General features: G+C 39.2%; 1 protein-coding gene across 1 annotated transcript; it reads right to left on the bottom strand.

Annotated features, from left to right (window-relative positions):
- Positions 1-27123: 27123 nt before the first annotated feature.
- On the bottom strand, positions 27124-83294 carry LOC149189893 (uncharacterized). Its single transcript, XM_089410373.1, has 6 exons — positions 81392-83294; positions 81158-81213; positions 80124-80972; positions 27683-27733; positions 27484-27594; positions 27124-27399 (listed from the first exon to the last, which is right to left on the bottom strand). The coding sequence occupies exons 1-6, from the start codon at positions 83292-83294 to the stop codon at positions 27124-27126; spliced, it is 3246 nt and encodes a 1081-aa protein (XP_089266499.1).
- Positions 83295-144179: the final 60885 nt, after the last annotated feature.

Below are 144179 nucleotides of genomic sequence, written 5' to 3'. Positions count from 1 at the left end.
GGATTTGGACTTCCATTCTAGTTAAAATAGGTGAGATGGCAGCGCCATATCAATTTCATCTCGCTAGCACCACTAAGAACCAATGCATTCGAGGGAACCAATGCAAACTACCTACTTCACACTTGGGGTTTAGAGGATGCGCATGAAAATAGTCTTAGGACTTGGGTTGCCATTATGAACTTCGTTTTGCGTTGTGTATTGCTCCGATTAATAAGACCATGGAAACAGTTAAAGAGCACTTCGCAAGATCTCGAGCAAATAGCGTTTACCTGTAACATAGACGATCAACATAACATTTACCTGTAACAACGCACAACGCAGACGAGGATTCTCCAGCTCTCCGCCCATAACAGAAATGCCCACCATTCCGCTCGTAAATGAAGACCATGATGCTCGTAACTGTAACATAGACGATCAACATAACATTTACCTGTAATAACGCACAACACAGACGATGATTCTCCAGCTCTTCGCCCATAACAGAAAATGCCCACCATTTCGCTCTTAAATGAAGACCATGATGCCCATAACTGAAGGATCTCGCCCATAACTGAAGGATGAAGACCATGACGAATATCTAGAAAATGCATATAGGAAGAGAACAGGAAGAGCAGAAAGCGGCATCCGCCTAACCAGATGCCAGTTGGAGTTGCACGACAAATGTCAATCACATACCAGTTAGAATTGCACACAGATGTCAATCATAGAAACAAAGGGTAGACGAAAAACTCATTCAAAGGAAGGCATATCGGCCTAATTATTGAGATTGTCACGGAAAAGGGACGTTGAGTCTCACAGGGTATTCTTGAAAATTATGAAATTGGAATACATGAACAAGCGTTCTTATATCACTTTAGTTGAATGTATGGTGTATGTTTCTTTCTTTATTTTTTCCCTATAAATTGATACATGTTTTCAAGGTTTCCATCCTAGATCAGCCACATGGTTTATTCTTAGTTTACCGAATGGTATTGGTCACTATTTTTGCTCATCAAAATCACAATTACTTGGGGTGCGTAACAATTTGGTCCAAAGTTTTAGCAATTTTTATTATTAAAATCAATTGTAATATATTAATAACGCACTGCGATGCATCTCTTGCATTATTAATGATGCTTGTGCATTTTCTTTTAACCAGGATTTATGACCATTGCTTCAATTGCAGTTGGTTTTTGAAGAACGGTATGGAATCTGTCCATTGTGCAAGTTTATCCCTCTTGTTTTGTCCATTGTGCGAGTTTATCGCTCATGTTTTGTGCATTTTCTTTTAACCAGGATGTATGACCATTGCTTCAATTGTAGTTGGTTTTTGAAGAACGGTAGGGCATCTCTCCATTGTGCGAGTTTATCTCTCTTGTTTCCATTTACAAGATAATCTTACATTATTTAAAATGTTTTTAATATTATTACATGGAGAAATAAAAATAATATAAAATTTATAACAAAATAATATAAATATAAATATTTTTGACGAAGCAAGTAGCATTACCTCGAGGAATAGTCACGTTTGAATTTGCAAGGAGTTAAAACTTCTATGAAATATTGTGAGCAGAATGTAAGATTGATTAAGAGCAAGACGATTTTTTTCCTTTCTATTAAGTTAATTTTCAAATGAAATTAGTGTTGAAATGGCTTGCATATATCTTTAATAATGGTTGATGAATGATTATGATTAGTCGAGATTTATTTAACTTTGGATTTATCATGTATCGAGAGGATCAAATTCTTCGAGGTGTAAACTTTTTTTTTGGAGTGTAGAATTTGAGGAAAGGTTTGTACCTCGAGTGATTTGATCTCTCTCGACGCATGATAGATTTGGAATCAGATGGATCTAAGCTGGTTCAGATGAGGGCAACAATGTCATATGTTTAGATTATCATTATTATGTATTTTTGAGATAAACTTCACACTTTGAAATTTACATTATGTTTTCTTTGCCTGACATGACCATATAATTTTGTTTTTTAATTTAGTCTATGTTGCTTGCCTTAAATGGTTTGCACATCTGTGTTTGGATGTTTTGAGTGGTTTGCGTGTTTATGTGTTTGGATTTGGATGGTAATGTTTGTGAATGCTACAGTTTTTGTGTTATATTTCTATGTGTGTATGTAATTTTCTATTAGTAATTAGTTGGTGATGAAGAAGGAAGACAATCATGTCAATAACTTGCAGGAGGATTGATATTGCACATCTATTTCATTTAATTTTAGGTATTACAGTTTTTGACAACTAATTAATTCTTAATAGTGTCCCTCCAAGTATTACTAAATATATCTTGAAGCGTAGTTTTAATTTTAAATTTGTTGAGTTACCTAAATTTGTTGAGATGATAGATATTGTTATAACTTTAATTATGAAAAATGATGAAATAAAAAAATTGAATGCAAAGTGACAATGTAATAGTGTTGAATGACAAAAAATTTGAATAATAAGAATGTATTCAATTACAAATAGTTTTTGTTGTGATCAATCTCAACTATTTTCTTCTACTATTTTTATTATCACCCCTATTAGTTTTCCCATATTTTCATATCGATAATATGAAAAGTACAGTTGAAATTGTAAGTCATTTAAATCTTTAGCTTTAACTCGAACTATTGTAGTAAACATCTTAGCTTTTCTCTCTTTCTCTCCAACATTAATAGGTTGAATTACTATAACACAAAAATCAATGCACATCGTCAATAATTTTTGTGCTTACACTAAAGCCGATCACATTGTTAATCCAATCACTTTAAAATTAATGCACCATCATCCATCCAATTACATCAAACCATAAATCAACATCTACACTGAACTCAATGCATCTAATGCAAGCAATCAAATATGATTAGAAAAAAGCATCTACACTGAAATTAATGTATCTAATACAAGAAATCAAATAGGATTAGAAATCAACATCTACACGGAAATCAATGCATCTAGTGCAAACAATCAAATATAATAAAAAATCAACATCTACACTGAAATCAATACATATAGTGCAAGAAATCAAATATAATTAGAAATCAACATCGACACTGAAATCAATGCATCTAGTGCAAACAATCAAATAGAATTAGAAAACATCTATACTAAAATCAATGCATCTAGTGCAAGCAATCAAATACAATTAGAAATCACATTTACACTGGAACCAATGTATCTAGTGCAAGCAATCAAATACAGTTAGAAATCATATTTACACTAGAACCAATGCATCTAATGCAAGCTATCAAATATCATTAGAAATCAACATCTACATTGAAATAAGTGCATTTGTGCAAACAATCATATAGGATTCTAAATTACCATCTACAATGAAATCAATGCATCTAATGCAAGCAATCAAATAGGATTATAAATACCCATCTACACTAAAATCAATGCATCTAGTGCAAACAATCAAATAGGATTAGAAAACATCCTACACTTAAATCAATGCATCTAGTGCAAGCAACCAAATAGGATTATAAATCAACATATACAATGAAACCAATGCATCTAGTGTAAGCAATCAAATATCATAAAAATCAACACCTATACTGAAATCAATGCATCTAGTGCAAACAATCAAATAGTATTAGAAGCCACCATGTATGTTAAAATAAATGCATCTAGTGTAAGAAATATTCTTTCCTCTCTCCCCCCTCCATGTATATTTATATCTCCCTCCATATCTCCTTCTTTGTCTCTCTATCTCACCCCAAAACATACACATACTCTCTCCATATCTCCCTTGTCACTCCCTCTCTCCTCCTCTCTCTCATCCCTCCTCTCCATCCCTTTCTCTCCCCCGTCTCTCTCTCTCTCTTTTCCCTCCAACCCTGTCACTTTCTCCCTCCCTCTCTCCTTCTCTCTCTCCTTCTCTCTCTCCTCCTCTCTCCCCCTCCATCTTTGTGTCTCCCTCTCTCTCTCTTAGCCTTCTCTCCCTTTCTCACTCCTCTCATTCTCTCTCTTCATTCCTCCTCTTCCCTCTAATTTAGTTTATCTCCTTCAATGCAAGAAATAGAATAGGATTACAAATCACCTTCTACATTGAAATCAATGCATCTATTGCAAGAAATATTCTTCCCTCTCTCCCCCCTCCATCTATATCTATATCTCCCTTGATCTCTCCTTATTTGTCTCTCTATATCACCCCCCACAAGCACAAATGCTCTCTCCATATTTATCTATCTCTCCCTCTCTCTATTTCTCTCTTCTTCCCTCTCTTCACCTTCCATCTATATCTCTATCTCCCTCTATCTCTCTTTTGTATTTCTATATCACCCCCAAAACATACACACTCTTTCTCCATATATATCTATCTCTCCCTCCCTCTTCCTCTCCCTCACTCTCTCTCTTCCCCTTCTCTCCCTCTCTCCCCCCTTCTATCTCTCTTCCCTTTTGCTCTCCTCTCTCTCCATCTCCGTTATCACTCCCTCTCACTCTCTCCACCTTTCTCTCTATGTGTCTTTCTTCTTACCTTCGTTTCTCTCTTCCTTCCTCTCTCCTTCTCTCTCTCTCTCACGTCCCCGCTCTCTTCCTTCCTCTCTCTCCCTTTCTCTCCCACCTCTCTCCCTCTCTCTCTCTGCCCTTCAAATTTGTCACTATATCCCTCCCCCCCCTCTCTCTCTCCCTTTCAAATCTGTCACTATATCCCTCCCTCTCTCCTTCTCTCCCCCCCTTCTCTCCATCTCTCATTCTTTGTCTCTCTATCTCACCCCCAAGCATCAACATTCCCTCTCCATCTCTTCATTGTCACTCTCTCTCTCTCTCTCTCCACTTTTCTCTCTCTATGTCTTTCTTCTACCCTCCCTTTCTCTCCTTCCAACTCCATCTCTCTATCCCTCCCTCTCACCTCCTTTCTCTTACTCCCTCTATCTCTCCGCCTCTATCACTCCATGTCTTTGTTCTTCCCTCCCATATATATCTAGAGTTAATATATATCATTATAATATAAAAAAATAATATTATATTAAATTTAATATTGTATTAATTAAAAGTTATTAAGTTGAATAATATTAATATTATAATATATTAATATTAATCTTAGACTTAATAATAATATTAATATGAATATTAATCTTTCAATATTAATATTATATTTAATGATGTTTTCTACATGGCATGATAACAAAATTTATAATAAAACTACATCAAATGAATATTTTCTAATATTACAACTTTGATGTGGAAATATTTATGTGTATAGGATTTTAATATATCCATAGGATATGGTTTTCCTTATAAAAATTCATTTTACAAATAATTAATTAAAAGAAATATTAAAATATTTTAAGGCAAGACTTTGGATTCTTTGTATTGAATTAACCTTGTAAAGATGTTTAAAATTTTACCTAATTTGGAATTTTAATGTAGTAAAAAAAATGGTTGAAGTTAAATTTATGATCTATTCAAATTCAACATATATGATAAAAGAACTACTAAACACATGAGATAATTGTATTGTAATTTTTTTTATCTAAACACATGAGATAATTGTATTGTAATTTTTTTTATCTAAACACATGAGATAATTGTATTGTAGTTTTATTTTTTTTAACAATATGGTTATTTTCATTTTTGTTTCGGGCCAACATTAATTTTTTATCTTTTCATTATTATTATTTATTGGAGACGAAAATAAACATTATTTAGATTTATAATTTATAATTTTTATGTTGGTTGACATTAGTTAAAATTTAACTCTGAGCAAGGACATACTTACACATTGGGGTCATACTAGGCTGTAGAATGCGCCTCTCGACACAATTACAAGGTTATATTTGGTAAGGGTGTCTATTATTGAGATCTAGCGTAGCTGTAGCTTTGTACTTTTTAATTATTCACTTCAATTTCAACTCCACCACTAATTGGATTCGAGATTAGTATTACACCTATTTTTCAGATATTTTTTTTTACTATGTATCCCACTCATGTATAATGAACAATAATTTTGCTTGTTTCAACATATGCATTTAAGGTACCTGTTGGTGTACATTGACATTACTTAGCTTTAGTGCCTGCATGTGGTTTACATGCACATTAACATAGCATAAAGCACACTTAGTTTTAGTTAGCTTTAGTTACTCTTAGTGTGTGCATGCAGTTAAGTTTAAATTAGTTGCTTTATATATTGATTCTCTTATCAATATTGAGATATAAAATTCATTCTATCTTCCAATTTTCTTTTTCAATTCTTGCAAGTTTATGCAATTATTATCCAACTAGGTCCTTACCTGTGCTTTAATAATTTTACATGGTATTAGAGTTGCAAAAGGCCTAGAGAATGTGATCAAGGTGGATGTTGGTGGCCACCCACCTATTCCACTTGGAACCCCACCACTGTCCCTTTTAGTTTTTCAGATTCTTTAATTGTAGCACAATTTACTATTTTTGGCAGTTTTTCGGGTCCTGAACTTCTGGAGCTGTTTTGATACCCTAAACGACGTATTTTGGGAAAATTGGGGAAAATATGGGCTTTAATTGATGTTTTCCACTTGAAAGTTGTAGTCCTCAGATAGATATTTCTAACGAGGTATTGTGCGCGTCAAACAAAAATCGTATGCCAAAGTTATGACCCCGGGAAGTTGATGTACCAATTTACCTAAACGGGGCCCATAGTTTTGGCGCTTCATCTCCTAGGGTTATGTTTTTGGATGTTTAGTGTTTTCCATTGTTTCTAAATAATAAATAGGCCTTCGAGCCTCATTGTAACATAGTTCAGAGGCATGTAGCCATCACATCTCTTCTCAAACATAAGCTACCATCACCCGAGCTAGTCTTATTTCCATTATGTTTTTAAGCATATTTCAGTATTTGATATTAATGAAATGAAGTGTTATTTCTGTTGCATATTTGTATTTATGGTTATATCTATAATTTTTTGTGTTCTTGTTTAAGTTCAGATCAAAAGGTGCATTGACAATCTTTTGTAGGTTTGAAGATCAAAGCATTGGAAATTGTTAGGAGATTTGATCTGTAGATCAGAATATTGGAGAATTATAACAACTTCCGAAAGGTAAAAGAGTGGAGTTTCCATATTCAACTATTCTCACTTCATATAACTACTTACAATGGAAGTCAGATATTTTGCTTCACCTCAGAGGCAAATTCTTGTATCAGATAGTTATGGATACATAAATTGAATCAAATTCTGCCATTGAAAAATCCAAATACTTCAACAAGATGGACAAGGCCTTTGGTATTATATTGTTGATAATATCTCCATCATTTTTTACCATGTGGACACATGCATCACTCTGAATCAAGAATGTAAAACCTTGGAGAATTTATTTGGAAAGCAGGACAAGATGTAGGCCCATCTTCTTGAAAATGAGCTAAATTCCTTAGATCCTGACAACTTTGAGGACATTCAAGATTTATTTACAAAATTCAAATCATTGCTTCTTCAGTTATAGGATTGTGGGATCGATATATCCAAACAAGAAAGCCAATTGATCCTTTCCATTTTGTCTAAATTAGGTCCTGAATAATGTGTTTTTGTTTCAACATTTCATACAATTAGACTTGCAACTAGAGATAAATGGAAAATGCCCCAACTTGATGCATTTATTGAGTCTATCATTCATGAGCAGGATAAGTTCATCAATATAAGTTTATTAAATTCTTCAAATGCACATGCACTTGCCATGCATGAAAAAGGAAAACCCAACTCGAAACCAAATCAACAATCCAAACGCAAAGGAAAGGCAAGAGATCTAGATCCAAGAAAGGGAGGAAATACAAAACCTCCAGATAACTCTTCCAGCTCCAAGGGTAAGAAGGGAAAGAAAGGAAACTCCAAGTGTCCTTATTTTAACAAAGGTTATCATCTTGAATCTTGTTGCATGCAGAAGAATATTGATTTGATGGAAAATACTCTTCAACAAAATAATATTGGTCATCACATTCCAAAAATTTCCAAGAAGAAGACGGAAGAAAAACCATCAGAAACAAGGGGTAATGGTCATCCTTTGACTTCCCTTCATTCTACACCACAAGAATGGATCATCGATTTAGGAGCTTTGCATCATATGGCCTCTTAAAAGGAATTTATTTTTTCTCTACAAGTACACTTGGGACCTCCAATTATCATGCATGGGAGACAATTCTACAGTTAAAACAACTCGACAAGGAAGAGTGTAGTTTGAAGATGGAAGCTTTGAGAATGTCTTGCATATTTTGAGGTTTTCTGTGAATCTTCTTTCAATGTATCATATGAAACACACCGACACTGAAAGGAAAGTGGAATTTACCCCAGATTCTCTGAGCATTTATGATATGCAAAGCAACTCGAAGATTGCATTTGGCAAGGTAAATGATCATTCTCGTTTGTATACCTTTTCTGATTTTGTTCCTCACTCATATTCCATTTTGCTACTGATGCATGCAAATGAAGAAAATATGATTTGGCACAAGAGATTTGGACACTTGAATTTCAGATATATGCAACAACTTAGCAAGCAAGGATGGTTAAAGGACATCCAAAAATTGAATTTTCAACGGGTGTTTGCAATGGATGTGCTCTTGGAAAGCATCCACAAGACAAGTTCGAGAAGAAGCATGCATGGAGAGCCTCTTCACCTTTGGAGCTTATACATAGTGATCTCATGAGCCCATTTTGAGAACCTTAAATGAGAAAAGCAAGATATGTGTTGTCATTTATAGATGATTACACGAGATCCACTTGGGTTTACTTCCTGAAACTCAAGTTTGAATTTTTTTAGCATCTAAAGATTTTCAAAGCACATGTGGAAAATAAGTCTAGAAAACACATCAAGATCCTTGACATAAATAAAGGGAAGGAATATGCCAAAAAATATATCTAGAACCTTTGTAGTGAAGTAGGCATATAGTTGCAGCACACAGTTCCTTACACTCTATAGTGAAATGGGGTGGCTGAGAAAAATAATAGATCTTTGAAAGAGATGGTTAGATGCATGTTCCATGCAATATATCTTCCATCAAAATTATGGGATGAAGCTATCAAATGTGCTTCATACATCCATAATAGATATCCTCATAAATCTATTATTGGAAAAACACCTTTTGAGGCTTGGACTGGCATGCAACCTGAAGTTAGTCATTTCCGCATTTTTGGATCTTGATCATGGGCCCACGTTCCTACAGATAAGAGAAAGGATTTGGAGCCTCAAGGAAAGGAATTCATGTTTGTTGGATATTACGATGAAGTCAAAGGGTACATATTGCTCGATATTAACACTGAAAAATCTTTATCAAAATGAATGTAAATCTTGAAGAAGATTCTTTGCATGCATCACCAGATGAACATGTTACAAAGTTACCTTCACAACTAGTTGATGAGTACGTAGATGATACTTTGGATCAAATTTCTAATCTATATGATCATTTTCCTACAACACCTATTGGAGCACTAGTTGTTGAACATCGAGATAATACTTCCTCATGTAGTTTGGAAGATTCTTGACCACCTTCAAAATAAAAATGGTGCAACATGAGTGATCTCTTAGATGATCTTGCCACCAGACCTCAGTTCAAGGAAGCTCCACAAGTACTCTCAGTTATGGAGCCATGCATGCCCATGCATTCTTATATGATGCATGCATTTGATCCACAAACTTATGTAAAAGAAACTAGGCATCTTGTATGGGAAGAAACTATGAATGCATAATACAACTCTCTCATTAAGAACTAGACTTAGGACCTGGTTCCACTACGTTCTAATCGTAAACTTGTCAAGTGTAAGTGGGCTTACTAGACCAAGCAAGCAACATATGGCCAAGTTAGCCATATAAAGCACAAATGGTGGAAAAATGTTTTTAGTAGGTACATGGTGTTGACTATGATGAGACTTTTGCTCCAGTGGCAAAAAATGATTCTATTTGGTGAGCTCTCTTCATTGTAGCAACAAGACAATTGGAGGTGCATCATGTGGATGTGAAGAATGCCTTTCTTCACAGTGATCTCAAGGAGGAAATTTACATGGATAAACTACAAGGATACATGCAAAATTCATCTCTAGTATGCAAACTAAATACATCTCTTTATGGCCTCAAACTAGCATCTAGAGCCTAGTATGCAACTTGATGGATTCCTATTTATTGTCTCAAAATTTTGCATGTTGAAAATTTGATTCCAACGTTTATTTGATGAATACAACTAACTTCTTGTTGATCATAGTACTCTACGTAGATGATATTTTGATAAAAGGTAGTTCAGTTTCGGCCATTGTTGAGATTAAAAATGCATTGCATAAGCGGCTTTCTATGACAGACATGGGTTTGCTCAATTTCTTCCTTGGACTAGAGATCAATCATAATGGTTCTGGGCTTACCATTTCTCAGCTGAAGTATGCTAGAGATCTTTTGGCACGATTTCACATGAGTGAAAGCAAGCCAACAACCACAGGGATAAAGCTTGAGCATGGAAAAGAAACACCATTGTTTGATTTCACATTGTATCATCAACTTGTGGGGAGTCCTCTTTATCTCACTCACTCTCATCTTGATCTCCCATATTTCCATAGAAGTAATTTCTAGATACATGCAGGATCCACATGATTTACACTCGAAATCTACAAAGAACATCCTTCAATATGTCCAGGGGACAATCAACTATGGGATTCATTATGCAACAAAATATTCTTTGGATCTCATTGGGTTCACAGATTCAAATTGGGTTGGCGACAAAATTGATCATAATTCCACCTCTGACCATGTACTTAGTTTGGGATCTGGCCCCATTTTTTGGTCAAGAAAGAAGCACACTACCATTGCTTTATCATCAACAAAGCTCGAGTACAAAGGAGCAATAAATGTCACCATGCATGCCATTTGGTTGCAACATTTTCTTTCCGAGCTTGGTATCATTGTCCATCGTCCAACTACCATATGGCGTGACAATCATAGTGCATTGAAGTTTTTTAGAGATCTGGTACAATGACAACAGACCAAACATATTGAGATCCACATGCACTACATTAGAGAATTGATTCATGATGGGATCATAGATTTGCAGTACTGTCCTAGTTATGAGAAAATTTTCGACATCTTCACCAATACCTTCATTGAGTAGAAGTTTCACTTTTTGTAGTCATCTTGGGGTGAAGGATACAACTGTGTAACAATTGTCTTTCCTTTTAGTTTTGCATTGTGTTTTGAGCGGGGGGGTGTTCCCACTAGGTTTTCCCTCTTTCCTCTTTCGTGCATTATATATGCATGAGAGAAATGTTGAGGTTTAAAATGGGCTTCAAAACAAAAATGTACAACTGAAATCAACTTTATAAGAACTAATAAGATTCAAGATGATGATGTAAACCATGGGGGATGATTCACCATTTTTGGAGTAAAAAAGTAAAAGGATTATTAAAAAAGATACCTTTTCAACTCGTATCTTCAATTTATCTCCATACAGTTTTACTCAACTTTAGAGCAAGAGCACTCATTGTATTCATAATTTAATTCATCATCTAAGGAATACCCATGTTGCATACTTTCAATGGACCCTGCTACATGAAAAATGAAAAATACATGAAAAATGCAATTTCAATCACATTTTTTCATGAAGCAGGGTCCATCGAAAGTATGCAACATTGGATGAGGAATTAAATTATATATCCAACGATTTCTCCCGCTCAAAATTTGAGTAAAATAGTAGGGAGATAAGTTGAAAAAATAGTTTTTTCTTTTTTTCCCTCTAAAGTTTGATGATGCAATCTAATAATATTTTATTATTTGCACTATTATTTTATAATATTCCTTAGGAGGCTAATTTTAGACCTCAAAGTTTCTCTAATGGGTACCTAAAATGGCCTTGTTTTTAGGATTTTTAGGTCTCTATAATACTAGTGTAGACCCCATATTTTTATTATTGTGCCTCATAGAAACCCACTATTGTAATTGTTGAGTCCTTACATTGTTTTTGTTATGTACAACCTAATTATATTTTGACTCGTTAGATTCCTATATATACCAAGGAGGTATTTTCATTTGAATCTCCAATAATTTTTCATTTATGTGATGTAAAAGGAGGTTTCCCCTCGAACAAGCTTAGTTTCATGTCGTTGATCTATCTTTTCTTATGTTTTTGTGATCTGGTTACATAACATTTGGTATCAACGCTTTGGATCCTAGGGTTTTGCTGATTCAAATAGGAAATCTTGGTATTTTTGCTATAAATTTTTTCTGTGAGGATTCTAAAGCTAAAAAAAATTACCACGTGGAGTCGAATCTCAATGAACTTCATCTAAAATTTGAGATCTTGATTTTCTATATTTTCAGAGATATGGTCCAAGGAAGTTAGGGTTTTTGCATGCTCCAAAATTCAATTCAAACATGTGTTCTAGGGAAAATTATCATAACTTTCTCTTCATGCATTGGATTTGAATTTTATAAAAAGTGACTGGCAGTGCACCATTTTTTTTTTCATGTAACAATTTCAGGGTTGAAGGTTAAAACAGTGACATGTGGCATGCAATATTTGGTAGAACTTCCACTTGAAGTATCCAATCTCGATATAACTGGTGGGGTTGGAATTAAGACATAAAGGGCTACAATAGGACAAACTTTCAAACCTTGGGAGACTGCAATCACAAAGATACAACAATTTCAAAGTCAATAATCAAGCTCAAAATCAAGTTCTTAAAAAGTGTGTATTTTTAAATTTGCATAAATTTTGTTTGAAGTGATTTAAAGGGCACAATGAAGCATATTATCATTAATTGATTCCAAAATTCCTCCCAAACAAATAAAAATAAAAAATAAAAAAATCTAAACCCAACAAACCCTCTGAAATCCCTACTATGACACATGAAGAAGAAGAAATGCAACATGATATATCAAATTTACGAGACCAAATGCAATAATTTTTGCTATCACAAAGAGCAACCAACAATGAATTATAAGCTAATATTGATGGTTTAGAAGCAAAAACAAAAGTATACATGGAATTTTTGAAGGAAAGTTTGACAAATTTCTTAGAAGAAAGGCTTCTTATTGGTGGCAAGGTATGCCATGAAACCCATGATGAGAACAAAAGGAATGTGAATCATGATTTTAGAGACTATAACTCTAGGCTAAAGACCATCCATATTACAAAGATCGATATGAGGAAGTTTGATGGCAAGGATTCGGTAACATGGATACTATAGGTAGAGCATTTCTTTGATCTGCATGATGTGCAACACACACAAAAGGTACACATTGCATCTTTATTTTTAGAACTTGTTAGGGTCCTATAATTTATAGGATCTCAAGGTGATTGAGTATTTTATCTCAGGAATCTTATATTGTAAATAATTGTCAATCTGCAAATTATTTCCAAGTTAAAGAAAAAATAGAATAAAAAAATGAAAAGAGGGTATAAATAAGAAAAGAGGAAAAAAAAAATATTGAAAAAGAAGAAAAGATAGAACCCCAAAAGAAAGAAAATAAAAAAAGAAATAATATTGAAAGTGTTGCAAGTCTAAATGCCACTACTGATAGATAGTTTTCTTCATCATTGATAATAAATATTGTGTGCATTTTGTTTAAAATGCCACAATGACTAGTTATTTATTTAATCATATAGTACAATCATGGTTATACATGTTTAAATTTCTGTAAATTAGGCTAGAGAATAAAGATTTTCCAAACAGTTCAATCTTGGTAAATCAGTAGTTAGGTAGAAAATGATATTGATTCAACTGTTTAATCTCAATCAATAGGAGAAATAAGTGACAGGATTTAGATAGTTTTCCATTGTTTATAAAAGAAAATAATGTGGGTTTGCTAGTCTAAGTGCACACCTTAGAAGAATAAGAATGTTAGCTTAGTTAAGGGTAGGTAATCCTGACTGTACTAGCAGATACATACATACACACATATGAATGGATAGCTACAAAAAGTAAATGAAGCTTGAAAATTTAATTTATCAATGCAAAGATAAGATGACAGTTATCTGGCATTAGACACAGAAGAAAACATGAATAACCTATTCAAGTGCAAGCTTAGAACAGAGGAGAAGATGGCGATTGAACATGTAACAACAAAAGAAGCTTGTATTACTAGAATGAAGATGAGACGCTGGGAGGAACAGAGTATCCACAGTGTCCAAAATTTGAACCCTTAATACTTCGAACTTTCAGCCATTTATAGGGTTTTTACAATGCTCTCGAACCCTCTGAGGTTCGAGATGTCTTAATCTATCCCCTCTGCCTTCTAACTACTTGATGCCATAACTAGACAAACATGAGCTCAGAGGTCTCTTTTTCTAACAAATACAGTAACCAAATTCTAGTAGTTCCGCTACGCTGTCAGGTGGCTCACTCGTGCCAGTGATGCTCCATGATCACTTCTATTGGTTCGGCTGCATCATGCTGTTTCTTTTTTCCCCTTCCGGTCATGCATTCCATTATTTCAGTTCAGCCATCCGACTGTCAAAAACACTGACAAAGCCAACAAATTTCCTCCTCGGGTGACTGGTGGGAAGTGGGGTACGGGTGGCCACCAACATCCACCTGGATCACATACTTAGGAAGAGTAGACAGGATTTCTTTGAATTTGATTTTGGCCTGAAGGGAGTCGAAATAATATTTGGGCCATGAGCTGAAGAAAATCAGGAGGTCTGAAGGCCAAGCAGTTCTGCAGAATAATGGCCCAAGGACCATTGACCAAAATTCCTTAGCCACTTGACAATGGAGAAAGAGGTGGGGGATTGATTTCTCAGTGAACTAACAAAGTGATCACCTTGAGGCATCGATCTGGCCTCGCTTCTGAAGATTTTTAGCTGTAAGAATTTTTTTATGCGTAGAAACCAACAAAAAAAATTAACTTTTGGGATGGCATTCGTTTTCCAAAGTTTTACCCAAATGGAAAGTTTTAGGTGGTGCTTGGGAGTTTAAGAGCATGTGCGAATACCCTTCTTTGATAGTATAACTGGCATTCTTCCAACCCCATTTTTATGCCTCTGCAAGAGGTATGGGGGAACAACCTCTTAAATTATTGAAAATATTATCTCTTTGGACAAGAGGAGCCTCTGGGATATTTTCGAGTTTCCAGACCTTTCATCCTCCCTATTGATTCCACTCGGAAATCTGGTCTAGATTTTCCACCCAACTTTGACTCATGAAGCTTCTAAGATCCACCAGGGAAAGGTCTGATTCCAAGGGCTGGAGTCCCATAATCGAATTTGTAAAAGTCTTGGTTGAGGCTCCATTCCCCTAAATTTTGCTTAGATTTTTGTTGATAATATCCCTAGAGTGGATCAAACTCCCTATGGAGGAGCCCAATCCAGGGGCCTCTCGACACCCACAATCAATTTTTTGAGTTTAATACTTAGCCCTTATCACCTGTGTCCACCATTGATTCAGATTTGTGATCATATTACAGTACAATTTTGCTCTGATTGCCATGTTAGCTAACCTTGAGTCCCTTATTCCCAATCCCCCATGTTGTTTCAGAGCTATGAATGTTTTCTAATTCATTAAGTGGTACTTCTTGGTTTCTGTTTTACCTCCTTCCCAAAAGAATTTACTTATGTACATGTCCATTTGATGCAACACACTCTTAGGGGATTGCAGGGCGGTAGACTGATACAGAGGGATCACTGACAGGATTGACTTTACAAACATTTCTCTACCTAGATAATTGAGCCAAATCCCCACCCAATTTACAATTTATGTTTTCATTTTATCTTGCACTTTTTTCCAGGCATAGGGGGCATCTCTTCTTAGGAAGATAGGGATCCCTAAATAATTGAATTATTTCCACTCATGGACTGCTTTAAACCTCAAAAATTCTTCAATCTTTTCTTCCTTATGTATAGAGATGTTCCAGTTGTAGATGTGGCTTTTGCTGTCATCAGTGGCCCCCATAGATGCACTAAAGAATCTATATAAGGTTCTCTTGAATCTTCAAGTTATTGTGATCGAGGGTCTACGCATCAAAATAATATCATCTCTGAACTGCCCATGATTTATGCTTCTTATGTCTTCCTTATATCTTATGCCCGGGAGGTTGAGGGCAGCTCATTCTTGTTCCAATTTCCAACTCAGGGCATCAACCATGATGATTTATAAGAAATGGGAGAAGGAGCACCCTTGACGAGGGCCCCTCGAAGCTTTGAAGAAGCCTGCCACCCTGCCATTAACCAGAAGAGCAATCCCGGGAGAAGAAATACAAAGTTTGATCCATCTAATGAAAGTCTCATCCAGCCCCATTTTTTTAAGGAATTTTGATGGGGACCGAAATAGGTCCACCTAGAGCTATCTAAGCACACCAGGTTTGTTTAGGTTTGTCACAGACTTTACAGGTCTAATAGGGAATTCCAATGGCCAACCATCTCAAGAATCCCTTTTTTTGGCAACATCCTTTCCTTCCTCAACAACATCCAATCTAAGGAATCGTTACCATTTCCTCTCTTGGACCTCCTCCAACCAGGTTCCAAGTCTCTAGGTCTCCTTAGGATTTTTCCTTCTCGCCTTCTTGGCTCCCTTTTCCCTAACTGAGATAATTTATCTCTAGGGAGAGGAATAACTATCTTTTAACTGTCAAACCAGTGAAACTCTCGCTTAACATATTTTCTCTTCAGTAATTTTTTGGCAGACCACAACCAATTTTAATTAATAAAATTAAGCATAAGATAAAATTTCATTCTTATTATTATTCATGCCAGGTCTTTTCGATGGCCCACAGTTTGCCAAATTACTTCAGTAAAAGCAAATTAAGTATTTACATTTCATTGAGGGGTATTACAATTTAATTATGTAGAAGTAATTTTTTATAGATTAATCAATTATAGAAATTAACGCTTTTACAAATTTCATTAAAATAAATTATATTAAAGATGTGTATAGTTTAAATTTTTCTTAAAAAAATATTTTTCATCAACATTATTTTTACAATTTCAACATATTTAAGTATTCATCATAATTTTATTTCATTATTTAACTTATAAATTTTAATAAATTATTTTAACACATATTAATCATTAATCTCTCTCTCTCTCACACACACATATATATTTTGTTATTTTTGTACTGAAGGTGTTTCTTTTTTAATATGTTCACCATCGACAATTATCTACCCTTTCATTTTCCACCATTGATTCGACCAAACAATTGTCACTATTACTTTTGTTTTCCACCGTTGGATTTGTCAAGGCACGTTGGGCATTGGCCATGCTCCGTCTTAATGAATTTCACTCCTCACTATTCTACACCCAAAAGGATTGTGAATGTAATGTTGGACTAGTGTCTGTCTGGCAAGAAATTTCAACAATCTAGTCACGCAATTGACAATGGATCTACGCACCATTGAATTGGAAACAAAATCTGGACTCAAAAACTTCCAAGATGGTAAGAGATTTCCTTGTTTCGAAGAACCTAGTTTCAGCCATAAATTTTACCCAACAAATGCATCCACCACCCATGAAATCCCCAAGGAAAATTAGTAGTCTTACGGTAGGACAAAAACCATGAATCACAAGCCCTAAGTGGTGAAAAGGAGAAGATACTTTACACTAGTTTAACAACATTGATGAAACACCAGCAAAAGAATGATGGAAGGTGGTGGATTTTGTAAGGGAAATAAGAAAAATCCTTGAAAAGGGAAACGTGGACACGGAAGAAACCCTTACTCAATTAGGTGTTCATTGTAACTCAACTAATGGTAAAGGAGTATTGTATACAATGAGTTCCCTTAGTTTGGCTTTGAGATTTTCTAAAGGGCGAAAATACAACTAGGGTTTCGACATAGCACTTCAACTTGTGACAAAGCTTGTCAATGTTCTAGGGACTTTGAAACAGTCCATAGGGTCTTGTCAAAGATATTCACTAAATGTTGCAGTAATTCTAACAAAACATTATAATTTTCTATTATAAGTAATGATGATCCCAATTTGCTAAATGAAATCATGGAAATGGTTGAGAGGCTGGAGAAATATGCCAAGAGACACACTTATGAAACATTTGTTGCTTCTCTTTGTAAAGAGAACCATGTCAATGCAGCCTTAGCCATATTGGAAAATATGTTGATTTCTAATTGTGCTCGCCAAATGTTCACATTTCATCCACTAATATTATTTTGTTGTCACAAATGCTAGATGGATAATCTCCACTGGGTTTTTGAGTTGATGAAGATGTACGGTTGTCCTATATAATTTACAACCATGTCATGACACTGACACAAAGACTTGTAGGGCAGAGTAATTGACAAGGACATTCATTGTCATGCACAGGTTGAAGTGGCACATAATATAAAATTATATGGCGTATTGTTTTATCTTCTACTATGAAAGGAAAAAATTTGGTTAAATAAAATTTACCTTTTAGGGAAAGAATATTTTTTCCTTCTCGGGCCATGTCATTGTAGAGTGTACTATAGGGGTGGAGAGGAGCTTAGATCTTGTGACTGTGGCAATGATAGATCATGTTTTTCCTATCAGATATAGAATTCCATGTGGCCATGGATTTACCTCTATAAAGGAGTCCTCGATTGGATGGATTCAGGTGGTTGGATTTTATCAACACTGGTTCAGTTTTGATTCTCAGGGGTTTGTGTCATTTTATCTAAGAGTCTCGAAATCTATGCACTAGATTTGGTCAGCGATGATAACCAGAACAAGGGATGGAAATTGCTAGACCTGCTAGCATGAAATGAATATTATAAGGCAATACAATGCATATAAGAAAAATCAGAAAGTAGACAGTGAGAATATATTTCCTTGTTTTAATAGCCAAAAATATAGTTAATACAATACAACTATGCATGAAACACATCCTATCCATAATGATAACTGGACCAAGTGAACCAATTATTATAGTCAAGCCCTATGCAGTATAGTTAATGTTCATAAAGCCAACTGTCCATTTTAAAAGCTGAGACATCCTACAAAGGCTCCAACTATTTCATTCCAATTCTTCTAGAATTTTTGTAGCTCCTCTTTAAATTGACACCGGATTTTAAATCTTGTACTGCTGAATCAATTAACTCTTCTGGCAAGGTTGATCCTGCTCTCCCTGAGAAGTTGGAGACTCTCCTTAAGCTATATATATTACTAGAATCTAACCAATCTCTGATGGTATATTTTCCAATGCTTTCAGACAACAAATTAACATCTTCATTGCTAGCCACATCATTTTTCAGGAGATAGTATTTCATCTGCAATGGTGTCAGAAGCATCATATGCCTTGACCCTCGATGGCGAAGGAGGAGCACTATAGCATTTACAATTCGATTTAGCTTGGTTTCTCCTATTCAATGTTATATGAATGATATCTTCCCACTTAGATACAGGGCTATTATCCTAAGAACTAAAAATATTACCAGCATTCAAAGGAACTATCTTTGGAAACTACATAGACAAAAATTGCCATGAATGAGAACTAGCAAACCTTAGGGTTGTTATGGGATTATTACAATTAGAAGGCATTTACAACACATATAAATAAGGCTTCTTATGGAAATTCAAAAGTAGAAGAGATGTATATTCCAACAAAATTATTTCTCATCTTTGAGCAAATTTCATAAGCATACATATTTACAAATCTACATAATTTAGTTTTCTAAGTTTTTCCTCCATGAGAAATAGAGACAGATAGCCTTCCCTGAAATTGAAAATATGAATATAGAGTTCAAAGTGGTAGAAAATCAAACTTATAGCAAAGAGACTGATGTTTTCCCCACTTGTAATCAATTTTCTCATTTAATATAACCTATTTTCTTTTCGTTCAAATGATAAAAAACTTGAAATCAAATAAAGTATAGTTAGAGAATAATCAATTGAAGGATTCAAATAAGGCAAGTTCAATCAGGAAAATTACCCAAAGATATACATATCTTCAATAATTTTAAGGCATTAATTTACATATGTTTATGATTGTACTTAAGATTGTACTTGTTAGTAGTAATTAGTTTGACAATTGTGTTAATGTTAGAAAATTATATATTATAGAGTAATGGAACACATAAAATATTGTGGAAATACAAATACAAAAACACACAAAACAAGAGAGACACAAATATACGGGGTTCACCCAATTTTGGATATGCCCACGGAGAAACATACAATCCTTCCTTTTATATTATCGAACAAAATGAAGAGATACAACCTACAACAAATCCACTGTAATTTCATCTTCACTCTCACATAGACTCCTATCTCTCTCTCTCTCTCTCTCTTAGACTAATAATCCACAACTGTAATAAAATTCCCTCATATAAACTTAGGGTTTCCTTCTAGGGCAAGAAACCCTAAATTAACATAATTTCTTTTATCAAATCATCCTCCTAATGAACAAACTAGATTGACTATGAAATTATAATATTTTACAAGGCAATTTTTCGTTTATTTTTTAGCTTCGGGGGCACTGCCCCTGAACCCTTGTCAAGGGCTCGCTGGCCCCAGGACCCCCGAGTTGGGGGGATGGTCCCCCAGTACCCCTGCGAGGGGGACAAATAACCCCACCCCCCCCCCCCCCCCCTTTGGAGGGGTGTACAATATTCCTAGGATATAGATCTGATTGAAATAAAGACCTCTGAATCAAGAATATAATCATGCTCCACACCCAACAGTTAAAAGTTAAAGATATAGTTGATAACCAATAATTCTACAAAAATACATGCTTTAGAAAAGAAAGGCTATCTAGAATTTTAGCTGAATCATAAATATAAAGACCATTTTACTATATCTAGTGATAATCATAATGTGAGTGCATAATGAAAACTTTTGAAAAATGGGACGTGGAGAATTTAAAGATATAGTTGATAACCAATAATTCTATGAAAATACATGCTTTAGAAAAGAAAGGCTATCTATAATTTTAGCTGAATCATAAATAGAAAGACTGGTTTACTATATCTAGTGATAATCATAATGTGAGTGCATAATGAAAACTTTTGAAAAATGGGATGTGGAGAATTTTGATGCACCATGTACTTTACAATGGTCATAGTTATGTTATTGAAAGCACATACTTGTTGATTTTTATAAGCTAAGGTAGTTTTTTTTTGGGTTAAGTGTGGTTTTTTTTGGGTAACAATATTTTGCTATTCATTACTGAATCAAAGATACATGTACAAAGAGTATGCTCACGAGGGAGTGCAACAAAAGATGAAGATCAACTATAAATGATTGACAACAAACTAAAAATATAGATCTATAAAACGATATATCCAATCTTCCAAAAAGGAGATGCAAAAGGAAACAAACTTTTATCTTGAACATATCTAAATCTAGTGGAAAACAAAACATAAAAACAAGTTTGTAACCTCTAGATAATGAACAAACTATATATCCAAGAACAATCTACAAAATGACCTTTTTCCATGTAGTTTTTATCACGACTCACCATGTAAAACAATTAAGAAAATTGTAGCTAATACTAAATAATCATAGCAGTTAAGGGTATTTAGTCACAAGTATGGAATGGATATCTGATAACATAATTTTTTTTTATTTTTTTATTTTTATTTATTTATTTATTATTATTATTTTTTTTATCTTATAAGTTAGCTTAATTTATTTAACATTTTGTAAAACCATATATAAGTGTTTTTGTTTAGCTAAGAGTCGGTGTTCCTCAAAGGTAAGGAAACAGGTTAACGGCCCAAGACTCACACACATATGGCAGGAGTGAAAGCATGCTCCCTTACTTATCACCAACAGGTCATTTCAAGTGGCATGTTTTCCCTCTAACAAAAGTGAGATTAAGTCTACATTTGCTAATAGCTGTTAGAGATGATTGTCCTCACTACTAGTTTGAGAACTAAATTATGATAAATTTTCTTGGTGTTAAAAAAAAATATTAATAATAAAACATAAATTAATAAATTTTCAAAAATAATTTCCTATTTATATAATATTTTATTTAATATATATTTTATTTAATAATTTTTATAAAATTAATTTCAATCCAAAAATGAAATTAACTCTACTGGAAATCAATTACAATTTATTCTATTAAAATTAAACATAAATGAAATTACACTTATACTTGTTTTTTATTTATTATAACAGTTTATGTACTTCAAAATTAATAATAACATATTATTTATACATCAATTAAATGTGAGAGAAAGGAAAATAATCATTATAGAATTTTAAAGTTAAAATAAAGTTAAACATAATAATAAAATGAGTAATGAATTTATTTAACACTGGCCGCTTAAATACTTTCTTTAAAGTAAATAAAAAAGCTTTTTAGATATAAAAATGAGTAAACCGTTTGAGTATATATATATAGATATATATAACCCTAAGATAGTTTTAACATTGTATGAAATATATATATATATATATATATATCCTTAAGATAGTTTTAACATTGTATGAAAAAAAAATTAAAAGGTGTAAGAAGGTTAGAAGAACGGTTTGCACTTTGAAATAGTAAATGAACCATATCCTTTAAGAAATAAAATTTATGTATTTAATTATTAAAAATTAAATCAATGTTATTTTGATATTGAAAAAATAAAATTAATAAGCAACATATTAATAAACATGACATTTAGATAAGTTTTAATTATTTATAATAAAAAATAATATATTAAAATTTAAAATATTAATATTAAAAAATAATAGCAAATTGAAATGGCTTGATGGTTTTTTTTGCTAGAGCAAGAGTCGTACCTTCTATATCATTAAATCAAACATAATTTACAATATATACACATTCCACCACACTGTGTGGTCTAAGGCAAAATATGAAGATGTCCTACAGAATCAAAGCCCTCAAGCCTCAAAAAGTTCCTGCCAAACACTTTAGAGTACAGACAAAAATAGGCTATGGGAGTCGCAGGGCATATGAACCCTCCCCACAAATACCCGCGCCAACAAACCCCTAACCTGCCTCTTAATCGTTGCCATTCATTTTTCTTCTTAAATCTAACAGTGGAGATACACATCGCTCCATGAAAAAGCACGATGTTTAACCCTCCGACCCCACCAAACCGCCTCGCTCCATCTAGATTGTTGATCATTCTCACTGAATCGGACGGCAGAGCAGCAAATCGCACGACTGAAATCATCGGAATTTAGTGTGCGATGAGGGTGGTTTTCAGACTCGGCCCTCATCCACATGTCAAGATTTGTATGGCATCATTGCTAAAAAATAAAAACCACCTTCAGCTTGAAAGCGGTGCAAGCACTCCAAAACCACTCGTGAAGTGGTTTTTTCTCCCGGTACTGGAAAAAAAGTGAAATGTTGCCGCCAGAACGGGGCCATCAATTATTACTCTTCACCTTTCTCCTAACTGAGAAAACCATGCTCCAGACTCCGAGGAATTTCAGGGTTGTAATAACCATAGCTGATGAGGCCGACCTTGGCCAGCCTTCCATCATAGACCTGTCTGACCAAAAAAGAGAATCCTGCAGAAATTTGTTCATTGCGTATTGGCTTCCTTAGTTTTGTTCTGATACACTTCTTTATCCTCTTCCACCTGGTTATGGCAAAGTTCTTTTAGGTTGCTCTACGACATTGCAAGCCAACCCATCGAAATTATGTTGTCCTTACAGTTGACACCTTGGTTGGCAAGAATGTCCACCAATTTGTTGGCCTTTCTACGCACATGGATGAATCTAAGTGTGCGTAGTTCCTGAAGATGTTCCTGTATTTTATGAAGAACCCTTATTAGCCTCCAGTGTTTTGTAACTTTTTCCGGCCCTGTTCCATGACTAATTCTCTTGGCCGCATTGATGACTAACTCTGAATCAGCTTCTATTATCACATTTTGGCAGTTGTCCTATTTCAGGAATTCTAAGCATTGTTCCAATGCCATTAATTCCGCCATGTTGTTGGTGGCTTTTCCTAAATGACAATGGAAGAGGGAGATGATGCTTCCGGTTTCGTCCCGAAGAACTCCTCCGAAGCCAGCCATTCCCGGGTTGCCTTTTGAAGCTCCATCGATGTTATACTTCAAAAAACCTACCGGGGGGATTCCAGAAATATTTAACCATTTCCCTCATGATTATTTTCCTTTCTAGACCTTGTGGAACAAGCCCCTGCATGTCTAACTGCCTGAGAATTCTCAATTCAGCCTCTGAGGGAGGATTTTTGGGGAGATCCCTTACTGTGGTGCCAACTGTCTCTTTAAGTTGTTTCAAGATCTGCTCCAACAGGCGAAGCGAGGAATTCTTCTCTTCTTTGAAAATTCTTTTGTTTCTTTCTTTCCACACATTCCATATAATGAAACTTGGCAAAAGAGCCCAGGCAGAGTTAAGAACTTCATAATCCGAAAAATTATTCCTCCAATTATTTAAGGTGTTAGTAATACTTTCTTTGTCTCTATCTGACTGATTGAAGATGGTGGCAAAAATATCCCATAACCTTGAGGTGAAAATGCAACTATTGAGAAGATGTTCCAATGTCTCCTCTTGGGCTTCACAGAGCTGGCATCTGGAGGGTCCCAGCATACCTCTCTTTCTAATATTGTCCCATGTTAAGATTTTCCTGTGGTGAACCAGCCACATAAAGAGTTTGATCTTCATCCAGCCTTTGTGCCTCCATAGCTTCTGCCAGATTCTAACCGGAGCTGGGGATTCCAGCCCAAGGAGAATACCTTTTGCTTCCTTAATATTAAAACTGCCCTCTTTATTGTTACCCCATCTTAGTTGATCCTGTCCTTCCGTGACTAAAATCATCCTCTGATCCAACATCCTCTTTAGGGTCTCCGCTCTACTGTTAAGGGTTCTGTCCTCTCTGCCATCTATCTTTCTCCATGTTCTCCATTTTCCTATATTGTGAGCTTGCTCCCAAAAGTCCTTAACCTTTACTAAACCTTGGTTGTCTGTCTCATGCTTAAGGCCCAAAAATTTCTCTTTCAATAGTGTTGGTTCTTGTTTCCATTTATCCTCCTAGAAGAGTGCCAAATCTCCATCTCTAATTTCCCAGAAGCTATTTTTTTGAACCACCTCTCTATTCTCCCAAGCCTTGTTCCATATGGGAGAGCCCTTCATGTTTCCCGACATTCTTATTAGCTCAGAAGGATGCCAGGAGCTGGCATATTTTTCCTTCCAGATGCTTGCCCATTGAGCCTTAGGATCCTTAACCCACCGCCACCAAAGTTTGGCCCCAAGAACCTTACTGAGAATCTCTAGATCATCGAAATGGCTTGATGGTTAATCATATATGGTTCTAAAGGCATCTGGTTAGAAATATAATTTTTTGGTGAGATGTATTTTGAATTTACTATAAAATCTAGTTAAGTTAGTGGAACGACACTTTCGAAATGAATTGAGAGATCCGTGACAACTTTTTGTGAGTCATTTTTATTATTATTATTATTTAACTTTAAGCTCACGGTGACAGACACCGAATTTGTGTATGAAACCTTTATTTGGTAAGACAATGGACCCACCTATGCACAACAATTTAACCCACCTCTTTAGAACAAGACAAATAGTGTCCCACACTTTTTTTATTTTTTCTAACAAAATTCTCTACCAAACAATGGTTGAATAAGCTTAATCCATCTGACACCATGTTCCAAAACAAATGAAAACTAATCCGTCCATTAGCATAACTCATCTTCACCATTGATTTTAACTTGTTGGTACCACTAAGTCTATTAATAGTTGCAACACTTTCCATGTTGATTATCCTCGTTGTCTCCTTTCTAGCTTTGTTAATTATTGATAGCAATACTATATGTAAATATAACTGTGTATATTCTTAAGTTTGAAATAATCTTTGAGGCAAGGAATCAAACATTTGGTTTATAAAAAAAAGTTATTATAAGTCAAAGACAAAAAATATCCTTATATTTAGCTTTAAGGGTGTATTTTTTTATTTATTTTGCACTATTAAATTTGTAAACGATGTTTTTAATTTAATAAAATAATTTCTTTAAAAAAAATAAAGAAATAGTTAATCTCAAAAGTAATAGGAAACTCAATCATGTGATCTAAAAATGAGTACAATTTTAAGCAAGTTCACCAATGAACACTATTTATAAAAACATTAACAGGGACTCGACCAATTATTATTTGTAAAAACATTAACAAGGACGCAACTAATTAAGCAAACCTTCACAACTATTTACAAGTGGAATAATGTGTTCTAAAGCAAATGTAATAGAATAAACAGCACAACTTGAGTTTCAGTGACAAATTGTGATTTTAAAAGGGAAACCCAATTTCTCTGGTGGTTATTTCATATTAGTGGTCCTTGCTCATTTCCATGTGTTTTTTTATGTCAACTCCAATATCAATAGCTTATGGAAACCATTGTTATACAACTCCAACAATAGTTGTGTGTTTATGGCCTTGCCAACTTTGTGGTTACCTCCAATAGTTTTTGTGGTTTTTTTTTTTGAAATTTTGTTGCACTTTTCATTCACAAGAGAGAAATCTAAAGTGTATTTTTTAGACAAGATGTTGCACTTTGCATTCACAGGTGAGAAATATAAAGTTTATTTTTTGGATAAGAAGCTTCAAAGATAACATATGTAATGTAATTGTAATGATAGAGCCTATTGCTAGAACATAATTTTACTCTGATTAGCTAATAGTTGATATGGACTTGGATGCTAAGCACTTGCAGATAATTTGGTTTATAGCCATTTATGTTTTGATAACATGCTTTGATTAATGAAAATTTGTGCCAATTTACAATTTAGGCACCTCCAAAAGGTTATACCAAGGTATATATAACGCGCTCGTTCATGAGAAAAACCGAAACTTTACAAGGTATTTTCAAGCCTACTGAGGGTTGTTGTTGATACATCATTTGTTCCGCATTACTTCTATAAAATTATTCACTGTGGTTTTTACAAAAATTCCTCATTCCAGAGATCCTATAACTATATATTCAACAAAACTGGAACAATAAATATTTACATCTGAATTGTGCCATTCAAAAACAATAAGTAAAACCAGAGAGACTAAACATCCAATGGTGTTGGATTGTTCAGATCCAGGCCAGTGGAAAATTCTTCATTGCTCCTATTCATATCCAGCTCGGTGGAGTATTCATCGTTACTCTTGTTGCTTACCTCCACCTTGAGCTTCAACTGCTCAATTTTTTGTCGCAGTTCATCTACCTCATCCTCTAGTTGGTGAATACATTCCTTCTTTTCCAACTATCTCTCCTACATAGTCAGTTTCTCTTACTGCTATTGGTGGATGCTATGCTGCAGCACAACCAATCCTTCTCGTAACTCCAAGTGGTCCTCAAAACAATTGATGTAGGTTTGCCAATTTCTACCTCCAGCCAGAGAATTTCCCGGTCGTGGCCCCTTTCATCGCCCTGCGATGGTCCCATGCATCCGACAGGGAGCTATCCTCTGTGCTTTGCACACTCATATCCATCTTCACACTATCTTTAGCCAGCTTCTCCAAAATGCCATAGACCCCTGTATCACGCCCTCCCGACTCAGGGGTACCCTTGACCCACTGCTCTAGGAACCCTCCGGCCTCCAATCCATCCTCCACACCATCCTCCAAAGAAGCACCAAGGTTATGTTCCAGAACCGCCTCCTAGTCTGATAGATTATTAGCACGCCCACCCATAACTTTCTCAATTATGTCTGCACTCAGACAAACATCCCTCTATGGATCAACACACGAATTATCCTCGTTGTTCTGTTCCAGAACCCCCTCCCAATCAAGCACACTAACAACACCCAACCCAACAACCCTCACCCAAGCAACTGCACTTAGACAGGCAGCCCCCTAAAGATTACAACTCAAAAACTCAGGCACACCAGACGTCTTGAGATTCTACCCTACCACCCAGACCCAACCACTGAATATCACATACGCCATCTTTAGCTGTTGGGCCTTTGAAGAGGCCACTTGAGTAGAAAAGAATCTGAAACCATAAAAACTGAACATATCATTATTCCTTAAATGGAAAATGCTAGATTGTATGATGATGTAGTACCATGGGGAGGAATTGTTGGAGCTGTAATCGCGATGTACCTCCACAAATTCCTAGCAATCTGCAATTATTTCCCATCTCCATTCCTGATCCTTAATTCCCATCCCAGCTTCCTCCGATGAGCAACCAAGGCATTTTGAGCACGGGAATTAATTAATGCTACGAATTCCCCATTATCTTGCAATCGATCGAGATCGTGCATCGACCTTTGCACCATGATCCAAGGCATGGGAGATGGATACACACATATTGAAATATTCCATGCACAAATGTTGTACCAGGGTGACGAACACAGACACATCACAACCCCAAGCAGAGGAAGTGCATTCCACAAGGCTCTAGGATTGGCCATAACTCACGTGGATTGATGTGATATGGCCCAAGGTATAGGGGAATGAAGGGGACAAAAGAGGGGAACATAATAGAAAGAAGGGGAGGCGAGAAGAAACAGAAGAGGGGCACATAACAGAAAGGAGGGGAGGCGAGACGAAATGGAAGAGGGGCACAACAAGGAGAGAGATAGGAGAATGACAGAGGATAAGGGCGAGAGGGTTAAATAGGAAAGAGGGAAAATGGGGGGAGGGGAAGGGGGGGTCAAAAAGAGAGGGAGGGCGAAGGGGGGGGGGGGAGAGAAACTAATAAGCCAACTTTAGAGACAAAATTTTGAAGTCCCCATTTCTGATATTTTCTAACTTCTTAGCTAGACCAAGAATAACATCCTCAACCTAGAACTTGAAGCTCATCAACACAATTAGGGGATGCTAGTCATGCCATCAACCTCGTTCACAATACTCCTTTCTTCTCTCAACTGGATAGTCCTAGTTTGCCTGCTTGTCAACTTCTTGGTTATTCCCTCTGAGAATATGGAAAAAGGAAACCAAATCAAAGGAGGGGATCAACCCTTGGGATCTCTTGATAGTTTGGTTTAAGATCATGTTTTTTTTTGATGAAGTATAGATCATATGCCTAATGATTATCATGGAGAACCCTAAGACCTGTATTTTTGTAATGCCCTTATTTTGAGCCAATGTGAGGCATAGGAACAAGCTGTAAGCTACTTCTTGGTTTTTTCTCTTCCTTCCAAGCCTCCAAGCATATCTATCTTCAATGATTCCTTCGGTATTAATGAGAATCCCTCCCCCTCCTGCCACCCCAGGATTACCTTTTGATGTGTCATCGAATTGAAGGGTCCATTGATTCATGGATCTGATCCATTCCACTAGACCTTCCAAGTACAACCACATAATCCACTAGGATCGAGAGGGAACACATCTACCCGGGAGCTGAGAGGTCGGGGATCCAACCCATGGAGCCAACCAAGCAGATTTGAGCTTATCCAAGGAAGGGTCTATTTCTAGTCTATGAAATTCCATACATGTTGAAAGGGATATCATGGCTATTACCCCAGCTGGGGGCATGGACTTTTTGAATATAGCCTTGTTCCTTGATAACCAAATTTTCCAATAGACATACTTAGGAAGAGCATACCAGATTTCTTTGAATTTTCTTTTGGCCTGAAGGGAGCCCAAATAAGATTTGGGCTAAGAGCTTAAGAAAATCAGGAGGTCTGAAGGCCAAGCAGTTCTATAGAATAGAGGCTCAAGGACCACTTACCAAACTTCCTTAGCCACTTAACGGTGGAGAAAGAGGTGGGGAATTGATTTCTTTGCAAACTCACAAAGCGAGCATATTGAGGCGGCGACCTGGCCCTGCTTCTAAAGATTTTCAGTTGTAAGATTTTTTTTATGTGATAGCAACCAACAAAAAAAAATGACTTTTGGGATGGCATTCATTTTCCATATTTTTCCCCAAATGGAGTTTTTAGGTGGTAATTGGGAGTTTAAGAGCATGTTCAAATAACCTTATTTGACAGTATAACTGACATTCTTCTAGCCCCACTTGTCTACCTTTCCAAGAGCTATGATGGCACAACCTCTTAAATTATTGAAAATATTATCTCTTTGGAGGAGAAGAGCGTCTGGGATATTTTCGAGCTTCCAGCCCTTCTATCCTCCCTACTAGTTCCACTCGGAAATATGGTCTAGGTTTTCCACCCCAATTTGATTCATGAAGTTTTTAAGATCCACTAGGGAAAGGTCTGTTTCCAAGCGTTGGAGTCCCATAATCGAATCTGAAAAAATCTTGGTGGAGGATCCATTCCCCGAAATTTTGCTTAGATTTTTGTTGATAATATCCCTAGAGGAGTGGATCAAACGCTATATGGGGGAGCCTAATCCAAGGGCCTCTCGACACCCATGACCAATTTGTTGAGTTAAATACTTAGCCCTTATCACCTGGGTCCACCATTGATTCAGATTTGTGGTCATATTCTAGTACAATTTTTCTCCCATTACCATGTTAGCTAACCCCAGGTCCCTTATTCCCAATCCCCCATGTTGTTTTAGAGCTCTGACTATTTTCCAATTCACTAAGTGGTGCTTCTTGGTTTTTGTTTTACCTCCTTCCACATGAATTTTCTTATGTACATGCCCATTTGATGCAATACACTCTTGGGGGCTTGCAGGGCAGTAAACTGATACAGAGGGATCATTAACAAGACTGACTTTACAAGGATTTCTCTACCTGCATAATTGAGAAAAATCCCGCCCCAATTTACAATTTTTGTTTTCATTTTATCTTGCACTTTTTTCCAGGCATAGGGGGAAGCTCTTCTTAGGAAGATAGGGATCCCTAAATAATTGAATTCTTTCCACTCATGGACTGCTTTAAACCCCAGGATTTCTTCAATATTTTTTTCCTTATGTCTAGAGATGTTCCAGCTATAGATGTGGCTTTTGCTGTTATTAGTGGCTCCCCCGGACACACTAATGAATCTATATAAGTTTCTATTGAATCGTCAAGCGATTGTGATTGAGGCTCCACCCATCAAAATAGTATCATCTGCGAACTCCCCATGATTTATGATTTTGATGCCTTCCTTGTATCTTATGCTTGGGCGGTTGAGGGTAGCTCTTTCTTGTTCCAATTTCCAACTCACGGCATCATCCATGATGATATATAAAAAAGGGGAGATGGAGCACCCTTGACGAAAATCTCTTGAAAATTTGAAGAAGTTTACGACCCTACCCTTAACCAACGGAGAAATCTAAGGAGAAGGAATACAAACATTGATCCATCTAATGAAAGTCTCATCCAACCATGTTTTTTTAAGGACTTTTATAAGGAATCCATGTCTTACTTGGTCAAAAGCGTTTTCCATGTCCAGCTTAATGATCATCCCTTGGTCTCCCCTTCACCAACTAGAATCTAGAGCATCTTGGATTAGGATAATATTATCAAATATTTGCGTACTTGGGACAAACCCCCCTAGTTTTCAAAGAACAAAGAGGGAAACACAGGTTTAAGACGAAATGTCAACAACTTCGGGAGTATTTTGTAGGAGACATTGTAGAGGGATATTGGGCGGAATCTAGAGAAAGTGGAGGGACTCGATTCTTTGTGGATCAAATCCAGAAAGGAAGAGTTTATGCAAACCCCCCATAGCAAATTGTTTGAAAGAGTATCCCACCAACATGAAAATGTCATTCTTAATCACATCCTAGAAGGAATGATAGAAGCTAGCCGGGAATCCATCTGGGCATGACGCCTTATTAGGGGGGTAGGAAAAATCACCTTTTGAATTTCCCCGACCATCGGTGGGGAAATTAGAGAGCGATTCCGCTCCTTCGACACTATCACATGGATACTCTCAAGAAAGAATTCTTCACTGGAAATATCCCAAGTATGGTCCCTTGTATATAGATTTTCATAATGATCTACTTCTTCTCTTTTGATTTCATCAAACTTCTTAATAGTCTCCCCCCATGATTTATCTGAGTTATATTGTTTTTTTTTTCCCCTGAACTTAGGTTTCTTGTGGAATAAATTTGTGTTCTTTTCCCCAACCCTAAGCCAGTTATTTCTATATTTTAGTCTCCAATACTCCTCTTCCCTTCTAAGGTTTGTATCAAGGGTCTTAAAAATGTTTGCTTCCTTATGGAAATATGATTCTTGAACCAATGTTGATTCCATTTTCCCTTGGATTACACCAAGTTTTTCTTCCATCTCTTTAATGTTATTTTCTTATTTTTTTTCCTTTAACTACTTTTTAATGTCACCTTTCAGTTGGTAGATCTTGGAATCTGAGATGGTTATTGGGCTTCCATTAATCCAGCCTGAACAAGGGAAACCAACTCCAAGAAATTGGTGGCTTCCAGCCATAGGGGAGAGTAGCGGAAGGGGATTGGGCCAAGATCTAAGGGTTGGGAGATAATCAAGCTTATCAGCCGGTGGTCAGAACCGAACCATGGGAAGATGGAGGACTTGAGGTTGTAATTTAGGATTACGATATTGTCAGCATCTAGGAAACGGTCCAACTAGGACATAATATAGTTCACTCCAACTCTTTTGTTGGTCCATGTATACATAAATTTTTGGGGTTTTACATCAAAGATATTCAGGGTTAAAATGAGGTCCTCTATATGTTCTTGCTGGGCGCCATGAACAATGGAGCCCCCTCTTTTTTCATGATTTCCCATAGTTGTGTTGAAATCTCCTCCAATAATGCAGTTATGCCCAAACTCTGTATCTTTTAACTCCATCAAGGATTTCCAACATTCTTGTTTTTCCGAAAAGTGGGTGGGCATGTACACATTGATCAATGTGAAGAGTTGCTACTTCTATTTAATATTAAAAATAGTTGTTATCCAATGAGTTTCTTTAGGGTACTTACTAGTTGGATTTTCGTCGTATTCCACAGTGTGCAGAGGCCACCAAATTCTCCTCTTGAACTAAATGTTTCCAGGTTGCTAGTACTCCAAAACTTATTTTTAATTGAGTTGAGAGACTCTTCATCCAACTTGGTTTCCTATAGGAGGGTGACTTCTGGTCTTTATTTTCTGATTAGGGATTTCACTTCTGTTACTTTTTACTGATCCCAGTCCCCTACAATTCCAAGAGACGATATTCATTAATCACTCTTTTAAGTTCCCTGTCCCCTTTCCAGAGCCCGTATTATTTCCTTTTTTTCCTCCCCCTTATTTATTCCCTACACTTGCTAGTTGATGAGCAATAGTGTGTTGGAATCCCAACTCTTTGTCTTTTTCGATTTTCTCCCTTCTAACTTCCTTATTTTTTTTTCTTCCTACTTTCTTCCCTTTTATGTTTGGATGCTTCGTTCTTGCACTCTCGAGTCTGTCATCTACAGAGCTCAGTTGCACAGAAGGCCATGTACCTTTCATAAATGTAAGGAATACAAACACGTCTTCCTCTTCCTCCGATGATTCATCAAAACTACTATCATTGTCATGGAAATAGATTGACTCCTTATGACTTTTTGGGGGATGACCCAGGGGAGCAGACCAAGGGGTTGGGTCCTCCTGAGAGGAGGAAGGGGGGGGTGGGTACAAATCCTTCTACAATAGCAACATTTTCAAAGATCCCAAAACAATTCTCTGACACCAAACCAAGGTCGCCCCTAATAGGCGTGCCCAAGGGAAGGGCAGGCTCAACCACCTTAGAGACCGGAACAGAGCCTGGGGGGCTGACAGGAGCCGAAAAATTCGAAGGCTTAGGCCGCTTGACCTGCTGCCATTGATATTTAGGGTCCCCAGACTGCTTCTTCAAAGAATCCACGCCTTTAGGACAACCTTTTGCAAAATGACCATATTCCTGGCACAACTTGCATTTGAAAGGTAGTTAGTCATAGTCAACTTCTTGTACATTCATCCAATTATCCATACACAAAATGACAACCATCGGGAGACCTTTCTCTAAATCCACCTCCACACAAACCCTCATGCATAAGAAGAGGCCATCCTTTGGTTCAGAGCAATCGATGTACCTCCCAAGGGAGTTCCCAATGAGTGTGAAAGTCGCATCATTCGAACAATGAAGGGGAAGGTAAGGCAACTTCACCAAGACTGGAACCGACGAAGGAACATCACGTTTCAGGTTGAATTCGGGACTCCAGTGGTTCAGGTAGAGCCCCTAAGCCCCCATAAAGTATGGACCACTCCTTAACACTAAAACTTGATCCAATCTATTCTCGAAATAAAAATTATAGAAGCCTTTACCACAGAAGGAGGAGATGGCAACACCTTTAATAAGAGGATTCCAGTTCTTTTCAACCCAGGCCTTTACCATCCAAGGGTATGGCCAAAGGCCCATGAACTAGCCAATAAGACCCCTGTTAGCAACCTGTAGGGCATGAGAGCAGGCCTGCGAGGCACATAGTTCTATCTTGGGGATCTCTGTTGCTTTCTTCACAAACTTAGATATCCCCTACTTGCAGAGCTTCGGAGCAGAGGCCACCAAAACATTGAATGTGGCTATCTCTGCTAGTAGTAATGCCTCCTCAGATGGTTCCGACATAGCACACCCAACCCCAGGACCAACAAGGCAGGTTGCGGAAGATCCACATACAACTGAAGACACATTCGGTAAGGGCCAGAACACTGCGAAAGCCAACCAACATAGGCAAGAAGGGAGGGCCAATCCCAAACAGAAGGGTCGAGGACCCACAGTGGGGACCCAAGCAACCGACTACAGTGCCAGAACTTCACTCCATCGATAGATCTAGGCACCATACTTGCAGAGCGCATTTTTGGGCATGTGATTATTGATCCAACGTATAAATTTAAGGAGCACTTAAAATTGTTTTTAATATAACATTTTATATTTATGTTTATCCATCATTTTAATATCATCTATTTTATGTGTTTTTTTTTATTTTTGTGTTGCGAATATAAAATAATTCTTTTGTTAATAAGTTTTTTGTTCAACATGTTTTGAAATATTTTGGAAATATCAAACATATTCAATCATGTTCATTCTTATTGCAAACCTAGCCAATAATTTGGTGCAATTATGTATATTCACATTTATGTAATTCCAAATATTTTACAAATCATGGTGAACCATTCTCAAAAAGTTCAAGTAACTAGGTCAAGCTCATTATCTGTAATGTATTTTAAAGAGGAATAATCCATGTCAACTTTCAACATGATAATTTGGATTAAAAAAGGACCTTATAAATAATAAAACAAGTTTGAAAATGTTTCTAAATAGGAATTTGGGAGGATTATAACATTTCAAGAAATAATAATACACAACACATCCATTTTTAACAAATTTATAATCTTTTGACAAGTAAGAGGGATGCATGCCTCTACCTACAACCTAACACTTGAAAAGGCCCAAACCTAGTAGCACTGAAATTCATGAATGAATTTATTGAACCCATGATAGCCTTGGTAACCACACTTTTGGCATTTCCACATCCAACCAAAAAATAAATCCATTATATAATCAAACTAATAAACAGACTCATTTTATAAAAATTAGATTTATCATGAATGTACCAACACAAAAAAAAAGTAGTTAAAAACTCTCAAAATGAAACATAAAATTGTTATTTCTCTCACTCAAGCAAGAAAAGTAATTTATATTATTTATATTGGACAACTAAAAACTCCCTAAATTTGATTACTCTATCCCCATAGTTTAGTGTTTCATATAGTGTACCAATCACCCATAGGTGTGGGAATATTGTGTGAGTCTAAACCTTTAAACTCTAGGGTTTAGTGTTCATACTTTAGGCTTAAGTGTGCAAAGTGCAAGATTTCATGATGTGAGTGGAGATGTATACAATACTAACAAATTCAAACACCCACTATGGGTGATTCTATTATTATCTTTGAGTTTTAGCATTATGGGAGCATTTTGTGCTTATCTTGGAGTCTTAATATCATGGGTACTCCATAGTGTGATGCTTATTGAAATGTACTTAGTCCCTTAATGTTGGAGTAAGGGGATAAGAGGTATCTATACCTAACCTCCAAGGTTAATTTAGGGAGATGGGGTATTCAAAATTGATATTTACTCAATCACTTTAAAACTATTTTTTGAGACCACCATCTTGTTCCCCTCATCAAGAGCTTTCGAACAATGTAAATTTCTTCTAAATTTTGGGTTTGGACGCAAAGTTATACGCATTTGAAAGTATATTCTCCAAGTTCCACATTAACATCCATACCATTGTCATGTGGCAATCCTTTTGTCCATATGTCATCATTGTAGAATGCCACATAAGCTAGTATGTAGTTGATAGGTGGCAACATTTTTCCATCTCATTTCACCATGTCAACACTTACCATGCAAGCATGGCACAACATGATATACCATGTTAACATGCCACATCAAGATCTTACAATTTTTAGTAGTATCAAGAGGAAATTCTAATAGCAAAGTCCCAAACTCCCAATAGTTGGCACCTGATACCCCAACAATCGATAAGACGATAAGGCATAGCCATTAGAGAGAAAACAAGTTTCTTATAGTTAACAATATTTTTGGGGTACATTATTATTGGGAGGGAAAACCCAACATAGTGATCCCATTCTCTTGATACCTAGTCATTCAAAATCTAATCTCCAAAAGACCAATAGTTGATGGGAAATTCTCATGGAATCATCAGACTTGTCAAGTTCTATCATTATTAGGGATTTTGGCACAATGTGGTCCCCTAGTAAATGATCTGCTGAAGCACTATAACCAATAGGATGATACTTGATAGGTAATACCCAATGGGTGAATGGAAGGATTTCCCATTAGTTAGTAGACAATTTGGGAATAGTTAGTATTAGGGGATCCACGATGGTAGATTGATGAATTAATAACAATAAAGGATTGATAGCTTGATAACTTGATAGTTAATAGCCCAAATTCCTAAAATCCAATTTAGCTATCTCTTGGTCATGTGTGACCAAGGGATGAGGCTAAAGAATTCCATCCCCAAATTTTTGAAACTTCAATCCCCAAAATTTTCCAAGGAAAAATAGGCTTCCAAAAGAGAGTTTCGTAACCTTTCTTAAGCATTGAAAATGACTCTGATAGAGAAAATATTTCCCCATAAGGATTTTGGAGATACATAAGTCTTTAAAAGCCTATAAAGGCATCCAAACCACTAGCCACAACCTTGCTACTTCTTAAAGAAGGCCAAAGATAACCCATGGAAAAACCATTACTTCACCTATTTAAGTGAATTTTTTCTCTTTCCTTTAGTACTATAACTTCACATTTCAAGCTCCAAAAATTACAAACAAAGAGGCTCACATCATGGCTTAACTTCAGAGGAACAAAGTCCCCATAAGCAGAGAATAACCTTTAAGTCTTCTCATCAAGACAAAGATACAATCACAATTTTTTTTATCCCACAATTGGCTTAGGAAAGGCCATTCATACTAACAAAGTACAAGAAGAGCCTTAAGATCAAATCAATTATGCATCATACTTCACAAATCATACATCTCATATTCATCATAAGAAACATTCCTCAAGGAAGCCCTTTATATATGGGATTCATTCACATTAGAAATAACAACTAGTAAACAAGCACAATGTACATTGTGTAGGAATTTACAGGGTAAGTTCCTCAGAAAGAATACCAAAAGGACACCACTCACAACCAGATCACAGATCAATACACCAGTATTTTTGACGTGGTTAAAGCCCTCAAAGAGGGAAACAGTCCACGGCCTATCCCAATGTGGGTACTACAGGCAATTTATTAATCAAAGAATGAAAATTTACATAAGCTTCTCTCATGCACGGATTACCCAAACAATGACCCTCCATGCGCTTTAAATAGAACTCATGGACCAATCGGGTGTCAAGCCACGGATCAAGTGTCGGTAATACCGAGGAGAGAATGAACCGTCGGATCACTACATATCATGATCGTCGGATTGTAAGTTACAAAATGTACAACGGTAAAGAAACACACTTTACCTAACTCTATACTAGACCAAGTTGAACTTAACTATTTCCTATGTGTCGAAATATCCTAACATCCCCCCTTAAGAACAACTTGGGATAGGATTGAAAGATTTACAAATATGACACAATAGGAGAAGGAAGGAGGCACTAGAGCCTATCCCCCCTTAGTGACAACTTCCTGAACTCCAAGCATATATCGAAGTTTAGTGAACTTCGCCTCTGTGAGAGCCTTTGTGAAGGTGTCTGCAACCTGATCATCTGTTGAACAATATTGCACTTCAAGAACATGGTCATGAATGAGCTTTCTGATGAAGTGCATGTGTAGTTCAATGTGTTTGCTGCGCTGATGCTGGACTGGATCTTTGCATAGCTAAATGGCACTTTGATTATCACACCAAAGTGTGGTTGGATGCTGCTGCTCAAAGCCAAACTCTGATAGGATCTGACGAAGCCACAAGGCTTCCTTACTAGCTTCCACGACACCACGATACTCTGCTTCTGCTGACGAAAGAGAAACGGCAGCCTGTTTCTTACAAGCCCATGTAATAGGTCCTGAACCAAGAGTGAAGACATAACCGGCAGTAGACTTCCGATCATCAGGGTCACCAGCCCAATCAGAATCAGTGAAACCAACTAACAGAGGAGCTGCTTTGGCACTGTAATGAATCCCAAACTGTACTGTACCTCGAACATAACGAAGTATTCTTTTAGCTGCTTTCCAATGACTTTCACGGGGGTTTTGCATAAAACGAGCAACAAGGCCAACAACAAAGGAAAGATCAGGACGAGTATGGGTTAAATACAAGAGTTTTCCTACAAGTTGACAGTATAAGGTAGCATCAACTTCAGGAGAAGTACAAGAGACTGAAAGTTTGACTCCAAACTGAAAGGGAGAAGGGGTTGGCTTACAGTCTTCCATGTGAAAATGACGAAGAATATCACAAGCATACTTGGACTGGGAAAGGAAAATACCCTCCTTGGATTGCAAGACTTGAAGACCGAGAAAATAGTGTAAGTGTCCTAAGTCTGTCATTTCAAATTTCTTTTTAAGGTTGGGCTTCACATGGTTTATAAGGTTGGGATCACTACCATTAAGAATAAGATCATCAACATAAAGAACAAGGATGATAAGAGAGTTGCCCACTTTCTTGGTGTAGACAGTATTGTCAGAATGACACCTAGAAAAGCCAGATTCTAAAAGAAAGTTATCCATTTTGGCATACCAAGCCCGAGGAGCTTGCTTGAGGCCATAAAGGGATTTCTTAAGTCGACAAACAAGGCTGGAGTCTGTTTGTATGAAGCCAATGGGTTGTTCCATATAGATTTCTTCCTGCAAGTCCCCATGCAAGAAGGCAGATTTAACATCCATCTGATGGACTTCCCATTTTAAAGAGGCAGCAAGGGAAAGAACAAGGCGGATAGAGTTCATTTTGGCAACAGGGGAGAAGGTTTCAGTGTAGTCAATGCCTTCAACCTGTGAAAAGCCCTTAGCAACGAGACGAGATTTATGTTTATCAACTTTCCCATCTGGTCCATACTTGGTTATGTAAACCCATTTACATCTAACAAGTTTGCGTCCCTTTGGTAGAGGAACAAGATCCCATGTATCATTTGTCATCAATGAATGATATTCTTCATTCATAGCTGCTTCCCAATGTGGATGGCCTGAAGCTTCTGCAAAAGTGTCAGGATCATGATTTACTGGAGCTTGAGCCAGTAAAGAAGAGGCTCTTTCAAACTGAGAACGTGTACGTCGCTGATCTGTAGGATCACCGGCAAGATCACCTGCTGCATCCCGAGTAGCACAGACCCATCTTGGAAGTTGAGGATCCTGAGAAGGTGGGGGAGGATTATCATCCTCGCTTTCATCATCTGAAGAAGAAATGTTTTCAAAAGTAGAAGAGATAGGAAGAGGTGGCACATCCGCCGGACTAGGCTCGCAGGCCGATTTATTTTCATCAAATTTTACATCTCTTCTAATGATAACAATTTTGGACTTAAATGGAATAAGTCTATAACCTTTTACATCTTCAGAATATCCAACAAAAGTACATTTCTCACTCTTAGGTTCTAAAGCTTTATGCTTTTCATCTGGAATATGGGCCCATGCTTCACTTCCAAACACACGAAAGTGACTTACATCTGGTTTAATGGAACTCAAAGCTTCTTCTGGAGTGATATTCTCTAGAACCTTAGTAGGAGTGCGATTGATTATATAATTTGCACAATTAATTGCTTCGGCCCAAAAACTAAGACTGAGTCCTTTAGATTGCAGCATACAATTAGCCATTTCCTTTAAGGTGTGATTTTTCCTTTCAGCTACACCATTTTGTTGTGGAGTGTATGGAACAGTATGTTGCATTTGAATTCCATTTTCGGTGCAAAAGTTGATGAATGTGTTTTTAACATATTCTCCACCATTATCAGTTCTTAGCTTAAGAATTTGATGTCCAGATTGTTTTTCAACAAAAGCTTTGAAGGCAAAAAATGTGTTAAATACTTCGCTCTAGAGTTTTAAGAAGTATACCCAAGTGCGTCTGGAGAAATCATCAATGAAAGTTAAGAAGTACTTGCAGCCAGAGAATGAAGCAACAAGAAGAGGACCACATAAATCACTGTGCACAAGCTGTAAAGGGGCTGAGGCGTGCCAAGAGGCACGTTTGTCAAAACTGTCCCAATGATGTTTTCCGAGTACACATCCGAAACAAACACCATCTCTGCAAGATACCATAGGAAGACCTGTCACCATATTTTCTTTACATAGATGCTGAAGGGAGCGATAGTTTAAGTGACCAAATTGCTCATGCCAAAGTTTGCTCACTTCATCATTATGAGCAACAAATACTGAGGGAAGATTTTATGACCCAAAGTTATGAAACTTATACAACCTTGTGGAATCATCAGCAAGACCAGTAGCTAGAATCTGTTTAGGATCTTTTAGATCCTTGATTACAACATCATGAGGTGAAAATTCAACAATTTTACCTTCACCTGAATGAGTTATCTGATAGATAGATAGAAGGTTGCAGGATAAGGTTGGAACACATAATACATCATTAAACTGACCATTGTCTAGATGAACAGTTCCAGTCCCTACAACATTAAGAGATCTATCATCACCAACATATATATTTTTGGTGTTACAATCATTTAAAGAAGAAAACATGGCTTGGTTTTTGGCCATGTGATAAGAGGCTCCAGAATCAATGAGCCACTCATGTGAATGAGAAGAAGAAGAAGATACATTTAATGCATAACCAGACTGAGATGATTGACAACGACATGCAGAAAGTGCCATTCCGGAAGTTGAAGTAGGCTCCACATGGATGTTATGTTTCTTCATTGTGGCTTCCAAGGCTTCCATATTCTTAAAGCATTTAGATTCTAAGTGGCCATCTCGATTACAAAAGTTACAATGTCTATCAGTCTTCTTCCATTTGTTTTTATTGGTCTTATCATTTTGCTGAAATGATCTTTCATTTTGAGGCTGAGTTGGTTTAGGACCATTCTTTTGAGGATATGGCTTCTTTGGATTCTTTGAATTTGGTTGCTGCTGGGCGGCTAACGCTTTCGTGGAAGAGTTTCCAAGATTAAGAAGACCAAGGTGTAAGAGTTTTTCTTGTTCTCTTATTAAGGAATCACAAAATGAGTCAAAGGAAGGGGCCTTGTAGTCTTTTCCTTGACAAATGAAAGCTTCCCTTGTAGAATGGAAAGTGGAAACAAATACAGAGTAGGCTGGTCCCAACTTAGTAAGGATGGAATAAATAAGGTTACCATCTTCTTTCTTAACTTTAACACCTTCCAAGAGATATCTAAGGGTCTTGAATTTGGACAAGAAATCTTCAACGCAAGAAAAATTATTAGGATCCAAAGTAAGCAACTCAGTTTCAAGTTGATGGGCTCTAATTTCATTTTTAATCCCAAAAACTTTAGCGAGTTTTTCTAATGCTTCATGAGGAGTCTCAAGTTCTGCAATGTGGAATCTAAGATCAGGAGAAATAGACATCCCTATCAAACCACGTGCTTGATCTTGTCTATTTTCCCATTTTGCAGCCTTGTCTTCATCTTTTGGTTTCTTCTCTTGGTCTGTGGCTATTCTGAAGAGACCTTTACTTCTAAGTAAATCTTCCATGTAGGCTACCCATTGGAAGTAGTTAGTGCTGTCAAGAATGACTTGGCATGGACTTTCCATTTTAAAAAAAAACTGAAGCTGAAGATGCTGAAAGTAAGTGTTCCAATGGATAGATCTCGAAAAAATAGGCGGTTTTAAAAAAACGGCTCTGAAAAAGGCTTCCGGATGAAGAAGTTATGGCTTTTTGAAAAAAAAAATTGTTGACGTTGCCGGCAAAGTGCGCGAATGTGCGGGAATGAAAAAATCCGCCCCCACAAAATGGAGACTTGAACCCAAGACCTCTACTCTCTAAAAATAGCTTTGAACAAATTGATCTATACAAAAAATTTGAGAGAGAGAGAGAGAGAGAGAGAGAGAGGGGGGGGCCTTGGTTTGCGTGCTTGCCTTGAGAAAGCTCTTTTTCCCTACAAAACACAAAACACAAAACCCAAAACGAATATGCAAAGAAAAACGAACCTTACGGCTCAAAGTTAGCTTTAGCCAAAAAACTAGAAATTTTAAAAAAAATCTCAAAGTTAGCTTTAGCCGAAAAACTAAATATTTTTCTCAATGTTTCTGATTTTCCGAGATCACACTAAGGTGCAGGGAAAAGAGCATACGCATGAGAAAAATCCTTCCTTTCTGTTTCTGATTTGCCCAGATCGCACAGAGTCGCAGGAAAAAGAGCATACGAAGAAATGAAAGGTATAGATCCGGTTAAAAAAAAGGGCTAAATAAACCGAAACCGAAATAAGCAGAGAGAAAATAACAGTAAACTGCAAAAAAACACTGTATACCTCCCGATCTGAAAAAATGACGCAGCTAGGGCTACCGGAAACCTTTTCGCGTGAAACGAAATGGGTTCCTCACTGGAACAGATGCTCCGAACGCAACAGAGCAGTCCTCTCGGCCCGAAAGCAGTCAGAAACATTAGATCTAGGAAACGACAGCCGCATGCAGTTCTACCGGCTTCAGATTTGGATCACCAACGGACGCGGCCCTCAAATAGCTCTGATACCATGTAGGAATTTATAGGGTAAGTTCCTCAGAAAGAATACCAAAAGGACACCGCTCACAACCAGATCACAGATCAATACACCAGTATTTTTGACGTGGTTAAAACCCTCAAAGAGGGAAACAGTCCACGGCCTGTCCCAATGTGGGTACTACAGGCAATTTATTAATCAAAGAATGAAAATTTACATAAGCTTCTCTCATGCACGGATTACCCGAACAATGACCCTCCATGCGCTTTAAATAGAACTCATGGACCAATCGGGTGTCAAGCCACGGATCAAGTGTCGGTAATACCGAGGAGAGAATGAACCGTCGGATCACTACATATCGTGACTGTCGGATTGTAAGTTACAAAATGTACAACGGTAAAGAAACACACTTTACCTAACTCTATACCTAACTCTATACTAGACCAAGTTGAACTTAACTATTTCCTATGTGTCGGAATATCCTAACACATTGATCCATATCATCAATACAACATACTTAGTAAAATATCACCATAAATTTCAACTCATTATCACAAACATACATAAAAATTCAACAAAACATGAACCATAAAATACTAAACAATAATTTCATTTCATTAGCAGGAAAAAGGATACAATTGTCTATTTTCACTTAAGTTTGTTGAAAATTGAAGAAGGGAGAGTCAATATCCACCCAACCATATGCTCAGCTACACTATAATATTTCTAATATCTAGCCACGCTATAGCTAGATCTAATGCATTAAGGGAAAGTTGGTCTTAGGGTTTTAAAGAATTGAAATTTAGGGTAGAGGTCATGAAGGCTACTCTCCTTCACTTACAAGAGTAAAGATTTTTCTTAGATATCATTTTTGGGATTCAACTGCGTTAAGTAAGTCATTCAAAGTATGACCATTTCCATGAGAGGTAGTCGTAAAGTGACTAATTTCTCATGATTTTTGAATAGTTCACTTAGCACTCATTGCATCGGGTGATGCTCACAGGGGTGAAGAAGTGGGATTGAAACTAGTGAAATGTGGAGAACGAATCACATAGCATCAATCATCACTTCCGGGGCTTGCACCCGGTAACCAGGACTTCCCAGGAGGTCACCCATCCCAGAACTCCTCTGGCTCAAGCGCGCTTAACTGTGGAGTTTTTCCCCACAATCAAGCCCACTTAGCTTGCTACCCCATTTGCAAAACCTTAGCAAGTATTGTGCCTCATGAACCATTCAGGTAGAGATCCTTGACTCTTTTTGAATTTAAGTATGGGGGATTTACGCAGTGCATTATATTAGATATCATTTTTGGGATTCAACTGCGTTAAGTAAGTCATTCAAAGTATGACCATTTCCATGAGAGGTAGTCGTAAAGTGACTAATTTCTCATGATTTTTGAATAGTTCACTTAGCACTCATTGCATCGGGTGATGCTCACAGGGGTGAAGAAGTGGGATTGAAACTAGTGAAATGTGGAGAACGAATCACATAGCATCAATCATCACTTCCGGGGCTTGCACCCGGTAACCAGGACTTCCCAGGAGGTCACCCATCCCAGAACTCCTCTGGCTCAAGCGCGCTTAACTGTGGAGTTTTTCCCCACAATCAAGCCCACTTAGCTTGCTACCCCATTTGCAAAACCTTAGCAAGTATTGTGCCTCATGAACCATTCAGGTAAAGATCCCTTGACTCTTTTTGAATTTAAGTATGGGGGGTTTACGCAGTGCATTATATTAGATATCATTTTTGGGATTCAACTGCGTTAAGTAAGTCATTCAAAGTATGACCATTTCCATGAGAGGTAGTCGTAAAGTGACTAATTTCTCATGATTTTTGAATAGTTCACTTAGCACTCATTGCACCGGGTGATGCTCACAGGGGTGAAGAAGTGGGATTGAAACTAGTGAAATGTGGAGAACGAATCACATAGCATCAATCATCACTTCCGGGGCTTGCACCCGGTAACCAGGACTTCCCAGGAGGTCACCCATCCCAGAACTCCTCTGGCTCAAGCGCGCTTAACTGTGGAGTTTTTCCCCACAATCAAGCCCACTTAGCTTGCTACCCCATTTGCAAAACCTTAGCAAGTATTGTGCCTCATGAACCATTCAGGTAGAGATCCCTTGACTCTTTTTGAATTTAAGTATGGGGGATTTACACAGTGCATTATATTAGATATCATTTTTGGGATTCAACTGCGTTAAGTAAGTCATTCAAAGTATGACCATTTCCATGAGAGGTAGTCGTAAAGTGACTAATTTCTCATGATTTTTGAATAGTTCACTTAGCACTCATTGCATCGGGTGATGCTCACAGGGGTGAAGAAGTGGGATTGAAACTAGTGAAATGTGGAGAACGAATCACATAGCATCAATCATCACTTCCGGGGCTTGCACCCGGTAACCAGGACTTCCCAGGAGGTCACCCATCCTGGAACTCCTCTGGCTCAAGCGCGCTTAACTGTGGAGTTTTTCCCCACAATCAAGCCCACTTAGCTTGCTACCCCATTTGCAAAACCTTAGCAAGTATTGTGCCTCATGAACCATTCAGGTAGAGATCCCTTGACTCTTTTTGAATTTAAGTATGGGGGATTTACACAGTGCATTATATTAGATATCATTTTTGGGATTCAACTGCGTTAAGTAAGTCATTCAAAGTATGACCATTTCCATGAGAGGTAGTCGTAAAGTGACTAATTTCTCATGATTTTTGAATAGTTCACTTAGCACTCATTGCATCGGGTGATGCTCACAGGGGTGAAGAAGTGGGATTGAAACTAGTGAAATGTGGAGAACGAATCACATAGCATCAATCATCACTTCCGGGGCTTGCACCCGGTAACCAGGATTTCCCAGGAGGTCACCCATCCCAGAACTCCTCTGGCTCAAGCGCGCTTAACTGTGGAGTTTTTCCCCACAATCAAGCCCACTTAGCTTGCTACCCCATTTGAAAAACCTTAGCAAGTATTGTGCCTCATGAACCATTCAGGTAGAGATCCCTCGACTCTTTTTGAATTTAAGTATGGGGGATTTACGTAGTGCATTATATTAGATATCATTTTTGGGATTCAACTGCGTTAAGTAAGTCATTCAAAGTATGACCATTTCCATGAGAGGTAGTCGTAAAGTGACTAATTTCTCATGATTTTTGAATAGTTCACTTAGCACTCATTGCATCGGGTGATGCTCACAGGGGTGAAGAAGTGGGATTGAAACTAGTGAAATGTGGAGAACGAATCACATAGCATCAATCATCACTTCCGGGGCTTGCACCCGGTAACCAGGACTTCCCAGGAGGTCACCCATCCCAGAACTCCTCTGGCTCAAGCGCGCTTAACTGTGGAGTTTTTCCCCACAATCAAGCCCACTTAGCTTGCTACCCCATTTGCAAAACCTTAGCAAGTATTGTGCCTCATGAACCATTCAGGTAGAGATCCCTTGACTCTTTTTGAATTTAAGTATGGGGGATTTACGCAGTGCATTATATTAGATATCATTTTTGGGATTCAACTGCGTTAAGTAAGTCATTCAAAGTATGACCATTTCCATGAGAGGTAGTCGTAAAGTGACTAATTTCTCATGATTTTTGAATAGTTCACTTAGCACTCATTGCATCGGGTGATGCTCACAGGGGTGAAGAAGTGGGCTTGAAACTAGTGAAATGTGGAGAACGAATCACATAGCATCAATCATCACTTCCGGGGCTTGCACCCGGTAACCAGGACTTCCCCGGAGGTCACCCATCCCAAAACTCCTCTGGCTCAAGCGCGCTTAACTGTGGAGTTTTTCCCCACAATCAAGCCCACTTAGCTTGCTACCCCATTTGCAAAACCTTAGCAAGTATTGTGCCTCATGAACCATTCAGGTAGAGATCCCTTGACTCTTTTTGAATTTAAGTATGGGGGATTTACACAGTGCATTATATTAGATATCATTTTTGGGATTCAACTGCGTTAAGTAAGTCATTCAAAGTATGACCATTTCCATGAGAGGTAGTCGTAAAGTGACTAATTTCTCATGATTTTTGAATAGTTCACTTAGCACTCATTGCATCGGGTGATGCTCATAGTTGATTTAGGGGCTAATATCACGAAAAATTATGGCCATCATGGGCTTGCACAACAAAAAATGGATCCCTTCACTGATTTAATAGTCCCTTGGTGCTTTTCCTTTTTCCTAGTGTCTTATGTGCTTTAATAAAAAAAAAACCTCGAAATTTGCTCTTGGCTCTCTAACTCAAGCTGAGGACTTCCTTAGTGATTTCCTTAGCTAATTTAGTTAAAATCACAAATCGCACATAAGCCTGTTGTGACCCAATGGGTTCTTAGTAACCCCCTTTTTAGAGTCACACTCATAGCCTCACGTGTGGTTCAATTTTTGCTCATGAATTCCATTGGGTTACTGGACCATATTCTCTAGTTCACATAGACTTTGCATTGTATTGTCTCTTTGATGCTATCTCTTTGTCACAATCTACTCAATCTCACACACCACTTCTCTCCTCCTCTAACTCGCATGCATAGTTGTTGAGCATGAGAATTTGGGTTCCCTCCTTGAGCTAAGTTTTTAATCAGAAGTCTCCTAGATGGATAAGTAGCCCATGCTCTTAGAGCAGTTCAATACCATCTCCCCATTCTTCTCATAATTAGTGGCAGTTGGGTAGTTCAACTACCAAATTAAGAAAATAAGAACATTAATTTAGGAAAGATAGGAAACTTCCCAAATCCACCTTACAAAGAAGCTTCCCTCTCTTTAGTTTTGGTAATATATTAAATTAAAATGAATATTTACATCAAACTGAAGTCAATCAAAGTATCCATGTTAGTGATCTCAACATTATCAATCTTAAATACAATTACAAAACTTGGGGATTAAAAAGAGGCGTTATAATCCATTCTCCCTTAATAGAACACTAACATAGATATTCTACCATTTGTAAAAATAATTTTATAAAGTAAACAAATACTTAACGATTATTAGACATTTTAATTTTGAAAGAAAAAAAAAAAACTAATAAAATTACCCTAAAATTTTCAGTCAAAAAATTTATATTTTACTAAATAAAAACAAGATTTTTATCAAATACTTTGCTAAAATCCAGGAATAAATTTTAATTTTAATAATTTTAATTTTCAAATTTAATTAAAATATTATTAAATATATAAAAAATTATATTTAATTGCATATGAATAATGTTATTGTAATTAAATAACTCTCAACATAGTTTCCAGAAAATGAAATCACACAGTGGAAGACATATCTAACTTACAGTTATGTTTTAAACTCAATGTATCACCTCCACCGCACCACCCGCCCCCAAAGTTCCCAACATATTAAAACCACCATTAAAGAGACCTCTACCAAAAGAGAATTGGAACAGTCACAACTAGATAGTGCATGAAATTAAAATTTGTAGAGGAATTACAAGCAGATAACACGTCGAAGAAGCGTAAATCATGCTGAGAATATTAAGAAATTGGAAAAGGAAAAAATATTTAAAAATTAAGGTTATTTTAAAATTAAGTAAAAATATTTCAAATATAAATGTATTATTATAAATTTTTATGAATATTATGTCCTCATATGGAATGGTAAATATAAATTGGGATCTGTATGTGTTAAGGATATTTACACAATTTTTATAAGTCATAAATATGATCAATCTCTTTCCTGTTTTCTGACATTTTTTGGAAAACTATCTGTCCTCAAAAAATTATCTTTTTCTCATGGATAGTTTTCCACAACAGAAATCTAACATGGGATAATTTACAAAAGAGAAATTGGATAGGTCCTGGATATTGTTATGCTTGCAAATCGGCAGATGAAAACAATTTCCATATATTTTTTCAGTGCCATTTATCTCAGCAGTTGTGGCGTGCACTTGCTGCTCTTTTCGGTTTCCCCTATACTTCTCATGCCTCTATAAAAGAGGCTTTTATTTGGTGGAGCAGGCAAAAGGCATCATGGAGGCCTATCATTCTTCTTGCTCTCTAGTTTATATGGAAGTGGAGGAATTATTGTATTTTTCAGGGCAGATCAGATCATTTCTCGGTTGTTTATGATAATATAGTATCCTTTTTCGACTCAATCCCAGCAAAATGTGCTAAAAATAACAAGGCAAATCAATAAGGTCGTCCTCCAGATCACATGGTTTTTCCTAGGGCTTTCTTCGACGGGGCAACACAGAATGATATTTGTGGATGTGGGGTTCATATTATCATGGAGGATAATCTGCAATATCAAATTTTCTGGAACGGAGGAAAGGGTACAAATATCAAAGTAGAAGCGATGGCTCTTGCTGGCCTACTATTCATATGCCATTATCTTAATATTCAATCACTTCAGATTTGGGGAGATTCAAAAGTTATTATCGATCATGTCTCTGGGAAGCATCATATCAAGGAACAACATCTTATGGGCTGGATGGATCGAATCTCATCTCTATTGAGGCAGTCGGAAGATTACTCTATTAGTCATACCTACAGAACTCAAAATCAAGAAGCTGACAATTTATCCAAGAAAGGTCTGCTCTCCCGTCCGGGCATCTGGAATATGGAGGTAACATTTGAAGCTGAAAGATTCATCATACAGGAATTCTCTCTCCCTGGTACATAACCTTTTTTCATAAGCAGAATACCAGGTATGTCTTACAGATTTTACTATATTTTGTATTTTGAATTTTGCCACTGATTAGTTCTGCAGATGGTTAAAGTGATCCAATATTATTCTGCAACATAGATGTTTGAATTTTAGCCTCCATGGTCCTATTGAGGCCATAATATCTCCATCCTAGGCATAATGCGGTCACATTCAGTCTTATTAGGCCATTTTTTGGGGACCATCTTTTGGTTCAGCCTATGCTGCAAATTTTGTTTCTGTATATTGACTGGTCCTATATTCTCAACATATGATGTAATATTTTGCAATTATATTTCTTATATAATACTATCAAGCTTTTTATTTTCCTTGAAAAAAAAAAAAAGAAAAAAAAAAGAGAGAGTATATATATATATATATATATATATATATATATATATATATATATATATATATATATATTTTAAAAAATAAAAATAAAAATGATCACATAATTAACAACGACGACCAATATTTAAACAATCATAAACTCATCATTAATGTGATGAAACTGTATATACCCACCATTGAATAATATACTTGTTTAAATTTAATTATATACGGTTCAATTCCAATTACATTAATGAATCTATATACTAAGAAATAATTATCTTTTTTTTGCTAAAGCAAGAGACGGACCTTCTATTTCATTGAAGCAGGCAAATTACAATATATACAAACGTCCACCAAACTCTGTGGACTTGGGAAAAACAGACATTTGCCCTACTGAAAAAAGACACACCCATCCTTGAAATGTACCACCTTAACTCTTTAAGTTACCTACAAAAAATAAGCAACGGGCAAAGTTGGGCACGAGAGCCTTCCCCACAAATTCCCGCAAAAACGATCCATTAACCTACCCCTTTGATTGCCGCCGTCCAAATTCCTCTCTTAATCTGACGACGGATATGCATATCGCTCCTAGAAGAAACATGATGTTTAACCTCCCGACCCCACAAAACCGCACGATAAATCCTGATCGTTGAACGGCTTTTCGAGAATGGACAGTTGAGCTGAATATCGCACGGCTGGATGTTGTCAAACTTTAATGCGCGATGAGGGTGGTTTTCAGTCCCAACCCTCCTCCACGTGTCAGGCTTCGTGTGGCATCGCAGCCCATTCTCCAAAACCACTTTTTGTTTGAAAGCGGTGTGATCACCTAAAAACCACTCGGCGAGTGGTTTTATCACCCGACTATGGAAATTTGGATGATGATGCCTCCTTCTCCATTGCCGACAGTTGTTCTCACAAGCTTTTCTCTGGACTGAGAAAAACTTTCACCAAACACCTGGGATTTTTGAAGATGAGATTATCCTATCTGCCATTACCAACTCAGGCCAGCCTTCTACCTGTTTGACCCAAATGAGAGAAACCATCCACGAAATGATCATCGAGACCAATCCTTTTTAGGTTTGTGCCAAAACACTTCTTTGTCCTTTTCCGCTAGGTTATGACTACGGGTTTTTAAAATGCTTTGTGGTATTTCTTGCCACCCTATCAGAGCTCTGCTTTCCTTACAACAAACCCCTTGGTTGGCCAAGAAATTTGCCAGTTTGTTAGCCTCTCTACGCACATGATTGAACTTGATTGAGTTAAGCCCCTGAAGGTGACCCTAAATTCTCTGGAAAACCCGGATTAATTTCCAGTGCTGAGAGACTTTTTCCGGTTCTGATCCATAATGAATTCTTTTTACCGAGTTAATCACTAACTTAGAGTTGGCTTCAATGATCACATTGTGACAGTTCTCCTACTTCAAAAACTCTAGGCCCTGCTCCATCGCCATTAATTCTGCCATGTTATGGGTGGCTCTTCCTAAATTATAGTGGAATAGGGAGAGGATATTACCTACTTCATCCCTCAGAACCACCCCATATCTCGCTATACCAGGGTTAACTTTTGAGGCCCCATCGATATTGACTTTCAAAAAGCCTCTTGGAGGAGGTTTCCAATACTCCTTTTCAGAATCCTTTTTGTTAACTGATTTGTTCTGGTCTCGTAGGATGATCCCTGCATGCTTAACAACCTCAGAGTTCGTAGGTCAGCTCCTGAGAGAGGAATTGTGGGAAGAACCCTGATAGATGAGCTAACCATTTCCTTGATTTGTTTTAGGATCTGATCAAACAGGCTAAGAGCATGATTCTTTTCATTTTTGAAGATTCTCTTGTTCCTCTCTTTCCATATATTCCAAATAATAAAACTTGGCATGAGAGCCCAAGCTAGGTTGAGAACTTCATTATCTGAAAAGTGTCTCCTCCATCTGTTTAGGGTGTTTGTAATACTCTCTTTGTCCCTGTCAGACTGTTGAAAAATGTTGGCAAAAGCATCCCAAAGCCTGGAAGTGTAATTACAATTGTTGAGAAGATGTTCCATAGTTTCCTCTTGGGCTTCACAGAGCTGGTAGATGGAAGGTCCTAACATGCCTCTCTTTCTAATGTTGTCCCAAGTCAAGATTTCCCTGTGATGAAACAACCACATGAAGAGTTTGATCTTCATCTAACCTTGGTGTCTCCAAAGGTTTAGCCAGGTTCGGTTTGGAGCCTAGCAAACCAGCTCAAGGAGAATAATTTTTGCTTCCTTGATGTTGAAGATTCCTTCATTGTTGTTTCCCCATCTGAGTTGGTCATGCCCTTCAAAAACCAAGATCCTCCTTTGATCCATCATTTTCCCAAGACCCTCTGCCATTGTTTTCAGTATTCTTTCATTCCTGCAATCTATATTCTTCCATATCCTCCATTTTCCATTATTGTGGTTATTATCCCAAAAATCTTTCACTTTTTTTAAGCCTTGGGTGTGAGTTTCATGCTTCAGGTTCAAAAAATCCTCTTCTAACAATCTTGGTTCTTGTTGCCATTTGTCCTCCCAGAAAAGAGCCAGGTCTCCTTCTCTGATTTCCCAAAAGCTATTTCTTTGAACTAAACCTTTGTTCTCCCAGGCTTTGTTCTAGATAGCAGAGCCCTTTATGTTTCCAGACATCCTTATGAGATCAGTGTGATGCCAAGAGCTGGCATATTTTTCTTTCCATATGCTTGCCCATTGCGCCTTGGGATTTTTAACCCAACGCCACCAGAGTTTGGCCCCTAGAACCTTACTTAGGATCTCCTGGTCATCTAAGCCTAGGCCCCCATGATTCTTGGGTTTACAAATCTTTTCCTAGGAGACCAAGGCCCATTTTTTCCTAGTTTCCTCCCTGCCCCAGAGAAAGTCTCTTTGGATGTTTCTAAATTGCTGCAAGACTCCTATGGGGGTAGGTAGCGCTGAAAGCATGAAAATTGGAATTGATTGGAGCACCGCCTTTGTCAACACTAGTCTGCCAGCTAGATTTAAAGATCTGCTCGTCCATTTTCTAACTTTGTCCTGCATTTTGGTGATCAAGGGTTCCCAAATACTCTTGTGCAAGGGTTTCGCAATTAGAGGAACTCCTAAATACTTTGAAGGGAGGGAATCCCTCTGAAAGCCTAAAATTCTGGAGATATTTTTCTGAATAGAAATATTGGTATTAAAGAAAAATATTTTGGATTTGGAGAGATTGACTTCCATACCTGAGGCCATGGAAAATTCAAACGCCTGAGCCTCTTTGACAGTGGGGATGCCTTGTAACATGGTATCATCTAAAAATTGTTGATGTGTCAAAGCCTGACCATTCTCCTTCAAAGTGAGACCTTGAATTTTACCCATAACTCTGGCATGCTTGATAGATCTTCCAAGACCTTCCATCATGAGAATGAAGAGAAAGGGAGAAAGCGGATCCCCCTGCCTCAACCCTCTGGAAGGAATAAAAATCTCAGAAGGAGAGCCATTAACCAATATTGAAAAGATGGAAGAGGTGACCAAGGCCATGACCCATCCTACCCAGATGTGATCGAAACCAAAAGCCTTTAGCATATTCCTGATGTAGGTCCAGTTCACTTTGTCATAAGCTTTTGCTATGTCCAGTTGCAAGATCATACCAATTTTCCTTGTGCTGGTTAATGAGTGCACTACTTCATGCACTTGAATAATGTTATCTAGAATTTGTCTGCCTTCAACATAACCTGATTGCTCCCCCGAAATCAGAGAAGGAAGCAGAGGTTTGAGTCTGTTGGCCACTACCTTGGATATAATTTTGTAGACCACATTGCAAAGTGCTATGGGTCTATACCTATCTGGTGTCTGTGCATTTTCCTGTTTAGGGATCAGGGAGATGAAGGAGGTGTTGAGCGCTTGCAAGATGGTTCTGTTCATCCTGGAGTCTTCCACAACATTCAAAATATCCTCTTTTACAATATTCCAGCAAGCTTTAAAGAAGTCTACATTGAAGCCATCCGGGCCTGGTGCTTTGCCATTCTGCATGTCTTTGAGAACCTCACTGACCTCTTCTTCCATCACTGGTCTGTTGAGATTGAAATTGTCCTCTCTAGTCACCAGCTTAGGTATATGCTTAGTTACTTCCCTGATGTAATGTTCTCTATCTGGATTATTTTCCTGGGCTATTTCACGGAAGTGTTGAACCAACACAGCCTCTATCTCTTCATGGGATTGAAGAAGTTGTCCGTCCTCCTTTTTTATTGAAGATATTATGTTGTGTGCTCTATTCACCATGGTGGATTTGTGAAAAAATCTAGTGTTACGCTCCCCTTCTTTTAGCCATTGGACTCTAGATTTTTGTCTCCAAAAAATTTCCTCTCTTTTACACCAGTTTTCCCAATCTTGATGATATTTCTCCACTAGATCATTTTTGTCTTTATTAAAACCTTCCGAGATCATAGCTTGGTTGAGTGCCTGCATTTTAATTTCCACCAATTTCTTTTCTGCAAAAATATTGCCAAATTTCTTCTTATTCCAATCTTTGAGCCTTATTTTTATGTGCTTTAATCTTTTATGAAGCATGAACATTCTAGATCCCTGAATATGTAGATCTTCCACCCACCATTTTTCAATATTACTGATGTAATCTGGGTGTGAAAGCCAAATATTCTCAAATCTGAAAGGTCTATTCCGGGGGTACCTATACCCTGGATCTCCATTTGAATTGGCCAGTGATCTGAGCCTACTACTGGAAGAACACTAGTTGTCATATCCTTATCTAAAAGCATGAGATCCTTAGAGATAATGAATCTGTCCAACTTGGATGCTACCTGAGACTCTCCTCCTCTCTTGTTGTTCCAGGTGAAGAGGCCATTATTTGTTTCAACATCCACTAGTTTCATGTTATCTGAAAAGATCTGAAAAGCTAAGGAGTCTTTACTAAGTGCTCTGGTTCCACCTTTTTTTCAGAAAGTGATTTTATCATATTAAAATCCCCTCCCATGATCCAGGGTATTCCGGCATGTCTTTCCCTGAGATACGCTAGGGATTCTGTAAACTTGAGTTTGTCTTCTATTCTTTGAGGGCCATACACATTCGTGACTAGATAGGTACTCCTATCCCCAACAGGCTGAATCACTACTGATAAATAATTCCTTGTAGCTTCGGCATCAATTAAATCAATTCTTTGGGGGTTCCAGAGCATGAGAATACCTCCTGCTGTATTCTCTGCTTTAACTTCTAGATATTCATATTTATTGAGCCACTTTCTATGAAGTTGTCTTAACCTTTGAATGGAACATTTCATTTCCTGGATAAAAATTATATCTGGAGCAGCTTGTTTCATTCTATTGTTTAGCAATCTCTGCTTTCTTTTACTGCCTAGACCTCTAATATTCCAAGAAATGAACTTCATCATTAAATATTTGTGAAGGAGTAGCTGGTAAGATCTTTCATCTTACCTGAATCTATCATGAGCTTTCCACATTCCATCAATAGCTCATTATGATTTTTTCTGCCTCTCTTTTTTCCTGGGTTTCTGGGTGCTAATCCCGGAGTAGATTTTATCGTCTTCACTCCTTCACTACTTAGCCTGTTCCTGTTTTTTTCCTTCTCCAGACCCTTTTCTTGAGTTCTCCATAAATACAGTTGTTGTATTATATTGAGCTCTTCTTGGGGTAATGATTCAAGCCCAACAGATGTTCCTTGAATTAAGAACCCTTCCAGATCTAGGTTTTCTCTTTCTAGAATCTCCTGCAATTCAGTCTCCTCTAGATCCATTTCACTTTGGGTCATTTCTTGGTCCATCTCTGGTTTTGTATCACTCATCATTATTCCTTTCTACTTATCATTTACCTGTGATTGTTCATGGTTTCCTTCCTTCTCCTTCTCACCCGTACTCCCTTCCTTTGCTTGATTTTCCGTTGTTCTTTCTTCGTCCTCTACTAGAACTTGGAACTGGTTCTGCCTACCTTGATGTCCATCCTTTTGTTGCAGCTTTTGCCCTCTTTTTCCACCTTTTCCTTTATGGACCACCTTGTGAAAGCTATCTGAGTCTTTCATTGTATTAGTTTTTCTATTATTCTCCATTTTGCCAAGAGGGCAGTCTCTGAGAAGATGCCCATGTTCATGACATCTATGACATCTGAACGGAATATGCTCATAGTCCACTGTTTGAGTCCATTCTTCATCAAAAACTTCCAGTATCACCCCATCCGGAAGAGCTCCTGATAGATCCATTTCCACACATATCCTAGCAAAGGAAGTATATTTTCCTCTTCTAGTAGCTTCTGAAGCTTTGATAAACCTACCTAACTTATTGCCTATGGCAGCTAACGATTCAGGTTGCCAATAATCAAGAGGTAGGGAATAGAGTCTTACCCAGACCGAAACTGATGTGAAGTTTTCACGTTCCGAGACTATACTAAGAAATAATTATCGCCATTAGCGATGAACTTGGAATACAATTGCCGTTGAAAATTGTCCGACTCCCAAACATGTTTTTTTTTCCTACATGAAATAATGATGGATTTTAATGGCTATATAAACATAAAGATGGAGTTCAGTGGTTATCTAAACATGTAGGTTTTGGTTGTGAAGTTATTTATTTTATTTGGGTGAAATTTTATACGTGTTTTTAGCACATTGAAATTTTGTTGTGCCATTTAAATTGCAGAGACTTTACAATTCAAACTTGTGAATCTAAGAAATTTCTGAATAGAAAAATTAAACATTTTTTTTAATTCATTGTAATGCCCACTATCAGATATAGATTATACTTTACTGCATCAAAGATAAGAACATCAATATAATTATTTTCGATATTTTAATTTTTTCTAATTTCCGTGGTGAATGATTGATAAATTAAATGGAAATTGTTAAACTAAAATTTACCATTAATTAAATTTAAAATATTTAATTTTAATATTTGTTTTTTCATGATTAAAATTTTATATATAAATTTATTTATAGGATTAATATATTTTATAAGGCGTTGTCTACGGAGACTACAAATTCGCTCGGATGATACATTTCTTGCTGGAATTTGGTATTGTTTTTTTCAAAAAACCAGAATGCTAGAGTGTTTGAATCGTTTTTATGGTGGAAATAGATTCAGCACCATCAAGAACCCTTGGGGCACCCAAAATCTTGAAGTTTGACAATTGTAACCCAGATTTTTAAAAATTTATGCTGAATTTTGTTATAATCTTGTCAGAATTTCCATTATATTCCAAGCTAATTTGTGGTTTCTTTAGACTATGCTTAATGGGCATTGTCTACGGGAGACCACAAATTTTCCTGGACGACAAAGTTCTTGATAGAATACGATAATTTTTTTTCAAAAAATTAGAATGCTGGAGTGTTTGAATCATTTTTTTAATGGTGGAAATGGATTCAACACCATCAAGAACCCCTGGGGCACCCAAAATCCTGAAGTTTGATAGTTGTAACCCAAATTTTCAAAAAAATCTCCCTGATTTTGTCACAATCTTCCTAGAATTTCCATTCCTTTCCGAGCTAACTTGTGGGTTCTTTAGACTACACTTAAGGGGTGTTGTCTACGGAGACTACAAATTCACCTAGATGATAGATTTCTTGCTTGAATTTTAGACTATGCTTAAGGGGCATTATCTACGAAGATTACAAATTTGCCCGGACGATAGATTTCTTATTGGAATCCGATAATAATAAAAAAAAAAAATCAGAATGTTGGAGTGTTTAATTTTTTTTTTGATGGTGGAAATGGATTCAGCACCATCGAGAAACCCTGGGGCACCCAAAATTTTAATAACCTTGGTTAAAAAAAACTCATGGAAAAATATATAAGACCACGGGTGATGGGACACGTATTCCAAGCTTAATGATGGGCAAGACATCCTAGTGTGGGTGTTCATTTGGTTGTTTATGGCTAAGGAAATTGGCAAAGGCAATGGCTAAGGCTTTGGAAAGGCAAAATGACATTTTTGGCACATTTATTTATGAAAATAATGGAAATTAGGAGAAAAGGAAGGTGAAAGGTCACACGTTGCATGTGAGGAGGAAAATGAAGGAAAATAATGGAAATTGAAGAAAATAGAGGCCTTATTGATAAAAGGGCTTCTGAGGATCACTATGTAAGCTTGATCAGTTTAGTTTTAGAGCTCTCTCATTGTTCTCTCTCTCTCTCTCACTCTTGGAAACTTAGAGCTTTCTTGGAGCACTTTGGCATTGAAGCAAGAAAGACAGAAGGAAAGAGGAAGCAAAGATCAAGCAGCTACAATAGGATTCATTGCAGGTAATGATTTGAATGTGTATTTTTCTTGCTAGATTTGGCATGCATGGTATTGCATGTGGTTCTTTTCTATCATGGCATGGGTTTTTCCATATGTGATAGTGTTCTTCAGCCTAACCTTTTCATTTTCGGATAACCTTGATGAGATGGGTTATCATACTTCAGTTGATGTGGTATGGTTGGATGGATTCGAAGCTGAGTAGGGTGGATCTACTAAATGACAAACACATGGTCTAATCATCCCTGAATCGGAATATGGATCACGGTGAAGCCACTGGCCTAGTAACCCCTTAACCACACTGTGGGTTGCAGTAAAGCCAAGATAGTGTGCCTCGGTGGGCCTAGGAATCCTTTCTAGTGAATGGCAGGATATACGATAAAGCCAAGAGGTGGATTTCTTTCCATTTGGCCTAGTAGTCCCTGGATGAGATGTACGGTAAATCCTAGAGAGTGTGTCTCAGTGTAGGGCCTAGTGATCCCTAGATCGAATTGTGGATTACACTAAATCCTGAGAGACTAGGAGGCACTCAAATTCCTCATGATTTTGGTGGAGAACTCTAGTGGCATCCATGCTTGTTTGGTTATTTTGGTGTATTATATGAGTCCCACATTCATGCTTGGAATATGGCACAGGGGTGAATGGTTGAAGAGATATTTGGCTCAGCCATTCTACAGTCGGGTGGAATGTGGTAGTCCCATCTCCGGTTGGTTTATTGCATTCATTAATAAGACATTCATTCCCTTGGTTTTCATGTGTAAATGTACTGATGTATATGTGGATTTTTTGGCTGATATGTTTATGATATTTTGTCCCTATTATGATAGTTATATGTATGTTCCATGACAACATCTATATATGACTCTCAGCATGCTTTTACTTGTAAATGAATGGATAATTTTTCTATGGTCTAATAGATGGTAATGAAGCAAATGACATGATGGAACAATGGTTCTTACAATTCTCAGATAAGTACAAGATCCCTATGTTTAATTTTGTTGGTCACACATGTAGATTACATGTTTGTGACATGTTTTATGAAATGTCTATCATGGCTAATAAGGGTTTGATTAAGGTATTGTTTAAATTATTGCTTTTGCATTATTGTTTCCCTGTTCTTTTACTGGTCTTAAGTTATCATTCCATTCTGGGCAGTGAATTGGGCTTTGGGCCTGAAAAAGTGGCTAAAATCCCAGGGACGATGGAACAAAACTGACTAAATGAGTCTTTGGACGTTGGAAAGCAAGCCTGTGAGAGCGACTTTGGGTTTCTGGACACTGTCATGCCTATAGCATGAGAGTGACTAAGGTTTAAGTTGTCTGAAGGTTTTGTGGGACCCAAGGGAAAGATGTCTAAAGTATTAGATTAGTTCCTGAGGGTCCTGTAGCTGATGTTGAATGTTTTTATGGTGTGTTTGCGCCAGTTCCACTTCCTTAACATGACTTAGGAGGTCAAATTATTTCATAGTGGCCTTTCGTTGCATGTTTATCCCAGTTGGTCGGTTGCTTGGGTATATATGGGAGGAGGGCGTTACAAAGTGGTATCAGAGCATGGTTCACCCCTTGGACTGGATGGGTGGTGTGTGTTGGTCATGCATGCATGTTAGTTGCATGTATGTCTTTTACACTTGCATTCCATGTGCTTGTTGCATTGCATAATGTTGATCATGGTTGTAGTAAGGTTGTCATGAGGAACTTGATGTTGATTTTGTGATGACTAGTTACATAATGTTATATGTTGCTTACATGTTGTATTTCGCTTGATTACATCCTTGTATGTTATGTTGCATTCTTGTATGCTTGATTACATGTATTAGTCTTGTAGGTTGGTTACAAGAATCGATCGCTTATGCTCGACTACATGCATTCATGCGTATGTGTAGTTGATTATGCATTGCTTATGCATGTTGATGGTTGCATATGGCAATGTGTACAATGGCGTAATGGTTGTTGTTGTCATGCATGAGGTCATGGTTTGTGAAGTTGATATGGTCATGCATTGATAACTAGACTCTAGCTAGAATGAGGTGTATACGGTTTGGTACTCATATGTTATATGTCTATACGCAGTTGGTATGCATATATGGTCTTGGTTATGGCTATGCATGAATAGTAGCTCAAACATACCTTGTGAATTCATGGTATGAAATTTAGGTCAACAAGGTGATATTGATATGTTATGATGCTAATGTGATGCCAGAGATAGAACAGGAGATGCAAATCATCAAAGTGAAGATGCGGCATTGGACCTCGAGGCAGGAGCATGTCGCCATACAAGTTTGTATGTTGGGCATGTAGGTATGTAGGTTAAGGATTGTTATATGCATTAGGTTTATATACATTAGGTTTATGTACATGTCTTTTGATGTTATGGTTACATACATAATAGATGATAGTTGATTAGCATAGTCATATGCACATGAGTCAGATAGTCAAGAATGATGGTAACCTATGGTTGTATGCATTGTTATTGTTGTTTTATGTTAGATAACTTGATGATTAGGGTTATTTCATTGAGATCTTGATGTTGTAATTTGGATTGGTCATATGTGTGATGGTTATGTTCATTGCATTGAAGATATTGATGTTATATGTATTGTGTTAACCTAGTTTGACCTATGCAAATGGTTATGGTTACGATATTCAGGTATGAGCCGACATATTTGTGATACAATGTCTTACTAATATAGACTAATCATACATATCTTATTTTTATGCATGAACAACAAATTCTTATGAGCTTATGTTTTGAACATGTTAGTTAGTTGCTGTTATGGATATCGTGATTTATGTTTGAGTTGATATGTTGTGAAGTTGTATCATGCTAACCTAGATTGATTGTGCAGACAAGATTTCCTCCCCTTAAATACACTAAGGTATGAGTTTTCTTATGCAGTATACTAGTTGCTTCATTGTTAATTATGTTTCCTATTTGGTGTTTGTGTGTTTGGTGCCTATTATGTCATCTAGTTGATTTATCTGACATGGTGCATTCATATCTTACTTGAATGTTTGATTAATTTCATGACATGGGTATGAGTCTATAGGGTTGCATGAAGAAATGACATTGTTTTAAGATGATTGTACTAATACATATGTGTCAAGATAGTTGATATGTACTTACATGTAAATAGGTGATAGTTGTAGTGTTATGTCTAATGACTATGAGTTGACTATGGATTATGACATGACTGTTAGTCCTAGTAAAGGTTTATTTCAAATTGATAGATATGATTGTCTTGATATTAAGAGCATGTGGTTGACATGTGTGAGAAGTTGCAGGAAGCATGTCAGTATTAGCCTGACAAGGTAATAGTTGATGTGTTTATATCACTAACAATTGGGTGATGTGATAATGCATAGTAACACTCGATTAAGGAAAATGTCAAAGAAAAGAATTGGGAAAGAATTCCTTTGGCTCTGTTTGGAAACCCTAATTCCAAACGGATGAGTGCTTTTCCTACAGGAAGTCTTCTTAACCTTAATCTTGTCAGACATTATGTGGATAATTGCTATATTCATGAACATGTACTTGATAGATATATTAGCTAGTCTTTAGTTAAAGGTAGATCTGTCAAAATATTGGTGTCCCTTGAGAGATGGCGTCTATGTGTTCACTTGCAAGCAATGTGCTTGGCACAACAAGGTAAGGTATCTAGTGTATTGTTATGTTTTTTTATGCACTAACAGTTATGTGTTTATGGAGGTATGATGTACGGGATTCCATGGCAAAGAGACTGCCATGAAATCTTGAAGCAAGATCAGGTTGAGTTTTCCTTTGGAATTACTTGGAACCATGGGGATTGAGTCATGGTGTCTATTGTTAGTCTTGTGCTTTTGGTCTTTTGTGATTTTCTTGCACTTGATTTGCAGTTTTTTTATGTCTAGTGCATGATCATGCCACTTTGTTTGTGGTGTCGTATTATTGTTGGTTTTCCATGGTTTTCTTATTGTTTTCTTCTCGACCTTTCCTTTATTGTTTTAAGTCTTGGGAATTGTTTGGGAAAAGAGGAAATTAATGGAGCTCGAGGAGAGTCATGTGGTACCCAATAGGTATTGTAAGACTCAAATGAATCTCTGTGCATGAGTAAGCATAGTGGAAGGTAAGACTATGATAGTCGGTTGGACTAGCTGGCTCCACTGTGGTAAATGGATGGTGGCAGTAAAGTCATGAGAAAGATAACCAAAATTTTAAAGTAAATGGATTTGAGGCATCAAATGCCTTGGCTATGCTGGGAACAACTATTCTTAATGTTGCGCATATGTTGCATGAATAAAGGAAGTTCTCTTAAACCTTGACCTTGATATTTGGTAATTATGTAATGATCATGATTATGTTGATGTTTATATATGTATAGATGTAGGTGTGTATGTATGTAATGTTTGATAGGGTTGTCATGGCTCATGATTATTAATGCTAACATTTATGTGTGTGTGTGTGTGTGTGTGTGTGTGTGTGTGTGTGTGTGTGTGTATATATATATATATATATATCATCAAGAATCATTCTTGTGGCGGAATGATTACGTATGAAGACAAATGACATGAAGAAGTTCCTAGCTATGAGGAATAAAGTGGGAAGAGTAGTCATGACAAATATATGAGGTTAGTATCATGTGATTATGAATTTATATTGTATGCTTGTATTATGCCCATGCTTATGTTATGGACAGGTCACACCAAGAGATACATTAGCGAAATGAAAGCAATGTGGTCTACAACATGCTAGGATAAACATTGATAAGACACTGGAAGCAAGGTTTCTTGGTAAGGACAATGTGATTTTGGATGTGTGGTACTACTATTGTGCATATGTTGTATACGTTGTACATGTTGCATCTATGATGTGTGCACATGCGTTGTTGTGTATATATAGTGTGTGTACATGTTATTTATGCAGTGTTATGTACATGATGGTACAGATAGTGTTGTGTAAATATTGCATATGGTGTTGTGCACATAATTGGATATGCAGTGTTGTGTAGATATGATGCTATGTACATGTTGGATATGCAGTGCTATGTATAGGCGATGTTGCGTGCATGTTATACATGTGGCGCTATGTGCATATGGTGTTGTGTACATGTTGTACAAGTGGCGTTGTTTGCAGGTGGTGTTGTGTACATGTCGTGCATGTGGCATCATGTACATGTGATGTCGTGTACCTAATGTGCACGTGGTATTGTGTACATGTTGTACAATGGTGCAATGTACATGAGGTGTTGTGTACACGTTGTGCCATGTACATGTGATGTTGTGCACACATTTTGTAGGTGGTGCTTTGTACATGTGGTACTGGTGTACATGTGGAATTGAGTGCATGTCGTACATGCCATATTGTGGGCATGCGATACTATGTATGTGCATTGTGTAGTCATGGTATCGTGACATAAGAATTCATTTTGTTGCACTCTATATACGTATTTGTGTTGTGTTGTACATCGGGTGTAGATGTATGTGTCGTATGTCAGGGGTAGGTGCATGTATTGCATGGTGTTGTATGCAATGTGTGATTGTATGTGTGTGATGCACACTGTGTATGTGCACATGGTTTAGGAGAAGGAACTGGGTATTTGTTTGGTGTGGCAACCGATCCTAAGTGCGTATGAAATAAAGACAAAGGTAGAAGGTAAGGATTGATGAAAGGATAAGTATCAACATTTTATTTAGTTTTATTATGCATGTGAAATTTTATGATTATGGTATATGATGATTATATGTGATCTATGATTCTGGTTTATGATGGTTACAAGTGATTTATGATGTTGATCTATGATGGTTGTGTTTTGAGCTAACCATATGTGATATGTTTATGCATGATGTTTTGATCAAACAGTTAGTTTGACTTGTTGTGGTAGGAAGCGAACATAATTGCAAGTGTACCTTATTGACGAGCTACCAATGAGGTATGATGTGAATTTATTTCAATTTATTTTAAATATAATGGAAGTTATGTGCTTGGTACAAGAAGCATGAACATGCCTGCTGGGTGGTTGAAATCGATTACAAGAATTAGCAGCAACAATGAAAGGAATTGGAACATGCAACAGTATGCTAGTAAATCACTTCAGGAGTAGGGCCATTATGGGACACTGGTACCCAATAGTGTCCATTGATTTCCATAAGCATGCTATGACCAATATGATGGTTTGGAGGCATGGATATGCCTTGTTTTTTTGTATCTTCTTATTCGAGGAAGCCTTTCCAAGGGGTGCATCGCCCAAGATGGGGGTGCTAGCAGAACTTGGAAGGTGAGTGACTACATAGAAGGGGAGACCGGATTCCTGAGGGACTGTGTAGCAGAGAAGCGAAGGTCATGGATATATTTTTTTTTGGTCATTAGCATCGCCAGATGGAATCAGATGCACATTGGGAGTGTGCCATGGAACAATGAGTCGATACTTGTTCTCTGAAGGAACAAGTGGCGCAGGATTGTAGTGTTGGACATTGGATGCATATTTGAATTTTCAGTGGATTCTGGATTTCCTGGGAAGGAGGTGAATCCTGGTATTACTTTGAGGGTGTAGGTGTGAGCCTCTGGATTCCCTTGTTGATTGATATGGGCATTTTATTCTCTTATTTTCTGGTTTAGTAGATGTGCATATGTGTATATGTGGTCATTGTAAATACAACGAACTATGTTATAAAGTTCCATGGGCAATATGTTTTGTTTTCAGCAGTCTTGTTGGTTATAGGTGTCATTGAACACTGAGGACAGTGTTCCCCCAAGGGGGAGGGTTTTGTAACAACCTTGGTTAAACAAAAAAACTCATGTAAAAATATATGAGACCATAGTTGATGGGACACATATTCCAAGATGAATGGTGGGCAAGACATCCTAGTGTGGGTGTTCATTTGGTTATTTATGGCTAAGGAAATTGGCAAAGGTAATGAATAGGGATTTGGAAAGGAAAAATAGTGTTTTTGGCACATTTATTTATGAAAATAATGGAAATTAGAAGAAAAGGGAGGTGAAAGGTCACATGATGCATGTGAGGAGGAAAATGAAGGAAAATAATGGAAATTGAAGAAAATAGAGGCTTCATTGATAAAAATGCTTTTGAGGATCACTGTGTAAGCTTGATCAGTTCATTTTTGGAGCTCTCTCATTATTCTCTCTCTCTCTCTCACTCTTGGACACTTAGATTTTTCTTGGACCACTTTGGAATTGGAGCAAGAAAGACAAAGAAGGCAAGAGGAAGCAAAGATAAAGCAGGGAAAGGCAAGATCAAGCAGCTACAACATGATTCATTTTAGGTATCGATTTGCATGTGTATTATCCTTGCTATATTTTGCATCCATGGTATTGCATGTGGTTCTTTTCTATCATGTCATGGGTTTTTCCAGATGTGACAGTGTTCTTCAATCTAGCCTCTCCATTTCTAGATAGCCTTAATGAGATGGGTTCTCATACTTCAGTTGATGTGGGATGGCTGGATGGATTCGAATCTGAGTGGGGTGGATCTCCGAAATGACAAACACATGGCCTAGTCATCCCTAAAACAAACTGTGGATCACGCTAAAGCCACTGGCCTAGTAACCCCTGAACCGAACCATGGGTTGCAGTAAAGCCAGGATTGTGTGCCTATGTGGGCCTAAGAATCCTTGCCAATGAATGGTAGGATATATGGTAAAGCCAAGAGGTGGATTTCTCTCCATTAGGCCTAGTAGTCCTGGGATGGGATGTACGATAAAGCCTGGAGAGTGTGTCTCGGTGTAGGGCGTAGTCATCCCTGGATTAGACTGTAGATTACGATAAATCCTGAGAGACTAGGAGGCACTCAAATTCCTCATGGTGTAGGTGGAGAACTCCGGTGGAATCCATACTTTTTTGGTTCTTTTGGTGTATTCTATGAGTCCCACATTCATGCTTAGAATATGGCACGGGGGTGAATGGATGAAGAGAGATTTGGCTTAGCCATTCTTCAGTCAGGTGGAACGTGGTAGTCCCATATCCAATTGTTTTATTACATTAATTAATGATACATTCATTCCCTTGGTTTTCATGTGTAAATGTACTGATGTATATGCAGATTTTATGGCTGATATGTTTATGATATTTTGTCCCTATTATGCCTGGTTATACGTATGTTCCATGACAACAGCTATGTATGACTCTCGGCATGTTTTTAATTGTAAATGAATGGATAATGTGTCTATGGTCTAATAGATGGTAATGTAGAAAATGACATAAGGGAATAATGGTTCTTAGCGATTTTCAGATAAGTACAAGATCCCTATGTTTAATTTTGTTGGCCACACCTGTAGATTACATGCTTGCGATATGTTTGACGAAATTCCTGTCATGGCTAGTAGGTGTCTGATTAAGATATTGTTTAATCTATTTCTTTTGCATCATTGTTTCCATGTTCTTTTACTGGTCTTAAGTTATCATTCCTTTCTCGGCAGTGACCTGGGCTCTGGGTCTAAAAAAGTGGCTCAAATCCGGGGATGTTAGCACAAAACTGACTAAATGAGTCTCTGGACGCTGGCAAGCAAGATTGTGAGAGAAAATTTGGGTTTCTAGACGCTGTCATGCCTATATCATGAGAACGACTGAGGACTAAGTTGTCTAAAAGTTCAGTGGGACCCAAGGGTAAGCTATCTAAAGTATTGGATTGGTTCATGAGGGTCCTGTAGCTGATGTTGAATGTATGTATGATGTGTTTCCGTTAGTTCCACTTCCATAAAATGACTTAGGAGGTCGAATCATATCATAGTGGCCTCTCGTTGCATGTTTATTGATGCAGGGTTACCCCCACTTACACCCACAATATGCATGTAAAATGCATAAGCACATTTGTCCCAGGAATTTTTAACTCTCTTGTTGTTGGGAAAAGTATCCAATTCGGAATGCCCCTATCCCACTCTAAGAGGTGATAGTGCCTTAGCAACAAACAAGGAAACTTATTCGATTATTCTTCTTTATGGAATGTAAATGAGGAAGCAGGATCTAACTAACCTGTGTCTTTCGCAAATTTGTTGATCCAATTGCTCCTCTCTTCAGTAGCTCCCAGCTCCCAGCTCTCTCACCGGCCCAGCTTCACCGAATTCCTGCAAGATCACAAGAGAGAGAAACTACAAGAAGATATAGATATACATTCATAAAAAGCTCAAGATCAGATTAAGCTAAACATGTAAGCATAACAAAACATCATTGATATACTGCATGTAGGAGAAACTCAAATAGTTTATTGATAGAGTAATAAATTCCAAGAGGAGATACAACCAAGTGAGGCCTGATCCAGCATCTACCTCCCAGCAATGGAATCCCTTCCTCTCCTCCAACAAAGCATAAATCACCCAATGTACTAATCTCAATCTCAAACCAACAGCAATTCTCTGCAAATACAAAATTCCAGCCTCCTGAACCTCTGGGTGAGAGATCCATATATAGATGTGAGCAGAGAGGATGAGTCGGCTCATGTTTTGACTTGTGGCTTCTCTCTGTTAGTTTTTGCTTCCACTTGGAGGTTGAGAACCTCTTACTCATCAGTGGTCGAATTCATTGAGGCAAGTGTCATTGGAGAAGATTCTGGAAGCTTCCAGGGTCCTTCCACCTCGTTGAATGAGCTTGCCATTTGTCATTTCCCGCTCAGCGCACCCTGGTAGTGCTTCTACCTGCGTTGCAGTGCACCTAGCCAGTGTAATCTCTGCATTTCAGCGCAGACAGCTAGTGGAGCCTCTGAATTGATCCTGAATTGACTGTTTCTGAGTGGTTTTTGGTGGAGAACTTCTGGGAGAAGCTGTCATTGGTTGACCTTGTTGCTTTAGGAGTTGTAACAACATATTTACGGACTTTGGATCCCTTGAATTATGGACATTTCATGCTTATAGCTGTAAGGCACAAAAATTTCTATAACAGTTGCCCCCTAAAGTATGAGGCCGTTTATCGGGTGAAATGCTTTATTAGGAGGATCCGAAGTTCTTCCAATGCTGGGAGGAGACCTGTAATAAGATACAATACAATACATTATTTTTCATACTGCTTTCATGATCTAGCTGAGGCGGGCATTCCCATGCTCAGCTTTATAAATTCATTTTTCTGTACATAGAACAGACAATCGTCTGATGGTAGACTGATGATTTTGATGTAATCATCATCCTTTTGGTAGGATGATTATCTACTCCAATGCTGTACATGTCAATGTCTTTATTTTTCCTGAATATATATCGTAGCCCGGATGGATGAAACTAGATCCGGGGTCTTCAATCTCGCCCGATATTCACTCTAAGTACAAGTCGATCCATGTGAGAAATGTTCTGAAGTCGAACATGGAAAGATATCACTTGATTACCGGTCAGTGATGTAAACCGTTAACAAGCGCGAGAGGAATCACCGATAATGAAAATGACCCTCAAGGTACTGCAGTACAATTTACGTGGTGTGAATAAAGGACTTGGCATCGAACACCACGCAAAATCTTTCAGTCGAAGGTCATTGATGTATACCTGTCGCCGGAAGTGAGAAACTTGCCATTGAGGCATGCAAGCTTCAAAGTACTGAAGGGGTTGTTCCTAGATCAACTTCTTGGATAATGAGCTGATGTCGACAAGAAGCGATCCGTCAAAGGAGGGCCTTGATGTATCCCACATCAATGACATGGAACGGAGCAAATGATTTTGATGGAGGTGAAAACAATCTGATGATATATGGTTCAGGGTGGCGGTCATGAAAGGATGAAGAATAATGTACGGTAGTGGATGGGACACGGTTGACTTCTCTGGATGACTTCTCTTGAACATATCGGCGACACTTGTGTGATGGATTGGTAGCATTTACCCCAAAGGTGGATGGTATGGCGAGACCATGGTGATGTGACCGGTGAATGAAACAACCCAACCCGACTCAGGCACGGAGCGGAAGTGTCATGTTCAAGAGCGACTTGCTACGAATAACAGTTCTTTGAGTTTCTTCCCAATTTTTCCCCAGTCATTGCTGACCAGTACCTCTTTATTTTTGTCAAGCTTGAGGAGGATAACATATGCTTGTTCTATAATTTGCCCTTCGGGCAAACCCATCGCTATGTTTTAACCAGCCTAGCGATAGTGAAACTCGTTCTCGTCTAAAGACAAGTTTGTCGCTATTTAATGTTTTTAACGAGTCTAACGACAAAGATAACTCGGTCCTTTTCATTTTTAGAGAGTCTGAAAAGGTACGTAAAGTTAACTCCGAAATTCCTTTTTCGTCATCTAATCCCTTAAGTCCGAAAAAGTATAAAACAATACAGAAGGGATGATTTTTCGATCGTTTTAACGAGCCGAACAAAACAAGCGCTCGATCTTTTTGTGCAATAATCCCTCAGGTCCAAAAATATTAAAATCTAGAGGAGGGATAGCACTTCTGGTCGCTTTAACGAGCTGGAAGGCCAAAACTCGACAATCTTTTCATATTTTACGAGTCAGATGAAAAGAGCTTAAAGAAGACTCGTCTTTTGAGGAACCAGTGATAAAACGGGTTAGCAGCTGATTCCAGGTAAGGGTTGGAATTTTCCAATCACGGCAGTGTCACAAGGATGCCTAGTGAAATCACTCTTCGCAGCTGTTCCTCAAAATGGGTAAACAATCAAATGGAGGTGAATGATCGGCCAATGGAAAAGTGGAGGTGACGGTGCAAACACAACCAAGGCTTTAATGGCTGATAATGTTACATTCATGATGGTTATTTACCGGAGGATAGTTCATCTTTTAACGAGCTTAAACGCGTAAAAACACTGCTCGATCTTATGTTTATTTTTTAACGAGCATGAACTATGCGCTAAAACTGCTCGATCTTATGTTTATTTTTTAACGAGCATGAACTATGCGCTAAAACTGCTCGATTTTCCAGTCATATGATAAGAATGTCTCATGTAAGATTCCATTTTTTATGGAGCTTGCACCTCACAAAGCTATGCTCCTGGAATCCTTTCTTTATGCAAGCTCGGAAACGACTAATCCTACGAGTTTAAAGGGTTAGAGGTCCTAAAAATTTAAAAAATAAATAGCCGCCCCTTGCTTGCACTCCAAAAGGTTTGCATGCCCCCAGGTATAAAGTACAATTTCAAGGTTACCCCTCAATTTGCAAGTAAAACATTTGTTCTACCAGGAAAGGCCTACCTCTTTCAGGCTACCCAAAGATTGTTTCATTAATCTTTCAAACAAAACACTTCTTCGGCAATGTCTACCGAAATAGACAAGGGTGAGAGACTCCGTCTGTCAACTCACATAACTTTGACAAAAGAATCTTATTCTAGAATAACCCCCTTCCAGCAAGGGCGGGGTACAGACTAGTCATATTCTCCCGCGGAAACCTACCCTATACCCAAAGTTTTCCTGCCGAAGCAGACCAGGACGCATGCCCCCTGGGTTCCAGTCATATCCTTCCGAATCACTCATGCTCATCGGGAGGACGGACCATGGGTTGAGACATTTCTTTCGTGAAGAGACCATTTAGGGATGGTATATGACTATTTGCGATGTGTGATCCGGGAAATGAAAGCTGGTCTACGAGCTTGACCACTCTTCCTTCATGCGGAAAACACATTACTCTAAAGAGTGAGGAGACGATGGCTCCCATGCAATATATATAGTCTCGTCCAAGGAGTAGGTTATAATCCAAGGGTCCTTGAACGACCATCACGTTCATTTGAACAGTCTTCCCTCTCAATGTTATAGGCACATTGGGGAGGATCCCTAAAGGTCGACTGGTTCCTTTATCAAAGCCTGTCAGATTTCTCATTTCAGGAAAAAGCACTGGCGAACCAAGCGCTTTCCAAGCAATAGAGGAAAGGATACTCACAGATGCCCCCTCATCAATGATGGTGCCAGCCATGACCATTTTGTATATTTGGACGATAATTCTGAATGGTATGCTTGCCGGCAAACGAGGTCTGCCTAGTTGGTTCCAGTCAAAGGAGACAACTAGGTTGCTTGGTGGTGGGACCGAGTAAACGGTCGGGTATCGCTCTGACGAACTTCCTTCCTGCGATAAAGGAATGAGGGGAGTGCCCCCGTGCTCGTCGGAGTCTGTGCTGATGAAGAGAATTTGGATGGTGTCATCTTTATCCTCTTCAGTGACTGTATCATTCGAAGATAAATCCTCTGAAGGCAAGACCGGGTCAACTGCCGCCTCGACCTTTTGACTTTCGTCGGGTATGGATTCAGCTGGTTCATCTTCAATGACCGGCGCTTCAGCTGACCACTTGAGCGGGCCAGCTAGATTTTCAACTAACGAAGGACTCGGCAAGAGTTATTTATATCCAGGAGGAAGTCGTAACGGTGAAACCGGACGATCATCCAAAACTCTTTTCGCCTCGTCTAAGAAGGGACAACGGTGGATGGCGTGATCGCTTTCGCATAGTCTACAGGGAGATCTAGCTCTCCCTTTTTGTCCAAGGACTTCACTTTCGCTAGTTGACGGTATGCATTCAACATGGCTATCAGAGGTTGATGCTACCGGATTGTGCAAACGGGGAGACCAGTCCCTTAGTATCCGAGGGATGCAGGGACAATCTCTGTGGAAGTGGTCTCCCTTGCATATGACACATGGCGATTTAGGCCTAGTCAGTGCTGTGTGTGGATTTTTGTTAGACGACACTTGTTTGCCCCCAGTCGCTTTTGGCTCCTTCTTCTTCTTCTCTTTCTTGTTCTTTTCCTTCTTCTCCTTAGGAACTTGGTTTTTTGTTTTACCAGTTCCGTCAAGCGAAGAGGAAGGAGGAGAGGAAGAATTAGAGGAAGTAGAAGGCTGGTGGGTAACTCTGGACTGGTCTAACTGTTGATTCGACTGTTCAGGAATAGTGGTGTTTTGAACGACATTGGTTGAGAAGAGCCAGACTGGCAAGACAATTGTCAGTCCTGGAAGCGACAATGTGGCCATATGGGGCGCACCAACATCTCCCCCAGAGGAGAAGGGACTAGGATTTCCACCAAGGGGAATTCCTTGGTTGGTGGGTTCCATTTTCTCAACCTAAAGATCAACGCAGGAAAAAGGGGTGATTGTTCCGTTTAAAATAAATTTTAACGACGCTTTAGACACAACTTGCTTTTTCAGTTTTAAAGAGTCGAGAAAAAGCTAAAGATGACTCTAGTCTCCTTCGATGTTTTAACGAGCCCGAAGTGACAAATGCTCGGATGGACTTTTTCCATTATAGAGTCTGAAAAAGGCCAAAAGGAACTGCTCTGGAGTTCTAGGTAGAGGGTGTGCCAAACTTTTCGCAAAACCGCAGAATACTTTTTAAGGTATGGGCGGTCAATCTTCCTGAATGTTGTGTTCAGTGGATTGCGATCAGTAGGGCGGCCGACACGGCTTCCTAAGGATAAAGGTTTTATGCCTATAGGGGTCTACCAATATATACTCGACGGTACATGGGAGCACAATCCGTACTGGCGCTATCGTCCCTTAGGAGGAATCACCCACCATCAGCGAGATCGACAGTCACCAGGCTTTTCGACGCCGGAACACGTCTCTAGCCTAGACATCTATGTTGTGTGTTAAGTTACAAAGCGTTGTTAAGTTCATTCAATTTATTTTAGGTTGATCTTTCTTAGAAGTTTGCCTTTTTGGATCACCACGAGATGTATGATACAATTCCTAAATGCAGTCTAAAGATGATAAGCAAGCTTTTATATCTTTTCAACAATGAAAATCCTAGCTACAAAGGGGAAAAGGAAGACACAAACTTTTCTCAAAGAGCATAGAGCACACTGTAATGCACTTTTCCCTAAATCAAAGCATGCAAACTATCAAAATGCAAATGCACAAATGCATGTATTTCTTTTCGCTTTCTTAATATTGATGCCTAAAAAGAAAGTTGTTGTACAAATTTGAATTCGATTTCAAGTGAAAACATAAACAAGTTCCTTTTTCAAAATCAAAAAGACGATTACGACACTTTATGATTTACTTGTTTCGACTCTAGAAATACATGAATTCAAACCAAATGACAAAAGTAAAAGCTCAATCAACTGTGAACAGCAAACAAACTCACTCCTAAGATCAAAACGACACTTATGACAGGTCTAGATCTAAGGGCGACATTATGACTAGTTTACTTTTGTAATGGGAAACTGCAAATGATGTAACAAATACACAAAGAACAAATACAGTTTCTTTATACAACTGAGGCGGAATTGAGGCAAACAAAAGGGGTTTCATATAGGTACACTGACTGATAACAGGCTGCAAAAACAGAGATAAAACTGAGCAAAAGGAAGCAGGGAACCACAGCTGCACAAGGCAAAGACTGATCAGCGCACTCCTAACACAGAGGATTTGACATTTAGCGTAGGTAGCCTTCACGGGACCTGCGTTGAAATGCAGAACCTCTTCACAGAGTCTACGCTGAAGCAGAAACGAGAGTTGTTTCTGGGTTTTGGGTTACGGTTTGCAGTTAAATCCACAGTTTTTGGCCGGATGAAAGCTATCAATTAGGTACAATTAAGAGGATGACTTATAGGAGGACTAAGATCTATCACAAAGGGCTGTTAGAGCACTTGTGGATCAGTTTGTTCAGATCATAAAAACAGGCCCAGTGAGTGGACTAGAGTGGCAGATCTCTACTTTGCATTTGAAAATGGCAAATGCATTTCGATTCAGCACTCCTGAGTTTATGAGAAGAACAAAATAGAAACACAAATAAACCAACAAGATACGATCCCCAGCGGAGTCGCCAATTTGTTGTTGGGAAATGTATCCAATTCGGAATGCCCCTATCCCACTCTAAGAGGTGATAGTGCCTTAGCAACAAACAAGGAAACTTATTCGAGTATTCTTCTTTATGGAATGTAAATGAGGAAGCAGGATCTAACTAACCTGTGTCTTTCGCAAATTTGTTGATCCAATTGCTCCTCTCTTCAGTAGCTCCCAGCTCCCAGCTCTCTCACCAGCCCAGCTTCACCGAATTCCTGCAAGATCACAAGAGAGAGAAACTACAAGAAGATACAGATATACATTCATAAAAAGCTCAAGATCAGATTAAGCTAAACATGTAAGCATAACAAAAAATCATTGATATACAACATGTAGGAGAAACTCAAATAGTTTATTGATAGAGTAATAAAGTCCAAGAGGAGATACAACCAAGTGAGGCCTGATCCAGCATCTACCTCCCAGCAATGGAATCCCTTCCTCTCCTCCAACAAAGCATAAATCACCCAATGTACTAATCTCAATCTCAAACCAACAACAATTCTCTGCAAATACAAAATTCTAGCCTCCTGAACCTCTGGGTGAGAGATCCATATATAGATGTGAGCAGAGAGGATGAGTCAGTTCATGTTTTGACTTGTGGCTTCTCTCTGTGAGTTCTTGCTTCCACTTGGAGGTTGAGAACCTCTTACTCATCACTAGTCGAATTCATTGAGGCAAGTGTCATTGGAGAAGATTCTGGAAGCTTCCAGGGTCTTTCCACCTCGTTGAATGAGCTTGCCATTTGTCATTTCCCTCTAAGCGCACCCTGGTAGTGCTTCTACCTGCGTTGCAGTGCACCTAGCCAGTGTAATCTCTGCATTTCAGCGCAGACAGCTAGTGGAGCCTCTGAATTGATCCTGAATTGACTGTTTCTGAGTGGTTTTTGGTGGAGAACTTCTGGGAGAAGCTGTCATTGGTTGACCTTGTTGCTTTAGGAGCTGTAAGAACATCTTTAGGGACTTTGGATCCCTTGAATTATGGACATTTCATGCTTATAGCTGTAAGGCACAAAAATGTCTATAACATCTCTGCCGAGTTAAAACTTCATTTACTAAGGTTTTAGGCCCCCTTTAATAGTCTCGTGTAGAATTATTTATAGACTAACAAAGTCTAATAATTAATCCACCTTTTCCTTTATATCAGAACTCAATCAGTCCGCTTAAACCTTCATTAACCTTTTATTAACCGATAAGCTGCATATATACCAAACCCCACACTTTCCTTTGTTATATCAGACTTAACCACAAAACCTTCTATCAACGCTTAACTCATTATAAACCCTTATAAGGGAAATAAGCATAAAACATACAATTCATACCTTTTTCCCCTTTAGCACGGGTTTGCACTTTTCCTGATGCACCCTATATCGCCATCGCAATCAGCATCCTCCGCGGAACACATTACACATGAATTCCTCTGCTTTCTCCGATATGCGATTACACACAACCTTCCGGATCTCAAATGTATAAAAACCGCACCTCAATACTTTATCGGGTCCGCTCCATCGCTCATCGCATTACTTCTCCACCGATACAACTCCATTTAACATTTGCGATGCGAATTAATCTCCACCATTAATCTATCGCCATCAGATCAACGGCTGATGTCTTCTCCGAACAAACACAACTTTCCTGATAGTCCCCCACCGTAGATGTGCACTTAGTGGATCAGACAGTCTACAATGATTTTGGGTAGACAACAAGCACAGGGGATTAACTGCCTGATAAAGCGGTTTCCTCTCTCCACCCTTGTGCTATGTGTCCTCTGTTGAATGGAATCGAGTGACTAGTCCTTTTTACCACTTATGGTTTTGAGGCTGCCTGAAATACCACTTTGTCTTGAGAAACCACCTATTCGTTGGTTATCTTCCACACTCTTTCACCATGCGATGACTGTTGATCTATGAGATCCAATGTTTCCTGTGTATTGACACCTCGCTTCTCCATTCATCCCTTTTCTTGACTTCGCTATTTCTTCAATGTTTTCTTGTGGTTTTGGGTTTCTTCAGGGTTTCATTCTTCTGCTTCCACTACTCAACTCACTCCTGAGCTTGACCTCTCCGAATTTTCACATCGTAGTCTCTCCAGAGCTTCACTCTGATCCTTCAACTGGATTCGATGATCCATTATGATTCCTTTGAATAATTTTTCTCCTCTATGTGTTCTACAAAATTCTGCCTGCAACCTCTGTTACAAAACCTACGAATTCACACACAATTCAATCTATCAATACCCGTAACACACACACATATACAATTGGCATAAACCTCTGTATTGATAAATATGAACAACTGATTACATATCGAGACTCTCTGTCTCTCAGGTCTGATTTTCAATATCAGTGGCCTCCACCTTACACTCTGCCCGTAGGCTTACATTTATACTAGAAAGGTTTTATTGATCTAATTCTAGTTCAGATCCTTAATCTACTGAACTGACTCCTAAATGTCCTCTAAGTCCACTTCTAACTCCAGTTAATCCCTAAGAATCCTCTCTAGTTCCTCGAATCATGAAACTGCTTTGAGAGTTATAATTGACTTCTAACTCTCTTGTCATTATTAACCACTCATGTTCTCCTTCATTCGAGAGCATTTACAAACATCCTCACATCATCTAATTAATTCCTATTCTAATCACTCAAAAACCTAAATATTACATTAACTTAACACTTAGGAAACCAACTTCCCTAAAACACATGACTCCCTATGTCTACTAAAATACAATGATTTTCCTTGGATTGAATGCTCCTGCATCAGACTCCCAAAGTAGAAAATATTCATGATATCCTGATCATGTGTCTTCGTAAGTTGATTGAAAACCTCCAGGGTCCAAAACTTTAGTTTGTAGCTGCCCAAATGCCTTGCACCTTTGTTTCTATTGTATGTCTGCCGTATTTTGTTTCATCTTCCTCTCCTTATCAATCAGGTTCAAGTTCTGATTAATGATCCTTCTTGTTGCTATCAATTTCCCCCACATGGACTGTTTCATCATCAACTGCCATAATTCTTCAATCTCTGCCTCTAGTTCATCCTTGGACTGGTCCATATTCTGCCTCTTACTTCTTCCTCTTTCTCTTTGCTTCAAGTTGTTGCTACTATCCACTAACTCTTCAAACTGTTGTTGGTTACTTTCACTTTGTAGTTGTTGGCTTACTTTTTCTTCTACTTTTGGTCTCGCTACCATTGTAGACATTGCTCTTGCTCTTGCTTCAAATTTTTCTTTGACTCCTACGCTTACTACCTTCCTTTCATCCTTACCCTCTTTTATTATTATTTTTGCCTGCACTGAATCATGACTTTCCAACATTCTCTCCAACAATTGAACATCTCTGTTCCATGGATTAAATTCTTCCACAAAATATTCTTCTTTCATCTTTATTTGGCTGCTCATCTGTGCCAAATTTCCTCTAGTATCTGCAACTAAACCTACACTCACAAAAAAAAATTTAAAATAAAAAACATGATACTTTTTTGCCTTATCTTTCTTTGGAAACAATTCAGTTTGTTGCTCTACTTCTTTCTCCTCTGTCAGCACATCAGTATGTTGTTTCAACCTCTTTAAATAATTCTCTAAAGAACTCTTAAGAATGTCAGCTAGTCTCTCTTCCACATCATCTGCTCTAATGATTTCTTCCTGCTCTTGTCCATTGTAGTGAACTCCTTCCTCTGCAATCACATCGTCATACTTTGAATTTCCCAGCAAATATTCCAGCAATGCAATTTCTCTGTGACACTTCGAAAGTATTTCATCATCACTTATAATCCCTGCATTTATAAATGAATTGTTAGTTCGAAAATTACAAGGCTCAACAGTTTCAACTGTTGTTTCACATATCAGTTTTTCAAAATGAACTTCATCTCCAAGAAATCGTCCCTGTGTTGTAACAGTTTCATTACTAAGTTCTTTCTGCTGCAATTAGTCACTGCCTTCCCATTCAAGAGATATTCTCCCTTATCCTTTACTCCAGAGTATTCATCTTTTGAAAGATACGTTTCCATACTTTTGACAGCTTCAAAAGATTGCTTATCCTCTGTAAAACCCTCCTTTGTTAGTGACCAATCATCATATGTTCTTTCTCCCAAGGTTAAATCCTTTGCATAGTGTTGTGGCCACAACCACCACCCTATTAAAACCTGCCCCGGTAGCAATTTTGAATGGGTCCCCTAGAAGTTTGATCCTTCTCCTCTCTGAATGATATGTTTTATCCCAGGTATCTTAACTCTTGGCCGAGTCAAATCTTCAATTCCTAATGGTTAAGCCCCTTTTAATACATCTATGCCGCATGATTCATCTATAACCCTTTCTAGCCCTTCATTCATATTATTCATCGGGACTTTTTCAACCCTCAAAACCTCCCATCGCATCATTATTTATATATCAATTCTTTGATAATAGTAAAACTCTACAACATGCATAACTTGCCCTCTTCGCTTATCGCAATCAACACTGATACACCGGACCAGTGGCATTATTAACCGTAATACATATTTATTTTGGGTCCGGACCCCATCGCATATTGCAACCGATGAAGTCTGAGGCTTGTATATGAGGCACACCGTGATCTGTCGGACCTGCCGAGATCATTAACCATAATATACATATTTTTGGGTCTGCTTCCCCCAATCGCAAGTCGCAATCAGCGGAGCCCAGGGCTTATACACAATGTGCACCATGATACACCGGACCCGCCGGCCTTATTAAATCGTAACACATATCTATTTCAGGTCCGGAGCCCAATCACAAATCACAATCGGCAGTCAGCAACAGTAAAGTGATATGCGATATGTGAAGGGGCGATGGGCAGACCCGACGATAACTATAGGCCCGGGTGCATAATGTTTGAAGTCTGGCCTTATGGCCAGCTGCGGGTTTATCCCGTGTTTTCCTGTGTATTGCGATAAAAGGCTGTGGTCTGGGTTTTCAAAGGAAAATCCCATATGGCGGACCCACCGAAACTATTAACCTTAGCACATATATATTTCGGGTTTGCCCTCCCAATCACTTATCGCAATCAACAAAGTTCAACAATTAAACATAAGGTGCGATGCGATTAAGCGGACCTGATGATAATTATATGACCAGATATATATTATTTGTAGTCCAGCCTTATGGGTCAGCCGCGGGTTTTCTCATGTATTCCCATGTATTTTGATAAAATTTTGGAGCTGGGGTTTTCAAAGGAAAGTCTTTTTTCTTCCCGTAGAAAAAGTCGTAACTTCTATTAGATAAAAGAAATTACATTATGTATATGCCAAGGCATATGCATGATGAGGCTGTTCGCCTCCACCAGGTAGTAGCAAAAATGTTGTCTACAACCCTGTACAGATGATGTTAATAGTTTTCCTCCACGCAGGGAGTTCAGTTTTCAGATGTGTCATTTACCAAAATTTATACAGAAGTAACAAAATGTGCTCCACGCAGGGAGACATGCTGTTTGAAAACACAATAAGTAAACATCTGCAGTTCATCCAAATAAAAGAGATATGTCTGATGGTTCTGTAATGAGTTCAAAATATTTCTGATAGTTAACAGCAGCCGCTGTCTTCTAGCTTTGTCTGTGTGCCAAAAAAGTATCATAAAAAAAACAATCTGTATATAGTTCTGTAACATGGAAAAAGGAAAAAAAACATCCTCGTGACTATATCCTCCGGAGAGAGCGCGGGTCGACAAAAGGTCTGTGATAGTGTTGATGGAAAAGTCCATCCAACTCTTCCTGTATCAGCCAGTCTTCTTCTTGCCTTTGCGCTGCCTGTTTTGATAAGAGGTCCGCCCTTGAGTTGCGCTCCCTGTAAATATGTTGACAAGCAAAATGTTCAAATAAGTCTATGAGCCTGTGAGTCTCATCCAGAATGTGACTCAACGAAAAAGCAGAGCAGTGCGAAGTTCTATTTATCCAGTTGCAGACAAGTTTTGAATCTCCAAACAGTTGTAGCTTTGTGCAACCTTTCTCAAGAGCAAAATGTATAAGATGTTTGGCAGTGGTCAATTCAGCATAGTTATTTGTGCCCCTTCCCAGGTGCATCTGTATATGGAAGCAGTGGCCCTCCCTGAGGTAGAGGAGGGCTCCTCCTCCGCAGCCTTCAGCTTGGGCCGAGCCATCAAAATAGGCCCATGGGGAGGTTTTTTCAATGTGCTCAGGGATGATGGTTCTAGGGGGGGGCTGAGAGAGGTCTTCCGGGAGTAATTCATAATCGGCAAGGACCTGGGATCTGATGGTAGGCCAGATGGGGTCTCTATGGTCAAAAATAGCTCGGTTCCTGGCCGTCCAGATGGCCCAGCACATGAGGAGAGGTAGGTTCCTTTCTCTACCTTTGTGTTTCTCTAGCCAATACAGCCAGGCTTCTGATGTGTTCTGACCTTGCCATTTGTTGAAAGATGGAGAGGATGAGATTATGAGGGACCATTGAGCAGAGACAATAGGGCAGGTTAGGAAAAGATGATCCGTGTCTTCCTCATTGCACCTGCATAGATGACACCAGAAGGGTCCATGGAATGATCGTTTCATTAAGTTTGCGCCAGTGGGAATTTTATTGAACAGTATGGTCCACATGAGCATATGCGTTCTGGGGGCCGCTTTGAGTTTCCATAGCACTTTCCACCAAGGCTGGACATTTTCAGGCTGTACAGATTGTATGAGCTTTAAGTAGCCTTCCTTGGGGGTATAGGTTCCATTTTTTGCGAGTGCCCATACAATCTCATCTTCTCCTTCTGTTATCCTTATGTGAGCTTGTGTGAGGGCTTCAATGTACATCTCCCAGTCATGCCTCCACTGTCCCGGAATGTGGAGATCATGTGCTGACTTCCAGGCTTGCTGGAAAGGGGTGGTGCTTGCATGGTCTGCAATGTGGGCTATGTGGGAGACACCCATATCCTGGAGATAGGCAATTAATGGTGCAGGGAGGCGATGGGCGTTCCCGCACCCGATCCAGGGATCCGTTCCTAAGCGTACAGCTTGTCCCTGGTGTATCCTCCATGTTAAACCTTCCCGGATAAGTGGGAGAGAATTGAGGACAACTTTCCATATATTGGAGTGCCTTCCGCTCCCTCTGTGTTCCCTGCGAATCCAGCCGAATATGTTTTCCGGAGCGATGTATTTTTCATATACCACTTTTGTCCAGAGGCTATGAGTGGTGATGAGCTGCCATCCTAACTTTGCTGCCAAAGCTTTTGCAAATACCTCTAATATTTTTATTCCCCAACCTCCCCATTTCTTTGGTCTAGCTATAGTATCCCATTTAACCCATGCAAAGAGGTTTCCCTGTTTGTTCCCTTTCCATAAGAATCTGCAGCAGATCTTTTGTAGTCTGTCGAGGATTCCTCTTGGAATCCAGGCCAATGACATCCAGTAAACAGGGGTTGCTTCCAGAACTGCTTTGATGAGGGTGAGTCTTCCAGCCCTGGAAAGGTATCTGTTATACCAGATATTTAATCTCTTTTCCACCTTTGCAATAATCCAAGTTCAGTCAGCAATCTTGTATCCTCCATGTTTTATTCTGAATCCTAGATATTTTAGCCCTTCCTCCAACTGGTGTGGTGGGAAGGGGAACCGGTGTCGGATGTAAATAATCTCATGTTGTGTACAACCTATCTCTGTGAGGGAGGATTTGTGAATATTTATGATCATACCTGTAGCTTTCTGAAAGAGGTCGAAAACATACTGCATGGACGAAGAGTCGGCCAAGCTGCCATTTAAGAAAATGAGCACATCATCTACAAACAATAGGTGAGTGAGACATCAATCTTCCGTTATCTTTATACCAGTGATCCTGTCTCTCCTGTGTTTTTTCCCTATCAATCGACTTAGACCTTCCATGATGAGTAAGAAAAGTAGGGGAGATAAGGGGCATCCCTGCCTGAGACCTCTTTCTGCAGTAAAGAAGGGCGTAGGGGAGCCATTAAGGAGGATGCTATACGGCACTTCAGTAATACAGCTCATTATCCTTTTGATGTACAAGTAGGGAAACCCCAGGTGTGTAAGAAGCATTCGAATGTAGAGCAGGCTTGCCCTGTCGAAAGCTTTGGAGAGATCCACCTTTAATATCATTCCCTTCAGTCTCCTGCTATGCATTGAGTGAAGGAGCTCTTGTGCAGTGCCAATAGCTTCGTGGATCTGGCGATGCTGAAGGAATGCAAACTGTTCAGGGGAAATATGAGCCGAGAGGATGGGCTTTAGCCTATTTGCGAGGATTTTGGCCATGATCTTATAAAGGCAGTTACAGAGTGAGATGGGCCTGAAGTCATTGTAAGAGGCTGGCTTGTCGGACTTGGGGATGAGGGCTATGAAAGTGGCTTTGATGGCTGAGGGGATCTTTCCTGAGCGGCTGCAATGGTTGATAACCCTGAGGAGGTCCTGGCCCAGTAGATCAAAGAAAGCAAGGTAGAATTCGATGGTCCAACCGTCAGGTCCCGGGCTCTTCTCTTTTTGGAAACCTCGCATGGTGGCTTCTAGCTCCCCTAATGTGACCTCCTTGATGAGATCTTTAGCATCCTCGTCATCCACAAACCTGGGAAAGAGCTCAGCAACTCGCATGATCTCTAGCAGGTTGGCTTCCCTCGGGGCCTCATAGATGTTCCTGAAGTGTGAGGTGGCCATTGAGGCTAGTTCTCTGGAGTTGTTCACTAGGTGTCCCCGGTCATTTTGCAGCTCCCAGATAGTATTGATCGTTTTCCGACCATTAGCAAAGCGGTGGAAGAATTTTGTGTTTTCATCTCCTTCCCTAATCCAGATTGCTCTGCTTCTTAATCTCCAGCTTGCCTCTCTGTCTCTGAGGATTTGGGATCTCTGATTGATCAGGGATCCATACATGGCTTTCTGTTCCTGAGAGTTGAAAGTACCATCCGACAGCGAATCATGGTCTGCAATTGCTTGTTCTGCTTGGGAGATAATTAAGTCTTCCTGTTCCCTCTTTTTGTGAGCCCAGTCTTTGGATAGTCCCTTTAATTCAGAGAGGTTTTTTATAAAGCAAATTGTTGGATCCTCCTCCTCAGGGATAGGGTGTGTTTTCCAGAAGTCGGATATTAGCTTAATGTAGGAGGGGTCCCGGAGCCATGTGGAGTTGAACTTGAAGGGAGCTTTTTGCTTCAGTTGTTTTTCCCCAATTTCAAGAAAGATAGGCCTGTGATCCGACAAGCCTCCGCTGCCAACCCATTGTCTGGATCTTGGGTGGCTGTTGTGAAAGGCCTCCTTGATGATAAAACGATCTAGTCTTCTGCCCAAGCTTTGGTCGCCTGACCGATTGTTCCTCCAGGTGTATTGAATCTTGGCCGAGGGGATGTCGATCCATTGGTGGATCTCGAGCAGCTGCTCAAAGAAATCAGAGAGCGGGTCAATCTGAGCCATATGTCCCCAGGATTCTGAGAAGCCCATGGAGAAGTTTAAGTCTCCCCCAAGAATTAAATTCCCATTTTGGAGAAGGTGGGAGCTGAGGAGCTTTCGCCAAAAATGTTCCCGACTGTGACATGGTCCATAAACATTTAAGATTCTTATCTCTTCCTCCAGCTCCTTGGAGTATATATCCACCCCCAGAAAGCCCTCACCACCCCATATGTTCTTCAGATATATCGAACGGTTCTTGAACCCAATTGCAATGCCCCCAGAGCGGCCCGAGACATCAATAGCATGGAAAGACCAGTCATGCAGCCAAGAGCATAGGATGGAAGTGGCTGATTCCGCATTACAAAGGGTTTCTTGCAGGAAGATAATATCAACCGACTCGGAAAGGAGGAGTCGCTTCAGGGCCAGCTTTTTCTCGGGACTGGCCATCCCTCTACAGTTGAAGGACAAGAGCTTCATGGAGGGGAGGGGGGAAGGGTGTCCTTTTCTCTAAGAACCCTTTCAATGGTGTGTTGTTTACCTTGGATCACTTCGTCCCCAGCTTGTTCTTTAGCCTTGTGAATATTGGAGGGTCGACCTCTACCCTGCTTGGGCGAGAGGATGGAGGGGGCAGAATCCAAACCTATGGCGTCTGGCTCTTTCTGTTTTGCAGTAGAGCGGGTGGAGTACCTCGGAGTGGAATTTACCGAGGGAGAGGGCGAAGGGAGGGGACGGGATTGGACGGAGGATAGGGGGCAGGAGGAGAGGAAAGTCGTAGGCTGAGGGAGAGGGCAGGTCACATAGAGGTGGTGGGATTTTGAGGGGGGAAGGGGCGGGCGGGAGCCCATCACCAGGTCAAGTGCCGAAGGGGATGAGGGGCCGGGGATCCAGACAGGAGGGGGCATATGGGAGGATAGTGATATACAAGAAGAAGCAAGATGCGATGCAGAATTAACAGGGGGAAGAGACATACCCGATGAAAAAACGACGCCCTTTGCAGCCCTTGAGCGCGTTAGAGGAGGAGAGGATGGCCTGTTTGGTATTTTTCCCTTCTTTTTTCCAATAGGTGCAAGTGGCGCCTCCACTGTGTCTGAGGTCTTGATGTGCTCCACTCTTGGTGCTGCCGCGGACTAGGGAGCTTGGGGTCCTGCTGAAGTGGGTTGTTCCTGCAATATGGATTCCTCTTGAGCCTTTTTGAGAAGGGGGCAATCCTTGTAGAGGTGACCCACTTGATGACATCTCCTACATCGGTAAGGAATCCCTTCATAGTCGAGCTTCTGCTTCCTCGAGAATGTTTTCCATTGTATAGTGATATGTTCCTGCAGGCCTCCTCTCGTGCCAAGGTGGACTAGAATCCTGGCATATGCCATCATCCCCATCGCAATGTAATATTTGTCCGATTCCATGAAGGTGCCCAGCGAGTTCCAATTCTCCGGAAAATGTCCTTGGACCAGTACTGAAGAGGCAAGCTCGGGAGTCTAACCCATACAGGCCCGACCCCAATTTGTTCAGTTTCCGAGTCGAAGAGGGGCGTCCATCTTTTAAGAAGTACTGGAGCTTTTTCAAAGTGCTAGAAGGATGACAGTACACAGATCATGTGGTCAGCCCTCGCGAACCTCAACGTGAACCAGCCTCGCACGAACGTTTGGACCGAGGGGATTTCTGCCAGGTATTGTCCCCATATTTCTGTTGCCTAGGTCTTCGATTTTTTCGCTGAGTAGTTCCTGCCCCGGATACGTCCCACAAGTACTCTGTCCGCTAGATCCATCGCGTCTCCCCACTGTATGTCTTCTTCAAGCCTCAGAATGATGTCCTCTGGTCTGGATTTAAAGCATCGCTGTTTCTTCTTCGGGTGGGAGGACATACGGCTAGGGTTAGTTGATGCCCTAGGTTCAGTAGGAGCGTCGACCGGAGGAGGGGGGAGAGGGATCGAGAGGGGGGGTGTTAACCTCCGGGAGGGGGGGGATGGGGTTGTAGCTGTCAGATGTGGCAGGGGACGTGGAGGGGGGAAGGGGAGCTGTAGGAGGGGGGGCTTCAAGGGGAGCGCCAGATAGCAGAGGGAGGGGATGAGAAGTCCGAAGATTTGAGGGGCCAGCTTCAATGGGGGAGGAGTGGAGGCGCTCCGCTAGAAACCCTAGGGATGCCGACAATGGAATAGAGAAGGGTGCCCAGATGGAGGGTTCGACTGTCTAGAGAGCGGCAGGAAGGGTCGGATCTGTTGATTGAGAGAGATCTTCAAAACTAGCGGACAAGCTTTCACTGTACATACCTCCAAAAGCCGTGAACGTGGAGTGCCAGATGGAACCGTCTGCCAGCGGAGAGTCCGAGTAGTCCACCTCGTCAAGATCCATCGCCAGCTGCTTGGAACAGAATGTGTCCTCGGAACCAGGTAACCGTCGGGGACCGTCGCCGATAGTCAGGTAAGCCGTTGAGCCATTCAGGAGCGAGAATAGAGGGGCGGCACATAACGTCCGGGTGGTAAAACGATGGGAGGATGGTGACAGGTGACTACAGTAAGGAGATAGGTGCGGCGACAAAGACCTCGCAACGAGCGGTAGAGAAGGGTAAGGCAGATCAGGGTAAAAAAAAACCGAGCGGGATGAGAAGAGCGCCTGCGGATATGTGAGGGGGGTAAAAACAGGGAGGAAAGATAAAAGATAAAAAACGCCCACCTCAAGTCTCGAAGGGGGGGTACGGAGGCAGGGCTGGCTACAGGACCGATGCCGGCCTGCAGCCCGTTACACCAAAATGGAACCCTATTGAGGCCATGTTACGGCCTTTCCATACCAGATCCGTCCGCCCATCGATCGATTCCCTGCTCCTCCATTGAACATTCATTGCAATGATAATATCGATCCACAAATACCTTCAAAGGAAAGTCTTATATGGTGGACTCGCGAGTATTATTAATTGCGGCACATTTATATTTCGGGTCCGGCCAATCGCAAGTTGCAATTGGCAAAGCCCAAAGCTTAAACACAAGGCGCGATGTGATCGACGGACCCAATGATGGTTATAGATCCAGGGGTATATTATTTGAAGTCAGGCCTTATGGTCCGGCCGCAGGTTTTCCCGTGTTTTCTTGTGTATTTTGATAAAATGATGTGGTCGGGGTTTTCAAAGGAAAATCCCGTAAAGTGAATCGTCTGCTTGTGAAGCATGGTTAAAGAAATCCTTGAGTAAAAATGAATATTATGGGCAATGCAAATACGTGTCACAGCCGCTTCGGTGGTTTGATAATCATAGTTGCTTTGCGTTGCAAGATTAAATAGAAATTATAGCTGAATGCAAGGTTTGTTTGTGAGCATGTTTTTCAAATTTCTCGTAATCATAGCTAATATGAATTATTTCTGCAGGCAAGTTTGAGTGGACCCAGTAGCAGATAAAGGCGATTTATATCAAGATGACACCTCTACACCACTGGTGTCGATATTGCAAAGGCATATTCTGCAGAAAGGGATATGAACTGCCATAGTGCATAATGAAGTAATGCTCCATGTCAAGAGGAAGCACAATGCTAATACATCAAGATTTTATTACCTCCAAACACACTTTCAATCATGCCATATGTGGGATGATAAGTGCAGTGTCTTCAGTTTCCTTCAAGAAATGATAGGGAGTAATGTCTACTCAATATAGGTGCAAAGGGATGACACGCAGTCATCCTCTTTTAATCAACATCTATTCACTTCCCTGGGAAATGAAGCACTACAACAAATATTCCCTCTACGTGTCAGTCGTTTCACCAATCGACTCTACGTTTGTATATTCTAATGCGTATGGAAAAGAGCAGGAGGAGGAAAAGTTGAGGAAGGGAAGACCAAGGGTAATTTTTCGTTCGACATAAGTATTACCTCTAGAGATGAGATGAGGACATTTTTTTTGGAAGAAAACCTTTTGATTTATTATGAATAAAGAAGACTATTTGGGTCAAGAAGGAGCCAATTGTTTTAGATTTATTTTCCTCTTCTTTCATGTGTTTAGAATCAGAGTGTTGTTGCTAGCATAAATATAAATTTGTTTTTCTTTGTGCCTATTGATAACATACATCTCATGGTTATTCCTGGTTATTCGAATATAATTCAATAACATGGTTAATTCATGAAAGATTGTTGATTCGAAACTTTGTTAAACATCAGTTGCAAGTGTTATTTTTATGGAAAGGAATGTGTATCCCTGTATAAGTAATTAGATTGCAATTAAGATTTGATACATCCTTGTTCTTATGTAAACCAGTAATTGATTCATTGGGAATTTGAATCTATATATGATGTTTAACCTCTTTTTATTATGCTCCTGCAAGATAGATTAGGATAGTTAGGACTAGCTTAAGTAGTGAGAAGTAGTGTAGATAGTATTTGATACATATATGTTAGCTGTTTCTTTTGTTGATTTAATTGAAGTCTTCCTCCAGGAAGCAATCCCTCAACACCTATAACAGTTTACGGGATCCTTTAAAACCCTTTGGAGCTAGCCACCCCAAAGGAAAGCAGATCTAATTGGGGTCTATGATCGGGTTAGTTCCCCTTGTTGGTATAGTGAAAATTCACCATGTCAAAAAAATGGTGTTAGAAGGAGGGCCTAAAATGTCGTCCACAACTTTTCAGGATTTCATCTATAAATGTCGTGCATGGATTCAAAAAGTTTAATGTATGGATCTTAAAGGTCAAAAAGATCATTTTGCCCATTTGAAAGAGCCCCATTTTGAAGAAATGGAGATCCCTCTCAGTCCCATGTTTGGGTCACCCGAAGAAGAGAGACTGTGGGAGTATCCTATCACTTAGAAACAACCAATCAAAGTGCTTACTCGTGCCTATGATCACTCCCTATCTCAGCTTCCCATCTTTCATTCTTTACCTTTGACAGCTAAAAGAAAGCCAAGGATCCTTCCCATAAGCGAAGAGACATCTGCAGCGCCTTCTCTTGAAGATATTGTTCTAGACTCTTTGCAAAGTATCGACACTCCTTGGGAAGAAATTCCTGAGGATTCCCCCTCTGAAGGTAACCCCAAGTATGATTTGGAAAATCCTAACAAAGAACGCCTCAAAGAAACCTTCAACCAAAACCTCCCTATTGATAATATGGATAACGTTCCCCCTCCAGGTGGGAATCTGCGTCTACCGCCCCCTCCAGGTGGGAATCAACCTCCATGGCCTCCTTTAGGTGGGAATCAACCTCGACCTCCTCTGGGATCACTCCCTCCCTGGCTCGCTCAGGATGTTGTAGCAGTACCTGGGCACCAACATGCCTTACCCAAGAATGCAGAAAGAGTATTGCCTAAATTCGACCCTGAGCGGGGAGACACTGTTGATAACCATATTCACTCTTTCTTCCTAGTCGTGTGCATGTTGGGGGTAGCCGATGAAGACATTGTATGTCACTTATTCACTTTTACTCTAATTGGTGCAGCCTCCACATGGTACTTTAGCTTGAGAATAGGACCGATCACCTCATGGGGTTCCTTTCAACAGGACTTTTTAGACAATTTTGGCAATGATAAACACCTGCGGCCTTAGTTTTAGAACTATCCAATTTGAAAATGGACACCAAAGAGAAGGTCAAGGATTTTAACATCCAGTTCAACACTTTTTTCAATAGAATCCCTGCTAATGCTAGGCCTACTGATGCGGTGCTCATGGAATTCTACATCACTGCTCTCCCTGTCTTTACAGCAATGTGGGTCAAGAGGAGTAACGCACGAACCTTGCAAGGTGTTGTCAAGGATGCAGTAAAAGTCGAGAATAAAATGATTAGTCTCACAACATGTCATCATACAACCGAAGGAAAGAAAGCATCTCAATTATCCAAGAAGAATAATGGGAGTGATAACAAAGTGACTGAGATCAAAGAAAAGGACACCACAGGTGTGGAAGGTTTGCATCGGATCATTAAGAAATTGACAAACACATTCAAACCTTCTATTGTAAGAAGATAGAAGGTGGTCATGGTCAACTTGCGTTGCCTGCTCAACCCAATGAAGGGAATTTAAATAAGGAAGATTTGGCTCTTATCGGATCACTCCTTAACAAAGAAGAACTTGTAGTGGAGCTGGAGCCAGAACAAGGAAATGAGGAAGAATACCAAGTAGAAGAGCCCTTGGATGAAGTATCTCAAATTAACGTATTGTGGGATTTCTATACAAATGAAAATGATGACGACGAAGAAGATAGTACGACAGAAATCCACACTAATGAAATCCACACACGAAGTAAAGGGCCACTTGCAGGCATGATGAAGCCTGTAGACCAGACAAAGAAAGATGTTCGCCCTTTGAAGGCATCCACTCCCAAAGTTCCTGTTGAGAAGGGTAGACCTAGTGGTGAGTCCAAGAATACTCCAGTTGCAAACTATCCAGAGAAAGAGAATACATCTCCGACTGCAACGAAGGTGACTCAAAATGGAAAACTCCCACCTAAGAATAGAAAAACCAGTATGTTTACTCTGCCCTACCTTATTTATAACATTGATTGCAACATTGTGGATGCTCTTAAGAAATCTAGGGCTAATATAACATACTTCGATTTTCTAAAATTAATGCAGCAAAGAGATCTTCTCTTGAAAGCTATGAATGAGTGGAATTGAAAAACTCCCACCATCCTGAGCAGCCAAACCAAGAAGTCGGTGTCTAGACCTGTTAGTACCCCCAGTACAGCCTAAATACCATTATCTATGGAAACCACTCTGTCTAAAATGAATTGAAACCCCCAAGATGTCAGTGCAACCATGATAGGGAGGAAATCAAAATCCATCACTCCACCTTTCTTATCATATTTGAAATCCGCAACATGAACGTACACAATTTCTTGGTAGATTCTGGTGCCTCATCCATTGTGATGCCTTACGCTGTTGCTAAATGACTGCATGTGATACCCGAGAAAACTAGGACTCGAATTATGCAATTGGACAGGAAAAATGTGAAAGTAATTGGGGAATTGAAATATGTGTTGATTCGGATGGATGTTAAACCACAATACACACAAGTCATTGACATAGTGGTAGTTGATATACCTGAGGCTTATGGAATGCTACTTTGTAGGGACTGGTCAGCAAAACTTAATGGATATTTCTCAACTGATTGGTCCCATCTCTTGCTGCCTCATAAGGGAAAGGGTGATATGCTGAGAGTTGATCGAGAAATATACATGAGGTATGTGGTGACAGAACTATACGGCACCAATGAACCTGTAATGTTTACCAATTCTATCCTTGGGAATTATAGTTTCGATGTTTGTGCCATTGAAACATGTTTTAGAGAATTCCATGCATAAACAATTGAAGAAACTGTGACAAACGCACAGTTGGAAGCTCTCCCCCATAATCCAACTGATGAATTATCTTGTATTATAGTAGATGATAGGACTAATTTCGTAGAAAGCAGTTCAATTGATGTAACATTAGACTCTATATTTTGGACACTACTTTGATGGCTCTAACTACTTTGAAGGTGTAGGTGCTGGGAGTACTCCCATTGACCCGCAAGGGAACCAACATCTAATGGGCAGCTGGTTGGAGTTCACGTGCACCAACAACATGGCAGAATACGAAGGCTTGCTGTAGGGCCTAAAAAAAGCCATTGATATGAAGGTAAAAAATCTTAAAGTTTTTGGTGACTCACAGATAATTGTGGATCAGGTAAGGAAAAGGATACACTGCAATTCGCCACACCTGGTAAGGTACCAACATGAGGTATGGAGCTTAATTCACAATTTTGATTCTTTCAATATCACATACATACCTCGAGGGAAAAACCAAGATGCCGATCTGATGGCTGGTATGGCTGCAAAACTTTTGCCTGATCTTAGATTAAAGAAGAATAAATATTATGTTGAATTGATTTTCAGACCATCCGTGCCTGATAACATCTCAAATTGGCAGGTGTTCGAAGGTGATGAACAAATCCTAGAGTTCTTGCATTGTGAAAGGACATTCATAAATGCGATCATTGATGAAAAGGAGCATGACAAGCGTATGGATGTGAGTAAAGATGAGGAAAAGGATCACTCCAATATAATTCCCAAGTCAGTTGTCAAGATGGAGCACTTGTATGACTTGCATGATAAATTCAAAAAGCCAACTAATTGTAAAACACATAGCTCATCGATGAAGTATGAGTCAGTCAACCTTGGAACCAAAGAAGACCCAAAAACTGTTGATTTGTGCTTGGGGTGCTCACCACAAGAAAAGACTCCATTTGTTAAGATGTTTAAAGAGTACAAAGACGTCTTTGCATGGACATATGGCAACTTAAAAACCTTTGATACCAGCATTATGCAGCATGTGATTCCTTTGGAAAAGGAGGCTAAGCCCTACCAACAAAAGCTTTGTAAGATGCATCCAAGCCTAGAACCATTGGTGAAGAAAGAATTAAGCAAAATGTTGGATGTTAAAATCATTTTTTTGGTCAGACACACCCGTTGGGTAACCAATCTCGTGCTAGTAACAAAGAAAAATGGAGACATCAAGCTATGTATCGATTTCAAAAACCTAAACAAAGCGTCGCAAAAACATAACTATCCTATCCCTTCTATGGAACAAATTCTTCAGTGAATTTCTGGGTCTAAAATGTTGTCCCTATTAGATGGGTTTTCAAGATATAATCAAGTGTTGTTATCTAATGAGGATCAACTTAAGACAACCTTCAACACTAAATGGGGCACTTATGCATATCGTAAAATGCCTTTTGGACTTATTAATACAGGTGCCATATTCCAGAGAGCTATGGACATAGCTTTCTAAGGATTGATCAACAAATCAGTAGTAGTGTACATGGACGACATTACTATGTATTCATATCGCAAAAGGGATCATATTTATCACCTGAAATAGACTTTCGAAAGATGTCGAAGATACGGAATATCGTTGAATCCCAAGAAGAGCGTCTTCGCAGTCGCAGAAGGGAAACTATTGGGTCATATCCTCTCTAAAGAAGGGATTGTTATTGATCCTGAAAGAATAGATACCATCATGAGAATACAACCCCCTGCAAATAAAACAGCAATGCAATCTTTCTTCGGGAAGATTAATTTCGTTAGGAAATTTGTCTCAGGTTTCACAGAAATAGTGTGTCCCACGCAGCTAATGATGAAAAAGGATGCTGTGTATAGGTGGAGCGGTGAAGCTAACAAATCGTTTTAGTGAATTAAGGAGGTTTTGAGGCCTCGAAAATTGCTACTTCAACATCGGGGAAAACCACCCAGTCTGGACCTTAAAGGCAGCTCCTTTTCCGTTTGGTGTGGTGGCTTCGACTGGATATAATGGGACCAGTTTCCCAATGATTTATGAATGGGATGGATAAGTGTTTAATTTACTTATATCTAATGGAAAATGATGAAAGATTTATTCTAAAATGCAATAATGTAATTAACTAATCTATCCCGAGAAGTATCTATCTTAGTGCAATTCTTAATGGTTCTTATTGAAAAGTAGGCATGTAGATGACTCTACTTTTAAAAAAAAATATTCATTCATATGATAATTACTTTGTTCAAATAGTTGAATAAAGTAATAATTAAAACATTATTGCACTGATCTTTATATATCATTGACACGTATATAAATGAAAAATAACAACTCTTGACATTCAATAGTGATAAGTAAATAGATTGTTGTAAGAGCTTATACATACATTAATAATAGCAAAATGAATGAATGCTGGTTCACATAAAAGAATGAAGCAAAACATAGATAATAATACCATATGTTTTTGAATCCCCTGCGACATGAATTGCATTTGGATCTCGCTTTCTAACTTGGAAATAATTTTATAAGAACCAGTAGTGCATATCGAACAAAAGTACTCTTCATTAAAACTCAGAATTCAGGTCCAGTTTCATAAAAAAATATATAAGAAGCACAATAGTGCAACTTCCAATCCAAGTCTTAATACAAAATTTTAGGACCCTTTCTAAAAACATGAAAGGGTCTATAAATACTATCTAAACTAACTAACTATGAAATAAAAATGTTGTGAGCTGGTGTAACCAAATCACAAATATATGAAAATCTCCCCGAAATAGACATGCTTGCAGTCGGTAAGGATGGTTCATTGTTTCGGCTGACTATCTTTTGGCTTGAGCTGGCATATGGCAAGCATCGGTTGCAGTTCTGGAGGATGACTCATACGCGAATGCAGCTAGGTAGTATATGTGGCATCAGTAATTTCAGGAATCATGTAACTGATTGCATCGGTAAGGAATTTCATCGCTGTCCTTTGACTATATGGTTTAACAAGGAAGAACCAAAAGGTTTCCCATGTTAAAGTTTGAATGCCCATGATAAATCTTTCCCTCTTTTCCAGCTCCTGTTTCCATATCTGCTCCAATGCTTTCACTGATGGCAATTTCCTTGGAGTACATTCTGAAATTAAATTTGACAAATAAAGAGTATTATTAATCAATTCCACTAGATTACCAGTCACTGATCTACATCTCAATGTTGCCCTTTCTGCTTTCATCAGTTGAGATTGCCACTCAAGGAACAAGATTTCCTTGTGTGATTCTAGAATTTGGGGCAGATTTGCAGCTTGTCCTTCCTTGGTTTCTTGCCAAGAGAGAAACTTTGTTAGTGTTTCATCTGCCTGCTCCAATTTTTTCTTGCATCAACTGACTTATCAATCATAGATGAGGAAATTTCACAGAAGGGAGGAACAAGAGAAATATTATTACATAACAAGCTCAACTGAGTAGATAGTGCTTTAGTAATTTGGAGAGCCTCTGATTTGAATTCCTCAACTTGAGGAAATTCTTTGAACCTTTCTATTTGCAGTGACAGTTGAGTGATCTGTTCATCTTTTGATTTGCTCAACTGTTCATTCATTGTCTTCAGCTTGTTCAATGCTTGAGATAGTTCCTTTTGCTTGTGAACTGCATGTTGATCTATTCTCTATTTCTCTTTGAGAAATTACTCGTTTAATTGCTTCTATGCTGCTAACTACTACTCTAACTGCTCTATCCTCTGCTGCTTTTCATGTACCTGTGTCTCTAGTGAAATGATTGCTTGATCCTTCTCTTTAAGCAAATTGCTGACTTCTGATGCCTTGTCCATAGTAGCTGTTGTGTATGCCCCAGCATACTAAGAGAGTTTAGTAAGATCTTCGGAAGGGTTGACTTCCTCTCTCCATACCACATTAGTTATCTCCATCTGTGTAGGTAAAAGAGAAGATTGATCAAGTTTTCTCTTTTTCCTTTGTCTCTTTATTACAACCCTATGCTTAGGGTTGTAGAAGACATCTAAGGGTGGTATTTCTTCTACATGCAGAACAATCTCATCGGAAGGGTTCTCTGGAATCATTTCAACATCTTTTTGAGTCATGGGTGGGCTGCTAGTTCCTTCAGTTGGAACTATATTAGTTGTTGTCTTCTGACTAGTTGTTACTTCAGGTGTGCTAAATCCCTGCAAGCTCTCAGTATTGCTGATGATTGAGTCAAATTGTTGCCATTCTTTGAGTAGTTTGGGATCAATATGAATGTCTGAATCAATAAGTTCACTACCTTTTCCTTGTTCTTGCTCCTACTCTGGTGTTTTTTCTTTCTCAAGAAATTTTTCCACTGCAGGAGCTTTATCAGCAGCTTGTTGTTCAGTTTCGCTTGACTGGACTGTCAAGGTTGTGGCTAATAGGTCTAAAGGCAGAGTTTGCAACCTCTGGTCTCTAAGCCTATTAAACGTTTCTAGCCCTTCATCTTGATACCTCATCCTGGCCAATGTTTTAACTTGAAATAATGATTCAGCTGAGGAAAATAGATCATCGAAGTCATCCGCTTTATGATCAAACTTAGCAAGTTTGGCTTGAGATGTGACATTATAAGCAACCTGTCTTGGATCATATGGCCTATTAGGAATTGTGGCAAGATTCAGCATTAGCATCTTTTCTGTCTCCTTCTCTGCATGCTTGTAGTCATGTAGAGTGAAAATGTCACATCGTAAAGGGAAGATTGGCCACATGTGCTTCTTTGAATCCTTAAGGGTTCTGGATGTCCCTTCCACTATTATTTGATAAGCCAATTCCCGAGCTAACAATTTATCAGGCACATACAGGGGGAGAACATGGGGTTTAGTAAGGCTACCAAAAAGCCTTATATAAGTAAATTTCTCCTCCCCGAACCAACTACCTACTGCTGTCAAGTCAATTTCTGCCTCTGGGGATATCCTAGGGGTAGGTTTATTAAAAATAGAATAATATACAGGGAGAATGAAACCATTGCAAATTTTATACAGATGATTTTTGTAATGTGCCTTCCATAACTACTAGTGGTAAATATGGATTGGATTCGGGTCTTGGGGAGTCCATCTCCATCCAAGTATTGGATATTCAGAATTAAAGCAAATAGTATCCATAATATACGCACTGTAATAGAAAGGGGGAATAATCCGGGAAGTTTTATGTGCATTTGTTCTGTACTCTAAAATTGTTGTGGCTAGTTTATCAGACAAAATATTTGCCCAATCCATCACATAACCATTGATTGCAGCTTCCATTAGGGGAACCATTTCTATGGTGAATTTGGCAGAATCATGTATTCCCCACATCCTACACATCATAGCCCCAGCATAGCAATAAGGGGAAGCCAATGAGTCAACAGAGTACTTACCCGATGACTCGTGCTTGTGCTTTTCCGGGAAATGCCTCCATTGCCTTATCGGGGCTAACTCTGAGTCATTTTCCTTCGCAAACGCTTCAAGGAATGCCTTGTTGTATCGTTTCTCAAGTTGAGGTAAGTGATACATCTTCATGAGATCCTCAGGCTGGAATGAGCCGAATATCCTCCCATCAGCTGTGCAAAATTTTCTGTTCGAGACTGGAATTTTCTCCACCACCCATCTTACTACATCAGTATATGGCAGGATTTTAGGTCGCGCTGTTATACTATGAAGATAAGAACAAGCCAATTTTTTAAGAGTTCCTTCTGATTTGTTACTTGAATCGGCCTTGGATTCCTCTGATAATTCTTCGGGCTCCTTTGCTTCTATCAGATTGTAAATGCTCTCCTAGTGTTGTAGGGAAAAGTATCCGACTCGGATGACCCTATCCCACTCTAAGGGTGATAGTACCTCAGCAACAACTGTAAAGAAAACTACTTAAGGTTTACTTCTTTACGAAAGCAAGAGAGAATGAAGAAATGCACTAACCGTTGCCTTGCGCTTAATGTCGAATCCAAACTCTTCTCTTTGCTGCTTGCTCCCAGCTCCTTGCTCTTTTGCTGGCCTAACTACCATGAGATCCTGCAAAATAACAAAGAAGGAAACTACAAGAAGCATGCAATCATAACTAATTCAAGGATTAGCATAAATCAAATATACAATTATCACAATACATCATTGAAACAAGTGCATATAGAAGAACCTCAATAGCTTTTATTAATGGAAGAAGTAAAGTTTTGAGAGTGTTACAACCATTGAAGGCCCCAATCCAGCAACACCTCCCAGCAGAAAGAATTTCTCCTCTTCACCTCCCTCAAGCAATCACCCAATAGTTCTATAGTGAAACCAACAGCATATCATTACTTTGCACAAAATTCCAGCCTCCTGAGCTCATAGGAGAGAGCTCAATATATAGATGAATTGAGAAAGGATGAGTCAGCTTGCAACTGATGTGTAGCTGCCTTGTGTCCTCTCTCTCTTCAGTTGATCTTCAGTTCTTGAGTCCACTTGGAGAACCTTGCTTCCACTTGGAGAAACAGAGCCTCTGACTCATCACAAGGCGAAATCCCTGATCCAAGTGTCATTTTTGGAAGATTCCAGAGCAATGACTCAGTGTGCCACTTGTCCCATCTCGCTCAGCGCAGGTGGCCTTTGTTCTACCTGCTTTGCAACGCAGGTACACCATGGAGGAGTTGAGTTTCAGCGCAGAAGCCTAGTGGAGCACCTGCTTTGATTTCAGGATTGCTTGTTTTTGAGTGTTTTCAGGTGGAGAACTGATCTGAGAGCTGTTGGTTTGTTGATCTTGTACCTCTAGGGGTAGGAACATCATGTTTAGGGACTTTGGATCCCTTGGATTATTGACAATTCATGCCTGATGCTGCAAGGCACAAAATTGTCTATAACAGATGCCCCCTAAAGTATGAGGTCGTTTATCGGGTGAAATGCTTTATTAGGAGGATCCGAAGTTCATCCAATCTGCTGAGAAGTGTCCTGTAATAAGATACAATACAATACATTATTTTTCATACTTTTTCATGATCTAGCTGAGGCGGGCATTCCCATGCTCAGCTTTATAAATTCATTTTGGTACATAGCACAGACGATCGTCTGATGATAGACTGATAATTCTCTGCTGAAATTATCATCCTTTGAGAAGGATGATCATCTGCTGCAATGATGTACATATCAAATGTCTTTATATCCTGAATATATATCGCAGCCCGGATGGATGAAACTAGATCCGGGGTCTTCAATCTCTTCTGATCTTCACTCGATGTACAAGTCGATCCATGTGAGAATTTCTTGAAGTCGAACATGGAAAGACATCGTTTGATTACCGGTCAATGATGTAAACCGTTAACAAGCGCGAGAGGAATCACTGATAAGGATGATGACCCTCAAGGTACGGCAGTACAATTCACATGGTGGGAATAAAGGACTTGGCGTCGACCACCATGCAAAATCTTCTGGTCGAAGGTCATTGATGTATACCTGTCGCCGGAAGTGAGAAACTTGCCATTGAGGCATGCAAGCTTCAAAGTACTGAAGGGGTTGTTCCTAGATCAATTCCTTGGATAATGAGCTGATGTCGACAAGGAGCGATCCGTCAAAGGAGGGCCTTAATGAATCCCACATCAGTGACACGGAACGGAGCTAGTGATTGTGATGAGGTGAAAACAAACTGTGATGTATGATTCAGGGTGGCGGTCATGAAATGGATGAAGGACAATGTATGGCAGTGGATGGGACATGGTTGACTCTTTGCAGAACAACATCTCTTGAACATATAACGACACTGATGTGATGGATTGGTAGCATTACCCCAAATGTGGATGGTGTGGCGAGGACCATGGTGATGAGACCGGTGAATGAAACAACCCAACCCGATGTGATACGGAGGACAAAGTGTCATGTTCAAGAGCGACTTGCTACCATTAAAGCTGTGAGGTTCTCCCAATTTTTTCCCAGTCATTGCTGACCAGTACCTCTTTATTTTTATCAAGCTTGAGGAGGATAACATATGCTTGTTCTATAACCTGCCCTTCGGGCAAGCCCATCGCTATGTTTTAACGAGCCTAGCGATAGGGAAACTCGTTCTCGTCTAAAGACAAGTTTGTCACTATTTAATGAATTTAACGAGTCTAACGACAAGGATAACTCGGTCCTTTTCATTTTTAGAGAGTCTGAAAAGGTACATAAAGTCAACTCCAGAATTCCTTTTTCGTCATCTAATCCCTTAAGTCCGAAAAAGTATAAAACAATACAGAAGGGATGAATTTTCGATTGCTTTAACGAGCCGAACAAAACAAGCACTCGATCTTTTTGTGCAATAATCCCTCAGGTCCAAAAAGATTAAAATCTAGAGGAGGGATAGCTCTTCCGGTCGTTTAATGAGCTGGAAGGCCAAAACTCGGCAAACTTTTCATATTTTTACAAGTCAGGAGAAAAGAGCTCAAAGAAGACTCGTCTTTTGAGGAACGAGTGATAAACAGGGATAGCAGCAGATTCCAGGTATAGGTTGGAATTTTCCAATCACGGCAGTGTCACAATGATGGCTAAGTGAAATCACTCTTCGCAGTTGTTCCTCAAAATGGGTAAACAAACATATGGAGATGAACGATTGGCCAAATGAACGGATGGAGGTGAGACTGCAAGAACACGACCAAGGGCTTTAATATGGCTGTCAAAGGTTACATTTACCAAGGTTATTTACCGGTTCATTTTTTCTGGGTGAGCTTGAACTCTAGGGGAATATTGCTCACAACTTATGTTTATTTTTTAACGAGCATGAACTATGTGCTAAAACTGCTCGGATCTTGCGTTTATTTTTTAACGAGCATGAACTATGTGCTAAAACTGCTCGAATCTTGCATTTATTTTTTAACGAGCATGAACATTGCTAAAACTGCTCGATTATATGGTTTACTTTTGATTTTTTACCATAACTAGCTTCTCTTTTTCACTGATAGCACTGCATTTTCAAATTGCTACAACAAACTAGTTAGAAATGAGTAATATTTACTTGAAAATGAGATTAACACATTAATATTTACCTTGAACTACGTAAAAAAGCAAATGAAAAGGGTTTTTACCTCTCACTTTACCATTTCATTTGCATTTTGCTTGTTGGAGCTTTGGAGGAGCCTCTTTCCCCTTGATTTTCACCAGCTGATTCCGGGAGATTCTGCAGACGATTTTCGGCGACGTTTGGACCAGGTAGGAGCTAAACCTTAGCTCTTCATTTTCATGGTTTCATTTTCCTGTTTTATGCCTGTTTTGCTGTTCTATTGAGCCTCTGGGGTTTTGCCAGGGCGCCCTCTGATCAGCGCAGGTTCCCCATTCGAAAACTGCGTTGGGATTCAAGCTGTTTGAAGGCAGCTTGTCCCCCAACGCAGGTAGTACACTGGGCACCTGCGTTGGGGCATAAAAACAACAATTTTTCACAGATTTTGATGAAATTTTCGCCAATTTTTCATCAATTTCAGGAGCTGACTCATTCTCTTGTTTGTTTTGCAGGGATTCTTGATTAATATGGCCCTAACATGGCGAGAACGAGAACATGAAGAAGAAGATATGATTGCCCTTCATGATCCTGTTACGGTGGGCGCATTACGAGACTGTGGTTTGTTGAAGTTTTTCCGTATCTCTAGCATGAGAGCACATATTTCTCTACTGCAGTATATGCTTGATGCTTGGGATCCTGTTAACCAAGTAGTCCAGATCAGGAACAAACCTATTCCATTGACCGTGACAGATATTTATTTCTTGACTGGCTTGTCAAGGCGGGGTGCCCCCATTTCTTTATCAGGTACAGTTCGGGGGAATGATTCCGTGAGAGATTATGTCCGCCAGTACTGCAGGGAGGGGTCCCAGCCGAGCAGAGACGGTAAGGTGGTTATCCGTGATGTTACTAGCAGGCCTCTCAGGTCCATTCTGTATACTCTTGGTAGGATGGCCGGTAGCGCATCTTTACATGTTGCCAACAGGTCTCATATGCAGCACGCCTTGGAATGTCTCCAACCGAAGATCTTCAACTGGAGTGATGCGGTGCTTACTCAGATGAAAAATCAATTGAACAAGGTGAAGGACGGGAAGTTGAAGAACTTTGGTTTTGGTTCGATTCTAACTGCCTTCGCCTTGGAGAAGATCCCTCTGATGCAACCTCAGTATATTGATCTCGGAATGCCTTCTCCTACCGAGCCACGTATGCAGCGATGGGTCGGTCACATGTCTAGACATGCTGGTCAATCCCAGATTTCTTTCAATGTTGCTTTCTTCAGGTCGTTCGATCGCCAGGAGATGGTTTTTTCCGAGTACCCATATGTCGGTATGGATTTCCGGGGTGATCCGGATATGGTACTGCCAGACGGTGCTCAGTGGGATGCTACTGGTAAGAACTTCAACCATATTACTGTTCATTGTTTTCATTTATAATTTTCTTGTGCTTTATTCTATCAAGACTTTAATTGAACTCATGTGTGCTTGCAGATGTCGGTCCTGTTCGTCCGGCAGTTCGTCTGAGACCACCTGTTGCTGCTCCGGCAGAGGAGCCTGCTAGGAGAGCTATTATTCGTGATCTTGGCGATACTGAGACCCTTACAACTGTGCAGGGGCAGGTCGAGAACCTTACCCGTGGTCTTCCGGATGTACAGATTGACGAGTTACCTTTACCGATGCAGCAGCATACTATCGGTGTACCTAGACGATGGACCCGTCTTCTGCGCATGATAGCACAAACTGTGGCCTACTATCAGGAGCATCACTAGGCTAGGGTGCCCCCTAGCATTTTTTAGTTTTTTAGGTCACATGACCAATTTTTGTCTTGGTTACAGAACATTATGTATGAACTTTACAAACAGCTTATATATATATTTTGATTTTCGAGTTTCATTCTGGTTGATTTGGATGATTCATATGTACACTCTTTTATGATGTGTCCTTTTTATAAATGTTGCAAATGTCTATCTAACACATAGTTTGCTAATGAGTCAGTTAATGTGTTTATATTTCTTGAAATATGTTGATATTGAATTGAATCAAATCGTCTTTCCAAGATTTTTACTCTTAGGAACATGCGATAAATAGCTGGATTGCGAACAGAATATATACCATTGAGTTGTCGTATTACGAGCTGTGAGTCTAGCCTGAAAATTAGTCGGCATATGCCACGTGTGATGGCATCAGAGAGTAGTTCTATCAACGCGCTATACTCAGCGATGTTATCCGTTGATTGCCCAATACATACACCTCTGAAACTTACTAACTCGCCGCTTGGATCAAAAATGGCCCAGGCTGCGGAGGATAGGTTCCGCAAACTACGACTCGCTCCGTCGGCATATCCGACACATGTCTCCATAAGGTTTGACATCTGCAACGAATGAAAAAGGGGAATCACTCAACCAGAACAAGAACTTTGGCGAAAACAAAATACAACAAAAGCATGCAGGTTACTATTTAAGCATAGTAACGCTTGAGGTACAGCCCGTTCCGGGGCTGCGCCAGTGGAATTCCGTCGTAATCTATTAACTCGTAGGCTCCTTTCGCTAACATTCTTTTAACAATATAGGGGCCCATCCATAAGGAATTGAATTTACCTGCTCCTAATTTATCGGATTCTTGGTCATAAAGCAAGACCCAATCACCTTCTGAGAAGACACGGGGTTTGACATTTTTGTCGAACTGGGCCTTGACTCGTTTCTTATGGGCTTTGTTAGCCAAAGCGGCATCACGACGGGTTTCATCCAAGTGGATTAATTCCAAGAAACGAGCCTCTTCTTCCGAAGTTCCGGGGAGGAGATCAATTGCGAGTTTAAGTGACGAAATTTCACACTGGACCGGTAAGACTGCTTCTAGACCGTACACCAATTGGAAAGGTGTGAATCCGGTTGCGTTTCTTACCGAAGTTCGGTAGGCCCACAAGGCTGCATACAGGATTAGGTGCCATCTTCTTTTATGAACTCCGATCATCCTCTGCAACATACGCTTCAGGACCTTGTTGATTGCTTCAACTTGTCCGTTGGCTTGTGGATAATATGGAGTAGAGCTGTCGTGAGATAGCCCTAGTTTGGCAGCTAATTCGACCATCATGTGATTGCGGAAATGCGATCCATGATCTGTAACTATAGCCTGGGGTACGCCGAACATGGCGACTACATGATTGAAAAAGAATAGGGCAGTTGTTTCACCAGTATTGTCCAATGTAGGCATCGCCTCGGCCCATTTGGTAAAATAGTCAACTGCGACTATAATATACCCATGATAGGGCAGTTGTTTCACCAGTATTTTCCAATGTAGGCATCGCCTCGGCCCATTTGGTAAAATAGTCAACTGCGACTATAATATACCCATGCCCCCCAGTCGAGGTGGGGTTACATTGCATGAAATCGATGCCCCATTTGGCGAAAGGCCCAACCGCAACTATTGGTTGCAGCGGTGCGGGTGGTCTTCTGGTTTTGCTATCAAAGATTTGGCAGGAATGACAACTTCGGACTGCGATTATGCAATCTTTAAACATGGTTGGCCAGAAATATCCTGCTCTTAATATCTTTTAGGCTGTAGCGAAACTGGATTGATGCCCTCCACACGCGCCTGAATGACACTCATTCAGGGCTTTTTCAGCCTCTTCATGGGTGAGACACCTCCTCAGAACTGTATCGATACCACGACGGTAAAGGGTATCACCGACAATCACGTAGTCTTTTGCTTGGTATCGTATACGTTTCTGTTCGGAGTGTGAGGTGTCTGGCCGAAACTTTTGGGTTTGGAGATAGATAATTATATCTCCATACCATTCATCGCTTGCAGATATCAGAAATAAAGTCTCGTCCACGATTGATTCCATGGAAGTTTCGTCGTTGGACGACGATGGGAGATGGCATAATAATTCTGCGAATACCAGAGCTTTCTTTGACTTGGATTTCACAAATTCCAGATCAAACTCTTGAAGGATCGCTATCCATTTGGAATACTTGCCCCCCAGCAACTGTCGCGACAGTATATAAGTCATGGGGTTGCAATCTGACAGAATGGTAGTTTTCCTAAAGAGGATATAATGTCGAAAACTCTGTACCGCTTGAACAGTAGCAAGCGCTAGCTTTTCAACGGAAGAATATTTACTTTCTGTATCATTTAAGTTTTTACTTAAATAATAGATAGGATGTTCAATTCCATCGACTTCTTGAACTAAAACCATCGCAATGGTCGTATCTGCTGCAGCTAGATACAGGTTAAAATCTCTTTGATAGTCTGGGGCGTACATTAATGATGCTCTTACTAGACAATCTTTCAGAGCATCAAAGGAAGCTTGCGCCACCTGGTCCCAGACGAAAAGTACATCCTTTTTCAAAAGACGAGTATAACCCTTAGCAAGTTCTGCGTAATTTGGAATGAACCTCCTTAGGAAGTTTGCTTTCCCTTGGAGTTTCTGAATCTGAAGCAAATTGGATTATTTTCGTTCAGAATCCACCGTGTTTACAGTATTTGTTAGGAATTCAAAGACTGAAGGGTGGTAAAGATCTTTCTGAGTATCTTCTTCGTATTCCGGAAGAGGGGAACGATGGTGGTGATCATTCCATGGTGCCCCCTCAATCATCATTGATTGTAAGATTCCTTCGTCAGTCCCATGTACTTTCGACCAAGGATCTAATGGGGTACCATATTCTCTAGATCTATCTACCCAAACGCTCGAAGAGCGCTGATTGGGATTTGCCTCCCAGGCATGAAACATTGATTGCTACAATATTTCAATGGGGCTTGGTGGCAAAACCATTGCATGATCCATAGCGACTCTGCCTTCCGTGTCTTTCAAGGTGGATACCATATTGCATGTTGCTACAAATGGTACATTTTCTATGCAAATAGGAGGTGGTAGCGCGAAAGTTCCCATCATAGTGGGGTCTTTCAACAGACCTACTCCAATATCTTGAATTGACCGATTGCTGCCATGGATCATGGGAACGCTTCCTGTAACCTGTGAACCATTAGGGAGGAAGTATTGTTGATCGACGACCGTAATCCCTCCTTCAAAGGGGAATGCGATCTTCCTAAAATAAGTCGACACAACAGCTTGCATGGCATAAATCCATGGCCTTCCCAGTAGGATGTTATAGTCAAGATTGCCATCAATGACTTCAACATCTATTTCTACTGTTTTGCCCCCTAGTTCAACTTTCAGGTTACTAAGGATACCGTAAGGGGTATATATCCTTCCGTCGAATGCTTTTAATGTTGTCGATGATCGCGACAAGGTTGGAGATCCTAAAGTTTTCCAGCAACTCATCGACATAATACATGTCGATGCCCCCTCATCAATAATCGTTCGATGAACTGTTTTGTTGAGGGCTTTCATTTGGACGAGGAAAGCTAGTTGAGCTGGTAACTGAGGATCATACCCTTTGTGATCAAAGGATACCAGATTGGAATCTTTAGGATCCACCCCACCAATTGCTGATAACAATGCCTGCCTTTGGGATGGGCAATGTTGTAGTACCTCAAGAGTCGACATAGTAGATGGCGATTGCGCCAAATCTTCCACTATGTTATAATGTTGTGCCGCTCTGGCACGAGGATTAAATGTTGACTTGTGTACTACTCCCTTTGGCGGTTTTATCGTTAATTCATGCGTGATGGGGGGTACAACTTCTGCCGAAGTTGTTGTCGAACTGCTAGGTTGATCTTTACCTTTATCGTTCGACACCTGTGGATTCCTGTAATCTTTGTTCCTTGTCGAAATCAAAGCATCATTTTGTTGTTTTGAAACCGACAACATAAGCACTTGAGATGGGGAAGCGTTTCCACTATCAACCAGATTTTGACCTGGGTTAGGAAATGGATCATTTGACACAGTTGAGGTATGAGGACTCTTAAAGAACCTCTTCAGCTCAGCTTTGAATGGGCAATTCTTAGTGATATGATCCTTCTCATCGCATATTTGACATGGAATTGGTTTCCTATTCCCAGGAGGGTTCGAAGAATTTTTCTTAGGGGATGACTCACCTTGTTTATTCTTCTTCCCTTTGTTTTGCTTCTTCTTGCTTCCTGGTTGATTGGTTTCTTTGCCTTTATCTGTCGATACGGCATTTACTTCCGAAGCAAGAATTTCCTCATGCGCATTTTGATTCGAATCCTTACGGGCCTTCTTTTGATTGGCCCTTTTTGGATTCGCGTTTGCCGTACCAATCACGCCATCGCCGGCATGAGAGTCACTATTTGATTTAGGAGGAGGAGGGATTGAAAACTCTGGTCTAGGGGCGTCTGGTATTTTGTCATAGAGCATGCCGGACTGAGTATATACTAAGTCCAAATATTGCGCACGAGCAATAACCTGCTCTTCTGTTACGACTCCCCCCTTCGCCACATCTTCCGTTATGGCCGGAAGTAATGACTTTATAAACCACTCAGCTAAAAGCTGATCAGGAACGTATGTTTTAACCATTCTTCGTCGACATCGCCACTCATGTATATGATCTGATATATGAGTTGCGGTTGTCTGCTTGAAGTTGGTCAATATCTCTGTTCTCGTTTCATACCTTATTGGTAATTGAAAGTGGGTTAAGAATGTCGTGGCAAGGGAGCTAAAATTGTCGAACGAAGCTCTTGGCAATTCTATATACCATTTCGCCGCTGGACCTGTCAATGTCCTCTGAAAGAGGCGAAGCCTTATCGAATCATGATTTAAAGTGTTCGACGAACACCATAGATGAAATGTCATCACATGATTCGACGGGTCTTCACCTGGATTTCCATTGAATTTAGGAATGTCGGATGGAAGTTTGTGCGGGATCACTGGCCACCATGGGGCGTAAGCAATTGGATCATTTTTTAACTGATGTAGATCAGGAAACTCTAAAGTCGCCACGAATGGTAACTGTTGATTCAAGTTAGGGGAAGCGTAACCAGGGTACGATGGAATTGCCTGAATAGTTGGTCTTTGCATACCAGCATAATGGAGTTGATGTTGGTATGATTGATACGGTTGATGGACTTGACCACTATAAAGTGGTTGATTTTGACCATTTTGGATATATGGTTGTCCAGTATTCGCAAAGATTTGCTGTTCAGAACCTTGGTACACTTGTTGGAATTGTGGCTGTTGGTATTGCACTATCCACGGTTGCGATACCATGGGTTGTTGTGCTACACTAACCATTGGAACAAGATGTGGGGTAATTGTACCCAATTGTACTTGTGTCACCCCACCAATAGGCGATTGTGGTTGGGTCGCAGGGTCAAGGGGCTGTTGCATGAGAACCTGAGAAATCTGAGGTTGACATACAACAGGCATCGTTTGAACTTGCGACACGGTTACAATAGTCGGTGTAGTTGGGATGTTCGTCACAAGTACACACTGTTGCATAGAATATACAACTCTTGGTGGTTGGGATAGCATAGGTACCCAACTACTCGTTGCAATTCCACCATAACTTGAATAAGGTTGAGAACTCCCGTATGGGTACCCTCCTGGAGGGGGTAATGAAAGGGCATACTGCCCCCCATACGGTGGTAATCCAGAACTCAAGGCAATTGATTGTCCTGGAGGACTGGATGGCCTAAATTGATTCCCAAAAGGGTCAATTTGATGAGTCTCACCATAAGAGTTACCAGACATTACTCCGGAACAAACAGGAACAGACCATACTGCCGAGATAGTCCCTTGGTGGACTCCTTCTAGCGATTGAGAGCTAGTTGGGACAGATGGTATGCCGGCGAACATTGTTGGATTTGCAGCAGGTAATTCTGCCGTCTCCGTGTCATTCGACACAGTCCTAGATGTCGACGGTTGTTCAGACATTTTGAGTCTATCCAATTGATTGCCTAGTGATTCTACAAGAACTTCCACTGGTGATGGACAAACTTCTATTGTAGCAGGAAATAGAGTGACCCCTACTCCAAAATGAGTTGGAGTGGATACTTGCGGTTCCTCTATAATTTCCTCTATCGCAATCAGACCAGGTGGAAGAGGAAGACCGTCAAGTCCGTAAAAGATTTCCGGTGCCGAAGAAGGGGTTGTATCGATAGCGACAGATGTTTGAGGAACGAAACTCTCTGGACCGGTTACAGATGGAACTGGTTCAGTTATACAAGTATTTGCCCCAAGACTAGGATCAGTATTACTGTCCTTCTGTGGCGGTTGAACTTCTTCTATAGAGGCAGGGTTTCCGGAAATGTTTGGAGTAACCAGAATCTCAGATGTTGTTGGAACACTTGTTCTAACTTTTAAAGGAGATTTTGAACTGGTTCGACGAGCTCGCTTTGCCCGGACTGTTTTCAACTCCGGAGACAAAGACGGTTGACTCGCAAGCCTCCGCGAACGACGGATATTCAATTGACTTTCTTCCACGATTGCGGATTACTCGATCAACTAAAATATAAAGGGGAAAATTTGTGTTTCCGATTTGAGTGAATTTTATTAGACGCTTTTAGACATAACTTTGCTTTTTCATGTTTTAAGAGTCAAGAAAAAGCTAAAGATGACTCTAGTCTCCTTCGATGTATTAACGAGCCCGAAGTGACAAATGCTCGGTTGGACTTTTTCAGTTATAGAGTTTGAAAAAGGCCAAAAGAAACTGCTCTGGAGATCTAGGCAGAGGGTGTGCCAAACCTTTCGCAAAACCACGGAATATGTTTTACGGTACGTGTGGTCAATCTTCGTGAATGCTGTGTTCACTGCATTGCGATCAGTAGGGCGGCCGACACGGCTTCCTAAGGATAAAGGATATATGACTATAGGGGTCTCCCAATATATACTCGACGGTACGTGGGAGCACAAGTCCGTATTAGTGCCACCGACTCTCAGGAGGAATCACCCACCTTCTTCGAGATCGACAGTCACTACGTTTAACGACGCCGGAACACGTCTCTAGCTTAGACCTCTATGTGTTTGCATTATGTTTCAATGCGTTGTTAGGTTCATTCAGTATATTTTAAGTTGATCTTTTTAAAGTTTGCCTTTCAAGGTTCACCACGAGATGTATATGACAAATTCCTAAATGCAGCTTAAGATGAGAAGCAAGCTTTTTCAAATCTTTTTGACTGATGAAAATCTTAACTACTGAGGGAGAAGAAAGGCATATCTTTTCACACAGTTCATACAGCACAAACTAATGCACTTTCTCCTAAATCATCATGCAAACTTTTTCAAATGCAAAATGCACAATGCATGTATTTTCTTTTCCCTTTCTTAATGTTGATGTATTACAAAAAGAAAGTTGTTATTTAACTTTGATTTCGATTTAAAGCGAAAACAAACAAGCTTGTCCAAAATCAAAAGACACCTTAAGGTTTACTTGTTTAATCACTGGAAATACATGAAATCAAACCATAACGACGAAAGTAAAAAGACTAATCAGCTATGGACAGCAAACAAGCTAACTCTTTAGACCATCAAAATGCCTAACACAAGTTCAGATCTAAGAGGCCAAAGCAAGACTAGTTCACTTTCGTTATGGGAAATTGTAAATGATGTAAGAAATACAAAAGAACAAGTACAATTTCGTTATATAACAGAGGCGGAATGATGGCAAGTAAGGTTGGTTTCAGAATAGGTACAAGACTCGTAACTGGCTGCAAAATCTATAGTGAAAACAAGCAAGAAAAAGGGAGGAAACCCCAAATGCACAAGGCAAAATTGGGCCAACGCAGGTGCTGCACAGCCAGTCTGGCTCTCAGCACAGGTAGCCCCTTCGAGACCTACGTTGCAAAGCAGGTAGCCTGTGTACTACCTGCTTTGGAAAACGAAAGTTGCGTTTTCCCAGTTTCCGGGTCACAATTTTCTCAAAAATTCACAGTTTTTGCTCAAATCAGAAGCTATCAATCAAGCACACACTAAGGGATGACAAGGAAGATGAAAAGCTATCACTAAGAGCTTACAAGGATCCTTGTAGATCAGCTCTTCAAATCATGAACATGCTCAGAAATGAGCTAGAGTAGCTGCCCTCTACTTCGCTTTTGATATAGTCAAAAGCTTTTCTATTTGGTACTCTTTTGTTCAGGAAATGAATAGCAAAATACTACAAACAATCAAACAAATACGATCCCCAGTGGAGTCGCCAGTTTGTTGTAGGGAAAAGTATCCGACTCGGATGACCCTATCCCACTCTAAGGGTGATAGTACCTCAGCAACAACTGTAAAGAAAACTACTTAAGGTTTACTTCTTTACGAAAGCAAGAGAGAATGAAGAAATGCACTAACCGTTGTCTTGCGCTTAATTTCGAATCCAAACTCTTCTCTTTGCTGCTTGCTCCCAGCTCCTTGCTCTTTTGCTGGCCCAGCTACCATGAGATCCTGCAAAATAACAAAGAAGGAAACTACAAGAAGCATGCAATCATAACTGATTCAAGGATTAGCATAAATCAAATATACAATTATCACAATACATCATTGAAACAAGTGCATATAGAAGAACCTCAATAGCTTTTATTAATGGAAGAAGTAAAGTTCTGAGAGTGTTACAACCATTGAAGGCCCCAATCCAGCAACACCTCCCAGCAGAAAGAATTTCTCCTCTTCACCTCCCTCAAGCAATCACCCAATAGTTCTATAGTGAAACCAACAGCATATCATTACTTTGCACAAAATTCCAGCCTCCTGAGCTCATAGGAGAGAGCTCAATATATAGATGAATTGAGAAAGGATGAGTCAGCTTGCAACTGATGTGTAGCTGCCTTGTGTCCTCTCTCTCTTCAGTTGATCTTCAGTTCTTGAGTCCACTTGGAGAACCTTGCTTCCACTTGGAGAAACAGAGCCTCTGACTCATCACAAGGCGAAATCCCTGATCCAAGTGTCATTTTTGGAAGATTCCAGAGCAATGACTCAGTGTGCCACTTGTCCCATCTCGCTCAGCGCAGGTGGCCTTTGTTCTACCTGCTTTGCAACGCAGGTACACCATGGAGGAGTTGAGTTTCAGCGCAGAAGCCTAGTGGAGCACCTGCTTTGATTTCAGGATTGCTTGTTTTTTAGTGTTTTCAGGTGGAGAACTGATCTGAGAGCTATTGGTTTGCTGATCTTGTTCCTCTAGGGGTAGGAACATCATGTTTAGGGACTTTGGATCCCTTGGATTATTGACAATTCATGCCTGATGCTGCAAGGCACAAAATTGTCTATAACACCTAGCTAGTGTTTCCCAGACCAAGGCATGTCGTATCTGGGATTAATCCTTTCTTGCTTGGTCTGGGATCTTTGACTGGAGGAGCTGCTGTTGTGGACTTCTTTGATTTCTTCCCCATTTTCTCTGGATTTCTGGTTTCGGAAGAATTCTGCACAAACAGTTGCAAACCGTGATACAAAGAAAGTGTTGCTGCAAGCCAATATGACAATGAATAGAATTACGTCAATTGGCATATGATAAATAAAAAATAGTTAAGGACTACGACAAATAAAATCTTTTGAAAGATCTATACTTAACTGCAATATTAAACAGCCGTTTAAACTGTCAATCATGGTAAATAGCATCATAAATGCCCATCACATCGTTCATATGCCGAATGATTGTTTCAAGCTTGCTTTAGATTTCATTGATCGGTGATCGGCGATAAATCGCAAATCGGTGATCGGGAGTGTCAAAGGGAAGGGCTTAAGGACTTGCTATAAATATCTCCAATTACCGAAAGGTGATACAATATAATGCATGCAAATTGTTTCAAATGTATAATTCCCTTTCGAGATGCGCACCCAATTAATAGATCACAGTCAGGATTTGGCTTGAGCTTTATCCCTTTGTCATGTGACTCCGCCGATTGCTGATTGCAATTAGCTTTATCACATCGAGGTAGTTGAGAGGTTTTGCTTTATTGTAATTTGGCATTTGTTTCCCTGAGTACCGATTGACATTAACTTTTTGGATCGGAGAATTGGGTGAGGTTTTGTTTTTGTGTGTGTTTCCTTTGATATTGCGATATGCGATCTCCGATCGCTTTATCGCAATATATAATAGTTTTATAATATTTTTAAAGGAACACTTTGTTTTTTATTTAAAAGGCTTTATAAAATGATTCATTTACATAGGGCCTTTTAGTAAGGATTTTCTTGTGATGAGGTAAATACCATTTTATTCACACATCTAAGTAAGTTTATTTTTAAAGGGACCCATTTCATATTAAGATCTTGTGTAAAGATTTTTATGAAATGGGGGGTTGTTGTACAACACAACAGGAGGCCATCGCAGAAGCTCCTGCATTGGTCAGCCCCAATTTCAACAAGGAATTATTCTTGTACACTTTTGCTTCTGATGTTTCATATGCCGCAATCCTCACTCAAAAAAATGATGATGGCAACAAAGTCCCTATTTCTTATATGATCTCTAATCTCCAGGGAGCAAAACTAAACTACCCAGACGTGGAGAAACAAGGCTTTGCGGTTTTTAAAGCTGTAAAACACTTCCGCCCTTATTTATTAAAGGCCAGGACTAAAGTAATCGTTCCCCATCCTGTTGTAAGAGCCCTCTTCATGCCGAAAGAAATGGGTGAACGAAGAGGGAATTGGATAACCACATTTAAAGAATTCAACCTTGAGATTAAGCCGGAAAAGATAATTCGAGGGCAGGGATTGTGCAAGCTAGCAACAAAAGCCTTGGCGGATAAAGAAGGGGCATTCAAAGAACCAGAAGCACAAATCATGCAAAATGAACAAGTAGAACTCAGGGAGGAGCCCCTATGGATTAATGAGACGCTAATGTGTGAGCACGAAACGTCGATAGCCCTTTTGGATCCTGAGTCGTGGTATTATGACATATGTTTTTATCTAACACATGGATCATGTCTTGAACACATGGATGCATCACAAAGGAGAGTGCTCGGATTGAAATCTAATCAGTATCACTTGGCCAATGACACATTATACAAAAAAAATTATGATGGAATCTGGCTAAGGTGTTTGGCATAGGGTGATGCTGATCATGTCTTGAAAGAAATGCACGACGGCCCAGCAGGTGGTCACTATGGCGGAGAGACCACTGCTCACAAAATTTTAAGAGCTGGATATTATTGGCCCACAATGTTCAGAGATTCACATGCTTACGCTCACAAATGCAAGGTATTTCAAACCGCCGCAAGATGAGAAAGAAATATAGTTGTTCCCCTCAGGCCCGTTATGATTTATCTCCTGTTCCAGCAATGGGGCCTAGATTTCATAGGCAAGATCACTACAAAATCTTCGCAACAGCATAAGTGTATACTCACGACGGCTAACTACTTCACCAGATGGACCAAAGCCATCTCGCTTCGAAAGGTAAATGAATATGAGGTAATATCATTTGTTGAGAAATTTATTATCAACAAGTTTGGCATCCATGATGCTCTCATATTTGACAATGATTCTTACTTTTCATCACTGGAATTGATTGAATTTTCTATTGATAAATCAATTCACATAAGGTATGTATCAAACTATTACCCCCAGGGAAATGGAGTTGTAGAGTCCTCAAATAAAAACCTCATCCACATAATCGTAAATCTATCGTCGACAACCAGAGGAACTAGCACAACGCTCTAACAAATACCCTTTGGGTCGATAGGGTCACCCCAAAAGTAGCATTAGGAAAATCTCCATACTTCCTCGTCTATGGACAAGAAGCCATCCTACATCCCAACGTTACCCTTCCCTCTTTACAGCTCTCCCAAGCTTTAAGAGGGACCCCTTCAGCCTTACTTCAAGAAAGGATCAACCAACTGATAAGGTTGGAGGAATTGAGAGATAAAGCCAGAAATAAGTTCAGAAATCACCAAATGATTGTGAAGAGATGGTTTGATCGTCATCTGGCAGGAGATAAAGATTACCAAGTAGGAGAGCTAGTCCTGAAATGGGACAAGTTGAATGAGCCAAAAGGTAAACATACGAAATTCCATTACTTATGGCTGGGCCCATTCCAAGTTGTGGAAAAAATTGATCAAGGAACTTACACATTGAAAAATTTACAGGGAGAAATTGAAAAACTCCATGTTAATGGACAAAATCTTAAGAGATACTTCCAGTAGCCACCACATGGTGGTTACCTCCTGAGTAGGTTAGAATTCATTTTATTTTGTTGTTAGCTTAGTTATATTTTCGTCCTTTCTGTTCATGTTTTCCCGCAAAGTTTATTTTCCTTCTATTTTCAATTTTAGTCCTTTTCAGCCAACTAATTTTGGTCCTCCAATCTTGTTTTCACCTTTTCAAATATCTTTAGCTTACCCTCATTCACCGCCTTCATCTTTTGCACCCCTCATTAACCTGCTGATGAGTTTGTTGATCCTAAATCCATCGTTACCTTGCAAATCAAACAAACTTTCAATGAGCCCATGAGAACTTGAAAATCCGTTGTGGAATTCAAATCAAGGCAACTCATTAGCATCTGTTGGGAACTAGGTAAGATCTATTGATAACCTGTATACCTAGAGCATGTAAGGGAATCTTTATAAAATAAAAAAATGTGCAACCATAACTAGATTGGCATGGCGGAACACTGCATTAAAAAAAAAATCCCACTCAGACCTAGCCTATACTTGCCTGTAAGGTTTGCAGTTATTCTCCATTGGTCTCATACACTACACTAAATTTTCCAATACCTGTCATCTACAAGTAAACCTCCTTTCATGGGCTAAGCTCACTGTCATATACCCTGTGGCAAATCCAATTGTGCTCTAGTCCTTGTGCCTGAAACTGAAAGGACTTATTTAAAAGAAAATGAAATGTCGAGTCCTTGTGCCAATCTGGAGGGACAGGTTGTTTGGGAAGCTGGTTGGAGTAGGGACTGTTGATGGGCTCAGAGTATCGGTTAACACAGCAAGCCCAACCTTGCTTAAGCGGTTTAAAAATATGGCATGATCCATGACTGCGCCCCATGAAAATATAACAGTGAAATTATTATATAAAGTGTAGAAAAAAATATCTACATCAAGTTTGATGAGCGATAAAGAGCTGAGGTACACACCTAAATAGGTATTGACAGACCATTGATGGCCCCAAAAGGATTATTGAAAGTAGAAAATAGGTAAAGGAGGGTCAATAAATCCCATAATACTGCCATTGGAGAATGCCTGTCAAAACCCTATTAGTAAGTAGAAGCTATTTGTCTTTATCTCACCTGAAGCAATTAATGTTGAAGTGGAACCCATGCCTGTCCATCTATACAGTTTGCATTTCAAGTTTATCTTAACACCCTGATTTTCTATTGATCCAAGGTCTATTTGGAAACAGAGATAACTAGTTCGCCATTTGTTGCGGCCATAACCACCACCCAATTAAAACCTGCCTTGGTAGCAATTTTGAATGGGTCCCCTAGAAGTTTGATCTTTCACCTCTCCGAATGATCTGTTTTATCCCATGGATTTTAACTCTTGGCCAAGTCAAATATTCAATTCCTAATGGTTAAGCCCCTTTTAATAAATCTATGCCGCATGATTCATCTATAACCCTTTCTAGCCCTTCATTCATATCCTTCATCGGGACTTTTTCAACCCTCAAAACCTCCCATCGCATCTTTATTTCTATATCAATGCTTTAATAATAGAAATAATCTACAACATGCATAACTTGCCCTCTTCGCTTATCACAATCAACACTGATACACCAGACCCGACGACATTATTAACCGTAATACATATTTATTTCAGGTGTGGAGCCCATCGCATATCGCAATCGATGGAGTTCAAGGCTTGTATATGAGGCACACCATTCTGCCAGACTTGTCGGGATCATTAACCATAATATACATATTTTCAGGTCCGCTTCCCCCAATTGTAAGTCACAATCGACAGAGCCTGGGGCTTATACACAATGTACACCACGATACACTAGACCCGTTGGCCTTATTAAATCATAACACATATCTATTTTGGGTCCGGAGCCCAATCGCAAATCACAATCGGCAGTCGACAACAGTAAAGCGATATGAGATATGTGAAGGGGCGATGGGCAGACCCGACGATAACTATAGGCCTAGGTGCATAATGTTTCAAGTCTGGCTGTATGGCTAGCCACGGGTTTATCCCGTGTTTTCCTGTGTATTGTGATAAAAGGCTGTGGTCCGGGTTTTCAAAGGAAAATCCCATATGGCGGACCCACTGGAACTATTAACCTCAACACATATATATTTCGGGTCCGCCCTCCCAATCGCTTATCACAATCGGTAGAGTTGAGCGTTTAAACATAAGGTGCGATACGATTAAGCAGACCCAACGATAATTATACACCTAAATATATATTATTTGAAGTCTGGCCTTATGGGTCAGCCGCGGGTTTTCCCATGTATTTCGATAAAATGTTGGGGTCGGGGTTTTCAAAGGAAAGTCTTATATGGTGGACCTGTCGGTATTATTAACCGCGACACATATATATTTCGGGTCCGACCAATCGCAAGACGCAATCGGCAGAGCCCAAAGCTTAAACACAAGGCGCGATGCGATCAGCGGACTCAACGATGCTTATAGATTTGGGGGTATATTATTTGAAGTCTAGCCTTATGGTCCAATCGCGGGTTTTCCCGTGTTTTCCTATGTATTTCGATAAAATGTTGTGGTCGGGGTTTTCAAAGGAAAATCCCGTAAAGTGAATGGTCTGCTTGTGAAGCATGGTTAAAGAAATCCTTGAGTAAAAATGAATATTATGGGCAATGCAAATATGTGTCACAACAGGTTCGGTGGTTTGATAATCATAGTTGCTCTGCGTTGCAAGATTAAATAGAAATTATGGCTGAATGCAAGGTTTGTTTGTGAGCATGTTTGTCAGATTTCTCATAATCATAGCTAATATGAATTATTTCTGCAGGCGAGTTCGAGTGGACCTGGTAGCAGATAAAGGCGATTTATATCAAGATGACACCTCTGCACCACTGGTGTCGATATTGCAAAGGCATATTCTGCAGAAAGGGATATGAACTGCCATAGTGCATAATGAAGGCATGCTCCATGTCAAGAGGAAGCACAACGCTGATACATCAAGATGTTATTACCTCCAAACACACTTTCAATCATGCCAGATGTGGGATGATAAGCACGGTGTCTTCAGTTTCCTTCAAGAAATGATAGGGAGTAACATCCGCTCAATACAGGTGCGAAGGGATGACATGCAGTCATCCTCTTTTAATCAACATCTATTCACTTCCCCAGGAAATGAAGCATTGTAGCAGATATTCCCTCTACGTGTCGGTCATTTCACCGATTGACTCTACATCTGTATATTCTAATGTGTATGGAAAAGAGCAGGAGGAGGAAAAGTCGGGGAAGGGAAGACCAAGGGTCATTTTTCCTTCGGCATAAGTATTACCTCCAGAGATGAGATGAGGACTTTTGTTTTGGCAGAACAACTTTTGATTTATTATGAATAAAGAAGATTGTTTGGGTTAAGAAGGAGCCTGTTGTTTCAGATTTATTTTCCTCTTCTTTCATGTGTTTAGAATCAATGTGTTGTTGCTGGCATAAATATAAATGTGTTTTGATTTGTGCCTATTGATAACATACCATTCATGGTTATTCCTGGTTATTCGAATATAATAGCATGGTTAACTCATGAAATATTACTGATTTGAAACTTTGTTAAACATCAGTTGCAAGTGTTATTTGTATGGAAAGGAATGTGTATCCCTGTATAAGTAATTGGATTGCAATTAAGATTTGATACATCCTTGTTCTCATGTGAACCAGTAATTGATTCATTGGGACTTTGAATCTATATATGATGTTTAACCTCTTTTTGTTATGCTCCTGCAGGATAGATTAGGATATTTAGGACTAGCTCGAGTAGTGATAAGTAGTGTAGATAGGATTTGATACATATATGTTAGCTGTTTCTTTTGTTGATTTAATTGAAGTCTTCCTCCAGGAAGTAATCCCTCAACACCTATAACAGTTTACGGGATCCTTTAAAATCCATTGGAGCTAGCCACCCCAAACGAAAGCAGATCTAATTGGGGTCTGTGATCGGGTTAGTTCCCCTTGTTGGTATAGAAAAAATTCTTCCTTCTTAATATATTTTAGTAGATGTCCTCCTTTTTTACTGACTGTCTCAACAGCTTCCATGGTTATTTCCATGGTGCCTATCATCATGTTGAACTAATGATCCTTTACTATGTTTTCAGCTAACATAGTCTCTTCTTCAAGTTTTCCTTTAATCTCTTGTTGTTTACCTTCTCCAAGAGCTATCCTTGTTTCACCATCTACATTAATATTCTCCTGTATTTTTTTTGCACCCACAGACAAACTATCAATTTTAAAAACATAAGACCCTGTGGTCCCACTTGATGTTTCAACCATCATATCTCCTTACTGTTCCAAGTTCTCTTTATGACTAAGAAATTCTTCGATGGTATCTTCTTCAATCTCCACAATCCCTTCACTTGATTGCTTGATATCTTTCCCCAATTGCATATAAGACCTATCTATCTCATCTTCTTCCAGAACATAATTTAGATTGTGTTTGTCTTATTCCTCCTTTATGACAATATCAGCAAATTGTCCTTCACATGTTTCACCTGCAAACATACACAAATTTTCAGATTTAAAACCATGTGACCCTTTGGCCTCACTTGAATTTTTAGTCTTCAATTCTTCATCTTCACTTAGAGCTTCACCCTGTTCTGCTTCACAAGTAGAAACTTCCATTTCCAACTCAGCCTCTCTAAGTTTTTCCATCAGCCACCTTACTTGTCTCTGTTGTAGCTTTCTCCGTAACTTAAGCCACTTCACTGGATTCTTCCTCAATACCCAACCTAGTCTCTAGCTTTCCTCTAGTATCATCATCAATACATCGAGTTGCCCTTTTGTCTCTACAATTTCCTTGTCAATTTCCTCTTGACTCATCCTCTTGCCATTTGCCTTGGCATCCTCTTTCTTCATCTTTCTTCTATTGTGGTCTTCCTCAGAACCTCTACTATGACTATTAGTAGTCATCTTCTCCTTCTCTATCTTCAAGAGCTCCTTACTCACTTACTATGAGCTGCATTAAAGCCTATGTAACAGCAAGTCCTCCCTGCTGCCTCTTACCTCACCAAGCTATCCTCTATACTTGATCTTTGGGCAAGCCCTTGGTTCTCTGTCTCTGGAACCTCTTTTGAGCACTTCTCTCTGCTCCTTCTAGGCTTCAACTCATCTGCATATTCTAAGAACACAATTGTCCTCTTGTATTTCAATCACAACGAAATAATTGGTTCTGACCACCTCTTCTTTCACTTATAAAGTCTTATTTGCTTCCTTCATTACCTTGGAAATTCTACCCACATCCTTTGTGGAATTGCCTTTGTGATCCGCAATAATACTTCTACAGTAACAAGTCTCCTTCTTAATACATATGATTTACTAAGCTTCTCTCCTCTTCTGAGCTCAATCTCTTAGCATTTCTTTGGTTTTTTACTCTGGAACCAATTCAGGCACTCCTTGCTCTAGATGTTACAACCTTCTCACCTTATTTTGTTGTTACCTGTGCATCAATGTACAAACACACATTCTCCAATCAAATCAAAACAGAACATATCACCTCACCTTCAAGATCTCTGTATGATCTTGTTCCACTATTCCACCTATACCTTGAATGGATTGTCCTCTGTTTCTTGCATCTACAAGTTCTACTACACATCACCTCTATGTGCCTACTTTCTGTCAGATTAGAATATGATCCTTCATTGCCTACATAAACATCTTTAACACGTAACTTTGTTCTCAATTCTTTCACATAGAATTTCTTTGTTTTGTTTTAACACCAATTGTTTCAATTACAAACCTGGCTCAGATACCAAATGACGCAGGATTACCCCCTTTTAAACCCACAGTATGCATGTAAAATGCATAAGCACATTTGTCCTAGGAATTTTTAACTCTTTGCCGAGTTAAAACTTCATTTACCAAGGTTTTAGGCCCCCTTTAATAGTCTCATGCGAAATGATTTATAGACTAACAAAGTCTAATCATTAATCCACCTTTTCCTTTATATCGGAACTCAATCACCCCACTTAAACCTTCATTAACCTTTTATTAACCCATAAGCCGCATATATACCAAACCCCACACTTTCCTTTGTTATATCGGACTTAACCATAAAACCTTTTATCGACGCTTAACTCATTATAAACCCTTATAAGGGAAATAAGCATAAAACATACGATTCATACCTTTTCCCCCTTTAGCAAGCGTTTTCAATTTTCCTGATGCACCCTTTATCGCCATCGCAATCGACATCCTCCGCAGAACACATTACACATGAATTCCTCCACTTTCTCTGATATGCGATTACACACAACCTTCCAGATCTCAAATGTATAAAAACCGGACCTCAATACTTTATCGGGTCCACTCCATCATTCATCGCATTACTTCTTCGCCAATACAACTCCATTTAACATTTTTGATGCAAATTAATCTCCGTCGTTATTCTGCCACCATCAGATCAACGACTGATGTCTTCTCTGAACAAACACAACTTGCCCGATAGTCCTCCACCGTAGATGTGCACTTAGTGGTTCAGACAGTCTACAATGATTTCAGGTAGAAAACAAGCACGGGGATTAGCCACCCGATAAAGCAGTTTCTTCTCTCTACCCTTGTGCTACGTGTCCTCTGTTGAATGGAATCAGGTAACTAGGCCTTTTTACCACTTATGGTTTTGAGGCCGCCCGAAATACCACTTTGTCTCGAGAAAACTAGTTATCTTCCGCGCTCTTTCACCATGCGATGACCATCTATCTATGAGATCCAACGATTCCTGTGTACTGACACCTCGCTTCTCCATTCGTCCCTTTTCTTGACTTTGTTATTTCTTCAATGTTTACTTGTGGTTTTGGGTTTCTTCAGGGTTTCATTCTTCTGCTTCCACTGCTCAACTCTCTCTTGAGCTTGACCTCTGCAAATTCTCACATCGCAGTCTCTCTAGAGCTTCACTCTGATCCTTTAACTGGATTCGATGATCCATTATGATTCCTCCAAATCATTCTTCTCCTCTACGTGTTCTACAGAATTCTGCCTGCAACCTTTCTTACAGAACCTACGAATTCCACACAATTCAATCTATTAATACCCATAACACACACACATATACAGTTGGGATAAACCTCTGTATTAATAAATATGAACAATTGATTACATATCGAGACTCTCTGCCTCTCAGGCCTGATCTTCAATATCAATGGCCTCCTCCTTACACTCTGCCCATAGGCTTACATTTATACTAGAAAGGTTCTATTGAACTAATTATGGTTCAGATCCTTAATCTACTGAACTGACTCCTAAATCTCCTCTAAGTCCACTTCTAACTCCAGTTAATCCCTAAGAATCCTCTCTAGTTCCTCAAATCATGAAACTGCTTTGAGAATTACAATTGACTTCTAACTCTCTTGTCATTATTAACCACTCATGTTCTCCTTCATTCGAGAGCATTTACAAACATCCTCACATCTAATTGATTCCTATTCTAATCACTCAAAAGCCTAAATATTACATTAACTTAACACTTAGGAAACCAACTTCCCTAAAACACATGACTCCCTATGTCTACTAAAATACAATGATTTTCCTTGGGTTGAATGCTCCTGCATCATTTACGTCGACTGGCTAGTTGCTTGGGTAGATGTGGGAGAAGGGTGTTACAAAAAACGTAAATTTTGACAGATGTAACCCATATTTTCAAAAATTTATGTTGGATTTTGTCATAATCTTGCCGGAATTTCCATTATTTTTTGGCCTAATTTATGGGTTCTTTATACTATGCTTAGTGGTTGTTGTCTACGAAGACCAAAAATTCTTCCGGATGACAGATTTCTTACCGAAATATGGTATTTTTTTTCAAAAATTTGAATGCTAGAGTGTTTGAATCATTTTTTTGATGCCGCAAATGGATTCAACACCATCAAGAACCCCTAGGGCACCCAAAATCTTGAAGTTTGATAGTTGTAACCCATATTTTCAAAAATTTCTGCTGGATTTTTCCATAATCTTGCCGAAATTTCCATTATTTTATGGGCTATGGGTTGTTTAGACTTTGCTTAATGGGCGTTGTCTACAGAGACCACAAATTCGCTCGGACGACAGATTTCTTGCCGGAAGCCAGTAATTATTTTTTCGCAAAATCAGAATGTTGGAGTATTTAAATCATTTTTTGGATGGTGGAAATGGATTCAACACCATCAAGAACTGTTGGGGCACCCAAAATCCTAAAGTTTAACAATTGTAACCCTTATTTTCAAAAAATTATGTCGGATTTTGTCATAATCTTGTTAGAATTTCCATTATTTTCAAGGCTAATTTATGAGTTCTTTATACTATGCTTAATGGGCGTTGTCTACGAAGACCAAAAGTTCACCCAAATGACAAATTTATTTTTAGAATCCAGTAAAAAAAATTCAAAAAATCAGAATGTTGGAGTGTTTGAAACATTTTTTTTAAAGGTAAAATGGATTAAACACCATCAAGAACCCTTAGGGCACCAAAAATCCTAAGGTTTGACAGCTGTAACCCAAATTTTTCATAAATTTCTTCTGGATTTTTTCATAATCTTGCCAGAATTTCTATTATTTTATGGGATAATTTGTGAGTTCTTTAGACTATGCTTAATGGGCATTGTCTATGGAGACCAAAAATTCGCTCAGATGACAAATTTCTTGCCAGAATCCAATAAAAAAAGTTTCAAAAAATCATAATTCCAAAGTGTTTGAATCATTTTTTTGATGGTGGAAATGGATTTAACACCATCAAGAACACTTGGGGCACCTAAAATCTTGAATTTTGACAGTTGTAACCCAGATTTTCAAAAATTTCTACCAATTTTTGTCATAATCTTGTCAAAATTTCCATTATTTTCCAGGCTAATTTGTGGGTTCTTTAGACTATGCTTAATGGGCATTGCCTATGAAGACCACAAATTCTCCAGGATGACATATGTCTTGCTAGAATCCATTTAAAAAAAAATCCCAAAAATAGAATTCTAGAGTGCTTGAATCACTTTTTTTATGGTGGAAATGGATTCAACATTATCAAGAACCCATGGGGCACCTAAAAACCTGAAGTTTGACAATTGTAACCCTGATATTCATTATTATCATTATATGTGCTAAGTCCATTTAACATGTTGCTTGCTTGGTACTTTGTCCTTTTATATATTCAGCTCAACTGGAAACCTTCATAGAAGTGATACATTGTCTCTCTATATCTTCTATATCCACAACAAATGGAAACCTTCGATGAAGAGGTCTAAGCATTTAGTGAAGGAGGAGAAAGAGCGCCACTCCTCCAGAAAGTAAAATATGCACATTGAACATTTATATTAATGAGAAATAATATCGTAGTGACGTGCACTATTGTAATTGCTTCCTAAGAGTTTGTATTGTTTGTAAGTGACACTTTGCAAGTTGCCGGAGAGAACACCATGCCAACTATTAAAAACTTTTTTAATAGTGTGTACCTACTTTTTTACTTCCAAAATAACCAAAATAATTTGCCAATATTTCCCTGCCTTGGAAATAATTATGTCCTAGACGTAGTCTATATTGGAATTGATCTTGAGGAATTTTGATTTTTTAATAAATGAATGGACAAGATTTGATATCAAAAGAATATTAATTGTCTAATACATGATCTAATAGAAGATATGAAAAGTATTTTTAAGGGGTTTCAATTTCAAATCAAAGAATAACATATTTAATTTAAATATTATTTATTTCATGACATGTTAAGTGGATTGAAATGGATTGGATTGGAATAGAATCGGTTAGTTTTCGATTTGTTGGATTGGATTTGTAACATCGAAACAAATTATTTCAAGTACAAATAATTTTTTCAAAATGATACAATGGCCCTTTTTTCACTCTGAATTCAACATCATAATCTTGTGTGTACAATTGTAGAAATTCTAGCCACTGTCTGGTTGTTAATCATTTTGAGAATCCACTTGTATGCGGACCTTTACATTTTAAACATAAATCCTAAATTGATAAGAGGAAAATGTTTACAATATGCTTCCATTAGGTCATGTTAAAAATCTTTTCTCACATCAATCAAATAGAGATTTTGTTTTGAAATGGAAAATTCATGAGTTTATATAGATTCTTGATTTGGACATTAAGAAAAATCAATTGATTAATTGAATATAGAGTCTGCAATTGAAATAAAGATCATAACTATTAGATTTTAGAAAAGTTGTTTTGAAAATCTAACTATAAAAATCTATATAGCTGATTAAAGTATTATTTAATACATCTTTTCCAGAAATTGAACCTTGATCATTTATATTACTTGTTAATTAGTTTTCCTCGTAGGCAAGGCATTGTTAGCCAATGTCACAGAAACCAAGGAGGTGACTTCGACATTTCGAACTACAACGTATAAATGAATGATTGGGTTGAATTATTCAAGAGAGCAAATGGTCATGATATGAGCTAATTAATGTGACAAGACAATACATATCAAAGAAAAAACAATATTAGGTTCATATATTAGGTTGACACCTACGACCTATATCAACCACATTTATTAATGTGGTTGTGCTAGTTAAATTTTTTATTATTTGTCTTCTTTCCGGGTTATAATTATCTTTATATTTTTCAACGTGTCAATATTGTTCTTTCAAGGTTATAATTATCTTTGTATTTTCCAATGTGCCAATATTGTTGGATATTAGCTTTCGTCTCATGGAGATTAGATTTCATGTCATGGTCAGAGTGTTTTGGTCCTATAGTGTTCCGATCATAATCGAAGTTTTATTCAAAATATTTTTTTTTTTTTTTTTTGTAAGCTTAGGTGGGACCTTCTCATTTTCGAGTTTTTACATGTCCGTTATTCACCCCCTTTCCAGGGAGGGTAGCACAAGAATCGAACCCAAGATCTCCGATTCGGTGAGACTTCATTTCCACGGCCATTGCCACTTGAGCTACCCCATGCGGACCAAAATATTTTTCTTTAAAAAAAACTATTCTTATTAATTATTATTATTATAATTATTAGAGCCTTATATTGTAATGTTTTAAAAAATAAAAATATTTTTAATATCAAAGCTATGCATATTTATGATTGGCCATTTTAAGTGTGCACATGTCTAACATTGCAAATCCAAGAAGTTAAGCACAAAGCCTTCGTTCAATTATGAAAATTTTTGAATGAAATCACCACATCATAAAGTTTCCAACACTAGCCAATCAACAACCAACAAAAGATATGACAATACCATCCATGCAATATCACCAATGAAAGCAACAAAACTACAGGAGGAAATGACATCACTATCAGAGTATGGAAATGCATTGTATAAGAGACCAAGCATGGTGATATGAGATGGAAAGATAGCACAAAGACAATATATAAACAACCTCCTTGATTAACATCCAGCCTACATTTGATGCAAGATATACAATGGAGCCAAAACCAACTTACCATAGAAGTCACCATGAAGAAACACCAAGACCGAGAGCCCTAATAAGCACAAATGGCCACAACAATACTAAATAGCTACAACCAAACCAAACATTGAGAGTATAGGCATCCCTCACAAGTACTTCACCATAAGATAGCCATGAAAAAGTCTTCAAGAAAATCAAACCAACACTGAAACATTTTAGGAGTTCAAAACAAGGTTCTAGGGATTCAAAAGGACATATCTTGACAATTTCATTGAAGATTTTCCAAAATTGAGACAAAAAGTTTGAAATTCTTCAACTTTAATCATGATATAAAAAAGTGAGTGTAGGAAACACCTAAATCTCTGGGATCAATAAAATTGCGAGAAGCTAAATCACTCACAAGAAATCACTCTACATGGGCCAACTAAGAATCCATATGATTCACACAAAACTTGTGATTGACATGCAACACGTTAGTAAAATAGAAAAAAAAAAAAAAAAATTAAAATAATGGCATTTGTTTAGTGTTCTTTGTAATATTAGGAGACACTATGCACTATTGTTAGTGTCTCCATGTTTAACAAGTGCATCAAATTTATCATATTCCCACACTTTCCAATGCATTTGTGTATATTCAATATCATCTCTACTAGCATTCTTGTTGTATACAAAAAACACATGTGGAACATAGATAATAGATATGGTTTCTTATTTTGTTTGCTCTTGTTGTATATAAAAAGCACATGTGGAATATAGATAATAGATATGGTTTCTTAGTTTGTTTTTTCTCTTAAAATATTAGTATGTCTATAATTGGTTATATCAGATTATATGAAAGGTATAAAACCACCTTTTTACATATTAAAACCTAGTTTCAAACTTTCAAGTGCATTTGTAAATGTTCGTGTTTTTATACATTATAAATAGATAATAAACTCAATTTTCATATTTTTTTTATTATTTTTTATAATTAGGTGTGGTCTATATTGGAATTGGGCTCGAGTAATTTTGATTTTTGCATAAATAGATGGACAAAATTTGATTCCAAGAAAATATTCTTCGTGTAATACATAATCCAACAAATAATATGAAAAGTAATTAAACAGATTTTCAGTTTCAAATCAAAAAATAACAAATTTAATTTAAAAATAATTTATCTTACCACATATTAAATTTACTTTTTATTCTAATTATTTGACTAATATCTGAGCATTGCAATTTACCGTCCATTTGTTTTAAGCAATCCTGTCTGATCACATTTGTGCGTTTTCCCTCATTAATAGTAAAAAAGTTACGGGTTTTCCTTCATAATATAATTATTCGTAAAAAAATCAAAAGGCTTGTATATGTGTTTCAATTTATCGTGCATCGGTTTTTAACAATCAAGGAAAATATACATGCATGATCTCTCTGCATGGTCAAAGAATACATGAATAAAATATTAAATTCATATTACTAACAGTTGCATGTTTGTTTGTATCCTAACTCGATTTTCTCTCCCTAGGGTTCATATTTGTGAATTTAAATTTTCTTAATAGTTGTGAGATGTCTAATACAGTTAGTACTAGCACTTTGCAACACTAGGAGCTCCATGCCATTGGAATGTCCAAACCCTAAGGTCTGAAACCTGCATTCTCTAACAAACACAACATGATCGACAGATAGAAAACCATTAGATAGAACGAGATGACAGACACAGATAGGTTGGGGGGAGAGATCCCCTCCTACAGAGATGCAGTGGCGAGAGAATCAAGCCGGAAAACAAAGAACCACTCGAGTTCCTAAGAAACGACTAATCCGAAAAATGACCCAGTCCTCAGAGCATGATGGAAAGCAAGAAGCAAAGGGAAGTGTCTGCCATGTGCAACAGAGAAACCCAGATTTGTAATCCCGATGAAAAAACTAGAAAGATACCACAGCTTCATGAAGGACCATGCGATGATCTGCAAGTTCATAGGTGTGTGGCCGATAGAGAAGGATCTGATCAAGTGGATACAGCAGAAATGGCAACCCAAAGGCCATATCGGTCAAGCTAGGAGCTAAAGGATTGTTCACAGTAATATTCTCAAACCTGCAAGATAAGGAAAGAGTATTTGAAAATGGTCCCTATTTTCATTATAATGCAGGCATGTTTATGCGATACTGGGAAGAATGTTACAACCCCGATAAAGAGAAATTCTTGGCAACCCCAGTCTGGGTACGACTCTTTGAACTCCCAATGGACTTCTGGGATCCAGAAATATTGGAAGGAATCGGGAACACAATAGGAAATTTTGTTAAAAGAGCTGAAACCACAAAAAGAGGCCACTATACTTCATATGCTAGAATCTACGTGTATATGAATATAGCAGAGCCTATCCCTGAATAAGTAGAGCTAGAATACAATGAAGACATCTGGCAACAGACCTTGGACTATGAGCATATCTCGTTCTGATGCCGAAGGTGCCATGAATATGGCCACTTATTCAAAGAATGCCCATTGAACCAGGAAGGCTCGGAGCTAAAAGAAAAACAACTGAAACCCCCACAGGAAGGCAATGAGGGGTTCCAAGAGGTGAAGAACAAGAGAAGGCCACCAAAGGGACCCCAAAACCCATAAACAATCTATCAATCTCAGTCGAGCAATAAAAACATATATGAGGTACTACAAGAGGAAGAAGAAACAAAAAATGAAACCCAACTCATGGATTACCAGGAAAAAGGAAAAGAAAGTAGTTCAAGTCATGCAAAACAACACCAAAGAGGAAAGCTCAAATAGATCTCACAGATAAATATGAACAGGCAGGGATGGAAACCACTACAATGGAAATCGACCCAAGCAAGGGGGAGGAGCTAAGCATGGAAGAGGAAGTTATAAAGAAATTGTTAAATGAATGGAGGCAACTAGACGAAAGAATTATCCAAGAGGACCAAAATAAACTGTACAAGGAGACCTTCCAATAATATAAGGCCAACCAAGGATAGAGACAATTAGATATTGTAGAGAAACTCGGTATGCACCAAGAAAACCCCTGAGAATTTCAAAACAGAACAAAAGGAGGAAAGAAAAGAGGAAGGAGAAATTTATAGGAATCAATCCAGATAATGGGAGAGATGTTGGTAAACACTGGCAGGGTGGTACCGCTATCAGCGGTCTACCAACAACTTAACAAACTTACCCAAAGAAAGTAATATCTTTGAACATAAGAGGCCTAAACAGCCGGGGAAAAAAGAGATATTTAATGGATCACTTGAAAAAAGAAAAGCCTCAAATAATGCTTCTACAAGAAACCAAGATAACAGGAGAAAATCTGGAAGAGATTCTAAGGAAGATGAAACCTAGGTATGAGGTAGTAGCAGTGGATGTGAAACGAAGTGTAGGAGGCATAGCAATAATATGGAACCTAGCAAAGATAACAGTAGATTATTGGATGCAACAAATCCTCACAGGTCGATGATGAAACATAGGGACCAAAGAATGGTTTATGCTCTCAGCAGTCTATGGACTGCATATTCCAATAGAAAAGGAAAATTTCATACAAAACATAAGGACCCTAAACCAAATGCATGATGAAAAGCTTTGGCTGATTGTAGGGGACTTTAATCTGATAACAACTTTGGAGGAGAAAAAAGGAGGGATTAGAAGGGAGGAACCCGAAATGGAACAATTTAGGGACATCCAAGAAGAGCTACAGCTGGTTGATATCCCAACAATCAATGGAATGTACACGTGGAACAATAGAAGAGGAGGAAATAGGAAAATAGCGTCTTGCCTAGACAGATTCTTAGCAACTGAAAACTTAATCAAAAGAGATGTATACTACGAGGCATCCATCTTGCCATGCATGGGTTTGTATCATTGGCTGATTAGACTAGAAGTGGATATGAAACAAGGGAAAACTAAGAGACCCTTCAGGTTTGAAGCATTTTGGTTAAGAGATCCGACCTTCCTTGGAAAACTAAAGGAATGGTGGAAAGAAAGTGAGAAAGAAGGAAGAAACCTAATGCATACATTCCAACTCCGTCTTAAAGAACTCAAAGAAAAATAAAAAAAATGGAACAAGGAAGAGTTTGGTAATATCCAACAGGAACAGGAACTGCTACAGGAAAAGATGAGAAAGGTGCAACAATAGATAATAAATGATGGAAGAACTGAAACCCTAGTGGAGGAAGAAGGACAACTGCTAAATAGATTGGAGGAAAGGAGGCAGCAGGAAGAGATCCCGTGGAAACAAAAATCAAGAATTCATAAAGCGATGATTCAACATCGTCAGCATAATAGGATCTTCTCCCTAGTGGACCAGGAAGGAAATTGCCTCACTCAAAAGGAAGATATGGAGAATCTGCTGGTCCAACACTTCCAAAATTTATTGACAGAACCTAATATAGATAGGACAGAGAATATAAACAGGATAACTCGGCATATTCCTCAACTGGTGAGTAGGGATCAGAACTTGGCCCTACAAAGGGAAATCACTAAGTCTGAGGTGGAAGAAGTAATTAAAGGCCCAGCGAAGAACAAATCTCCAGGCCCTGATGGTTTTACAGCAGAGTTCTTTCAGGCAACCTGGCCAATTATAGGAGAAGATATCGTGGCCATAGTGGAGGAGTCATGATGCAATAAAATGATGCACCCGACCCTGAACTCCACCTTCCTAGATATTATCCCCAAAACAAACCACTTGGAAGAAACTCAAGGATTTAGACCAATAGCTCTCTGTAATGTAATATATAAAATTGTCACCACAATCATGGTAAACCGCCTCAAACCTATCCTACTTGGATTAATCTCTCAAGAGCAGATCAACTTTGTCAAAGGGAGGCAAATTGTGGATGGAATAGTAGCGGCTCAAGAGGCAATTCACTCCTTGAAAAGCCAAAAGCTAAAGGAATGATGATAAAACTAGATCTATCAAAATCTTATGATCGCCTAAGCTGGATTTACCTAATGTTGGCATTATGGCTAAAGTGTTGTCCTTGATGGCAACCCATTCAGGTGATAGATCACAGTACTTCAAGTCAGCAGCAGAGATTGATGATCAGCTATCAAATATTGAAGAAAATAAGGGGTACGCAGGTACACCTTACATAAGGTGCGTACACGCAGGTCAGTGTTACATAAAGTGCGTACATACCTGCAGTTATCCCGTTCAGGAGGTGCGTACCCCCAGTGCACACATTTCAAGGCAAAGAATTTCACATGTGGGGTTTTCTTATGTTTTACTCTTGGTATTTAGCCGACGGTATTGGGTTATTATGGTGTCGGCTCATGGTATTGATCCATGTTTTAAGGAAGAGCTTTCCTATATAAAGCAAAGGAGATCATTTGGCTTGAGCATGTTTTGGGTTGAATATCTTATGAGGGCTAGATCTGGTCTAGATCTAAATAAGGCGAATCTATTGATGGACTGAGATATCTTCGGCGCATGTTCAGATCTGTAGATCTGACTGTCTGGGTTATTTCTGAAGTCTTGAAATCATCTATGCCCGAAGGTACGCAGGTATAGTGAAAGAAAAGTGTGTGCATACGTAGGAACGAAGCGTTTCAGGTGCGCCGGTACGCAGGCACAGAAGGGTTTCAGGTGCGCCGGTACGCAGACACAGAAGGGTTTCAGGTGCGCCGGTACGCAAGCACAGAAGGGTTTCAGGTGCGCCGGTACACAGGCACAAAAGGGTTGCAGGTGCGCCGGTACGCAGGCACAGAAGGGTTGCAGGTGCGCCGGTACGCAGGCACAGAAGGGTTGTAGGTGCGGAGGTCCGCAAGCAGTTCAATGAACTCAGAGCGAGGTACGTAGGCGAATAGTTGAGCAGGGTGCGTACTGTAAGCAGGAAAGCAGTTGAGCAGGGTGCGTACTGTAAGCAGGCAACCAGTTGAGCAGGGTGCTTACTGTAAGCAGGCAAGCAGTTGAGCAGGGTGCTTACGTAAGCAAGCGAGCAGCTGAACAGGGTGCTTACTTCTCTTAAGATCTTTGTTTATCATTGCTATGTTCTGGGTTTGGTTCTATTATTGTTGATCTGGTTACTACAGTTGACTGGGTGATTTTCTTATACTTTATGATCATTTGATGCTTATGGATCCAATTTGAAAATTTATGAAAAGTGGTCCTTGTAAGAAAAGAAGTAGGGGGTTGTAGCTCCCTTCCAAGAGAGACTGGAAAATGAGAGAGATTTGTAGCTCTCTGCAGGTTGCAGCCTGTGTACTGGTAAAGGACTGCACCAGTACAAAACCATTGTAAAAGGAGTTTCTAATTTGAAAGAAGATAGAGACATATTGCAGCAGGTGGTTTTCACCCACATTGGGTTTCCACCTTACATCTTGTGTTCTTTGGTGTGACTATCTGTTTTCTTTGTTCATGCTCATTATTTTATGGTACTGACATGCAAAAATAATTCAAAGAACAAATAAAGAAGATTTATTAAAATAATTAGATAATACTGATTCACCCCCCCTCTAAGTATTATTTCCAACAATTGGTATCAGAGCAGGTCCTTCAGAGAAGCTTGATCGCTTGAAGGTAGATCGTTCATCATGAGCAACTACGAGATAGAAGCATCAATCAGGCCACCGGTTTTTGATGGGACAAACTTCAATTATTGGAAGGTAAGAGTTACTGCTTATCTTCAATCTCTTGGTACAGAAGTTTGGGACATCGTAGAGACAGGCTACACTTTTCCTTCAGCTACTCCTACAGATGCAGCCGAGAAAAAGAAGTATGAAACAAATGCAAAAGCAGTCAGTACTCTATTAGGATGTATATCTCAATCAGAATTCATGAAGGTAATGCACTATAAATCCACAAAAGAGATATGGGACAAAATTGTCACGAGCTATGAAGGAGATGAACAGGTAAAGCGTGCTAAACTTCAAACTCTCAGAATTCAGTATGAGACTCTCAAAATGTATAATGATGAAAGTGTGGCTAACTATTTTCTTCGGGTAGATGAGGTTGTTAACTGTATGAAAACTTTGGGTGAAGAAATAAAAGAGGCTATTGTGGTTGAAAAGGTTCTAAGATCATTGTCCCCCAAGTTTGAATCTAAAGTATCTGCAATAGAAGAAAAGGAAAATCTACGAATTCTTACTATGTCTCAGCTACATGGAATTCTAACTGCTTATGAAATGAGAAAGGGAGGTCCATCAGACAGAAGAGAAGCTGCTTTCAAGGCATCAGGCAAAGGAGATTATTATGAAGCGAGCCACGTCCCAGAAGAAGAGGAAGAAGAATCAAATTTTGTCAGAAATCTTCAAAGGGGTTCTGGAAGGTTCAGAGGTAAGTTACCTTTTAAATGCTTTGCTTGTGGAAGAGTAGGTCATTATGCTGCAAAATGTCCTTATAAGGATAAAGGAAAGGAACCTGCTAGATGGAACAAGAAACAAAATGAAAATAAGAAAAGCTACTACACTCATGAAGATAGTGATGGTCTATCAAACAGTGATGAAGATGAACAAGGTAATGAATATAAGTTGTTAATGGCATTTGAAGATGATGATTATATGGATGCTATAGATGTGGATAACCTTTATGATGAAATTACTAGACTCAAGAGATGTATAGAAGAAAAGAACATGATCATTGATACTCTACAATTTCAAATTGATGAAAAGGAAAAACATCTTGAAAAATTAGAAGGTGAAATTGTTGGTCTTAGAAAAGAGATTGAGAAAACAAAAGCTATTAATCTCAAGTTTGTCAAAGGATCTGAAACTTTGGATGAGATTATCAATGTGCAGCGGTCTCCACTAAACAAGACAGGTGTGGGCTATAATGGAGAAACTTCTCAAGCATCCACCTCAAAAAGTTATCTTGATGCAGCAAGAAGAAATGAGCAAAAGCACAATGAAGATCATCAGGTAAAGCAGGGACGAATTACAAACAGAAACTATCAGGGGCAATCCATCTTAAGGGTGAACAAAAGCTACAACCAGCCACAGGTAAAATCTTCTCAATTTGGTTCAAGAATAGATGACAATAGAAATTACAATCAATTGGCTGGTAGATTCGATAACCGCAGAAGTTTCTTCAATGGACAATGCTTTTCTTGCCATAACTTTGGTCACAAAGCAGCTCAATGTGTTGCATATAAAACGATCATGACTAGGGAAGCTCAAAAACAAAGAAGTATGATCGGGATTACAAAAAGGACCTATAACAACTTTTCGGTTCTTGAAAATGAAGTTGAATGTTCTATTTGCAATAACTTTGGTCATGAAGACTCTGAATGCAGGAGCAGGTTTCAGCAGAAAAAGGAACAAGCCTCAAGCACCAAAACATGGAGAATAAAGGAACCACAAACAGAAAGATGTGGGATAGCTTTTTATGCAGAGGGACAGGAAAATCTATGGTACATTGACAGTGGATGTTCGAAGCATATGACAGGTGATAAAGAAAAACTTGAGTCATATTCTGCTCTAGAAAAAGGAAAGAAAGTCTCTTTTGGAAATGATACTCCTGCAACTATAAAAGGAAAAGGCATTGCTCAGTTAAAAGAAAAGGTCAAGGCTGGAAATGTTTTGTATGTTGATGGATTGAAGCATAATCTTCTAAGTGTCAGCCAGATGTGTGATCAAAGAACCGAGGTTATATTCAGATCAAATGGATGTCTTGTTCGTGATCTTGATACAGGTAAAACAGTGATCAAAGGCAAAAGAACTCCAAATAATCTGTACATATTTGAAGAAGGACAACAACAATGCTATCTGAGCAAGGATGATGAGCACTGGTTATGGCATCGGAAGTTGGGACATCTAAGCTTTTCACAAATAAGGAAAGCATGCAAATATCAGGCAGTTCGCGATCTTCCAGATATCAAAATTCCTGACAACACCATATGCAAATCATGTCAGTTTGGAAAACAAACCAGAACTAACTTTCCAGAGAAAGAAGGATCAGCTAGCATGCCTCTTGAGCTAGTACATACAGATACATGCGGTCCTTTCAGGAAAAGAACACCTCGAGGAGAAGAATACTTGATATTATTCATTGACGATTTCTCCAGGTTTTTCTGGTTAGGACTTATGAAGCACAAAGATGAAGCATTCGAAAAATTCAAATCCTTCAAAGCCTTGGTTGAAAATGAATCAGGTCACAAAATTAAGTGCCTCAGATCCGACAGAGGTGGGGAATTTACTTCAAATGAATTTTTCGATTTCTGTGAAGAACATGGGATAAGAAGAGAATTCTCTACAGCAAGAACTCCTCAGCAAAATGGAGTTGTGGAAAGAATGAACAGAACAGTCCAACAAATGGCTCGTGCTATGCTTGATGAGTCAGGAACTCCCGCAACTTTCTGGGGTGAAGCTGCACATGCTGCAGTTGTTATTCTCAACAAAACAAATGTCCAGGTGAACAGCACTCAAACTCCTCATGAGCTCTGGAGTGGTAGGACTCCTTCGGTAAAGCACTTCAAAATCTTTGGGAGCAAATGCTATATCAAGAATACTGATGAGCAGCTTGGCAAACTTGAACCTAGAGCAGATGAAGGCATTCTTCTTGGTTACTCTCCACATAGCAAAGCATACAAATGCTACAATAAAAGACTTGGCAGAATTGTTGACAGCATTGATGTAGTGGTTGATGAGAAGGGATACATTCCTAGGCAAGTACATCATGAAGACATCGAAGAAGATGAAGGCTACCCCCAACGACAGAATGATGAAGAAGAAGAACCTCAAGAAGAAACAGAGGAGCAAACAAGAATAGAAGAAAAGACTCCATCCAGATATGTTCAGAAGAATCATCCAGAATCTCAGATTATGGGGCAGAAAGAAGCAGGTGTACAAACAAGAAGAACAGTTGCAGAAGCTTCAAGCTATTTGGCATTACTCTCCTCTACTGAACCACAAAATGTGAAAGAGGCATGCAAAGATGAATGTTGGGTGAAAGCAATGGATGAAGAACTTGAGCAGATCGAAAAGAACAACACTTGGGAGCTGGTTCCTAGACCAAAGGATAAGAATGTTATCGAAACAAAATGGGTCTTCAAAAATAAATTGAATGAAAATGGAGAAGTAATTAGAAACAAAGCCAGACTTGTTTGTAAAGGGTATGCGCAGCAAGAAGGAATAGACTTTGAAGAAACCTTTGCTCCTGTTGCAAGACTTGAGGCCATCCGAATGTTCCTTGCTCTCTCAAGTTTTCAAAACTTCAAAGTATTTCAAATGGACGTGAAATCAGCCTTTCTGAATGGAGACTTGGAAGAAGAAGTATACATTGAACAGCCAGATGGGTTCATTCTTGGAAATGATCCAAATCTTGTATGCAGATTGAAAAAGGCTCTCTATGGTCTCAAACAAGCTCCAAGGGCTTGGTACTACCGTTTGGACAAATATCTTCATCAACAAGGTTTTTCAAAAGGATCAGCAGATAGCAATCTTTATATAAAAGTTGAAAATGACAAATTGCTAATACTTGTTGTGTATGTAGATGACATTATTTTTGGGAGCAATGAAGAAGCTATGAGTCAAAGTTTTGCCTTGGTCATGCAGAAAGAATTTGAAATGTCCTTGCTAGGAGAACTGACATATTTCCTTGGTTTGCAAATCCAACAAAAAGAAGGAGGAATCTTTTTATCTCAAACCAAGTATCTCAAACAGATTTTGAAGAAATATGGTATGGAAGATGCAAAACCAGTATGTACACCCATGGTCACAGGATGTAGCCTCAGTGCAAATGATGAATCTGCAGCAGTAAATCAACCAACCTACAGATCTATGATTGGAAGTTTACTTTATTTGACAGGTACCCGACCGGACATCATGCATGCAGTTGGAATAGTTGGAAGATTTCAGGCAAATCCGAAGGAGACTCATCTTCAGGCAGTGAAGAGAATTTTCAAATATCTTCAAGGGACTCAAAATTATGGCTTATGGTATCCTAGAGATACAGATCTTACACTTCATGCTTATACAGATGCAGATTGGGCCGGAAGCGTGGATGACAGGAAAAGCACAAGTGGTGGTGCGTTCTTTATGGGTTCCAGACTGGTATCTTGGTTCAGCAAGAAACAGAGTTCGATTGCCTTGTCTACAGCTGAAGCGGAATATGTTGCTGCTGCATCTTGTTGCACCCAACTCCTTTGGATGATGCAGACTTTGCAGGATTTTCAAATCACTTGTACACCACCTATCCCCATCTTATGTGATAACACAAGTGCAATCAGCATCTCAAAGAATCCGGTTATGCATTCAAAAACCAAGCACATACCAATCAAGTATCATTTTCTCCGGGAACAAGTGCTTGAACAGAAGGTCAAGTTGGAGTATGTTCCTTCTAAGGAACAAGTTGCTGATATTCTCACCAAACCATTGCCCAGGGACACTTTTGAATACCTCAGGCAAAAGCTGGGGTTGTTGATGCATCATCTTATTTCTGAACCTCTTCTCATTGATGGTACATGTTCAGGGGGAGCATATAATGCATTGTTGGCATTATGGAGGATGTGCAGAAGGAGATCTTGGAAGTAGCTGCAATATGTCTCTATCTCTTTCATGGTGGATTATGGTTCTTCGTTGCAGATCTGGTTCATATTCAGGGGGAGCATGTTCTTAGGGGGAGCATAACCCTTTGCCCTTGATGTCAAAGGGGAGAATGAAGCTGAAGTTTTGAGGTTGCCATCAAGTCCAAAGGGGGAGATTGTTGGCATTATGGCTAAAGTGTTGTCCTTGATGGCAACCCATTCAGGTGATAGATCACAGTACTTCAAGTCAGCAACAGAGATTGATGATCAGCTATCAAATATTGAAGAAAATAAGGTGCGTACACGCAGGTCAGTGTTACATAAAGTGCGTACATACCCGCAGTTATCCCGTTCAGGAGGTGCGTACCCCTAGTGCACACATTTCAAGGCAAAGAATTTCACATGTGGGGTTTTCTTATGTTTTACTCTTGGTATTTAGCCGACGGTATTGGGTTATTATGGTGTCGGCTCGTGGTATTGATCCATGTTTTAAGGAAGAGCTTTCCTATATAAAGCAAAGGAGATCATTTGGCTTGAGCATGTTTTGGGTTGAATATCTTATGAGGGCAAGATCTGGTCTAGATCTAAATAAGGCGAATCTATTGATGGACTGAGATCTCTTCGGCGCATGTTCAGATCTGTAGATCTGACTGTCTGGGTTATTTCTGAAGTCTTGAAATCATCTATGCCCGAAGGTACGCAGGTACAGTGAAAGAAAAGTGCGTGCATACACAGGAACGAAGCGTTTCAGGTGCGCCGGTACGCAGGCACAGAAGGGTTTCAGGTGCGCCGATACGCAGACACAAAAGGGTTTCAGGTGCGCCGGTACGCAGGCACATAAGGGTTTCAGGTGCGCCGGTACGCAGGCACAGAAGGGTTGCAGGTGCGCCGGTACGCAGGCACAGAAGGGTTGCAGGTGCGGAGGTCCGCAAGCAGTTCAATGAACTCAGAGCGAGGTACGCAAGCGAACAGTTGAGCAGGGTGCGTACTGTAAGCAGGCAAGCAGTTGAGAAGGGTGCGTACTGTAAGCAGGCAAGCAGTTGAGCAGGGTGCTTACTGTAAGCAGGCAAGCAGTTGAGCAGGGTGCTTACATAAGCAGGCGAGCAGTTGAACAGGGTGCTTACTTCTCTTAAGATCTTTGTTTATCATTGCTGTGTTCTGGGTTTGGTTCTATTATTGTTGATCTGGTTACTACAGTTGACTGGGTGATTTTCTTATACTTTATGATCATTTGATGCTTATGGATCCAGTTTGAAAATTTATGAAAAGTGGTCCTTGTAAGAAAAGAAGTAGGGGGTTGTAGCTCCCTTCCAGGAGAGACTAGAAAACGAGAGAGAGTTGTAGCTCTCTGCAGGTTGCAGCCTATGTACTGGTAAAGGACTGCACCAGTACAAAACCATTGTAAAAGGAGTTTCTAATTTGAAAGAAGATAGAGACATATTGCAGCAGGTGGTTTTCACCCACATTGGGTTTCCACCTTACATCTTGTGTTCTTTGGTGTGACTATCTGTTTTCTTTGTTCATGCTCATTATTTTATGGTACTGACATGCAAAAATAATTCAAAGAACAAATAAAGAAGATTTATTAAAAGAATTAGATAATATTGATTCACCCCCCCTCTCAGTATTATTTCCAACACCTAAAAGGAATCCTAAAAGCATTTAGCTTCGATCCCATATGGATAAACTGGATCTATTCGATGATATCGACCCCTGTGTTCTCAATCCTTCTCAATGGAGCTCCGATGGAGGCTTTTAACACAACAAGGGGGCTAAGACAAGGCGATCCAATGTCCCCGTTCTTGTTCATATTGGTTGTTGAAGGACTAGGAAGATATGTAAAAGAAAAAGTGCAAGGCAATCAATTTACAGGTCTTCAAATGTGGGGTAATGATCTATCGTTAACACATCAACAGTTTTTCGATGACATAATGATGTTTGGGCAAGAAACCCTCAAGGAAGCCAGAGCCCTGATGGAAATCTTAAACAATTTCATGAGTGCCTCAGGGATGGAGATTAATAAAGATAAGTCAGACATCTTCTTTTTCAATACAACAGCCCAATCCCAAGCTTTTCTAGCAAGAATCATGGGCTTCCGCATAGGTAATCTACCCTCGAAATACTTAGGGATCCTGCTAAGTCTTCACCCAATCAGAGTGGCAAACTGGAAGACTCTTCTGGCGAAAATCCAAGGGAGGCTGCAGAACTGGACTTTCAAGACTCTGAACATGGCGAGTAGAGTAATATTGTTGAAAGCAGTGCTTTAGTCAATCCCGATATACCATTTATCAAGTCAAGTTGTCCCTAAAACAGTGTACCAAGGGATGATTGACATCTTTAATAAATTCCTATAGCAGGGGCCAAACAGAGATAAAAAATGGGCACTGCTATCTTGGAATTGGATTAGCAAACTGATCAAAGCAGGAGGGTTGGGCCTCAGAGGCCCCTATATTCTAAACCAGGTCATGGGGTCTAATCTATGGTGGAGATGGATTCAAGGGGGAATAGACCTATGGAAAGAAATATGGGGGAGAAAATATGGAATGCCACGATCGACAGAAGTAAGGGCAAGAGTCCAGGAAAACATAAAGGGGTCGACCATATGGAATCTAGCATAAAAAAACAGAGAACTGAGAAGAACTCATAGTTTTTGGGAAATAAGGGGAGGAGACAAAGCCAAATTCTGGAAAGAGGCATGGCATTAGAGAGAGAAATTATATACTAGGCCAGACTTGGCGGAAATATCCCAATTTACCAATAACCTTACAAATCAGACGGTGAAAAATTATTAGGGATCAGACACATGGGAAAATTGGAGAAAATGGAAGCAGAAACAAGACTGGTGAGACGCTCCAGAATCTATTCATTGGCCAACCTACAAGAAGGAGATGAAGTCCCGAAGGGTAGGGATATCAGAAGGACCAGATATACTAAGATGGGGATACATAATGAAAGGGTTGGTTACCATGCATGAAGGATATCGCCTGCAAGCAGCACACCATCAACAACAAGGGCCACCCATATGGGATCAAATATGGAAGGACAAACTATGGCCTAAAGTAGCTTTCTTTCTGTGGATAATCTGACATTGTATAGAACTCACTTGGGAACAACTACAGGTAAGGGGGATGCGAATTCCATGCTCTGAACAATACCTATCAAACTCTTTGCTGCAATATTCACCTCCATTGTCTTATCTAAGACACTTCAATTTCTTTCTTGTCTCAATCTCAACCAAAGCTTTCCATTTCTTGAAGGTATCGAATACATCAGATTTATTCTTAATACAATGAATCCAAGTTTTTCTAGTTGCATCATCAATAAAAGTAACATAATAACGAGAGCCACCGAGAGATTATAGCTGAGAAGGTCCCCATACATCTGTATGCACAAGCTCTAATTTTTCATTCTTCTTTTCTTTCCCAACTCGGAGAAATCTGACTCTCTTCTATTTTCCATAAATGCAATTCTCATAGAAGTCCAAATCAACAATCTTCAAACCCGGCAACAAATTCCTTGAGTGAAGAATCTTTGTCCCCTTTTCACTCATGTGTCCGAGCCTAGGATACCATAATGCTGCATCTGCTCTTTTGGAAGTTAAAGCATTAACAGAGTTAGAAATACCATTGCATAAATACAATGTACCAACCTTTTCGCCTTTTTCTATTACCAGGGCTCCTTTGGTGACCTTCCAAGCTTTATCTGTGAAAGTTGTCACACAACCTTCACCTCCTAACTACCCTATTGAAATCAGATTTTTATTTAGATCTGGAACATGCCTTACCTCCTTTAATAGCCATTGGTTTCCATTCTGCTGTTTTACAATAACCTTACCCATTCCAACGATTTTACAGGGTTTATCATCACCGAGACGAACTTGTCCAAAATCTCCTTGAACATAGTCATGAAAGTATTTCTTATCAGGTGTGGCATGGAATGAAGCCCCTGAATCTACCACCCAAGAATCAGTAATATTTTCGAAAGAAAGAATCAAAGCATCTTGTAACACTTCACTTGTCCCATTTGCTTCATGATTGTTTTCTTGTTGTGCATCTCCTTCTTTTCCCTTTCGAGATCTACAGTGTTTCTTTAAGTGTCCTTTCTTTCCACATTTCCAGAACACTATCCCCGATCTGGACTTGGATCTGCCTTTCCTTGATTTACTGTGATATCCTAAGCTCTTTCCTCTTTCCATTTTTCTTCCTCTAGACTCTGCACTCAAAGCATTTCCCGATGTCTCACCGGAGCTTTTCCGTCGCATTTCCTCGCTAAGGATAGCACCGACAACATCATCAAACATTAAAGTACTAGATCTAGAAACGGAGTTACTAATGGCCATTACCAAACCATTCCAACTTTCTGGTAATGAGCACAAGAATAACAGAGCTCTAACTTCATCATCAAAGTTTACCCCTACATAATTTAACTGACTTGTAACTGTATTAAAATCATTTAAATGGTCTGCAATAGATCCACCTTCCGACATTTTCATATTAAATAACCGTTTCATAAGAAATACCTTGTTTGAGGCCGAGGGTTTTTCATATAGTTTCGACAATGCCTCAATCAAACCCTCTGTCGTGGTTTCCTTCGAAATGTTGAAGGTGACTGACACAGCAAGGCACAACCGTATTGTTCCGAGTGCCTTTCTATTGAGAAGGTTCCATTCTTCGTCTGTCATACTCGTCGGCATCTTTGATTTTCTGCCCAATGGTAGGTATAGATCTTTCTGATACAAATAATCTTCCATCTGCATCTTCCACAGCAAGAAGTTTTGGTCGTTAAATTTCTCGACCCTAAACTTACCATCTTCCGCCATTGCTCCCACTCGAACCAGGAACCCTTCTTTCCTGCGAGTTTATCAGCCAAATAGACCTTTGGCTCTGATACTAGTTGTTAGAAAATTATATATTATGGAGCAATGGAACACATAAAATATTGCAGAAATATAAACACAGAAAGCGCACAAAACAAGAGAGACACAGATATACGTGGTTCACCCAGTGTGGGCTACGTCCACCTCGAACAGCCAGTCCTTCCTTTCTATTATCCAGCAAAATGAAGAGACACAACCTACAGCAGATCCGCTATAATATCCTTTGTTTTCTCTCACAGTCTCACCTCTCTATTTCTCACACAATACACATCTATCACACAGCCTCAAATACAATTTCATACGATCAGTGTTGGAAGATGGAGAGTTGAAGTTGGAAAATATACACACTAGCCAGAATCCTGCAGATATGCTAACAAAAGTTGTAACCAGGGAGAAACTGAGAATATGCTCAGTTTCAATTGGTCTTCAAGGATGACGATGAAGATGAGAAACAACCAAGTCCAAAGAGGAGTCATTGTCCAGCAAATGGAGCAGCGGTGGAGTTGCTACAATCAGTCTCCAAGTGGGAGATTGTTGGGTGTGGAGCCTGATTATCTTCTATATTCAAAGGTATCGCCACATTGGACCCCAGTTCCAAATGCCGCCCGTAAAATATTTGCTGCAAGGGGGTCCACGGGGGGGGGAGCGGCTGCGACCTTTGGGAGCCCCCCCCTGGCAGGGGGTTTCGGGGGCAGTGCCCCCGAAGCTAAAAACAACTGTAAAATTGCCTTGTAAAAGTATAGTAATTTCTAGTCAATCTGGGCCATTCATTAGGCAAATGATCTGACGGTAGAACTTATGTTTAGTTTAGGGTTTTTTTCCCTAGAAGGAAACCCCTCTCTTTTGTATGAGGGAATTGTATTTGAGGTTGTGTGATAGATGTGTATTGTGTGAGCGGGAAATAGAGAGGTGAGACTGTGAGAGAAAACAGAGGATATTACAACGGATCTGTTGTAGGTTGTGTCTCGTCATTTTGTTGGATAATAGAAAGGAAGGACTAGCTGTTCGGGGTGGACGTAGCCCAAACTGGGTGAACCACATATATCTATGTCTCTCTTGTTTTATGCGCTTTTTGTGTTTATATTTCTGCAATATTTTATGTGTTCCATTGCTCCATAATATATAATTTTCTAACACCATCAGCCTGTAGTACATGTGAAAGACAATCAGAATCAATGGAACATCTACTAAACACCTGCAGTTACAACGAGGTTCTATGGCATTATCATGAGCAACTATTCAGCCTTAGAGACAGGGATCAAACAAGTATGAAATTAACAATGGAAAAATGGAGAAGGAAGCCTTACCAGAATCCCATCCTGAACTGAGCCTGGAGGATATCCCTTGGATTCCTACTCTGGGTGGTGTGGAAGGAAAGAAACAGAAGAATTTTCAAAGGGGAAAAGAGAACAACAATAGAATTATGGGGAATGATAGTCCAAAACATCCGAGAAATGATTTTAGCAGAGAAATGGTACCCAGATGATTGGGAAACCAACCCTCAGGAAGGTCGTATACTGGCAAGATTAAGCCTGAATCCCAGCATGCTAAATAATAACTCATGGAAACAGAAAACTCCTCCCAGTGACTCCCCAAACATCTTCGTGTTTCCCTGGGAAGATTTCATCAAACTAACTTTCGACGGTCATCAAAAGGGAACCCAGGGGCAGCAGGCTCCGAAGGGGTGTTCCGATATTTCCAAGGCAACACCATCTGCCTGTATGCCATGGATTGTGGCATAACGAGTAATAATGAAGCTGAGCTCTATGCATTAAAGCAAGGGCTAGAAATTGCAAGGAGAGAAAGGTTTCAAAGAATAGAGGTGGAAGGAGACTCGAAAATGGCAATAGAAATGGTTAAAAAACTCTAGGAAAGAACTAGATGGGAGAAAATAAGCCAAAGTTGGAGGACGAAACGGTTGGTCCAGGAAATAAGAAATCTAATACAAAGGATAGACTACATTATCCTGACACATGTCCACAGATCGGGGAATGTGGCAGCAAACAACTTAACCAACTGGGGATGTGGACACGCAAGTAGCAACCTTGATATAAGGGGCAATGAGTTAAGTCAAATGGGAGGCATGAGAAGTCTAGAGGAAATCCTGAGAATAGACAAGAAAAAAGGAGAAAACCCCCAATCGAGGTGCAACAGACCATGCAGGTTAGAGGGGAGAGAGGACGGTCAGAGGTCACGACGGGCTGAGGATGGAGAAGACGGCTAGATGACATGGCGGGCAGAGGGAAGATAAGCTGGTCAGGGACCACGGGAGCCAGAAAACAGAAGTGGTGGAATGGGAAAATTAGGGAAGGGATAGTTGTCAAGGCAAGCAAAGGCAAGAGCAACCAGCCAGATGGCTCGGTGGGCACAGGGATGAAGGCATGGATAGTTGGCACAAGAGCCAGCAAATGGCAAGGGCGAAGTAGGCAACTCATTGCAAGAGAAACCAGTGATAGGCAAGGATTAATGATCAACATTTATGGGAAGGTTAGTGGATGCCCATCCTGAGACCCTCACGCAAGAGGAAGTGCGGCGGATAGTGGAGCTGATCACATGGCCAACTTCTTGAAAGGGATGCCAAGCAGGTGGATGAGAAAAAAAATGGAAAGGTGGTAAGGATGAGAAGCAATTGCATGCAGAAAGAAAAGGAAAGATGTGTAGCTAGAGGTGGTAAGAGCTGAGTGTTGGGGGACGTCGAGTAGTGTTCAACTTTCTATTGTAAAACCTAGTATGTGCTCCCTGCCTTCACTTGTGTTGGTTCGGAAAATATGAATTGGCTCCCACAAAGACTTCAGTTAGAAAGGGGCACTGCAATGAACCTGGAAGAAGAACACTGGTTAATATTTATGGTGTTCCCTGTCGATTTAAGAGCTGAGGCCTCCTGGTATTCTTAGGTAATTGGCCTATCAACTTGGGGTGGGATTGACTGGTTTTCCATCTGGGAAGGGGGGGTTGGGACATCTGATTTTTTTCCCCAGGGTAGATAGGTTCTGGAGCAACAGAAGAAGGTTGAGTCCAATTGATGCCAGCAGCGTCATCCTAAGCGGTTTTAATTGCATTTGTAGGATAAATTTCTTTAAATAGTTAAGGATGGGTATGTGGATTGAGAGGGAAGGTTTCAAGGAAAATTGCGGTAGGCCTGAAGTGTTATCTGACCTTGGCACCTCCCTCGGCCTGTCAGCCAGGCTGCAATTCCTTAATGCAGTGTCGATTCATGACCTAGAAAAGGCAGGCAAAAGAAGGTGTAGTAACTGGGCCCGAAACTGGGGAAGGGAGAATGCCCAAATTGGGCTTTGGCTCAGCTCCTTTGAGGGGACCCAATGGCGAAGGGTAGGACCTTCGTGGCCCGGGGATAGAACTGTAGTCTCATGGGAAAGTGAGAAGCACTATCTTGTCCTCTTGGGTGGCTAAACCCAGGAGAGAAAGAAACCTGGGAAGCCAGGTGACAAGGTCGGGAGAATAGAATGTTGGAGGTGTAGGGTAATCTTGCGTGAGCCAGATAGAGGGGAAATTTAATTGCTCATGGGAATCACCCTGGAAGATGGTGTTGTTACTCCTACAAAGCCTTGAGGGGAGTGTATGGAACCTGGGTGTATATGGGGG

This window comes from Pinus tabuliformis, chromosome 3_1 (assembly GCF_031772625.1).
Source record: "Pinus tabuliformis cultivar Carrire ecotype Pingquan chromosome 3_1, CPIR1, whole genome shotgun sequence".
NCBI classification, from domain to species: domain Eukaryota; kingdom Viridiplantae; phylum Streptophyta; class Pinopsida; order Pinales; family Pinaceae; genus Pinus; species Pinus tabuliformis.
This window is presented reverse-complemented; position numbering and strand designations above follow the sequence as displayed.

Coding starts and splice junctions, on each gene's coding strand:
- LOC149189893 (XM_089410373.1), bottom strand. CDS start 83,294: ATGGCCAGTCCCGAGAAAAAGCTGGCCCTGAAGCGACTCCTCCTTTCC. Junction 27,734..80,123: donor ATGTCCAGCCTTGGTGGAAA/GTGCTATGGAAA, acceptor TTATGGTTTCAG/ATTCTTTTCTACTCAAGTGG. Junction 27,400..27,483: donor ACAACGAGGATAATTCGTGT/GTTGATCCATAG, acceptor CTATCAGACTAG/GAGGCGGTTCTGGAACATAA.